The 144,179-nt window shown below is 40.4% G+C and overlaps 2 protein-coding genes across 3 annotated transcripts; one reads left to right on the top strand and one right to left on the bottom strand.

The window, feature by feature from the left end:
- The first annotated feature begins 26,303 nt into the window (after positions 1-26,303).
- TPD52L1 (TPD52 like 1) lies at positions 26,304-75,541 on the top strand. Of its 2 annotated transcripts, XM_058020127.1 has the most exons (8): positions 26,304-26,392; positions 45,258-45,373; positions 50,455-50,603; positions 60,647-60,748; positions 67,217-67,231; positions 69,781-69,819; positions 71,474-71,534; positions 73,737-75,541. In XM_058020127.1, the coding sequence occupies exons 1-8, from the start codon at positions 26,374-26,376 to the stop codon at positions 73,866-73,868; spliced, it is 633 nt and encodes a 210-aa protein (XP_057876110.1). In that variant the 5' UTR covers positions 26,304-26,373; the 3' UTR covers positions 73,869-75,541. The 2 variants fall into 2 exon arrangements, with proteins under 2 accessions (XP_057876110.1, XP_057876111.1); XM_058020128.1 differs by lacking the exon at positions 67,217-67,231.
- Positions 75,542-77,371: 1,830 nt separating this feature from the next.
- HDDC2 (HD domain containing 2) lies at positions 77,372-87,177 on the bottom strand. The gene is made up of 7 exons (XM_058021499.1): positions 87,089-87,177; positions 86,497-86,865; positions 85,809-85,930; positions 84,820-84,922; positions 82,527-82,595; positions 78,704-78,842; positions 77,372-77,519 (listed from the first exon to the last, which is right to left on the bottom strand). Exons 2-7 carry the CDS (start codon positions 86,683-86,685, stop codon positions 77,425-77,427), a joined length of 717 nt encoding a protein of 238 aa, XP_057877482.1. The 5' UTR covers positions 86,686-86,865; positions 87,089-87,177; the 3' UTR covers positions 77,372-77,424.
- Between the last annotated feature and the right edge of the window lie 57,002 nt (positions 87,178-144,179).

The raw sequence follows: 144,179 nt of genomic DNA, 5'->3' as shown, positions 1-144,179 counted from the left end.
TAGTGTTTTGTATAATGAGGGATTTTAAATGTGTAAGTGCCTTATTGCGTGAAACAAATGTAAGGTGTTTATGCCCCTCAGCAGAGCAATGTGGGAATTCCTGTTCTGTGGTCTCCTACAGTTACATTAACCCAAAGTAATGAGTTTCGTTTGCTGAGAAAGTTGACAAATGTTATATTAGGGAATAAGTTAGCCTAACATAAAAGTAATCTGGCATGCTTATGTTAATTCCGATGATCTCATTTCTGTGGGTTTTTTTAACTTGCTCTTTGCCCCCATCCCTCCCATCTTCCTTCAGACTTCTGCAGAAATGCATCTTAAGTTGTTAAGAGTAAGCCTGGCTCCTCCAACATAAGAAGCCCTGAGTTTTCAACCACTGAAAGAGATGCAGCCTGTTGGAGAGGAGAATTGAGCACAGCCTGTTGTGGCTGCACCTGCCAGCTCACAGGCTCACTGGTGCCTTGTTCACCCTAATTGTTGGAGGTGGAAGCACCAAGGCACATGGAGGTGCACTGCAGCCAGGCTGGGACTTAAAGCGGGTTGGGAGCATTTCAGTGTTCTCCAGCTGGAGCTGTCCTGTTAATACAAGTTGGTAACTCCTGTGGAGTGGGAATCTAGGTGGACGAAACCATCGATCAAGATGGTGGCGCAGCTCTGGGAGCTCTGCCCAGCCCTTCACTGCAGGGTGGGAGGTGTGATCTGGAAAAGTATTACTCATTTTGCCATCTTCTGATAGCTGCAAAAATGGGTGTTGTGGGGTTTATTTCTTCTTGTTTCATTTTCCAGAAGACAGTGGAATTTTACCCTTTAGGTTCTAAGCTTACTAAAGGACCTGTTGGTTCTTACTAACATTGATGCCACTGTTGTCCATCTATAACTGAGGTCAGGAATGAGCTACTTTTCTAAAACTACCTTGAATTTCATGAGCTTATGGAAGCAATTATCTGCCAAAAAAATTGAAGTATAAAAGGTAATTATCAGGAGGAAATTGAGTTAATGGGGGGGTAAGAAGAAAAATTAAGCTTAGAAGGTCTTATTTTTTATAGATTCATGATCACAAGATGGTTTTAATATGTTCAATTTCCTCCACTGAGAATTTGCGAAAAAAAGCAGGAGAAATTAAGATGAGTATTCCTTTGAACCTTTTATTTTCCTGAAACGCTTGAGTTTTTCAGAACTGTAGGAGGGGCTTTTTTTCCACCCTGGACTTATTAATTGGTGATATAGCTGTGACATACTGTGAACACTACTGTGACTGTTTAGTCAGGATTCACCTTGCATATCTAAAGGTTTTGGTGATAGGGAATTTGATTTAGAGCCATACTGCAATAAAATTATAAGTGAATTATTATGTATCTTAATGACTTCTATTTCAGCATTAGCTCGGAATTTTAAAATTTGATCCTTCTATAATCTATTAAATAGAAGATGCCATATGTCAAAATACTCCTTCAACCTTATGAGTTTGTTTATTTTTACTAGTTATTTCCTTAAATGATTTTTTTTTTCTCTCCTAGAACCAGCATTCACACAGCCAAAATGCTGATACGATTTCCCCATTATCTTTGTCTTGCATTTAGCCAAAACTATGTTTTCTGTTGCCAAGTATTGCAACAATGATCTTCATGCTGTAATAACTTGATAAAATATTCAGTAGTCTTGGGCAATATTTTACAAATAATTCATCTTCAAGTTGGTATTTTAAATGTATACCAATAATCACTGTTGAGTGTGCTACCTATGTGGCTGCTTCAGTTCATGTCAATGTTTTGTAAGGATTATTTCTTGCTATCCTCTTCAGAGTGCCTTTTCATTTAGGAGGTCTAGAAAGATGGTTCATTGAAGTCTTTTGTTGAATCTACCGTAGTAATGTCTGATCTGTAAACTTGTCCTGATGAATGTATAACTAAAATCTTGTTCTTTAAAAAGCTATAGTAGACACAGGTTGTATATGCACATGTACATGCATGGATACAAGGGAAGGTATTCTGCCAATGTTTGTCCTGCTGGACAGGACCTTTCGAAAAGTAAGTGAATTTTTTAACAGTTTTATTTTCAAAATGTTACCTCACTAGTATTCAGTAGTAGATATGTCTCTGTATTGCTTCACTTTGCTAAATACAATCACGGTAGGCAGTTTAATTTTTAAAAGACTCTGCGATGAATCTGGTGTTCATATGAGACTGAATTTCGTAAGACTAAACTTACGGTACTTTATTTCCTTTAAAGGCATTCCTTTCACTTACACTGACATCCCAAACCCCTGTTAGCAACAGACTGAAAAAGTGCTTCCCCATGATGAAACAGAAGAATGTCAAGTAGCATTTGAATGCACTCCACCCATCTTAGAATCAGTATTCAGAAATGGGGGTGGGGGGCAGTGGATTTGATTAATTGTGGGGAGACATACATTGTAGAGTTCATTCACTTGCACACAAGGGGTTTTACAATGTCATCTAGTAATGTCTACCTAATAAAGTTTTGAAAAAGAAAAATTAAATTGCCTGAATGTTTAACTCTTTCTTTAAGCAATTCTATGTGTGAAGGATAGTTGACAATCTCCAAGGGGTCTTGCCTAAATTTGTAATACTTTTTATGATATTTATATAATCTTTTTTAAAAATCACACTAAATAATTTAAACTTCAGAATCTTTGTGTTCTCAATCCCTGTATTAGTCACTTCACTCTTAGTTGCTGTAACACTGAAAATGAAAGCAGAGCTAAAAAGCCAGTTTACTGTGGTAAATATTTTAATACAAAATACTCCCTGTCATGTGGTGTTATCTCTGGCTACTGCTTTCACTTTTAAAAGCATCCTAAAATACAACATAGAATTTTACCTTCTCATGAAATGTTAAAATGTTAGCTTAAAATGACTGAACACAAAATGAGGAGAAAATGGCTGGAATCCAATATTCCTATTCCCTTTTTATGACTACTTTGTAAAGCTTTATCACTTTCAGAGGGTTTCAGAGAAAGCAGTCTGTAGCTGTAAATTTGAAATTGGTAACCCATCAATTGATGCAGTTGCGTCTTCTCTCTGGAAAGGAACTGTGTTCAGTTTCCTTACTAGGTGAGCTATCAGTATTGATGGAATGTTTTCTGATGTGTTGGGGATTTTTGCACATTCATGGACAGGCACACAAGGTACCACCATTACCTACACTTTGTTTCTGTAGGAAATAAAGCTGAAAACCAATTCCCTGCTGAGAAATACTCAGGAAAAATCTTGAGGCCTATGCTTTGTCCCACTGGTGGAGAAAAAGCTTTTCTGCCCTCTCCCCAGGCCCCTCTAAAACAGGATTTGCAATAAAATAGCAAGGACATCATAGCAGAGGCTCCTTATCTGCAGGAATTGTAGCGTGCAGTGTGCAGCAATGGAAGGGTAATCCACAGGCCAAAGAAATCAATAGCCCTAGAGCTGAAACTGAAGCTAAACTAACTTCTCACTTGCAATCTCAAACTGTTTGACAAAAGACAGACGGCAGACTTTGATTATAAGCATGGTATTTCCCCAAGTAAATAGGAGTAATGTGCTCCACAGAGATCACAGATACAGAATTGTAATCTCTAGATGCTCCTCTTCAATCAGCTGATTGACATTTGGTGCTTTTGAGGGTTTTCATGATTTGCTTAGTAGTTTGGCTTGAGCAGTGAAATTAATCACTGTGGGGTATGTGAAATACTGAATTAGAATTAGCAACCATGTAAACATGTTATGCTTCTGAAAGGTCAATACAGCTTTTATGAAGGAGTCCTATCTTATCAACCACAAAGTTTATTGGCAGGTCAGCAAGGTCTGTAATTCCTTTCAACAGTCTCAAATTAAACCTAGACATGGGCTGAGAAGGAAGATCTCACATGGACAAGGTGGGCGTAGTATGGTCAGAACATACAAATTGATTGTAGTAAATAGCTTGTGCCGTGAAGGGAGAATGCTACTTGAATTCTGCAGAGATTTTTATTTGGCTTTGCTCTTGACCATATTTGCAAATTACCTAAAGAAAAAGGTAAGCAATTATGTAATAAACAATTTTGAGTTACCTGGGAGTGAAGAGATGAGAGTTAGTTACAGTAATCAAATGAATGGGGTTTGGACAACAACAAAATAGAGGTAGATAGGTTCTTTGCAAGAAATGATATGACTGATGGATATTGGTTATCGGGCTTGTACCAAAGGTCTGTAAGTGATACAGGAAAGACAAAACAGTCATCAGATGGGATCTGTAACAAAAAAAAAGGGTGAATCTTAATGAAACCATGAAAGACTGGTGAAGTCTCTTGCCAAAGGATATTGTAAATGCTGAGAGCATTTACAGGAAAACTGGAGCAATTACAGGAGAGAAAGTGGTGGCAAGTCACTTAATGTATAGAATACCAAGTTTGGCTCAGAAAGTCTTTTGAGTCAAAAATCTTTGGAAGCCTGAACAGTAGTAGATGGTAGTATTTGTTTCCAATGTTTTGCATTCTCCCCCAGATCCCTGGTTTTATTTACTGCCAGAGAGACTATTGGGTTCCCTGAAGCATTGCTCTGTCCCAGTATTTTTAGGTAATTTTCTTTTAATTAGAATTCCCTAGGTAGGGATAATGTAATAGTGGATCCCAGCAGTGATCCAATGAGAATGGGAGGGATATGGCCTCTTCCATCCTACTTGACCACAGAAAACATTCTACCATGGATGAGATGCTGGTAGGTAAGATAGGGGTATGCAAAGTTGTGAAGTGCTGCAAATGTGTCCCCTTTGTGTACTGTTCTCACCACCAGCTGATTTTTTTTCTACCTGTTCTGAGCAATGTTCTTGCCACAGTTTAATTTCCACCTAGCTTGTCCTCTTACTTTCTGGGATGTTTTCATGATTATCTCATCCCTTCCCAGGCTGTTTTCCTCTTCCTTAATACCTCCCTTACTGAAATATTGAAATATTCTGAATCTAACACGTTTTTGTGATCTTCTAGGAGTGTTGTATGCATCCAAATGATGCAGACCCAGACCTTGACTCCTTGACCAATTTGCACATAAATAAATAGCACTACTTCTCTAGAAATTTTTATTTCTAAATGACTTGCCATACTAGGTGTCCTTTACCCACTTTTGTCTGCCTTCTATTTTATCAATCCCATTTTATTTTGTAAATTATGTTTCCTGTTTTGCTCTCTTTTATGCTAAAGAACTGTTGGGTAGTCTCTCAAAACTCCAAGCAGGTAAGAGAAAAAGTGCAGCAAATCAAAATAAAATTACAATGGCAGGAAAGCAGCACTCTGTGATTAAATGGGACTCTAAAGATTCCCCTGCCTGATAATTGTACACTCCTCATTTTGATTTTTTTTTTATTATTTTTTGATTAGCACATGCATGATGCATCTAAAACGTTACCTGTGAGCCTGTTTTGGGTGACTGGTTTTGGTTTGTTTTTTTTTTTTTTCTGTTGGGGTTTTTGGGGGGATGAGGGGACTGTGGGGTTGGGGTGGTTTTTTGTTTGGTTTTTGTGAAGGAATCTGTATGCACCTGGCTGATGGGCATTGCCATTCCCTGAGGCTGAAGCCAGCTGAGAGAGGGTTTTGATGATCCCAGTGATGCAGGGATTCCCAAGTCACACCCCCAACAGCAGAGTCTGATGGATAAAGCATCATTCCAATGCTCAGGCCTGGCACCCTTTGCTGCCTTCACCCCCTGGGGCAGGAGCGTGGCCAGCTCATGTCCCTGACCTCCAGCCCTTTCCTCCTAGGAACTGCCTTGTAGATTCTCTTATTTTAACTCATACCTTGTCGAGTAGCAGCAATGGCAGGCTCCAGTCTTTGGTACATCACCCCAGAACACTGCATGGAGCAGGAAATGGTGTCCTGGAGTGGTGGGAAGGACACATGTCTGCAGCAGCAGTATGGTGTGACACTTGTCTCCCTCTGCCCCAGCCTGCTCCAGGCCTCTCTCCACAGCTCTCCCTGCTTCTTACTTTTAACTTTTTTATTTTCAAACCATGTCTATTTTTACCTTTAATTTGATCATGTATTTGTTATTTATTAAAAATACTTTCAAATACATGGCTTCATTTTGATTTCATTTGACTTTTATGAGGTGATGGACAAGTCAGAGCTAATAATAAATGGCTTAGTGACAAACCTTTGCCAAATCAAACAAATTTTAATTCAACAGAGCTTTTCAATAATGCCTTCAGTGTTTCAGACCTTCTATGTCTGTTGTTGCCTTTTTTTCAAATTCCTTTACAACAAGCACTCTATGTCACCACTCCCCTTGTGATGCTATTTTTAATAAACAGATTACTTAGATTTCAGGCAACTTAGATTTGAGCCTCCATTTAGCTATCATTTTTTTATGTATTGTAATCTTGAGTTACCTCTTTTATGGCTTTGAACCTTAGAGATTATTGTAGTGATGTTATCTCTCCTGTAGCAGTAAAAGGAGACAAGATAGGCAAAGGCTGACTTTTCCTCTCCCACAAAGGAGCATTCAAGGACTAAACATGGCTGTCAGAATTGTACTTCATAAAAATCAACCTTTGTGGGGTCCCCTTGTGAGCCTGATGGTGGATATGTGGAGCAGCTGCCTCTGTTCATTCACCTGACAGCCTGTCAGATGAGTTCTCCTCAGGAAAAAGTGGCCGAATGGGAGCTGTGGTTGTTGCTTTGGTGGCAGCCTGTCCTGAGCTGCCATTTTCTCCATCTCTTTGAGGGGTAAGTGTGGGGTGTGTGCATGGGAACTTCAGCAGGTCCTGGGGCCCTGGATTTGGTGTGGAGGGTGCTGGCTCTCCTGAGCCACAGGTCCAGCCTGGTCATAACAGAGCCCTGCACATCCCAGTCCTGCTACTGGAAGACATTGCAGGAGCCAGTCCTGTCAATGTGCATAAAGGCAACGTTACTAAGTATAATTTTTTTAACTATCATCTTTTCATACACTTATCAACATCCTTTGGCACAGAGTTTCTCTGCCTACTGTAAATTCAGGCAACAAATATTTCCCATGTTAAGACGCAGAATTTAGAAAAATACATTTACATATTTCAGTTTATTATGTGTATGCATATGGTATGAAAACTTTTGTGCTCTTCTTTAAAGTATGTAATATGTAACAATTTATGTTATAATGTAATAATATGTAAAATTATATATATTATAACAGAAATTGTTATAATAAAACATATATATGTATGTATATATGTGTGTATATATATATATAAAATGTGTGTTTGTGTTTATATATATATTTTTTTAATCATCTGAAATTCAACCAAGGTGAATGCAGGGTGCTGCACCTGGGGAGGAAGAAGCCCAGACACCTGTTCAGGCTGGGGACTGATCTGGTGAGAAAGCAGCTCTGCAAAGAAGGACCTAGTGGACAACAAGCTGCCCATGAGCCAGCACTGTTCCCATGTGGTCAATGCTATCCTGGGGTGCATTGAGGAGAGCATTCCCAGCAGGTTAAGGGAGATGATCCTCCCCCTCTATTCAGGCCTGGTGAGGCACTTGGTGCAGTTCTGGCCTCCTCAGCAGAAGCTGAAGAGCCGGAGCTCCTGCAGCAGGCCAAACAGAGGGCTACAAAGGGGATTAAGGGACTGGAGCATATCTCTTAGAAGGACAGGCTGAGGGAACTGGGCCTGTTCAGCCTCAAGAAGGGACAACTGAGAGGAGGGGACCTCATCAGTGTCTGTCAGTATCTGAAGGGAGCAAGCCAAGAGAATGAAACCAAGCTCTCGGTGGTGCCAAGCAAGGGGACAAGAGGTAACAGGCAAAAACAGATTCATAGGAACTTACACTTGAATATGAGGAACAATTTCTTCACTGTGTAGGTGGCCGTGCACTGGAACAGGCTGGCCAGAAGTGAAGTTGGTTGTGAAGTCTCCTCCACTGGAGATGTTCAAGAACCATCAGAACACAATCCTGCTTTAGCAGAGAGGTTGGACCAGATGATCCATTGTGGTCCCTTCCAATCTGACCCACTCTGTTATTCTGTTGTTATTCTCATCTGTGGGTTGATAATAACAGCAAGCCAACAGCATTATTCATTCCTTGCTGGTTTGTCATGCTGCATAACAAAAGAACTGCAGTAAAATAATTTACCTACCTCTTTTATTGTTCATGTACACCTCTAGGGCTTTTTTATTATTACTCTTTTGCTAATTTGCTTATCTCAATGGCATTCTTTGGCACTGGATTATCTGCATTCCAATGTGCAAATGTATTTCTTTGCTTCAGTAATTGCCTTTTTATATAATGATTGTCTACCTCCTTTAAGATAAGAACAAGGTCCTGGAAGATGGTTGTTGATTTGAACTTGTGTATATTAAAAAGTGAAACAAGAACTAAAAAAGTTTTCTCAGTTATAAAAAGGATAGCAAAAAAGGATTAGCAGATAAAGGAAAACTGCTGACATGAAGGCACATCTGATGAGAAATGTGCATTGTTTAGGTTAGAGACTGACCATATTAGACTGATGTACCCAAAAACTTTTATACAACTCAGGGATTAAAAGCAGAGTCCTGTCATTGTTTCTGCTGGCTACTGAGCTTGTTAAGCATACCATACTTAAAATTAGCTGTTCCATGAATGGGAAAACTAAAAGTCAGTTTCCTTGTGAATTTATTTTCTGTGCTCCTCTATTACAACCTTTCTTCACCTGGTACAGCCTATATGAACCTACCTCTCCCTGTTAAGTGTCACTGGTTCTGCCCGGTGTTCCCTAAAATCTCACACAGTGCCTTCTCCCCATCTCTATCTAAGCAGGAATTATCACATGCTCTACCTTTTTCCAAAGCACATAGGTGCCAGTTGATCATCTACTGGAACTGTGATGGTTGCCAGACCAATTTTCAGGAGCTGTCGGGCAGGCTGGCTGCCCATCAGGAAGTGGTGACTGGGTGCTTCACTCTTTTTCCCAACTGAAGCACTCCTACTTCAATTACCTTTGTCCAGGTACTGATTTCCAGAAATCCTATTTGAGCATGGTTACTGTAGGCCAACACACAATGTGGTGTTCTAAGCCTCATTTCTTTAGAATCCCAGGAAAAAAACGGAGATTTCCATACATGCAGACATAAGGTTTTCCCTTTAATTTCAATGTGAGGTTTCATTGTTTGAACATTAGTTTTAAAGCACAACAAAAGTAATTAGATCATGGAAAGCGAGGGAGCTGTATGTTGGACAACGCTACTTGCAGTGGGTATGAAAGAGTATAAAGATGAGAAGAGGTACATGGACAAACAGAACAAATTCTGGAGCTAGGAATAGAAATGAAAAAGTACTGATGCTGATATTATGACCAGATATTTCCTGGCTATGGAGACTATTTATTTCTTCAAGTTTTGAGTCTGAATCTACAATGAATCTCCAGCAAAAATTTCCTGCAACTGCAATTTTCGAATCTCCTTCTGGTGCTGTGTGTACCACCAGCCAAACAATTGCTAGGGAAGGATATCAAAAACTGCTAATAAAAATAAATAATATTTGTTTTCATTTTTTATTCAATGAAATAAATTTTCTTTCTTTTTACATTTTAAAAAATGTGGCATTTATATAACAAGTGAAAATTTACTTAGCAAACTTTACTTTCAATCATCACAGCTGTACAGAATAAAAAAGCCATGGATCTACTGTTTTGTTGGTTAGATTTATTCTGTAAATGGTCTGGCCTAAAACATTTCAGGGTTGTGATGTTTTGAATATTTTTTAATAGTAAAAAAAGCTGCTTTAAAAGGGTCTTGAATTCTAAGTACTTGTTAAAATAGTTTCAAGTTACTGCACGTCTGCTAAGTTTACCTGTGTGATTTTATCATTCACTTTATCATTTTGTTTAGGCCATGCAGTTCACCAAAGTCTGTCTCCTTACCTTGATAGATAAAGCTACTAAGGGAAGAGTTCATTTTCAAAGCCTTTTTTCTGCACAAAGCCTAGGATCAGCCTTATGTCTTTCAAGAATGCTGCCCAAACTTCTGTATCAAAGAGCAAGGAACTGCTTGAAAGTGGATGGTAGAAGCACACATCTTTGAAAGATTTTTTGCAAAATAATTGGCTATACTTACATTTTCAAAGACAGAGTTTAGCCTCATGCATACTCTCAATTTTATTGTTAACGAGTTCAAAAGTAGTTGACGTTAGCCTTACCTGCCATGGAATGTAAATGAGTCCCAATCCAATTCACCCTGAATAATCAGGATCCTTCTGGAGGGACTACTAGGAGCCAGGAAAGGTTTTAAGATAGGAATTGTGTAGCAGCAACTAGGAATAAACAAGCATAACAGTCAAAGTCAGCTGAAAATGGCCCAGCATTTCTAAAAGGTGAGAAAGTAAATTACATAGCAATCTATTCTAAAAAATTGTCTTGGCAGACAGGTTTTTTTTTTTTTAGACTGATATGTTCAGATGTTATGTCTAAAATTATATTTTTAGGTAAATGATACTCCTCACAAAGAGCAATATTTGTGTGTCATGCTTTATCAATCTATCTAGTTAGAACTAATTTAGTTGAAACATTACTGCAGGTATTACAGAGGCTGAGACCAATGTTCCATACTCACAATTTGAAGTTTTAGCATGTCTGGACATACTGCTTTCAGCAAGAAGGAGACAGCAGTTTGATGTTGACTTTGTGGAATGCTATCAGACACCAAGTGTGCAAATTTATATCTGAATGCATTTTTAATCCCTTTTACATAATTTTTAAGATTATTGCTAGATTGACCTGAGAGACAATAAGGCAGATGGCTGACTTCTTGCATGGAAACATTCAGTTAATGAGGTGAATGAAACTTTCTTCATAAAACACTAAATATTTTCTTCTAGGCACTACAATCTCAAGCTGACAACTTCCATTTGGAGCTAAAGCAAAAGAAGTATTCAGCAGAAAAAAAAATAGTGTGTTAATAGCCAGACTGAGATTGTAGATGATAAATACTTTATTCAGCCTCACAAATGCATTTTTTCATTATCTCTCTCTCTCCCACACTCACAGTTTGACAGACCACTTACATTTTAGTCAACTGATCTCTCCACTGATCATAAATATCCTCTGTTTTGCTACCACAAGGCAACATCTTTGCTTCCAATTCTTGGTCTCTAGCATGTCATTTCTCTAAGAGATTTTCCGTCCCTTTCTACCTTTCAGTTGGAAGTGTCACATATTTCACAGCAGACTGTGAACTTTAGGACAGCACAAAGAGAACAGTGTGGGAACAGCCACTCTGAAGCAGATTTCTGATCCCCCAGGCACTGTAATGTTCTCCTAGTAGCTCACAACAGTTTTCCTGAATCAATACCTGGTCCTTGGGAACTTGTGACAGCAGCTGTATTGGATCATCCAAAATCTGATAACACACAACTTGAATAGTGTCAGGACTTTTTAAGCACTCTTGGAGGCTCTGCAGGATCTGCTGGGGAAGAAGGGGTAATTTTTGTGTTTTGTTGGCCTTACAGGTATTTTTTAATGAAATTTCCCAATAACTTTTAAACAAGTGCAGATTTTTATTAATCACAATATGCCACAGCAAGGGAGGTGCTAAGTTAGCACACATTATCTGAATCAATATTTTATTAAATTTGGAATTGCTACTAGAATCCAATATGCACTGTATAGGAAGAGACAGTGACCTGTCAGCCCATGCCCACTGCCTCCATGTTGTGATACTTGTGTGCCCCTGCTCTATATAACATTATGTAAAATTCTCCCTGTTCTCCATCACCCAACATCTCTCTTCCAAGCTAAAGAGCCTTAGCCTGTGAGCTGCTCACACAGCAGAAATGCTCCCAATACTTTGGATGTTCTTATTGCTGTTCTCTGCTCCTTTTCCAGTTCTACTTTTTTTTTTTTGTTTGTTTTTGAGACAGGTAGTACAGTACAGAATGTAGATGAGACACAAACACAAGGTCCTGAATAGCTGGGAAATTATGGACTCTTATAATAATTTTCTCATTTTTCATTCATGATTGGCTTTTTGACTGCTACTGAGTAAGGAAGTGAAAGTTCTGTAAAAGTCCCTCTCAAACACCAAGGTCTCATTCCTGAGTCCTAGTTAGTCTGTTCTGACTTGAGATCTGGGTAGGTTGCCAGACAGGGTGAAGAGACTCTAGAACCTAGGAGATTATTTCAATTTCTTCCTGATTAACTGTTTTCTTCCTTCTGGAAAATAAATTTAGTTCTGATGCAATTTTCCATCTTTTTTTAAAGATTATTTATTACTCCATGTTTCCTCAAATATAAACTTTCTTTCACTTTGTAAGCCTATGTATAGATATGTCCTGTATCCTCAATATAATAATCTGAGGAATAGCTCTAATTATAGCAGTTACTTTCTATTTTAGTCTACCATCTCCAGCAGCAAGAGCCCTCTTGATTATTGCTTCCAAAAGAGTTGCAAGAAACTGCACCAGGCAGAAGCTAAATATTCTGGTAGGAGAAAAGAATCTTCCCTCTAAATGCCAAGAAGTAAATTGCTTATATATGCCCAGCTGGGAAAGGGATTGGGTCCTTCCCAGGCCTCTTTCACAGTTCTGGTATTCTTCTCTATTTAACCAGTTTTCAAACCCCACTTGTTAATTGATCAAAATGTTCCCCTTTCACCCATGCATTGACATCTTATGCACCTTGAGAACTAAAGGGCAGACTTTTTTCCAGAAGGAAAATTCCTTGCGTGTCATTTTCTCCACCCACTCTAGTAAGTTAACTCATCAGAAAAAAATTCATCCTGCTTACTGACATTGAGGACATATATGTATACCCAAGATTTTAGATTGAGGGGTTTATTTCACTTGGATGGTTATGTAAAACAGTACCATAATCAAATACTATTCTTTTTCCCACTAGCTTTTATTTATATATATGTACATATAAAGAAACACATATTCATTATTACAAATTGCAGTTTTAGTTATCATATTACAGTATATGTTGCTATGTACATTTTATATATGTATCTGTATAATTTGAATCCTGTTAAGTACCAACTTTTAATCATGTTCATCTGATTGCAGTAGGCTCATGCATTAATTCTCACACACATTTAAGCAGCAGCACTGGCAGCAATGCTGTATTGAACTGTATGTGCAACTGTGGTGTGGCAATGCATGCTAATAAATCCTTCCCACCACAGGTGACCTAAGGTTAGGACATATCTGTTTATTAGCTGGGAATGCACATTTACATGTCGGGGCAAGTCAGGAGTGCTAGGCTGAAACCAGGAGCCCATCCCAGCTAAACGGGTGGGTGCTAAATGTGAGAATTGGAAAGAGGAGCAGAAACAGCTGAGGTCTTGCCACAGAACAGACAGAAACCTTCAATAGAATAGTGTGAATTGAACTTTTAATTACTATGTGCTCTTTTCAGCACAACAGATGAAAAGCTGGAACTGAGCAGCTGGAAGCATGAACTGTTTTCCAGGAAAAACCTGCCTTGAAAAGTGCTTTGTGAGCATGTTGGCGCTGGAGAGGCAGATGTGTGATTTCACAATTTGATTCTAATTGTGCTCTAACAAGCTTGTGCATTCAAGTTCTTAGGTTGGAGCACTGGCTGAGGACAGGTGCTGTTTAATGTGATTCAATTGGCCTTTTGTGAATCAATTTAAAAATACAAAAGTAGCAGATAGATGCCATGCACAATAGTAATGACATTATACAAACGCCTTCTGCAAATACTCTAGAAATTGTATAAGTTTTTGGCATTTTTGAACATCGCTTCTGGCACCAGCATCTCACTCTGACCAGAAGCTGATCAGGAGATCAGAAATTAAGCAGGAGCGAAGATGATTGCAGAGACACTTCTACTATAGCACAGATGTCAGAAAGTGTAGCTAAATCCCTTTGCCTGACTGCAGTAAGTCACACAGCATCTTTCACAGGACTGGTAGTGATTGCCCAAGCGCACAGAATGGCACCCACTCAACACCTCAGCTTGCACCTGGGTGTAACTCTCTTGCAGCTAAATGGCTTCCTAACATCTTCAAGGTGTCCTTGAGACAGCTGCCTTCTGCTGTTTCCCTCCTTACACTTTTTCATTCTGCATTTATCATTATTTTCAGTTTCCCTTTGCAAATCTATCTTGATGCACAATTTTCTCCCTCTTTCATACTCTCAGAAGGAGCCCACAGATCTTGTTAAGCATATAGCCCCCATAAGCATACAGCCCATCCCTGTGGGCTGTAAAGGACACCTGCACAGAATGCTTGCTGCAACTTCATAATTAACTTCATTTCCCTCAGGGAAATTAGTATTCAAGAGTTTGTAAATGTACAGCATGTTGTTCATGTCCATCCTGAAGCAGAGCAAGCCAGTGGAAATCTTCCCTCTATGCCCTAAAAAATGCTATGTGCAAAAGGTTAGAAGTATCAGCACCTGGGCAGTCTCCTTCCTGTAACTTCTCCAAAGTCAGCCACACTACACCAAAATGTCAACTGCCTGTAAATTCTGCCTGCAGCCTCCTTGGCACAAATACGTACAAGTGCATTCTCTCACCCCACTGTTTTTCACTACACCCAAGTCCTAAGGAGCAAGCACAAATCTCCACCCATATCCCTTCTAATTATTTTTCCTCTTCTGATGCTGAATTGCTGCTAAGCATTATCATAGTCACTGTCCTAAATATCAAATCAATCCTACCTAAATTCTATGTGTTAACCAAAGCTAAGAGTCCCCTGAACAATCTTGTGCTTGCTCTTGCCAAATTCTGCTCATGGTGATGCTTTGCCAAGCACTATGAGTCAGTCACATTTCACTGCTGAGTCAACCTGCTCAGCTAATTTTATCCTGAACTCAAATATAAATGAGAGTGTTGCAAATGGTGAGGACATGAGGGTGATTTGCAAAAGGAGGTGACTGTGGAGCAGACACACTGCCAGGGATGTGTATGGGAAAAAGGAGCACGCTGGAGATCTGTACATGCCTGGTTGTCCTCACCTGGAGGATATAAACACCAACTAGCTTGACATCACAGAGACAGAGGCCAGAGGAATCACTGGCAGATTGTGCTGGTATTTAAGATACACACATACAAGATATACACAAGATATCCACATTTGAAAACAATTTTCAGTGCTGAAGTTACAGTAAGTGAATGATAATGCCTAACCTTCAAATAGCCCTGATACCAAATGATAAATGTATGTTTCCCATGAACAGCAAATACAATTCAATCTTCTACTTAAACGCCTTTTCAGAAGATGAGTTGGTTTTAAAGTGTTTTTAGCTTTGATTGTGTAAAACACTTGGCACCACCAAGTGGTAAAACGGTGGACTGCTCCTGCATAGCAGCCTCAGTAATAAAAAGGGAACAATGATGTAATTGTGTAATAGAAAGGAGCCTAAAGAAACTTTTGGATATATTTAATCAAGGTTATTTGGAAAAGTTTACAAAGTTTTCTCAGGAAAAGTGCTGGATTAAATGTTTTTTTTTTCCAGCAAATCAAGTTGGATCTGTCATTGCTTCTGCTTGGATATTTCATGGCAATGAGTTTCAGTATTTTTCAACCTAAATTACTGAAGTTGAGGCTATTTATATGTGATCAGCTTAGAAAAAAATATTCTCTTTATCATAGAAGCTAATGTGAACTTTTTTGTTATTCTCCTTGGTGATGTCTTAAAACAATAGTTCTATAAAATGGAAGCAGAAGTAGTAACCTGCATTGTTACGAGATTTGCTTCACTTTTCCTTACTGGCCATTGAATAGGCTGGAATGGGGCCAGCCAGTGGAAAAGGCAGTCTGCAAAAGAGGCATGTGTAGGCAGATAAAATGAGTAGAAATCAAATACAGAAAGAGCTCAATTAATTTGGTTCTAAAATAATAACAGCAACAAAGTCTTTTGCTAGGCCAAACCCAATTCTGAAATCTGAAGAGATTTTAAATTATGCTGTAATCATGCATCATTTCAATTAGTACCAGCTTTGGGACAGATAACACTTAATACATGCATAACTTGATCAAAGAAATTATAGACCTACCTGTGGGGTAAATGATCTATAATTATATTGGTTGATTATTACATAAATGTTTTTAATTTTGCCAGTGTGTGCTTATCAAATAGGGATTAAAAGACCTTCTTAAAAAAAAACCCAGACCAAACAACCAACCAAAGAGCCCACAAACTAACCAAAAGCCCAAACCTGCTCCCATGAAAATAACCTTCTTTATTACTTAAAAATTCATTTTAATAAGATGCAAACTCTAGTCAATGAGCTCACACAACTGAAGAGATAGAAGAGACAGGGAGATGAGCTGACCTCTGAAAAGGAAAAGCAGGTAAATTCTGCCAGGCAGCAAACCAACCGGAATAACAGTGAACAGGAAATCCTTCTCTTACAGTCAAAGGTATTTTTCCTGACATCACTGAATTCACAAAGCATTTATATGGATTGAATCCTCATGTTTATTGGAGGAGAAATATCTGATGCAGAAAATATTTCTCAATTTTACTATGGATACAGAAGATGGAATTCAGCTCATCAGAAAAAGAAATTATTAATGTTAGTTTAAATTATTTTCTTTTAATCTACTCTTCAGACACATTTGCTCAATATTTTAGTAAGAAGTGAAGACTTTATTCTCTACTGTTAGTTGAAATCAGTGTTAACTGAACCTGGGATTCTCATAATGTGAAGAAGAGAGATTTGCACACTGCAGCAGGCTCCTTGAAAATCAGGATGCCCAGCATCTTCCTGCGTCCATAGCTTGTAGCATTATGATTTTTATATATGTCTTAGACTTCCAAGTAAAGGGAAACATGAAGGGCCTTTTGTGACATATTGACCAAATTTTAGGGCATTACATGTTGTCATTATATTACAAGGATTTCATATTGTTGTCTCCTTATTGCAAGAGTTTCATACCTCCTTGATGTTTCTCGTAGGCACCTCCTCTAGGCACTGACTCTGCCTTCTTCTCACAGCAGCCAACTGACTTCAGTTCCCCCTCAACCACCCAATCCACTCTTTTATAACACTCTTCTTCTTATTGGCTACAGCTGTGGCCTGGTAAAGTCAGGCCTGCTCCTAATCTTTAATAACTAACTCAGCTGCAACTCTTTAGGGGGTAAGATTACTTTCTATACTACCTTTATTTACTTATATTCTATCCCCCTACAGTTACATGCAGAAAAAAGTTTTTAAAATTGTCTTTTTTATTTTTAAGTGCTGATTGTAGTAGCTTGTTGAGCTTCAGGAAATAATGTGCTCAAAGAGAAATAGGGCAGTGATTCCAGCAGTATGCAGAAGTACACAAAACCAAAAAATATTTTGGTAAGGCCTCTACAAGGGAATTACACCAAAAAATATTTTGGTGTAATTCCCTCGTAGAGGCCTTACCACTACTCGTAAGAGAGTGATTGACAGCAGCATCCTCCCAAACCCAATTGTAGTAGCTTGTCGAGCTTTAGGAAATAATGTGCTCAAAGAGAAATAGGACAGTGATTCCAGCAGTGTGCAGAAGAGCACAAAACCCTCTCACTGTTTGTCCCAGTGCTAGGTCCTAGAATCCAAAGTACAAATGCAGAGAAATGTGCAGTAGTTAACAAAATGTTACTCCTTAATAATTAGTCAGGACCAAAATGAGTCCTGTGTCAAAGTATCATAGAAGAAAAAAACACATTTATGAGGGAACAATGGGGAGAGGGACAAGGGAGATGCATTGTTTCATGAAGTCTTCAATAATATTTTGGTGTAATTCCCTTGTAGAGGCCTTACCACTACTCCTAAGAGAGTGATTGACAGCAGCATCCTCCCAAACCCCACGTCTGCCAGGGAAGAGGAAGGGCTGCTGCAGGCTTTGTTATCAGCAGGGGAGATGATCTGGGGCATGCCAGCACTGCTCTGCCAACACTGTGTCTCAGCTCCACCCAAACGCCAGACAACTCCCAGGCAGGAGCCACGGATCCCCAGGCTGGCACAGCCCTGAACCCGAGCTAATGTACCTTGCCTCCAGCTCAGCTGTCTGGCTGGGGCTCCGGGCAGGACTGGCTCGAGTCCCTCTGAGCTGGAGCACAGGCAGGCTGCACTGAAAACTGCTATTCGTGTGAGCCTCGGGGAGCTTTTGTAGGCACAGTCTGAGTAACAGGGTGTTTCATTTCACACCTTTGAGAGGAATCTGTTCTACAGATCACATATCCTTCAGCTCAATCCTCACGTCATCTTGACTCACCCTCAATTTAGAATTTGCCAAACCAAAAGAGCATGCAGTGATGTCATTTTATCACATGGATAAAGCCATGGCTTAACAAGGGCTTTAAAAAAACCTTGCAAATTACAAAGACACATCAAAAAAGAATATGCAGTCTGTGATTTAACTGTTTTAATAAATCAGGTAAAAATGAGGAACTGTTCAGTATTTGCTCTGTTTCCCACCACTCATTACTTAGCAAAAAATGAAGTCAGAATATGTTGCAGATTTTCAATAAGCAAGCTACTTCTTATCCCAGAATACTGGCATCCCAAATTAATGGTATGGCTTACAGGTAAGCTGTCAGTTAACCAAAATTTGAATCTTCATGTTGATGTTGTTCTGCTTTCTTATATGTATATGTTTACCAAGCTCAAGCAAAATGCAGAACAACAAACAGCTGTAGAGCAGCCACTTTCTAAAAAGAGGATAGAGATTCTGAAATTGCAATGGCTGTACATAACATGGAGGAGGAAATTTTTTTAAAATTTTGATGGCACAAGAGTAGATAACTTGCAATATCAAGTTATTCGTCTTATGGTAGTTGGGATTTTAAAGGCACAGGACTCAATCTTAAATACAATCTAGTTTTGGGAATCAGTTGTGTTCTTACAGAGGCTGAAGTCACTCTAACTGGGCATCCAATCCCCTGAATACACTTTGCTCATTGTGATAGATTGCTGGCAGTTCTTCCCTATTTACTTTTCTTTTTTAAGAGAAAAGGAAATGAAAGGTTATTCTCATGTTTGCCAATTCTATGATTGATCTTAAGAGGCATCCTTTTTACTATGAATTCCTTTTAAAGAAATCTTAGGGGTTTTTTTACATTTTTGGAAGGATACATCTCAAGGGTTTTGTATAAATTGGAAATTTTTTAAAAAGCCAACTTTTCAGTGAAGTGTGATTCATATCTTTGCATCATGATGCTAAATGGATACCTATGTATCCATGTATCAGGACGTTACAATAGGGAACTTATCTGTTTCTTTCTGCTATGTTTTAAAGAATTGTTACGTCTTTCCCTTGGTGATATGGATAATAGTCAGGTTGGTTCAGTCACTCCCAGTCACATGGCAGGATGCACTTCCACTTCAGTCTGGAGATGTAGGATTTAAACCCCAGAAATGAGTATTGCATCCAGCAATGCAGCAATAATTCCATCTTCTAGACATTCCGTCAGTATCAACAGCACTTCAAAGAAGAAGCTCCTTTAAGAACTTGAATTAAATGCCTTTCATCAACAGCTTTTGTACCAGATTCCCAATGCACATATACAGAAATGAATGCTTTCTAACCAACAAAGAAATCTACTTCTGAGCTACATGTGAAAAATAAATTCTGTCCTTGCTTTTAGAATGGCTTCTTATCTTTTGGGTATAAATAAATCATTCTAAGAAGACAGAAGAAACCACATCAGTTCTGCTAAGTGAAAACTGAATCGTATCTATCATGATTATTTTACATGTATCAAAGATTGATTTTAACCCATTAAAAATATAGTTGTCATGGATTCACCAAGTCAACTTTCTTCAAACAGCATCATTTTGCAGCATGTGCCAAACCTGGAATTTTGTTCTACAGTTTATTGTACAGTAGGATTGGCACATCACTAGATCAATGGACAGAGAGGTGGATCCAAAACTGACTGAAAGAAAGGGTTCAAAGAGAGTAGCTCAAGCCCAGCTGGGGGCCAATTACTTGGGGTGCACTGGTCTGCACCAGGTAGAGTGGTGCCAGCAAGCCAAATGGGTTGATCCTTCCCTCTGCTTAGCACAGGTGAGGTCATGTGTGGAGTGCTGAGTCCAGTTCTGAGCAAACGTGGACATATGTTGGACATGCAAGTCCAGCAATGGATGAGGAAGATGACTGAGAGATTGTTATTTGAGGAAAGGCTGAGAAGGCTGGGATTGCTCAGCTTGAAGGCTGAGGAGGAATCTCATCGCTGGGTACAAGTACTTGATGTTTGCAGCATCACTGGGGCAGCCCCTGGGCTTTGTGTTGTGCTGGGGAGCACACACAATGCTGTCTGAAAAAATAGAAAACCTGAACAAAATTTCACCAAAGGACATATGCATGGGTACAATAAAGAGGACCCCCAAAACTATTCCAAAAACAGACTATATGAACCAGAAGAATCAGGTGATGGGCCTCTGAATCAGAAACTGCACTCTAAGTTTCACAGTGGGAGACTGGGGGAAGGACCTCCCGCTCCCACAGCCATGGGGGACCTTGCAGCTGTCTGTGAGTCTATTCCAGGGTGCAGGCTAGGGCAATGTGGGTTTCCTTTTCCTCAGGTTAATGGCTTTGAAAGGTTTCACCTGTGTGAGTTAAACTGATTGCCCAGTGTTTAGTTTCTGATGTGTGTAATATCAATGTCCATGCCCTACTTCTGAAGGAGAGCTATTGACTATGTTCTTGAGGAGGTGGGAGAAGTCAGCTATTTTACAGTTATTATTTTACAATTTGTTTTACAATTAAATTGCTTTAGGAGTATAAAACCAGCAAGTTTTTCACTCCATACACCACCAACGAAGTTGTTCAAGGTTAACGACTGATCTGAACAAAAGCCTAGTGGCAACCTGTATTACAAACCAGGATGCTTAGAGCTTACATAAAGTGACAAGGATGTTCTTTGAAAGGGATGAGGTGATTCTGGCAGGGGTGGATGCACATTGTCAGGCAGACTTGCTGAACATGCAACAGTTCTACAAACACAACATGACATTAAGTACATCTTAACAGGGACTCAACCTACAGACATTTAGCCCACACCTGGCTGCACAAAGCAGGATTCAGTTTTATGAAAAACCCTTCATATATCGCAAGGAGTCTCACCTGGTCTGGATCTGCTGCTGCTCCAGAGAGTTCAGGGCTCACACTGGGGTTGGGCTGCACATGTCTGCTCTCTCAAGGCATCCTATACTCTCCAGGAACTCCCAAGTGGCATTGGATGTTTGTCTGTAGGTAACAGTGCCTTCTGTTCTGAGTATTTCAAGTGCTTCAAGTTAAATATCCACTAGCATTTTAGAAAACCTAGGGTATCCTGCCTGTCCCAATATGACATTTCACAGAACTCCCACAGATCTTGTGTGATACATGCCAGCTCATGTGGGTATCTCAGGTCTTTTGTACATCTAAAATGGTTCTCTGTATGTATGTTTAGATATTTAATTGGCTTCCTTCTTTCAGGCAGCTAAGTTTAGTCGTGTGCCATCTGGTGTTGAAAGATGCCATGAGGGAATCAGCTCTGAGCTCTTGCAGTTGCAGTTCATCTGAATCACTCTAAAGCTGTGTGTCAAGGTGGCATGAACCCATGCCTAGAAATGCTGGGTTTCCTTTGTATTTTAACATGAGGGATGAGCCTTTACATCGACAAGTAGAATATTTAATCTCACAAGCTTTAGGAATGAATGCTGAATTTTTTATGGCAGTATATATATATTTTAGAATGTCCTGAAAACCTAATGACAACACATGTTCACACTGTGGTATCCACAAGCCCCAGGATATATGTCAGCAGTTTGTAATCACTTCATGTACAATTTCTAGTCTGAACCAACCTTCATTTTCAGTCCCTCTCTCTCTCTATCTCTTTCTCTGTTTTATTGGTGAAGAGTTTGGTGTGCCTTCCCACTTGCTCATCCTTTATTTTTAACCTCACAGTATCCATTTTCATCCCAGGAAAACTGGAAAAACATTTGAGAGAAAGGGGAAAAGACTCAATTGATAGGATAGCCAGAAATCTGTTAAGTAATGGGGGGAAAAGTATTTCACTTCTCAAAAATATTCTAAATAATCTCTTTGAATTGTAAAAATATAGAGTAACACTGTCACTAGTAGTCCTGTTATATACAAAGACAGCTGCACTGAGTTATCAGAACTTTATTATTTTAATAGAGATGTTGACATCAGAAAAGGATCTAAGAATCAGGCAGATATTTTTAATTCATATCAATAATAATAAAATAATTTTCTGCTCCTGATTCTATCACAGAGCATGTTTCATACAAAGTTAAGCACACTCAAAAGTACCACAAAAGGCTTGTTTGTTCATTCTTACATTCTGCTAGTTACAGCTGGAGAAAAAAAAACATTTCATGATAGGAAAAGAAAAAATGAAACTACTTTATCATTAGACCATTAAGATAATTGGGAAATTAGTTTCAGAACCATTAGGACAATCATGAAAATCTGCTGATAAAAATGTAAATTTAAAATTTCAAGTTCAGATTAAATCACTAAAGAGCAACCTGTTCAGCCTTTTTTTTTGATTAGAATTGTCTTCTGCTGCAGGCCTGGCCTGACACCCAGCTACAGGTAATATGAAATATATGATGGTAAAATAAATACATGCTTAGATTGTATTCCAAATAATTCCATGTTCCTAGTATATGCATCCTTACAGCCTGTAAGAAAACTTCAGAATATCTCCTAAACCTATTTCAAAATTCTGTTTTGCTGAACTATCTCTTCATATACAGATCAGATACATGTGTAAAGGAAAATATTGTCCTATGGTAGACACATATGTGATAAAATCAATGTAATGCCTCTTATTTCCATTATGTCTTCAGACCCAGCTCTGTCCTCTGCTACACATTATTTTTTTTACCAAGGTTTACCAAAGAAGGTAAAGGAGAGAGATTTTGGAAGAGATTCCAGGAGTGGTTTCATCTTGCTATTAGAAAGACATTTTTTACAATGAGAGTAATTAATCACTGGAACAATCTCCTGAGGAATGTGGTTGAGTCCCCATCAGAGTTCACCCTCATGAGCTTATGGGATGCTTCAGGCACATTCCCTCTTACTCTAGCACCAGTGGAAAATGGAGTTAAAATTTTAGTTACTGTTAAGAGGTAAGGTCTAGTGTGTGTAATATTGTTCTCTCATAATGTATTTGTATAATTTAGCTCAGAGTTATTTTTTATAGTGTTCATAGTATCTTTCTAGTATTGCTCTAGTACCTTTTGACCCATGGAGCCAGAACCCCACTCTATGAAACTGCAGGCTAAACTACAATCCCTGTCTGTAAAATACACAAAGCAAGTAACATCTCACTGTTGTACACTGTAGTAACACCTCATTTCACACTTCATGTTCTAAATTGCAACATTGCCCTAGGCATTAAGTATACAAAGAATAAGAGATGAAAATCAAAAGAACTTACTAAAGGTTGAAGAAAAACTCTGAAAGAAGATTAAGCATATTCTATTTTAATTTTCAGTATTTCTTTCAAATATCAGAACCCACAATATTCTGAGAACTAAACATTTAGCATAGTGCATTTGGCAAAGAACTCAGTGACATCTGAATGGAAGGAAATAAATTGTAAAGTCTTGTGTGAACACATGGGTTTTGAACCTTGTACAAGAAGGCATGGAGCATATCCTTGGCTTTTCCACCCATGGCATATTCCTATGAAGATTTAACCTGCTGCTGGAATCTAGCTTTGTATCACAATTGCAATGCTGTGCTTCACTGCAGCCTGCTATCTTTTCTCCAAAGTACATGGATGCCCATGCCTTAGTCCATCCTGCTAAACAATCACTGGCCTTTAGGACCAACAAATTCCGCTGGATTTCACAGTCTTTAGATGGTTGGCACTTGTGTGAATTATTCAGTAGTTTTTCCCCATTACTTTCCATGGAAAATAGGTAAGAGTTTAGGATACTGATTATCATGCAGAATCCTGCCTTAATCCCCAACTTCAAAATGCTGCAGTTGCTCCCTCCAAGAAGAGAGACACCCACTGAAGGCTGGCACGAGACTGGATGTTGTCACTTTTGTGTTAGAGGACAAGAACCAGTCAGTGCAATGACATAAACACGATACATTTATTTGAAGCCTATTGCTGCTTTATTGTGAAAATGGTGTCATCTGAAGTGTGTGGTGACACATAATTGTTTCAAAAATAAAATAATCTGACTTTTGTTTTATTCTGTCTGACCTCTTATAAACCAAAGAAAACCCAACTGTTTTTAATTTCAGCATGATGGGAGAGACAATGACCTTTCTCAAGCAACAACTAAGCTCCTACAACTTGATTGAGCCCTTTCAAAACAGAAAACAAAGTCTGAATTATGCCAGTCTCTTCAGACATTGAAGTGAAACAAAATCTCTTGCAAGGCAGATTTGATGAGGAATCTCACTAAATCAGTGATATATGTGGGACAATATGAAAATGCATCCTGTTGTACTGTAGGCAGAAAATTAATCAGCTATTTTACAATTAAATTGTGTCATTTCAATGGGATAGTAACTTTCTGATAAAATCCACATTTAAAATGCTGACTTCCTAGCTGCATGTTGCAGGAGGATAATGTTATGACTGGTTTCTTTTTCCTGTCAAACATACCTCAAGATGAACATAATACTGTGGAACTCAAGACTTACAGGTTTGTTTCCCTATTTATAGCTCTCTTAAAAGCAGAACTAGTTTTGTTGTTCACCATAACTTGTTAGGTAAAACACTGGTTGGCTTTTCCTTACAGTAGAGGGCATTCCTGCTGTGGAAAAAGAAGTAATGTATCTAAATGTACAGGATAAATCAAACTCAGCATATAAGCATCTGGTAAAATTTCCTGTTGTTCAGTAATTTGAATAGCAAATGCTGCTGTAAGATTTGTAATTAGGTTTGTACATAAACAGTATTGTTAATACTGTTGTAGCCCTGTAAGCAGATTGGGTGCTGATTTTTCATCATGCTTCATAGGAACTGCATAGGCTGCTTTAGAAAACCCTGCCCGTATTTGCAGAAAAGTACATTTTCTAATTATGCTGATAATTTCACGTGTTGAGAGAAATTTCTCAGGGATTTCATGCATTCGTGGCTGGACCCAGCTTTGTGTTTTTTTCACGTAAAAGTCGCTAGCATTTCTGAGCTCAAATCTTGTCACGGTAAGATGTCTCTGCATGTGAAATGACATGAGTGCAGGAATTCATTCTTCTGACAACCTCTGTTCTGCTTTTGTCAGTGGTAAATTCCAGCTCAAGGAGATGTCAAATCACAATGAAGAGAGGTTTGCCTAGGAAAAAATAATGATAATTCACGCCTTACGGAAATTAAAATTCAAACCCACAAGCATATGTGTATTAAAGGAAAACCTCATTAGATATGTACAAATTAAAGCTGCTTTGGCCTTAGTTTTCTAATTTTTTTAGTAAAAAAAGGTGAGAAATTAGTCATTTTGATGCTTTGCTGCAGAATTTTAAGGAAAAAAGGAACTCTTATTTCTTAGCTATACATGGTCTTTTTTCTTTGACCAAACCACATCATAATTTTCTTTCAGATAATTTTCTTCAAAGTATGACCCATTTGTATAATTTCACAAACAAATGCCCAGTATTTCTTTCATCTGCCCTTACTGTCTGGCTTTGTAGTTTTCAGTAGCACAGGCCTTGAGAAGCTATGCGTCCTCAGTGCATCCTGGAGGCACTAAGTAGTATCATACACTCAAATTAGATACAGTGTCTGACCGATAAATATGTGGATAATCAGCCGTGGACAAGGCAGCCTTACTAAAACAATATTCTGGACCCTTCCAGGAGTGAAGTTAACGTGGACTGGTAACAAAGTGTGGAAGTTATGTTGGCACGAGCAAACTTAGAATAAATTAGTGCTGCAAGTGTGAACTGTGTGTGGTCACGCCACGCAGTAATAGCAGGACACAGACCTATGTGCTGGGAAAAAACACAATTTTTACTTAAGCTGCTAAGTATAGTGTAAGCTCTGTCACTATTTTGCATGTGCTCCCATGCTTCTGCCGTAGAGTTAGCAGAACTTGACATGCACAGGTACTCAGATAAGCCCTGAACTCATTCACGTCAGGCCCTGACCGCAGCACCGTGCCGCTGGTACACCAGGCACGCCTTTGCTCGGGGGGCAGCCGTGCCGCCGGTGCCTTGCGGCTGGCCTGGGGGCAGTGCCGGGTGCCTGCCCTCAGCGGGGCACAGCCGTGACAGCGGGAGGCGCTGTGCGCTGGCGAGGGACAGCGGGGGCGCCGCGGGGCGGCCCGGGACGGGGCCTGTGCGGGGCCAGGGGGGCGCTGGGCCGGGAGCGGCGCCGCCCGGGCCTGGCCGCCAGGGGGCGCCGCGGGGCGGCGGCGGCGCGGGGGCGGGAGCGGCGGGGGCGGGGGGCGGCGGCGGCGCGGCCCCGGCTGTCAGCGCCGCCCGAGCCGGGCTCCGAGCGGGCTCCGCGCCTCAGCACGCACGGCCGAGCCCCGCGCTGTCATGGAGCCGCAGGCACGCGGTGAGTCTCGTCGGGACAGAGCCCTCCGGGGCGGCGCGGGGGTCCCGTCCCTGCGGCCCGGAGCTGCGCTCACCCCGCGGGAGGGCCGAGGCGGCGCGGGGACAGCGCGAACTGGGGCGGGCGGCGCCCGGGGCGGGGAGAGCCCGAGGGGAGCGGCGGGCCGGGGCACGGCCGGTGAGGGGAGCGCGGTGAGCGGTGCCCGGCAGCGCTGCCCGGTGCCCGCCGCCTGTGGCAGCTCCAGGCTCGGCCGAGGAGCGCGGCATGACCGGCCCGGCCCGCGGGGCGTCCTCGCCCTGCGCCCCGTCCTCCATCCCGAGCTGGCATCCCCTTGGCTTTCCTTACGGTTGGGATGTTGGCGGCCGCTTTCTCCTCCTGCTGGCTTTAGGCGTGTCGCGGTCAGTCAGGTAGCTGGCTGACAACTGTGTTAAGTTAGTGCCATCGAGGTTTGCTGTGGTTGAGGTATTTCTGTGTGTCCTGCTCCGCTGGCGTCCCCCTTGCCCGGTGGGGCTGCGGGCGCTGCCTCCCGGGCACAAGCGGGACGGTGCGAGCCGGAGCCGGCATCGCCACCCCTGCCCTGGGGAGCTGCATCATCCCGATCCACCGAGAGCCGCTTAAAATCGGATCCGCTAAAATATTTCTGCAGCTTTGCAAACACGGCATTCATTCACTTAAAGAGAGCATTTTCTATTGCAACAGTTACAGCTTACTTAGCTGTTCACATCTCTCTCTTGATAAAGTTAATTGGCGTCCAAAGAAGAGAAGAAACTTTTCGTGCGAGTTACGAATGATGTTTGGGTGAGCCAAAGAGATTTAGCGCAGACAGGTCTTGCTCACCTTTATAATCTTCCTTCTGCTTTCTAAAGAACCTCGTGGCTTTGTGACACAGGACTAAGCAGGTGGTACAAATATTTCTGCAAACTCAGAATGTTTAGGAAACATTTTATGTCATCTATAAACCACGGAGATGAAATAAGCAGGAGACATATGCTCATTGAAACTAGCTGAAAAAATAGGCTTCCTAAGTCCTAATAAGACAGTTAAAATCTGCCTTAAACAAATACACTTAAAAGAGGCAATGTTGGCTGCAAATGCATTTGTATGTAAAGGAATACAGAGGGAAATTTGAGTTCATGATGTTTGTGAATGAGAGCCTTTCTGGCAAGTGTTGTGCAAGTGCTGTCCCAATGGATGCATGGCTGAAACAAATAGATCTGTGGCTCAGTTCTTGGGAGTTTTAGAAGTCAGTATTAAGTCTACCGCATAAGACTGTTATTTAAAGTCATTTTCTTTCTTCATCTGTATAGCTACTATGATGGGAGCTCCTGTTCACTAAACAGGACCTCCATATGATACAGAATTTGGATAATTTCTTGTTTTGTAGAGCTGATGGAAAACAGTATCAGATTCTGGTTAACTGGATAGTAATGTATGTACATGTGAATTTTTGCCTTCTCTGACTAGTAAGATGAGTAAACACACATGCTCTCAGTGTGTATTAAAAATTTAGGTCAATAAATGTGTTTTGCTAATGAATATTTGTATATAGCAGCTCTGTTACTTCCCCAGGTCTTGAATGAATTTTGAATGAATTCTTCCTCTGGATGACTATTGGCTAGTGAGAGAATTTGAAATTCTACCTGTATTCAATTCTCAAGTCACTTTTTTCTTTGGTTTCTCACTTGCATGTTTTATTTCTACAGTCTCTCAGAACAGTCTCCCATTACTAAGAAAGGAAAAAAAAAGAGTATTGCTTTGATAAACTAGCAGTAAAATCCAAGATTTTTGTGGTAGGTATTTGCATGCCAGCAAACCTTTGTTTTTACCTTCCCTTTCCTTCTAGACTTAATTTAGTGCATGCTACTGCAGATATGGAGCCTTGCTGGCAAAAAGAATTCAACCTGTATGTGTCTCATGCTGTCAGATTCAGTTAGGTACATCTAAGCACTGGCCAGAAAACTGAATTTTTCAACCCCAGTTACACATTTTGCAGAGAACAGCTACAGCACTTTACTAACAAAACAGTAACAATTTCCTTGAAAGAGTGCTTTACTCCCAATATCTCCTTAAGCAGCAGGAGAAATGTGTATACATTTGAATGAGTTTATTAATTGCTTCTAAAGGACTTTCAGATGCCTACAGAGAAATGAATCTTGAATGGTTTGTTCCAGTGTGCTCTGCTGGGGTATTAAATTCCAACTGAAAAGATAAAGAAAAAGCCATGTATTTAAAAGCATAATTATGTTATTTGTGCCATTTTATATTGTCCTTCAGGCAGACTATGCCTGAGTAGAGCAATTTTATGTTCAAGAAATGCATGCAAGTATAAAAAACAAATTTCTTCAGAGCAGAAAAATAATTTTTGCCAGCATTTTTACATAGCAGCATGAGTTAACTTCATGAGTCTTAATGCAACTGCGGACAAAAGAAAAGTATTATGTGTAAATGTATCAAGGTACTCAGCAGAGGTTACAGCTGCATTCCATGAGTTTTTGGGTGGTTCAAGGCACAATGTAGTATCTGTCCATGCCCTGACGACTGTGAATATTAACTCCTCTGACACTTACTTTAAAGTAGCAGAGAGAGTTCATGGAGTGAAACTGAATTACTGTTATATTAAACATATTGAATGTGTCTGGCACCATTCATGTGGATGAACTAGATAAGACAGTCAATCAGACAGAGGGTAATAGTAATTAATGTTAAAACTATTTTCAAAAGAAATAGACACATGTTCCATGTAAACAAATTAATATGTGTAATAAAAAAAATTACTTTATCTAAACTTTATCTTTAAGCCTCTGGGTGTTTTTCTCTTTGATTGCTTTTTTTTCTTAATGGAAGAGCTGATCCAGGAACACACCAGCCAGACTTGTACTAGGTGCTAAAATTTCATATGAGCATATTTGTTTTCCTTCCTGTGACTGCCAGTCATTTCTCAAGTGAAAAGTTGGGAAATCTGAAGAACAGTGTTTCTCTTTGAAAGGGAGGAAGATCCAAGCTGTGTATTTGCCTCTCATCATGCTCATTCTACTCCAGATCCAGATTAACTGACGATCCCATGTAGTCCTGCTTTCCCATTTAAAACTGTGAATGTCCTGTAATAATGACATGTCTTATTCATGGATGTCTTACTCTGTCTCTCATCTGAGAGTCCCATGTGACTTTTTAACACTGGAGCTTTGCTTATTACGCATTTCTCTCCTTTTGCAATAATTCTCCACTTCTTCATGCATCCAGACACAGTTGTACCCTCTTTCCCTGTCACATCTTCTCTTGATTCTTACTCTGATAAAAAGCTTTGATGTGCAGCTTTCTGCTCCCTTTTTACCTTCACAGGTAGCTCAGCCAGCTGCTCACACTCTGGTCTCTGAAGGGGTTTTTGACTCTGTCCTGGCAATTCTCCTTAGAGCTGTTCCTGACAGATGTTCTGCGCCTCAGTCAGTTATTTGTTGTGGCCATAATAGCTTGCAGTGGCTGCACTCACCCCTGTCAGGTATTGTGGAGAGAGCTGTGCTTAGTTCAGATGTTGGATGACTCCTTCTCCAGGCCCTGTCTTGTAGGCTTGCAGCACCTCTTCTTCCCTCTGCTGTGTGCAGCTGGCACACTCCTTCTGGGATTCTCAAACCAGCTGCATCTGTCCTGTGTAACAGAGCAGAGCGGCAGCACCTTGGCATGTGCATTTGAGTGGAGCTTGTGATCAGAGGAATATCATTGGAAGTCACAGGAATGGCCCAGTGCCCTCTCCCTGCCACAGTGGCACCTCCATCTGTGGCACCTGCCGCTCAGGTGGTCTGAAATCTCCGTGGTGGGAGGCAGGGGTGAGGAGGACTTGTGTTACCTTGATACAAAATGGCATTGGCAGCTTGGTCAGCATTCTCTCTCCTTGCTAGCTACTCATGTGGTTACTAATGCAGACAGGAATCCAGACAGAGTCAGTCTTGCAGTGGGAAGGTGGGGATAGAGAGCGCTCGGTGATGCTGCCTCATGGTAGCAGTAGTGCTGTAGCCATCAACAAAAGCAGTGTCATGCTGAAGAGGGCAGCATCTTCCCTATCCTCATGTTTGAGTCTGGTGCTCTACCAAGGAGCACTGACTGTTTTGATCTATGTTGTTCACCTTCTCCATAAGAGTACAACTACTGGTTTGGAGCTGATTTAGTGTAAGTGTTTTATGAGAAATGCCTGTCCACCTGTGCTTTTTGAGGCATCAGGATTCACTCTAGTTATCCACAGTTTGTGCTGTCTCTGTACTGCCTTCTAGAGCTCAGCAGTGCCCACTATGGCAAGCAGGAGAGAGGACTTTGCAAAGGGGCAGGAGGATATCAGCCAGTGATAACCTGCTTATTTCACTGCACGATGGAAGTTTCAGTTGCTGTGTTAGTAAGGGCACATGTAGAGGAGGTCAAGTGAAAAAGGCAGGGTTGTAATTTATGATCGGATTCTTAAATATTTAACAGCAGTGCACAAAGCTCAGAATAATAGCTCTTTCATGCTTTTTATACTACAAGGAGAGAAAATGCACGTGTGGAATGATTTATGTGGTATATCAGGTTTTAAGTAAGTAAATGTCTGAAATCAAATGCAATGCTTCTCTTACATTTTGTACCTGTATTGTTTTCAGCTTCATGACTCTTGTCACAGGTTGAAATTCAGTTTGCTGAGGCTGAGAAAATTTGAGTGGCTTCATGCTACACCTGAGAACTGAAAATAGTGTACTATGGGATTCAGAAATGAGGTATAAAAGAGAGAACTCATCTAAAATCTAGGGCCAATCTTACAAGTGTTTTTTCACAGTTTTGCAGTCATGAGGACATAAAATGTAGAACTTGCTGAATCAAAGACATCTAACCCAAAATCATGTTTTAAAATTCTTGCTCTATTTTTTATTCCTGTGTCTTATTTTCACAGGTCTGGTGGTATGAGCCCTAGAAAACAGCACAAGTACAATCTGAGTCTGCTCTCTGTACTGAAGTGCACTAGTGGAAAGATGAGTATGCTGATGCTGTCCTGACGTGCCTCACTGACTAGTACAGTAGAGAAATGCATGGAACTTTTGAGGTGCTTTGATTAAGCCATGTGCTGCTTGAAGAATGTGGCACAACCTTGACTGAAAATTGCAGAGGGTTGGAAGGAATGTTGCCATATTTAAAAATTTATGTATCAATTGGTAGCTTGTTTTAGCGCAATCCTGGAACTTGGATTTAGAAAGAATGTACTCAACCCTTGACTCAGAAAGTGTTTTCAGGGTAGAATCAATTATTGCTTTCTAATTATAAAATACCTCTTGAGGTAATAAATAAAAATGAGATGTGGGCAGGCTAGTTTTATCTGGTTTTATTTGTACCTCATAGAAATGCACAGTTGCAAAGCCAAATTTTATATATGTAGTATGCTATAATCATATCATTGCTGTCTAAACTGGGCCTTTTGTCTGCTGCATGCTCTAAACCCATCTTGTATGAGAAATGGTGAGAAGGGACTGACAAATATGGATTTTAGTATCATGTCACACTGACCTTCTTCAAAATCCTTCAAAATTATATAAGTGGATTTGTTTCATTCTTTAGGACAGAGGTAATATTACTTAGCCATCTTTGAGGTCCATGGATCAAAATCATATCTGTCATGATTATACTTCTGCATCCATGAGGTGGTTAAGTGTTGCAGGTAATTGCAAACCACATATTTAGCAAGTGCTTGTATTGTACTTTAGCAGTGAATCTCCCTTTTCTTTCTCTCGTGCTGTCTCTCAGTCCCTCTTTCACTCTGTACAAAGGAATAGCATGGCAGCACTGAGGATCTTGTTGCAAATGTTCGTATTGAAAAGCGTAAAACAATTGCAAGAATGCAACAACTACAAAGTGATACTTCCTGAAGTGCCATCCTACCGTGATGAAAAGGTCTTGCAGTGTCTTCAATTTTCCCTCTCCTGCTTGGCTACGTTTTACCTTTTCTGCACTTTTAGGATTTAAAATGGCTGGATGATTAAAAGGGCTCCAAAAAGGCTGGTCTGGTTAATTAATTACTTCTGTATAAGATTTCTTGAACTGTTTGGTCCTTTGTTACTTATTCCAGGAAAATGTCATTGTGCATATATTAATGGCATGTGGTTAATGGCATGATGAAGTGAAAGACCCACTATTGGATCCCCAAGCAGACAAGAAAGATTCCACTGCAAATAGTTGCATAAAACACTAGGAATTTCTGTATTCTCTTCACATTACCTGTCATGTTTTCTTATGTAAGCTGATTGTTGAAAAATATCTCATGATTGTAGGTAAAGCCCCTACAATCTTTAGCAACCAAAGTCTTTAGCAACCAAATAATAATACAGCAGTAAAATTTATAAAGATATATTTACAGAGAAGAGGAAAAGTCATGGTTATGTGTGTGTATCCTGATAAAATAGCTTCTCTCATTTAATCTGCTCTCCAACTAATGGGCTTTCAGATGCTTAGGAGCTATGTAGTCAGGGATCCAGTTCTTGGATTTTTGTTTTACATCTTTGCATTTGCAGTCACTGAAAGAGAATCCAGGGAGCTCAGAGAACTGGGTGGGGGTATAAAGAAGAGAAGGAGGTCTAGTGACTTGTGTCATTTCCAAAAATGGAAGGCAAGGGCTGTCAGGAAGAATGCATACTTGTGGGGCTTTTTTTGTTGGTCTTCTAGGGTTTGGTTTCTGTAGAGTTGTCCTGCTTTCACCACTAATGTACTTTAACCAGCAATTATCCTTGCTGTCCACCAAGAACATAATAAAAGTACACAGAAACTAGAACACCACTGGTGCTTTAGGCAGAGAGAGACCTAAAGCTACATTTGGAAAATACATTTGATATTCATACAAGTGTGAAGTGCCTACAGATATGGTGTTGATTTTCTCAGTGAAAAGTGTTTGCACAAAGTGTTTACATAACAGGCAGTGCAGTTTATTTTCATGTGCTTTCTTGCTGAAAGGGCTACTTTTGTTTGCTGATCAATGAAGTTGCTAGGACCAGATCCTCTCCAATCTATTTCTTTCTCTATTGCAAATCATTCTTTCTGGGATTTTTTTTTTTTGCATTTATACTCTTTGATTTTTCTCTGAGTTTTCCATTAATTTGTGAAACACCCTTCCTCCTTAGTCATTCAAATACATAAGTTGTCTTTTTCTTGTACCTGTGCCATGCTTTCAAATTGCATTTAATAATTGCCTAATAATTAAAGTTACTAACGTAGAAATCATAAATAAAGCATAATTTAAAACTACATATGATATGAATTTAAAAGGCTGTATGATTTATGTTCTGGAAATATTTATAAATGGTAGCTGAAGGGAGGTAATGCTTTCTGTGTTTGCTTCTTCAGTAAAGAGTTAGGTTTTTCTCTGCTCACCTGTTTGTTCAACTGTCTTTTCACCAGTTTCCTCACCAGGAAATTGCCTTGCCACCTGGGTGGGACTAAGGTGATGCAGGTTTGTGGTTACAAAAAGTGGCTCATCACCCTCTAAAAGTTTTAAAAACACTTCTGCATAGTTGCCTCGGAATAACAGTTTTCATTGTGCTTTAGGTGAATTTAGTAATAACGTGTCATACTGATATTGGCTAAGGCATTTTAGGTGCTTATCTAATTCCTCTTTCTATGTTTCTCACTTGAATTAAAATGTTCTTAATTGCACAGGGTAGACTTCAGGTTGTTCTAAGGTTTTAGAGGATGATATGGAGAAAATGTGTCTGGTTAGAAGGTCTTCTGAAGGCCTTAGATACTTTATATTCTTTCTCTGGTGCACACTGGGCTGTTGCAGGCTAAAATTTCATTTTAAATTGATCAGAGATCGTTGTATTTAAACACGTCCAGATTTTTCTTAGAGACGAGTAAAATATACGTACATTACAGAGTTAGAAGGGCAATTATGGCAGGAACAGAAGATTACCTTGTGCTCAAAGTATTTTAGGTAGATGGCAGCTATTAACTTATTATTGTGGGAGGAAGGAATCAAAGTCATAATCAGGGAGAATGATGTTTGCCATGTCATTACCTAACCAGTGCTGTGCACTATTATGTGCTTATGAAAACCCAGTTAAGCCATGTGCTCTTGCAAGAGAAAATCCTTTAGTCATGTAGTGAGATAGGTGGTTCAGAACTCCTGATAGCAAAGAAAAGGTGACTGTGAAGAAGGAGCAATTACTTGAATAGCCTGACTGATTAAAAAAAAAAAAAAAGGCTGCTGAATAATGTCATTCAGACATTGGTATAAACTGAATCACAATGCAGACTTGAAGACTTAAATAACAGATTTTATCAGGAAACTGGAAGTCAAATACTACAGGTGGAGGAAAAATGTGTTCTCCTGGTTTTAAATTGCTTCAGAAAACAGAGAAGCATAATTAGCAATATAGATGAAGCCTGCAGAAAGCACAAGTAATAAAGAAGAGTATGTAATAATAAGAGTTTTTACCTATTTAGGAGAGGCTTAAAGATAGGAACCAGATTTAGACCTGGATCCAGAATTAGAATGTTTCTGAGTTGTGTCCAGTTCTGCACAGAAATATGGAGCACGAACATGTCCTGAAAAGGGAGCAGCAATATTTTGGTCATGATTATGTGCTGTGCATGGGAGTCAAGGATGTGGAGGGTAAGAAGAGACGAAAAATTTAACAGGTTGAGTAGGGATGAAGATGTGAATGAAAGCTATTAGCAGAGATGCAAGTATTGGAGTTCTGGTTTATTTCAGAAAAGCACATTGTGTTATGTCCCTCTTGCAAGAAGTTCCTCAGTAAAATATTACTACTTAGGGTGGTAGAAGAGTGAAGAGAAGACAAGGACTGTCTTGTGCTCATTTTCTAGACTTTTTTAAGGACCTGAAATTAAAATAGGCATTATTTCACACTATGTGATCTGTAAAAATTCTAGATTGGAGGTTTGAATTATATTCTTGTCGCTTGAGTGTGGTCAAATGCAACCTCAGCAGCATGGCAACTCATGCCATGCACTTAGCTAAACCCCATCCTTCTCTTGCCTATTGGCTTGCCATTGCCTGTGCCCACAGCAGCTGTCACAGAAGCTCACCCTCTTTGGTTCAGGTCTTATTTTGCCAGCTGATCTTCAAGGAAAAAAGAAAAAAAAGCCCAAATTTTGCCAGTGTCAGCTGCCATTTTCTGTTGGTATTTGAGGGTGAATTGGAGACCTCAAAGATTGAGGCTGTATGGTGCGGCTGGATGTGCAGTCTCTGTCTCCTGGTCCAATAAATATCCCCTCTTCCTGAAGCATGGTCTTTGTGTCACTAGGATGGCTGCATGGGGCATGTCACCTGTTTCTACACAGATAGCCAGGGCCCTAAACCCCTGGGGCCTCCGCTCAGAGCCCCACTAAACCAGCACCTTTCTTTGTAATGGCGTTTTAGGTAACACTGAGTAGGCAAAGCCACAACCAAAAACTCTGAAGGCCTTAACATGGAGCTTAACACCAGGAGCAGAATAGTAAGTGCTTCATTTCACACCTCAAAATGCTGGCAAAAAAGCTTGTAGGAAAAATAAGTAAAACTTGGCGGTGGACAGGCCCAGATGGATGGTGCTATTCTGATTGAGAAGTGTTTTTTGTGGCCTGTGTGCAGAGAATTACTGTTACACTAATTCTAGATTCCAGGTTTATCCGAGCAAACCACTGCAACAAGACATCCTGGCTGAAAAGCAGAGTATCTGCAGGAGGTGGTGTGGCACTCAAGTGAGCTGTTTGTCAATATATTTAGAGTATATCCTTTAAAGAATAAAAAATTGTCTCATCTTTAATAGAGGGCCTGTGCAACAGAACATGGCCATTGTCTCTATTAGAATGTGTTGTTTTCCAATAATATTCATATAAATGAGCCTTGTTTTTATTTGTTTTAAATAAATTGTGTTGCATGTAGATGCATCCAAGAGTAGGTCAAGTTTATTTAGGGAAGACTAGGGGAAATTTCCACTGTCATTTACCCCTTCCCACTCCCTCCACCCTGTTAGGAAGGCAAAAGTGCACTGGTGCAAAGTAGCTAGTCTTAATTACAAAAGGATTAAGGGGTGAAGCAGGTGGTCCTTAAAAAAGGGGGGCTAGGAGGGAGACATGACACAAGACATGTTTGCTCTGAGAAATGTTTTGGTGGCCATGAGCTTTTACATAATTTAACATAAAAAATTAAGAAAAACTCTGTGAAAAGGAACTGTACCTTTCTCCCAACTTAGGGAGTGGTGTCAGCTCTGGGACCTCCAACTTAAGAAAGGTATGGAGGGCCATAGCAATAATGAGAGAGCTGGAGAACCTGTTCTAAGAGAACTGGTTGAGAGAGTTAGTGTTGTTCAGCTTGGAGAAGAAAAGGCTTTGAGGAGACCTTACAACACCTTCCAATACCTGAAGGGGTCTACAAGAGAACTGGAGGGACTTCTTTCACGGGTGTGTAGTGGCAGGACAAGGGGAAATGGCTTTAAACTGTCAGAGTAGGTTTAGATTTAATACCGAAGAAATTATTTACAGTGAGGGTGGTGAGATAAAAGAACCTGCTGCCCAGAGAAGGTGAGACAAAAGGCTGCCCAGAGAAGTTGTGGATGGCCCGTCCTTGGAAGTGCTCATGGCCTGCTTTGAGCAGCCTGGTCTAATGGAGGGTGTCCCTGCCCATGGCAGGTGGTTGGAACTTTCACGTCCCTTCCAACTCAAACTATTCTGTGATTTATTGTTGCTAATTTGTAATTATGCTGCCTGCAAAGCTTAGTCACAGATCATGGATATTTTGTGCCAAACAGTATGCAGTAAGGCAGTCCTGGTCCTTTAAAACTGTGATCTTTACTTTCCCAGTATGAGAGATTGATCACGGAGGGGAAAGATCATTTGCCCCTTTTCTCCCAGCGTTCCTAAATGTGGACTTTAGTATATGTAACAATGTAGAGACATTTATTCTGTATTAAAACTAATTTGGAAGTAACTAATTTGAGCCTGAAGAGCATACAGAATCTGTCATGTACCCAAGTATGTTTCCTGTGTATTTTCCCTAGTACATTTTACAGGACCAAAAGTGACACATCTGTCTTACATGTTGAAATAGCTGAAAGGGGGTGTGAGAAAAGCAGGCAACCTGCTGGCTGCAGCATGATTTTGCTCATTTTTAAATTACACTTTTAAAGATCTTGTTAGTTATGTGTTTTGTGATCTAAAGGACACAAAATATGACTACATGAAGAATTTATTTTGCAATTAAAAAATATAATTTTAGTACTTCTTCCAGTACAGATACATTGTTAGAAGTTAATTGAGGAGGCTTTTGAGTTTAATTATACTGCAGTTAGATTGCTATCTAATTATATTCTTTTGCACCTGGCTTTAGAAAAGTACAATAAACTGATTCATTCTTAGGAAGGGAGGGAAAGGTTATTAAATCCTGCCATTAAGTTTCAGTGGTTTTGATTCAGTGAAGCAGATGCATGATCTTAATTATAGAATTGATGGTATTGCCGTCACTTCTACCAGCTGAGGATGGGACCCCAGGTGCCTTTCTATTCAGAGATGAGAAAAATGTACTGTCATGTATTTTTAGTATGAAAGGGTGGGTTTAAGAAGTGTGACTGATAACTTCCACCTCTGACTGCCAGCATTTCCATGTCATAGTTCTTATCTTCCCCTACACTGCTTCTTCTCCAGTTTGATTATATATGCATTATTCCTTCATTTGCTTTGTGCTGTGTGTTACAGTTTCTAGAGTACCTTATTTGTAGAGAACAATTCCCTTTTGTGATGCAGTGCTATCCACTTTCTCATTCCCTATTATTCCACTGTGACTTCATCTTTTTCCTTCTTTTTCCCTGTTCTTCCTAAAGAAAAAGAGATGACAACTCTTCTACTTGAGGCATTTTTTTCTTACCATTGACTTCACAGAAAGTTGTCCAGCATCATCAATAGAAAGCACAGAAAGTGATAGAGTGCTGTCATTACTTTCAGTTTGACACAACAGAAGGAACCTTCTACTGTCTTTAAACTGTTACATTTCACAACAATTGCTTTGTTTTTCCATAGCTACAGCTTGAAAATGTTACCCTTGTCTTGTCCAGGCATTCAGGATTATTATTCTATACAAAGAGATCTCACTATAGGGTAAAATGTGCAAGATCATCTTTGCATTCCTGGACATTTCAGGAAGGAAGATCATATATTTTGCTTGGAAGATCAGTTCCCAGGTTGAAACCTTAGGTTGAAGTAAGTGATATGTGTTTTTTTAACCATTATTGCTATTCTCACTTTTATCCATTTTGTTTCCATGTTTGGCATGATTATCAAACTCCTTATCAGTGCATATGGTTTCTTGGTGCAGTGGTCAAGCTGTTGAGTCTCTTTTCTGCCAGTTTTTTGTGTGTAGATTGTCTCTTTTCACTGGCATCGATTAGCAGCTGTGTCAGTGGTTTCTGGGGAAAAAAGAAGGTAGAGACATCCTCAAGGTATGATTAATTTAGTTTTTTATACTAAAACAAAGAAAAGGATCAGCGCAGTAGAACTGGCTGTTTATCCAGGGGTTCCAAATAAAAGTTTTCCTTTGTTTGGAAATCTGCCAATCTATCTCATCGCTATGCATAGATTTTCTTAATGCTCAGGTTTGCAAGGGTTAAGAGATAGAAGGCAAAGTTTTAACCAAGTCAGTAATAAGCTGCTCCAGGAGGACCAGGGACACCTACCTGAGATTTTGGACTACATCCTAGAACTCTTGCATACCCAAAAGCTGTACTCTCTCCCTATCCTTGACACTACTGCCAGCCTAAAGCTCAGGGAGACAGGGAATGAAGACACTTGCACATCCATCTCTCTCTTTGAAGGAACATACTCAGAGCAAAAAGACTGAGCCCACATGGTTGCAGAAAGTAGAACTACATATTTCTGTTATGTTTACATTTTTAGTCTACATCACCTGTGCATCTTGAGTATTTCCCTCTCTTAGCCAAGATGAATCCAGCCTCTGAGTTTGTTTCTGAATCATGACTTCAAAATCAACCTTATATTTTCATTTCTAAGTCCTTTAGGAGAGTGGCAGGCTGTATGTAATTGTTAGGCTCAAGCCTAAGCAAGTTCAAGACAAATTTGGACTTCTGGTCCACAGTTAGAACCAGACACAGAAGGGAAGATCTTCCTTCAGTAGTTTGTTTTCTAGATGAATTAAATGATAACATATTTTCCTATTTTGATCTTCCAATAATAACTTTGTAGTGGAAAAAATGGTATGGAAATCCTTGCAACTTTTGATAGCTTTTTCTGATCAATTTAGTTGTTTAGTACATGCTTCTAGTCCCCCTTGTCTCCCCCTTAATCTCTATATCTGGCATTAGGAGTACATTATAAAGAAGATCAAAGACACTAATGCAGTGTCTGGACAGTTCCTTTGTTCTACTTACCACTTCATCCCTTTGAAGACTTAATTGCAATTTAAATTTGTGAACAAGTGTTTTCCAAATTTAAATAAGGAACTCTAATGACATGGCAGAAGAAGCTGTAGCAAGTCATTTTGCTTACTAGAAGGGTTATGTAATTTGTTTTCTCACTATTTGATGTGAATGCTAGATAACAAGGTAGATATGGTATTTTTAATTGGTTGGAAAACAAAAAAGCAGTAAAAGCACTTCAGTTCTTAATGCTTTGTTAACACAAAGGATCATCTATATATTTCCTTGAATGAATGTTAAAAAATGTACACAAACAGAACTTTGATGGTTTTTACCTTAATTTTGCTGTCATTATGGTTAATTCAACAAACATCAGTGCCTATAGTGTGAGTTTTTCCTTTTGTTGGTTTTTTTGGGTTGGGGGTTGTTTTTCTTTTTTAAACAGCCAACATGCAAGAAATAGTCTGATATGTACTACTCTAGAACATGGGTCTGAGATGAATACTAAGAAAATACATAAAAAGCACTAACTAAACCATCTTTATGTCATTAATCTTTAGATACCTGAGTAAGTAAAAAAAATCTGTTAGGGATTTTATCATTGTATTATTTGGTTATTTTAAATTTTGTAGAATAGTTACAGATCTTCTAGATTCTAAGTGGCACATTAAATTTGTCATCCCTACAATCCTAGTGGCAAACATATGCACAGGTATTGATCAATGCTGAAACAGTTTCTTGCATTAAATCAGATTTAACAGCAGACTGTAGAATTAGGGTCACTAGTCTTAGCCACAGCTACCATGAGCTTTGGGAGAAAATCAAAAATGCCCATTTCAGCTGGTTGTTGTATTGTTTTGTCATAGGAATCTTGCAAAAGAACACAATAAATGGGCTTCCCCAGCTATTCACCTCCTCCTACATCTTTCTATATAAGTCTCCTAATAGAAAGGGTTTTCTGCTCATTTGTTTCAACTTGGGTCCTTCTGTATGATTTCAGTTCCTATTTGCAGATAATCCCATACTTTTAATGTTTCATTCATATTTTATCTAATGATATATGTGACAGTAAGTACTAAAACCTTCTTTAAACTAGAAACCAAACAGTGTTTTGCATTGATTAGAACCTATTTTATGATTTTATGGGGGTGGGGTTTTTTGTTATTTTGAAGTAACATATGTCCAGAAAATCACTAGTTTGCGTGTTGTGGAGGATAAATGAGTTACACACGAGTATATTATTAGTGTAATTTGCTGTAGCAACAGCAGGTTGTATGAGACTATAGAAACCTGTAGTTTTGTCTCCAGCAATCCTACACCACAAGACAAGGCTGTCTGGAAGAGATAATGAGGGAGGTGGGCTGGGTCTTGCATCTGTCTCTGGGCAGAGTCTGGGACAGCAAATCCCAAAGCTTATTGTTGATTAATTGATTAAGCTCTGGATTGAGTTTTATTGCAAATGGAGAAGTGGAGAGAAGTGGAGAGAAGGGGATAGGTAATGAGAACTCCTTAGCTGACCATGGAGAATGAGGGAGGGGAAGTTCAAAGAAGAGGTTCTAAGACAGCTTCTGTTCCATTGATGCCTCTTTTGTGATTTTTTTTTTTAGTATAATAGAGCTGCTTATAATAATATAATAATATAATAGTATAATAGGGCAGGCACAGCAACTGAATTTAAATTCAGTTAAGTTAATCTGTATAAGACCTAGTAGGAGAAGAAAACATGTTAGTTAGTGGTAGTGTCTAGGCTCTGCCCTCATGCCTTACCTGTTAGTGGCCTGCTTGAATGAAACTTGGAAAACCTGTACTTTAGATCAATATGTGGAGGTCAATGCCTAAAATACTGTGCTGTTAGTAAGGGACATAAGAGATACAGGACATCACCAAAGCCACAGGTTCTTGTAAATGGCTGGTAAAGTACTGGATGAGCTCCTAATTCATTCAGGGAAGCTTATAACACCTATACTATAAAGTAAAGCAGAAGTTATTCAACCACCCAACAACTGAACTGTTCTTCTAAAAGGATGGAAAATTAATTTCCAATTCCACACCTGGATATTAGTGCAATTCTGAATTAACAGCAGCTCTGCATCTGAACAATTAATGACAATTTAATCACAATTCCAGATTTTCCAGATCTGACAACAGCTGGGAGCAAGGCATGATCTTCAGTATTTCTGGGAGGAGTAGGTAAGAGGAAAGGAAATGCAACTTGAAGGCAATTTTTTTTTCCTGCTACCAATGACCTTATGTTACTCTTGAAAACAACTCAGCTACTTGTACAACTCCCTTCCCAGAGTGATCAAGCTTTCATGGCTCGTAACTAATACCTATGCATCTTTAAGCAAAAGTACTGTCTTTCCCCAGAGCAGTTCCTGTGTGTTGTCAGGTTATGTAGCTGGGCAGGAGAGGAAAAAGCCTCAGTCTTCTTCAATTCTGAGAGGAGACCTCATAGCAGTCTATGAGGGAAGTGTAGAGGCTGACACTGATCTCTTCTCTCATGACCAGTGGGCAGGACCTGAGAGAACAGTCTGAAGCTGTTTCAGGGGAGGAGAGTTTTAACTTGGATATTAAGGAAATGTTTTTCACCCAGAGGATGGTTGGACACTGAAGAGGTTTCCCAGGAAAGTGGTCACAGCTCCAAGCCTGGCAGAGTTCATGAAGTGCTTGGGCACTCTGAAACACATGGTATGACTCTAGGGCTTGGTCTGTGCAGGGTCAGAAGCTGGGCTTTGATGATCCCTGTGGGTCTCTTCCAACTCAGAATATTCTATGATTCGATGCTTCTGATCCATGGCCACCCAGACTTTGAGGCTGTATGAGATGAGGACTTGTAGGTGGGCTTACATCCTTTGAGTTGTACTGGAGGGTGCTGGGCTGCTCCATCTCCTGCGTGGTCAGGGAATCACAGAACTTCCTTCAGTCTGGAGACCAAAGTGCGAGACATGACAATATCTTGAGAGAGAAACCAGTGACTGGAAGAAATGTTCTGCTGGCCTTGCAGTGTCACACAGTGCAGAGACACCCACAAATCCTGAGCAATAGGTGCACACCTGTAATCCAAAACATCCTTGAGTCCTAACTCAAGGCTCCAAAGCACTGTGTTAGGTTATCAGCACACCTGGGCTGATGAGCTCTGTAACTTCTGTGGAGAATTCATACAGTATGAGTCTGAGCTGGTGGATGCTGACCTCTGCTGTGCTCCATTACAACTGTAATGTCCTAATTGTAACCCCTCTGCTATTGTTGCTGCTAGAATCTAAGTGTTCTCACATGAGGAAGTTTCAGAACTCAGACTGGCCTAAAGAAGGCTGTGACCCACAGTATGCTAAAGAGATGTTCAGACTGTAGCTGACCAAAGTGAAACATTTGCAGAGGGACAGTGACCATTATGGAGGACTCTCATAGCTTGAACAAGAAAGTAGATACTGAAGGATCAGACTAGATTTTAGAGGACTTAAACAAGAAGCAAAGGACAAAAATTGGGAGAGAAACTGGATGAGTTTGCAAAGTATCATAGAGAAGATTGATATGTATTTGTTGTTTTGGAATGGATTGTAATTTCAGTCCAGTCTTGAAGTTTAAATTTGACCATTGGGCCAAATGTTAAGTGTTATTCAACTGTTTCTGGTGATTTTGTCCATGCTGGCTTCCATCTCTTCCCTAGCTGTTCCAAAACTATTGTTGTCCCTTGAGCATGGATCTGCCTTCTTTTTAGCTTAAGGATCAGTTGGTCTGAGATCACCTCATCTCAACATCTATCCCAAGGCCTCCCTTAACGGTTTTCAATGCTGTTGCCCCTCAGATCCTTCCCAGCATTTCCAACAGCTGCCCTGTATCACTGCTCCTCCATCCATGAAAAAATAGACTGCTTTCAAGATTGTGCAGACTAAGTTTAGCTTGAGTCCCATAGCAACACTATTAATCCTCAAACAAATGCCAAATAACAATTATGTTTAGAGATGTAGGGGTGTTAATAAAGGTGATTTGGGAGTGTTCCTACTGAATAAATATGCTTTCCTTTGTCCTGACTTCAGCAATCTAGGTTTTCCTGGCAAGCAGCTTTTTGGGTAATAACTAAGATTTCAACTACCTCTATATGCCATCATGTTTTTAAAACATTTTGTGCTTAAGGGTGGTGATCTATTTCTGCATATGGTGCCAAGCAGGGGTTCAGCACCTGTGTTGCTGCTCTTTATCTTCCCACTCAGGGAAGATTGTAATTAACAAGGCTGAATTCACTCCATCATGTTCTGTGGGAAGTTGACAGTATGAATCGAATCAGTTCTGTTCTGTGAAATAGAAGGAAATCCAGGTACACTGGGGGACTCTAGGTGAAGGAAATGGCAAAAGGCTGGAGGGAATTTAGTTTTCTGCATGAAAATGTAAAGTACTCAATCTCAACAGACTTGTTCCTTGTAACCTCTGTTCTTTAACATCCAAACTTAACTAAGCTGTATTTTAATCTCTGTATAATAGAGTATACAGGCCTCTGTGGAGCTAGGAAAGAAATTGTTCTCTTCCATATTAAGCAGTATACAGGTCTCAGGAGTCAGCAGAGATGGCTCATTACCCTGCTGGGGAACTGAAATAAAGAGGAAAGTGCTGTCCCAGGTGTAACCTGGAGGAGATTTTTGTTCCACAACAGAAGATGATCTAGAATTTAAAACAAGTTCCAAAGTGACTAAAATGTTTTCTGTTATCTCATGGTTCGCATTGTTTTCTCTGCAGACCGTAAAGAATGAGTGGCTCTTCTCTTCACTGAATGATTGGGAGATAGGAAGTATTCTGTTTCATCAGTACCTATTATGTCAGGCAGGCCCTGGTCTTGCAAGCATTTGTGTATGCACTTACCTTGCTTATTATAGATACTGACCCTGATCTGGGGCATGCAGAAGAAAGTAACAAAGTCCAGTGTATCTGTCTCCCCTTCACAGGCTTAGATTGAGCAAGCGAGGAATGCTTCTCATTAATATTCAGAAAATTTAAACAATAGGTGTGGCATTTACTTCTGCAAACTGTGTGCATCTGTAAGGTTTCAAGTTGCTGCACTCAGAGGTACTTTTAGAGAAAACTTGGCTCTGTAATATACTTCCTTTATTATTCACTGTACTATTGCTGCTCTTCACATCATTGATCCACATTAGCCAGCTTTCTTATTTTGAGGAAAAAGCCTTCTTTTTTTCTTCTGTATTGTTAGAAGCAAGAAAATGCTTTATCAGGGATTAGTAGGGTCCAAGGTGATTAATTTGTGGGAATGAGTGGTGTTTATACATATTAAATTGCTCCTGTGCAGAAACTACTCTCTGAAACTTCCAATAGCTTTTCAAAAGTGAAGAGAAGCTGAATGCAAATGATTATAGCAGGAAAAAAGTTTTTTTTTCTTTGTTTGGTTCTTTTTTTCCCTAGTGGGTAAATACTATATCATTCTTGGATTTTAGGGCAGGCCAATACAATAGTTGAAATAAGGAATAATGGTTGTCTTGACCTTTTAACTTTTTAAGGCCTGTTGGAAACTCAGCCGTTCCATGAAGCAGATGAAGATGTGGTCACTGATGTTGATTTCACCAATATGATTTCTGAAGAAGAAAAAGAAGAGTTAAAGACTGAGCTAGCCAAGGTAATGAATTTGATTTTCTGTGAGTGTTAGTGTTTCTACTTCCTTAAACTGGAAATATTAATTTTAGGATGAAGTATACATCATAAAGGCATGCCTTTCCTTTTTGGTAAAATTATTCTAGGCAACAATAATGTAGCTTATAATTTGCTTATATACCTGTTTTTCAAAGGTTAAATACCTTCTACTTGATGATTGTACTGTAAAAGTCAAAATGCACATTCCCATTGTAGTCAAGACATTATAAACATTTATTTATAAATGTTCCTTGAAAACGAATGAAAGGTGTTCTCATTAGATCTGGTATTGTTGTTACAGTGGTTGAGCCACCTGATAGAAAAATTGCTTTTTGTTGTGCTCAGAGGAAAAGATAATAATGATGGTTACAGAAGAGGCTGATGATAAAAAGCACAGTAATTTTATCACATTTTGTTTCCTTTAGCACTGATGTGTTTTGAGAAGGTAGTATCCTTTTTCAGGAGTCTGGAACTTAGGACACTATGAAGAGGCTTAAAAATAATAAGGAGATGGGAGGAAAAAGTGTGAACCACATGATCTCTTTATTACAAAGACTAAAGAAATTGTCTAAATTTGGTCTACCATGGAAGGATGGATTCAATTTTAATTATTACTGCTGAATACTGCAGTAAATTGAAATTCTGAAATGAAAAATGAGAGACTGGGGAAAGCTGTAGGTTTAATTTTTTTTAAATACAAGTCAAATAACAGAAATCACAGCCATATGAATGTGAGGAGTTGGTTTTGCCTTAACTGGAATACTTAAATTGATATTAAGTTGTAGTACTTAGAATACTTAAAAAGTACTTACAAGTACTCTAAGAAGTAACATCTGTAATGACTTTCAAGTAATTTACCTGCAGTGCTGATTCAGGATTTTCAAGTGAAACAGAAGACTGTTTTTTCTCTTAAATATTTTATCAATCTTTGTGTTTCTGAATTAATAGTTAACTTTTGCTTCTTTGCTGATCCTGTTACGTCTGTAAATAATCAGAAGGAAGCTGAAAGTTTACATACTCAGTTTATCAAAGTAGTTAGGAGTTGGCGTATTCAATACTGGCTTTTTATGAGGACTAGAGGCAGTGGGCACACTGAAACACAGTCGGTTCCCCCTGAACATCAGGAAGCATGTTTTTAGTGTGTGTGTGACTGAGCAGTGTACCCAAAGACGTTTTGGAGTTTCCATCCTTGAAGATATTTAAAAACTGTCTGGGTACAGTCCTGGGAAACATGCTCTAGGTAGGGCTTGAACCAGATGTGCTACAGTGCTCCCTTCCAGCCTCAGCCATTCTGTGATTCTCTTCTCTGGTGAAGGGACTTCACAGGCAGGTAGAAACAAGGAAGGAAAAAAGGCCAGAACTTCCTGCAATCATCTGAGAATGATATGCCTCTCTCAACAGAATTAATCTCAAGTGTTTCTGGGTATTCCTTCTGCTTACTGATCGCCATAGGAGAGAGAATTCTCGTTAGCCTGTGCTGGAAATGCTTTAATTCCTGTACTAACATACAAGTGAGAGATTGCCTGTCAAATATTATGATCTTGACTGACCTCAGAATTATTTTCTGAATTCCTCACAGCAGTTTACTGACATGCAACTGATGCTTAAAAGTAAAATAAAACTGATAATTATGCTAAGAAAGGTTTGAGAAACTTCAATGTAGAGTGAACAAAGTCTGAACAAAGTCTAAAGTTAAATGAGGTTTATGACTTATAAAAGGCTGCAAAAAAATGTGTGACATTGCCTCCTTCACAAAGAAAAATTTGCTAATGTGGGAATTGGGTAATGTTTCCTTTTGCAAATCTGTAAGTCTTTGCTTGCAAGCCCTTTCTGCTCCACCAATGATAGTTTTGTTTTCTTCAATGTTCTTATGTGCTAAGTAATACCTCTGAGCCTGTAGGAACAAGCACCTACTGTTTGATCCTACAGGCTCAAACAGTCCTGTTAGAGGGGTTCTGAGGGGTAAAAATCTTACTGTTCTGAGGGGTAAAAATCATCCTTAATTCTTCTATCAATAGTTAATAAAATGGGGATCTGTTTGTGAGCACTTGTTGTGCATTTATTTAAGCAGAAAATATGTGCTTCATCTCTGTGTTGTGTATCTAATGTGAATATTCTTTGTTTTCTTCCTCCTTCTCACTCTGACAATAGGAGAGGAACAAGCGCTACTGTTTTTCTGGCAGGATTTTTTTTGTGTCCTCTATTCCTATTCTCCTGCTAATAATCTCTTTTTAATGGAAACTTCTCAGAACATGGACTTGCTCTGTTCCTGTATTTGTAGCCTAGCTAACACAGCAGGGCTCTGACTCTAATCAAGCCTTAGGATTTCTACAATGAAACTAAAATGAGTAACTCTTACAGAAACTTCTAACAGTCATTTGAATTTACAGAGGTCAGCCTGACTTTTCAGAATAACAGCAGAAAATTGTAGCCCAAAAGCTTCACATAAGGCCAGGAGGTTGTTTGCAGAGCAGATTCCCCCCGCCCCCCTCGCTGTGAGGAGCATTGTACAATGACTCTTGAGTCATGCTGGGGGCTGAGATTTTGAGCTACCTTGCTCACTGCTGTCAGTTGTCCTTCCATTACACTCATCAAAGTACTCATTTACTCTTTGGTGTCTTCCCCCTCCCACACCTTCCCAGAAGGAGCTATCTGGTTTGATCTAGCTGATGCACGGCATCAGCAGTGTGTGTTACTGCATGTTTGTTCCCAGTTTGAGGAAAGATTATAATGATACCTTTTTCTGCAAACTTATGGGAGATGTACTGTATGATATGCCGATACTCTTCTGACTCTGTTGCACTTTGAAAGAAGGGAACCATGATAATTACAAGCTTGTATTTCTGTTGACTGAAGCGCTAGTTTTATAATAGAGTTATAAGCATTTACAATAGTGGACTTAAAAAATTCCTTAAGAAGTGATGCCTGACTTCCATGAGAATTAGGTTTGTTACATGCTTAAATGCTTTTCAAGATCCTACTGTAAGTCCCTAATCCTTTCTACCTACTTCAGAGTCATCACTGATATTTGAGCACTTGAGGGCGGCTTTGTGTCTGTCATTATTTCAAAATGATGGAAGCTGAGGAGGATTTTGTCAATTCAAAACTGATTGCTGTGTTATAAATAATAAATTACTTTTCTTTAATCAAAAATGTTGCTCATACTTCTGCCATTGAGCACAAGGCTAATGCTTGTTCAGATTATCACAGCTTTAAAATGTCTATTCAATGGAACAGATGGAAAGTAATTTTAATAGAAGACCCAAAATCTTTATATATCCAAGTACCTGATGATCAACCTAGTGCTGGCCCATAAGTGTCCTGGTATCAGTTTAAGTAAAGCTCTTTAGCAGTGTTGCACAGGTAGTCATGCACTAAGGGGTTTGCTCTTGGTGAGAAAGAACCAAAAGGAGCTCTGAACTGCTGCCTGAGGAATGCTGACATTTGTGCTTTCTTTCCATAAGCATATAACCAGTTATTTTCTCAGAAGAGAGCCTCTTGACACCTGCATCTTGACAGTATTCTATTTGCAGGTTAGGAATATAATGGAGCACACAGGACATGGGGAGGAACAAAGCAATTTGGATTGCTGTGTATCTAACAACAGTACTGGTGAGGTGTTGGCATCACAGGCATTGGTCAATATTAACATCTACTTCACTCAGGTCATGATTTTGCTCTGTGTTCATAGCCTTGCTGCTTAATTCCTGAACTGCTTGTATATTGAAATAGCAGGTAATGACAAAAGAAACTGATAGCTGGGGGATTCAAGGATGTGACTTTACCAAGAACAGTGAGCTTGCAGCCAGTTTTACAGTGAGGCAGAATGCTTGAATGTGTAAAATAAAATAATGCTGGTGCTGATATCCTAAATATAGCCTTGGAGGTCAGTACTGCTTCAGCTGGTGCTTGCATCATTCCCTGCAGCCAATGGAGTTAAATCAGAGGGAGACTGTGGCTCCAGGGAACTTAGCATATGGTAATCAGATAAGTTGCCATATGTTACCTTACTAACATATGGAGGAAGGAACACAGTTGGTAGGGGAATTTCTAAACCTGAAGTGAAAGGCAGCTGCTCTGGTGTCGCTTGCCCTTGTTAGCTTCAATATCTTAGTGTGCTGCTTGTGTAGATTAGCTTGGGATGCTTCCAGGTGAAGAACACAAACCCCTGCTCACTTGCAGGAGTGCTGCCCAAGGAGCAGGATTCTGAGCCAGTGGGCAGGACCATTCTGGAGTCCCTCTTCTTACAGTCCTGTTTTCTGGTTCTTGCCTTGGAAAACACTGGTTTTGGTTAAATGTTTCAAAAAATGTTTACTGCAGAGAGAGTTATATTGCTCTGTTTGGGCTGGATGGATTCTTTACAGCTTGAAATTGCAGTTTGGTTAAATACTAGGATCTTTGGAAAAACTAATCTGCTCTGTCTTCTGAGTGCTTTTATGCTTTAGGTACTGATCACTCATATTAATAGTTCAACTATAAATTTTTATGTTACAATTTTGAAATATGTAGGGCCTAAAATACATAAATAAAACTCATATGACAAGGATATTACATTTGATGGTACTCTCAAGTCATATATTATCATGCAGCTTTTTCTTTTTTTTTATCTGCTCCTAAGAATTTGCATATGTTTTGTTCAGGACCAGAAGACTAAAAACCTGCAAGTATGAAGTTAAAAGCCTGTGCATTCAAATAAATATATTTGATTGAATTTCCCAGTCTTCTCTTGTCCTGTCCATTCCCATTTTACCAGTGAATGAAAAGCTGGTATTTGAGACTCCTAATGCTCCAAGGCAGATTTGGGTGAAGTCGCTTCCTTACTGGATAATTCTCTCCCTTATCAGATGCATGTGTGTGATGGTGAGCATAGGTGACACAGAGGCATTAATTTAACAGAGTGTCAGCTCTGTTCTAGGCATGCCTTTGTGACCTCCACAAGCTCTTGACTCAGTCTCTCTAGGTATCTATGAAAAGCACAAGTTTGTGAGATTCATTTAGCCTCTTAACACTGCATGTGTTTATCATTCTGTAGGAACAGGCTAACTCCTTTCTCCTTGTTTCCCTCAGCTAGAGGATGAAATTTCAACTTTGCGGCAAGTGCTAGCAGCCAAAGAGAAGCACCTGGTTGAAATTAAACAAAAACTTGGCATAAGTCTGATGAATGAACTGAAGCAGAACTTTAGCAAAAGCTGGCATGATATGCAGACAACTTCTGCGTGAGTACTGATCTTTATACTTACACATATGAACATACCATGTTTTTCTAAAACTCTTTGGGCTGAATTAATAGCAACATTGGTAGAAAGAACCACCCACCTTCATCAAGTGCTGTCTGAAAAGTCATTTGCTTTTTTTTTTAACTCTTCATTTGACAACCGAATTTGACACTTAAGGAGAAGAAAAAGTGAGCTTCTCCACAAGTGAGCTGAGCTGGGAGTTGACAGCAAGGAAGGCAGGGGGCAGTGGCATGCATCATCCATGAAGGAGCAGTCTCACAATACCTGACCAAAGAGACCAGAGCAGTCCAATGACAGCAAAGAGGGTCAAGCCAAGAGTTCAGACCTCCAAGTGCCTCTGTACTGATGAGCCAAGTCCTAGATCAAGCCAGGGAGTCAAATCTGTGAGTTCAAGATCTGTGAGGTACCTGGACAGATACAGGCATTTCATTAATATGACTTGACATTAAATTCAGTCTAAGCTTTGGTATAGGTCCCAAATGAAGGGAAAAGTTGCTTAACAAGCATTCTCCCAACTCTTGCACAACATTTTCATCACAGTCTTACCCAAGGTTTCACAGCTGTGCAGTGCCAGATCTCACTTTGAGCTGCCAAATTCAGGGGATGGGGGGAAAGCATTAACAGTTCCTCTCGTGCTGACAGAGACTTGGTAAAATATGTTAAAATGTACACTTTGACATCAAAAGAACTATTCTTTGTATTTTCATGAGAAGTCAAATAAGGCATAAACCCCTTAATAAAAATAGAGTTTGTATGTCTCCTGTCTTTCACTGTTGGGCAGTTTCTCATCTAGGTCCTGCTTCTCATGATGTGTCATTAGCAGGGGTATCACTGTTGCCTTGGTGAGGATGTCTGGCATGTGCTAGGAGAGAACAGTCTAGAGACACTAAGCTTTAGAAGAGAGGAGGGGCACAAGACATCTGAACTAGGATTACTGGGAGAGACCAGCAAAATTTTGAAGCAAAACCTTTCATTTTTACTTGAAATTTGCTAGCAAGTTCCCAGATAGGTTTTTATTTTTCCTCCACATTGACATTTTCCACAAAGATAGACTTAGGGGACTTTTTCAGTGTGGTAGCTGCTACTTTTTATTTGAGATGAGTTTCAGAACTACAGTCCATTAGGTGGTAAGTGTCCAGAAATTGTTATGTGGAACTGAACAGCAGGAGTCCCATTTTTGCCCCAGAAAATTCTCATGTTTATGGTCCAACTGCTGTATAATTCTGCTAGACACTCATGCCAGAACACCAGTGCTGATACAAATCATGGTAATCCAGCATTCTTAAGAATGGATGTGTTGAGTAATAGAGGTGATTCATTGTTGCTGTACCAAAATAGCAGTGGGGCAGCATTATTCACCAAGATTCTCTGATTTAGGAAGGATGAAAAGCTTGGTTTTTTTTTAAAAAAAAAGTTCTAAATATTTACATGCCTGTGGTTTAGGTTTCTAAATCCACAGTTACTCATTTTAAATTTTAAAATGATCTGGTTTTAAGAGGTGAAATTTTGTTTCACCTAGCTGGTGTGCTTTCCTGTAAGTTAAAACTTCTTTTCTTTAGCAGGGAGCTTTTCAAAGCCGCTGAGCACCAAGGTTTTTTTTCCACCTATTGTAATGTTTTTAAGCTCTCCATTTAGGGATGCATTCTTAGATTTAGAGTGGACTTAGAGGAAGAGGGGTGGACTTCTCTCAGTAACAGTCCTGTAAAGTGTGCTTGACCACTAGTTAAGAGTCATGACCTTACTTACAGGATGCATGCCACCTCTACTGACTAAATTTAAACTTGAGATTTTGACTATAATAATATAATACTATAATAAAACCTATTTTAAAGCATTTACATTTTAAATGGTTGGCCACAAGTTCATTGTTAATTGCTTATACTATTCAGTGCACTGGTGTTTAGTATAATCTATTATATTGTAATAGAATGTGTTGGGGGAGGCAAAGGGTTCTGCTGTAGAGCACATCAGTAACTACAGAGCAAATGATTGCCTTGGGTTTGGTTTGGTTTCATGGTGGTAAGGCATTCAACTGGAATGGCTTCCCACACACACCTTTTTAATGATTGGGTTTTCAGTGAATAGAGGTGGGTGGATATTCAACTTCTAGCAATGCAAGTTTTTTACATTTTAAAAATAGATAATTCATTCTTATTTAGATGCCAAAAGCAGGGTCATGTTGGTGGGTTTTGAGGTTATTTATTTTAGCTTCAGAAATAATTACAAATGTCTTTACATGGATATTTGTAAAGACCATAATTCAGTTTTTCTAATTATTGTTCTGCTACAAAAGAAAGGTTTATATAACCTGAATGCATTATATTCCGTTGAAGCTTCTAGGTAGTGCTTCTGTAAAGTTCCCCCAGGTCTCCTTACCTTCCATACTTCAGATTTTCACCATACAGTGGATTAAGGTAGAATATAGTATTTATGACAATTAACCCGGTTTTATACGGAATCACAGAATATTTGAGGTGTTAACAGCAATGTGAGAAGACTCTCTGGTCCAACTGACTCTTTCAGTCAGGACCAGCTAGAGCAGAGTGCTCAGGACTGTGTTCAGTCAGGTTTTGAATATCTCCAAGGATGGAGATTCTACAGCCTCTCTGGGCAACCTGTTCCATCTTCGATTGCCCTCACTGTGAAAAACATTTTTCTTAAATACTAAAATGTCAATATATTTTAATATTTCTTGCATTGAATTTGTGCTGACTGCCTCTTGCACTTTCACTAAACACCACTCAAAAGGGCTTGCCTCTGTCTGCTTTCCTCCTTTCATTAGGCTGTTTATACACATTGATGAGATCCTTCCACGAGCCTTCTCTAAGGTGACCAGTCCCAGCTTTCCCAGCCTCCTCATATGAGAGGTGCTCCAGTTCTTTACCATCTTTATGCACCTTTGCTGGATTGCTGGACTTGCTCCAGTTTGTCCATGTCTGCCTTGTACTGGGAAGCACAGACCAGGACCCAGGTGTGGCCATAGCCAGGGGTGACGGGGAAGGATCACTTCACACAACTTTGCTGCAAAGGCACATTGCAGACTCATGTCTGGTTTGTTCTCTACCAGGATTCTAGGCCTTTTTCTGCAAGGCTGCTTTCAGCTGGTTGATCCCCAGCCTCTACTGGGTTAGGGAAAAGCTCATGAATTATAGGCCAAAAAAAGAGAACTGTAAGTGCTGGCTCCCAATAATATGTTTCCTAGACATGGCCCTGGGCTATTTTTAGATGGTGACTATTTTCAAGCCTTTTTAAGAAGGCTTCAGTGTTGCTCTGTTCTTGCATGTGATATTTAATTAAGATTTGGGACAAGAACATTCAACATGGACTTGGCCTTTTCCTCCAGAGGTGGAATAAAGATCAGTTCATTGAATATTGACTGAGCTATGTGAGCAAGCTTAGTTCTGCTGAGAGGAAACTTGAGGACAACTGCATAGGTTTCAACAACCATTGGGAATTTACTGTTTTATAGTTCAAATTTCTGCCAGGACACAGGAAAATAGAAGGTAATAGTTGCACTGCATGTGTTTTAGCCTTACAATCTATGGTACAGGCAGTCTTTGTTAATATAGCTTTAAATACATAGTAATGCGTTCCAAAGTTTCAGAACTTTTTCCAGTAAGTCAGATATAATTTGTGGACAGCCACAGGCCTACTGTGACTTCTAGGAATTAAGTAAACTGTGTTCCCACACACATACTTCTTGTGAGAGGTAGTAAAAGAAATGTGGGTGTTTCTGTTCATTGCAATGTGTAATCACCTTTTGACATTTTCTTCTCTAAATTTGCAAGTAAATGTAGCAGTTGTGTAAGTGAAGAAATTGTGTGTTGGCTTTAGCAAGTACATTACCTGTGAGTGGGTCTGTGCTATATGGAACTAAAAGGAGCCTTTCCCTTCCACTTCCTTTGCTTCCATTGGGTCAGACCAGGCAACCTTCATACTGTCTTCAAAGAGAATTATTTTGCTGCTTTTCCACATGTGTCTCTGGCCTTGAATTTTAAAGGGTAGAGTAATAAGGAGAAATAACTTTAAGAAGTTAACTTACTCTGTTCTCATTGTTCCTTGTCCAAAAGGTGTATGCCCATTTGTTTGCACAAGAACCTTCAGCTAATGGAAATTCAACAGCAAGGTTAGGGGATCTGTTCCGGATCTTCATTTCTCAGAGAAAAACCCACTGTAATTTTCATGAGGCACCAGAAAATATAAACATGTATATTATAGTGATCTTTATGTGTGTATATCTAACTGTAAGGATGGGAAGGGAGGCCTGAATGTAAATTGAGATCTCTGATATTACAAGGATTAAAAATATCCAGGAAAGAGTTAGTCAAAAAATAGGGGAAGGGGAAAGAGAAGGGAAAGGAAATGAAAGGGTAGAAAGGGAGAGGAAGAAAGAAAAAGAGAGACTGGGATGTGTTTAGTCTTGCGTAATTTTTTTAATCTAATGTGCAGTACATAGCCCACAGACAGTGTTACTGATACAGTTTAAAGTGGGATGAACTGCCTCTCATGTCTTAAGATCAACTGTGCTTTAGCAAAGATATTTTGGCTTTTTGGCTGTTCTGTCTGGAGTGTAACCGTAGCACACTTTTCTCCCCCCCATTCTATGCTGCACTGCACAAATAATGCATTTCAAACAACTGTATCCCATATTTTTCCCATGTGTTGGAAGTTTACAGAGCAGTACAGCCCAGAATATTTGTCACCTTTGTCTGGCACTGACCTGTGACTCTCTCCAGCCTATTGAACAGCCAAGTCACCTTCCAAGTGCTGCACACAGATTGCTGCTGCAGCCTGCAGAGGTTCCGTTCCCTCAGTTCTCTCCTTCCTCTCCCTGTGGGAGAGGAACTACCTGGGGCTTACTTCCTTAGATTTAGGTGTATGTACCTATCCAAATGCCAGCACTGTTTCAGCTCATTCTTAACATTCCTGGCAATGGGAAGGATGACAAAAAATACATCTGTCATTTGGTTTTGAAGTTGGAATGAATTTCAGGAGATTACTAAAAAAACCTTCCAAAACAAAAACCTAAAGTAATGCACAACAGCTTAGAGTTAATTTGTGGCAAAAAATGACAATACGAATGCTCATAGAGAATGTTTTATGTACCTTTTATCTGTCATATATGCATTTGTCTCACTGGACTATTAGCATAATTTAGTTAATGCTGAGCCATGTTTCTCCCAGAAAATCAACAGAAAAAGAGTTTTGTAGCTGAGAGTTTCTCAGGGATCCAGATGCTTTAGATCAATTGCAGAAAAGTCATTCTTAAGATGACTAATGGTTTGAAAACTGAAAAGAAGTAAGCTCCATAGGGCACAGCTTGTGCTACCAGGCTCTGCTCTGCTGTATGGTTTTGTTGTTAATTGTTTGCATTCTGTTACACCCTCTGTGAGCCTTATCACAGGCAAGGCTTTCTCAAATGGATTAATTTTGCCAGCAAACATTGATGGAGAGGCATAATGCTGAATGAAGATGAACTAATTAGCAAATGTACTAATTTTACAGAAGCTGAATTAAAATTCTTTATCATTTACTGCAGTACATCAAATGTGCAGCTTGAGATGCAAAATATAAATATTATATGTGTAGCCTACTTCTGTCAGCACAGTCTGTATTACACCTGTGAATGAAGGGTACATTTAACTCTGCCACGTGAAGGGCAATTCTGTACTGAGATGAGATCAGTATGATTGTCCTGTCATATCCTGCAGATGATGTTGGCCATTTAAATGTCTAGTTCTGTCTATATGGCTGCTGCTTGGCTGTACTCTCTATAAAGCACTGGTTCCTTCACATGTTTTATGAAACAGTATCTCTTCATATTTCCTTTCACTGTCTGTAAAAACCACAGTGAGATATATATAGTGAGATCTGGTTGTCACAGGATAGCATAACCTAAATGTAGTATATGACGCTGTCAAGTGAAAGTGCAGTCAGAAGATGCAAATCTACTTTGTCTAAATAGTATGTTACAGCACTGGAGACATGAGTTATCTTTAAAGCTCCTTTTAATTATGTTGGGCATGTTATTGGAATATAACTGCAATATCAGCATGTTTTGTGATAACCTCTGATAATCACTTTTATAAATAATTGCTTCTGTTAAAGAACTACCCTATTTTAAAAACAAAATTATCATCAGAAGATGGATGAAATTCTTAGGTTAATGTCATATATAAAGATAATGCTCAAATGTTCACAGGTGAGTGTTATTTACAAGTTTAAAATTGAGACAGCAGTTGATATAACTTATTTGTTTAATCCCTCATGTCTATGAAATACATTATAAATATTTATTGTTAAGTGCTGAGTGAAAGCACAGAATATGAGCCTTGTTAACCATTACCAGCAATTCTTCTGTGCTGCAGAGTATTTTCAGATGGCACAAAATCAGAGCAGGATTTCCTACTCTAACTGAATAAATCAAGTAGGCTGTTTCTACTTTTGTTGATGCTACTTGGTGTACTGCTGATGGTGCCTTTGTATGGGTGTAATGATGTATTTGTGTAAAAATGCACTCAATGGCTTGGATGGAAGGTGGTCTTTCTTGAATCCCTGTATCCTAAATTATCTGAGTTTGTTTTTGCTGGAGTATTTCTGCCCGTAAGTTTTGGGGTCACCGGTTGACCTGAGCTGCTGGCTGGCTGATTCCTAAGATGCTGTTAGGTGTCTCCATGAGCTGGTGGTCAGCACTCACCCAAGGATTGCCAGCAGTGGCTGCTGAAAGGAGGAGAGTGCCCAGGTATTGTAGATGACTTAGCATGCAGAGCATTTGGTGGTGCAAGGAGGACTTAAACCATACCCAGAGCACTTTTTCCAGGTAATAAGTGTTTGTAGTTCTTACCTGGAATATCCAACTTTATTTCTGCAGGTAAAGGTTTCTGAAAATTATGTAAGCTTCTCAGTGCATTAAAACAAAAGTACAAACTGCTGTGAGTTACATGACATGATGAAAACTGCTTGGTCAGGTGATTAGTGTGCAATACAACTGAGCAGATTCCCAGATGACAGAGAGAATATGTTGAAGAGATCATTGTTACCAGAGTGCTTGGCAAAGATATCAAATGGATGCTGTAAATATGAAATAACTATGAAGATAAATATATCTGAGCTAAAATACAGTGCATCGTACATGCAAATATCAACACAGCACTTACTAACTACAGGAAGGCAATGTGCTCTGTGGAAAGATTATTTTTGAAGAAGGCATAGTCATATATGTAATGGTGGAGAGATGGTAATGGGCAGGAGGGTTAATTTTTAAGCTATCAGAGAGCTCTGCTGAGATGCAAATTATTTTTTCTTGTCTCTGCTGACAGGTATTGCATGTTATGCTCCATTTTCACCTTTGTTATTTTGTTGTTCCTTAAGGCTCTTCTTCAGCATTGCTGAAGGGAGGAGGGGACATGTCATAGGTCATTTTTGCTGAAGTTGGTGCTGAAAAAAGACTAGTTGTGTAACAGTTTTAGCTGGATTTGTGCTCTTATGTAATGTCAAAAGTATTAGGAACACAAAGGCAGTCTCCATGTCTTCCTCACTAGTGGAAATAGTGGAGGATGTTTGGTTTATGGGATTTACAGAGAAAACACAATATTACTGGAATGCCAAAATCAGTGTCATTCCAGCTACTTCCCTGAAGATATGTTCTGACCAATGTAATGTTCAGAAATATGTAGGGGACTCTAATGTTTCTCAGTGAAATTTGGGTCTCTCCTGTATGGTGCATTTTGGACTGTTCTCCAAATAGTTTTAGACGGTGTGAAGAACTTGCAGTGAAAAGGTAAGACATAGAGATATTTTATCATAAAGTTAAATGTGCCTATAAATAAAATTAACTCCAAGGTGTCATTTCAAAAAATCAGTTTAGAGGGATATCTGAAAAGTATTTTTATTATGTACATTCAACCTGTACATAAATAGGTTGCACTACAAAGGACCTTTTAGACTTGGAAGTCAAATCTTGGTCTTCATGTTGTCATCAGCAAATTTCCACTTGTGCTGAATGGTTTAGGAAGCTTTTCTGTTAGCAGATTCTTTAAGACTTGTATGCCACAGGCAAGAGAATATTTGATTTTTTTCTTTTTCATGGGCAACTCTTACCAATAAGCTATGTGCTTATAGTTTGCCAGTAGAACCCTTATTTTAGGGTCTCGTCCCATTCTAGTTTATGAGAGTATATCTGCTGTCAGCAAAAGAATGACATAGCTATTGAACTAGTTAAGCTAGAGAATGAGGCCTCAATGAAATAAGAGTATTGCATTCTTGCCATGTCCAAGGATGACTGGCTGAGAAGAAAGGAGATTTGGTAAAAGACAATCTTTTCCATCTTCTCTCTGCTGTGCTAGAATAAATAAAGCAAGCATAACCATTGCTTCTTCCTTTCTAATTATAATTTGTGTTCCTTCTGTCAGTGTTGCAGTGTTTTAGCCCTTGTTATTCAACAGTGTCAATGTGTTTGGTTCGGCTTATGCAACTGGAGACCCCTAGAAATTCCGTACCCTAGTCTTCAGTTGCTCCCTGTGGATTGCCTTGCTAGTGAAAACAGAGACAAGCACCTTCATAGAAGGAGCCCTTTCACTTGGCGGTTTAAGAACTTGTTAGATCAGTAGGATGTTGTGGCTTAGGAACATAAAATTCTAATATATTATCTGAAAGGACAGAGCATTATGTGGCCTCTGCCATCGAAGCGGTGGTTTGTAAAACACAGTCCTGAAGAGAGCACTTTCAGCAATAGGTCCTGCTAGGGCTAAAGCTATGTGACAAAATGTGGTGTGCCATACTGCAAATGTTACTCTTATTCCCCTCCTTCCTCCGCAAAGTTATTACTTTCATAATACAATATTTTATGTATATAATATTACTTTCATAATATAATAATTATATACATGATAATAAGGAGAAAATACCCTGTTGTAAGGACTTAGGCAGTAGGATTTTTTTTTCTTTATCAATTGCCAGTATATTTTGGTACACGCTCACAATTCCATAGTTTTTGTTCAAAGGAGAACGAGAACCAGTGGAGTTTTATTTCTGAATTTTTTATGATCATTTCTTGTCTGCCAACACACACCACAGGATAGAAGGCTGATTATATTGTGCTCTCCTTTTGTTACTAGGTCAGTACTTCTAATTCTGAGCTTGTCTGCGTCACTGGGAGTATCAGATAATTTACTCAGAAGGAAGCCTCTGACATGCTCAGAATTAGTTTAGTCAGCAGAAAGTCGTCTGTGCAGAAAAGCTTACTGATTACTCTGAGAGTGCAAGTTACCTGTACTGAAGGGTCTGTATGGGTCAGAGCATTTATTCTGAATCAGTAAATTAAGATGATTCTGTGTTTGAATCTGCCTGCTATTAGTGAAATTAGTGACATATTTTAAAATAATTCAGTCTGACTAAGAATATGCATTCACTCTCTAGGTTTCTTCATCTTTCTTTCTCTGTCCTTCCCCAAATCTTCCTGTAAAGAAGTTTTTAAAAGTGAAAAGAAAAGAAAATTGTGGAATGTGGAAACGGATTTGATGATTTTTTTCTATTTTAAATATCACTGAATCATTTTGAAGTCTATCTCTTAAATGTACCTAATATGTATATGCTTGAAAGAGCAGAGTTGTATTTGTCCTGATTCTTTTCTGTGCTTCAGACAGCAGATTTTGCCAGAAGATCAGTGTCTGCTGAAAGAATACTTACTTGATGTAAATATGATTTTCTGTAAACAAAGTTGTATCAAGCAGGTATTCCACAAATCACTGCATTCTGGTCTTAACCAGCATGCACTGGCCCCTCTGGGGGATGTTATCTGCAAGGGGGAAAGAGAGGATTGCTGAGATAAGGATTGCTCTGGAGAATCCTGCACTTAGGAAGCTGTGCAGAAATGGGCATCCTCACCCATGCTTGTTTTGAGCCAAAGTTACTATGTTTATCAACATTTCAGTGGATGGGACTCAGAGAGAAATTAGTTGCAGGGATTCTAGTCTCTCTTTGTTAATACTTAACACTATTTCTGTTCTATTTTTTGTTTCCAGCTACAAGAAAACACATGAGACCCTGAGCCATGCGGGGCAAAAAGCAACAGCAGCTATCAGCAATGTAGGAACAGCTATCAGCAAGAAGTTTGGAGATATGAGGTATCAGCATCTGCTGCTTCTCTGGTCTTATTTAGAGGACTAAATGTATAAATCATTTGTCAGCTCTTCATTTCCTTCTACGTTAGTGTTTTAAAGGTTCAAGTAGTTTGTAGTTAGAGTATTTAATAACATTCATGTTTTTAAGTGGAAAGAAGGTATAATGATGACCAAAGATAGAATTTTTATATAAGTCTTATTTTTGTTTTAAAAAGTACAGTCATAAATCCTTTTGTAATAACTTTGAAAACTCAAGGAAACGTATAAGTTTTCTTCATTAACCCAGTTTTTTTCTTATGTGGATGCTAGAGAGTAATATCATCTGAAGAAAAGAAGCCTACCTAGGAGCTGCTTGTGATAATACAAAAAACATTTCAGGCTATTTTTATTCAGTTTTTGTTCAAGACATACTGCAAAGTTTTGTTCTGCAGTTGTATAAAAATAGATATGATAGAAGTAACAGGAGTTGAGGTCAGTAGAACTGCCACTTAAAGGCAGCTTCAGTGTCAGGCTTTATATGTTGATGTATCTTTTAAAGTGTTGGTTTTAAAGTTCCTCAGTATGAGAGCAAAAATTGTATACTGTAAACCAGCATTCCAGTTTTCATTAGGCAGTAGAATTACAGAACTTCCTGAGTGATTGAAGGAGTTGATTTTTTTGTTATAAGTGGACATGGATAACTCTACAATTGTGTAATTAGGGTCTCATTCATTTATTAATAGTGCATATTATCCCATTAGTATGTACTCATTTTTTTTGTTATTTTGTCCTGTATGAGGTAACCATATCCTAAGATCTGTGTGCTGCAAATGACTGAAGCTTAGTTCATGGCAATAAAACCTTTTTTCCCCTCTTTTTATTTTTATTCTCGATCTTAAATCTTTAGAGTCCCCCCCCTTAATACCTACCTTTTACATACAGCTCAATAAATCCTCTAAGGAAGTACTTATGTTTTTCTAGGTGAAACTGAAAAAGGAAAATCTTCATTACTGTATCATCTGCTTTATAGTGTCTTTTTCCACACTGCAGTTCAAAATGGAAATGTAGTGAATGACTTGCAACCTTCATACATAACTTAGTTATGTATGAAGAGCTAAGAATTTTTTACTTGATACAGTTAAACATTCATGAGTAGTATATGCCTATCAAATGCTAGAAGAATAAGCAGGCATGCAATTATATTTTCTTAGTGTATATTTTTTAGTGTTCAGAAATCCAAGAGCTGAAAACTTTCTAAAACTTAAATTTGAGCCTTCATTTAAAAGAAAAAGGTTTTCCTTCATAAATTTATCATTTTTAGAATTTATTTTAACTTTTATGAGCTTTTGAAATTCATAACACCTCACGTCTCCCCAGAGGAATAGAAATTTATGTGGTAAAGTCTGTGGTTTATTTGTTCATTCATTCATTCCCTATTTGGAGTCTCCCTGGTCTTTCCTTTGGTGCCTTCTGGCTCTTCCATTATGAGAAACAGTGAGTGAGTTCTTCTGACCTTCATTTCATTCATTATTTCTTGTGGGTTTATTGTATTTCACTTCAGTTCCCTCTTTCCAGGCTCCAGTTGGATGAGTCACTTTCACAAGCCTTTTTGTTACCTTTGTTAATTCTTTCTGCCTTCCCTGCATTTATAGTTGTATTCTGTATTTTTGAGAAATGTATAAGATATGTGTGATGCATGTGGCACCAACATATTCCCTGTTTCATTTTATGTTTTCTTAACACTTCCTCTTGCAAAAAAGACAAGCCCACAGCTCAGCAAACAGGTCCTGTTGCTGCTTCCATGCTTTAGATCCTGCAGCAGTGACCAAAGAGTTTCTGTGTGAATACTTTGAGCACTGGCTCTAGATTATAGAGGGAAGGATGACTTAGCGGTTCAGGATTTCTCAGGTCCTGTTACTTGTGCCTTGCACATGGTGTGAGATTAACTACAAAGGCAGAAATGTCTTCACTGAAATACAGCATGTTCAGCCTTTAATATTTCCCTTAATTAATCACCATTACCAAATGCCTTTGTCTTACCTATCAGTATGGGCCCCCCTGCCCATGGCAGTCATGCTTCTGACATGGCAGATGGGAGGTGTTTATCCCATTAGCTCTTTGGCTCAAAGCAGAGGCTGAGTCCAAAAGCATTTTGATTAATCAAAAAGAGGATTTCTAGTGGCTTTCTTTGATTGGAATTATTACCTTGAACCTGGTTGGGAATTTTTCAGGACAATATGAAGTACCAGCGCTGCCTTTTTTGTGGATACTTGCTGCTTTCAGTTCTCAGTTAGGAGAGTTTTCTTGATGCTTGATGATGAATCAGCAAGTGGTCTAGCCAGGTTCCCATAGTCATAGAGAGAGTGGCGTGACTGGGACCTTCTGCATCTGCTGCACATCCCAAATCTGGAGTGATGGTCAGTATGCTTCCCTTAGCAACAAAGCTGGCCTAAATTCTTGGCTCAGCTTGGCCAGGTATAGTTCTGTGTGGGGTCCCATTACAAACCTTATCATTTAAATAACCTGATTATTAAAAATCTTCCCCCTCCCTTTCCAATCTCACTTGTATTTGGACACAAAACTGTAAAGAGGCAAGAATTTTCTGTGTCATTGTTGGCTTGCTGTTTTTGCTAATCCAAATAATTTTATTTCAGTGATCTAGTGTATGGATTATCACCACCCCCTCCCATCCTGCTGTTTTAAACAAACATCAGACTCTAGCTTAATTCTCTTGGTTAGGCATTAAGGCTGATAGTCACCAATGACATCCAGATGCAAATCCCTGTTCTGCTTTCACTCAGAGCAGACATTTGAAACTGATTTCTAAAATCCAGATGTCATCATAATTCCCAGTATGTTCAGCAGCCTTACCTCCTGGTGATGGTGATTTTGAAAGGGTTTGTAGACAGACTGACTAAATACTGAAACCCGCCTTCTTTATGAAACAAAATTCTGTTTTCTATATTACCTGCTACATCAACTGTACAGAGCACTACATGAAAAACATATTTCTGTTCTGAAGTTATTGGATCTTAATTTTCATTTTATCTCTAAAAGCATTACTAAAATATAATGTAAAACCAGGCCAGATAGACTCCCCCAAATGTGCTATTTTGTTATGTTAGTGTTCAAGAAGATAAAATCTGTAAGAAAAATCACAAAATTCTGTGTGTCTGAAAGAACAGATGCCACCCTTTGGGGACCAAGTGCTTTTCCTGCAGCTGCTGTGCTTTTCTTTCATCCCCACCCCATCTTCCCAGTGTCACTACTCTGTAATTCATTTTGTGCATGAGTAATCACTAGTGTTTTACATTTTCTGAATTTTGTATTAATAAGCTTGTAAGGGATCTTTACAGTCATAATGTATCCTATTTAATATTGTGTTTCTAGAAATACAAGAAATGCATATAAAACCAATGTACAGATACCTCTGCTTTAGGATACAAACCAGACACTAGCAATATAGCTAAGATAATAGATTCTTCATTAATAGGCCTTGTGATTTATTATATGCCATCAAGAATTTTTTTTTTTTTGCTCCTCCATCTCCAGCTCACATTGTCTCTTTTAATATTTATCTGGTATGGAAAGTTAAGAGGAAGGGGGTAGTCCCAGGTCACTCACAGGGCATTGATCAGAGGCTCAGATCTCTAGGTATTAGGGACTGCACTGACATTTTAACATGGCTCTTGCTAAGAAAAGCACAGATCTGATAGAGTTGGGGGTCTTTATCCTTTTCTCCTTTTCTGCTAAAGTTTGAATATTTTCATGCTATACTGCTGAACTACTCTGCAGTTGTCTGTATGAATCTATGTCTCATCCCTGCTGATGACCTTTTTAGAAACAAGTTGTGATACCAAGTGAGAGATTTTCTGGGTTTTGGGTTGCTTAAAAAAAAAAAAAAAGAGGAAAGAAAGAAAAAATAAACTATGTGCACTACACTACTATATGCACACTCCACATACATTGCTGCTACTCCAGTAAAGGTATTTAAAGATTAGGCTAACAAAGGCATGCATGCAAATGAGGATGTCAGCAGTTACATTTTGTATAGCTCCTTCATTCAGCTGCCTGGTACGTTTTCTTTAATTACACGATCACACAGACCCCTTTCAAATTCAGTGCCTGGGATGAGCCAGCTCTCAAGATGAATGAAGGTAATATAATGCCTCACTCCTGCCAGGAGTTGGAAGGCACAGGTGGAAAGACACAAAAGGCTGCAGGGAGGGACAGCCTGGGGCCGTGACTGTGGCAGTTGAATGTGCCCCGAGAACAGGAGGCACCAGAGGGGTGGAGGAAGGCAAAATTAATTCCTCTCCAGAGGTGCAAGGGGGATTCTGGGAACTACAAAGCAGATACTGGAGGAATGCATTAACCTGTTATTTTCTAAGCATCTAGAAGATAGCATGATAGCAAAAACATAAAAGGGTTTGTCAAGAACAATTACCTTGAACTGACAGCACCTGTCATAGAGGATAGATGGAAGGTAGGAGATGTGATAGAGCTTGACTTTGATAAGCCTGTCTGTATTTTTCTTGCAGAAGTAGAGAAATACAGATTAGGTGTTATTGCTTTAGCAGGAAGAGAGCATAGGGAATTGAAAATTGTATCCAAAGAATAGGTCTCAGTAGCTGACCATAATGTAGGATTTTGCAGGCATCTGTCCTGAGTCTGTTACCCATCAGCATTTTCATTGCTGGGTTAGATGAAAGTGCCACAATGGCATTGCTTAGAATTCCCACTGATTGCAGTGGCAGGGTATGCAAGCACTTTAGGCACCAGGATTAGAAATCCACATTATTTTAAATGGTAAAATAAAATTCAGTGTAGGAAAGTGTAACATGCTTTATTGCCAAATGGGGAAAAAGTTCAAAAGCAGACATGGGGAGCACTGACCATGCAGCTCTGCAGAGAAGGGCTACAAGCCTAGCCTTGTGGTTCACAAGTGCAGCTGAACAAAAGTTATTTCTGAAGGCTGTGAAATCTCTGTCATTTAAAGTTTTTAGAAGCAGATGGGGCCAAAATCTTTTGGTGATGGCTCAGGTATGATTAATCTGCTTTACCACTTTAGGAGTTGACTTTGGGGGTTTTTGTTGTTGTTATTGTTTGTTGTGGTGACAGAGTTTTTGCACAGCCTTTTAGAATTTCTGTGATGTAAGGATGTTCTGGGCACTTAAAATTGCTGTCAGATGTGAATTCCTTCAAATGCTGTAGCTGTCATGCCTGCAACTACCATTCTCAAACTTTGTGTCTTTTGGTACCCCTATAAAGGAAATAGCAATATTTCCTTTATATAAAACTTTCTTGCTTCAGAAAATTATTTCATAAGCGTTTCTTTTGCTGATGGATGAGGAAGTTGTTTTCTCTCACTTCCATGGACATTTGTCCCTTAATTTATGCTGGTTTTTATAGGTCTGCAGTAACAGAGATTTCATTATCATATGTCTGTGCAAGTATCTGTACTGGCATGGAGAAGGGGGTGGCTGGCTCTGTAGTGGGAGCCAGCAGGTAGTAAAAGGAGGGCAACAGTATTACTGAAACAGGTCTGAGCAGAAATGTGTTGTGAAGACAAACCCTTGACTGTTTGAGAAGCAGCAGTATACATGATGATGTGTATAACCTTGTAAATAAACCTGAAGAAATCAATGCTTTTCTTTGGAGCAAAGTATGAACATTGCACAGTAAATAATGCATCACACCACACATTGAGAAAGGATGTGAAAAATGAGTATTTGAAGGGATGTTCATTAAGTGCGCGCCACCTCTCTGGCTCACTGCATGAGGCAGGTGTTCCCTTGAAGTGGTCTGTAATTAAAGACTACATCAGTAACACAGATGAAGGAGAGGCTTGTCTGCCTCATCATTTCTCAACTTTGGAACATTAATGACATCCTTTGAATATTGTATATCAGTGTGTCTCTCCCAGTTCCGCCTTAATTAAGTTTCCTGAGAGGTGAAACACAGTGTCAAAGTGTTTCAAGTATTATTTTCAACAAAGAACAAGTATTTTAGAAAATGTTGTTTTAGGAATGAAAAACTCCTTATTTTTGGCATACCCTTTTTAAACTGAGAGATGATTAAGGGATTCAGAGGGAGAAAAACATCATTTGCTCTTATGTACTTGTAGAATTCCAGTTCATCTCTACTTTCTCTTTAATGATACTAAAGGAGGCTATGAGAAGAGAAAGCAGCATTGTTTAAATCTGTTCTAATGAAGAGAACACAAAATGTAGTTTTTAAAGATAAACCTTCTGTTTTTCAATGCATAAAGAATAGGTGACTGCATAGTGAAGGACTGAATGAAAATTTTTGCTTTGGGGGGATATGAACTGATCCACATTCTACTGTGAATTCCAGCATCAAGATTTGAATGTAAATTATTTTTTTTTCTCCTTGGGCAGTTTGAACATGCTACTGATGTGTGTGTCTATTTTTGTTACCTTTTCCTAATACTTTTAACTCTTGCTTTTCTTTCCTGTGCATCCACCCCAGATCGCATTCAATTAGGTAAGACACATTACTCTCCATGAACACTGCCTCTGTATTTGACAAGATTTGATTTATGGGCTGTAATGCAGTAACCTCTTTCCTTTCAGCATCATTATATGCTACTTAAACTGTTATGCCTCATTCTTACAGCATGGTGAATGTAACAAGAAAAGGATTGGACTAAGTTTTTGCCTTGAGTAGATTAATCTTAAATTCAAATAATGGACACATTCAAAAGATGTTGGTCTTGAGAAAACCTGCTTATATATAATCCCATTCTCTCAACCATATTCTTTCTGTCAGAGGTTTAACATGAACAACAAACAGTAAAAAGTTCTATTCAGCTGAGTTTTGTAAAGATTTTATGAAGTATTTAATTACCTCATCTTCAATAGAGCAAAAGTATCTTGGTCATGATTCTTTAAAAGTCTTGAGTCTTGGGGAAATTTCCAAGTTCTGAAGATGATAAAGGAGTTCTTTAGAGTTTGAGTTTATTAATTCTGTAAAGCACTTGAATATATGATTTAAAAAAAAAAAGTTAGAAAACAATTTTATGTGTTCTCAAAGATTCTCTGAGTAGTCTGGCTTTAGGTCAGATCACCCTGAGGAGCGGCTGAACAGCCCTGAAGGCCTTGCACTCCCTCTGGCCTTCAGTGTATTTTCAGTGCACTGAAAAGCTCAAGAGTATTTCTCCCATTCAGCTAAGTTATCCTAACAAGGACTCTAATTAATGAGTAAATTACAAAGTACAGCATAGATTGACCTTCTAAATTCACTCTGACATGAAACTAAAATGTAATAAGTGACAGATTCCTCTGTCATGAAAGATCCCTGTTCTCTGCAATGATCACTATCACAATCATGCATGTCTTCAAAGAAAGCTTAATATTTTAGGCTTGTACTAAAAGAAGATTTTTGCACTGTTTCTATAACCTGCATTATTACCTCTTTAGAGAAATTAAAATATGAACTCAAAAAATAAGCATTTAATATTTTGATTGTCTGTCATGTGCCATCTCTTAGCTGTGTGAATTTAATCTTCTGGTTTAAACCTTTATATTTGGAATGTTTTGCTATTAAAAGAGGAGCAGTCTATGCTGAAATACTTCCAAACTCTATTTTTGCCTATTTGTTGTGGGTTGCAAAATTAAAATGGCAAGGATGCTTGTTTAATTTAATGAGGACTCTTAAGATTTGCTGCACTTGTGAAATGTTTGGGCTAATCTTTCATAAGTCTTAAAAATTATGTGAAAAATTGAACATGAAACATTAGCATTGTCTGCTGTCAGTTCTTGTCTATCTGATCTTAGAAGAAGCCTTAAAATATATACAACAGCAAACAGTTTGTATTACAGCTCACTATTCCACCTGCTTGCCAAATATCTCTTCCCTCCCTTCCCCACCCCCATTTGTGAATCTTTAATCTCTAAAAGCAAATCTGTATGTAGACTCAGTGCTGCTCTGATTTTGTGTCGTTTATAACAAACACGTGTGCTGTTTGTATGAGAGCTTTCATTTTTTAATGCTATAATCATGCTTTGCTTGCAGCCAAGTGCTGGTGATGCTTACAGTAAAGCTCTCCCTGTTCTCAGTCAGACCAGGCTGCAGCTGTCAGTCAACACTGAAAGTAGCAATGCAGGGGTTTTTGGAAAAAGACACACTCTTGCATCACACACTTTACCTAAACTGCTCAGATCTTAATGTCCTTATGGGAAGTTCTTAAGCTTCAAGTAAAGATTCTTATTTTCGACCAGGCATGATGTTTCCCAGCAGCAGGGAACAGGTGATGCTGTGGGAACAGAGTTGGTGTCTCAAATGGGCGAATTTGGCTCATGTAAGTCAAGCAGTCAGTGTGGGTGGCATCTAGAGGTCTAAAGGTGTGCAGCATGATTTGGAGATCTTTGAGTGATGCAGAGGCACCATCCTCTGCTTACAACTTTCCAATACTCCTGCTGCTGGGAAGTCTGAGGAGGGAAGTGTCAAAAAGAGAGCTGGATGAGAGCTGTGGAAAATAGTTCCATACCTTTGGTAAAGTTGAGGAGTGAAAGAGGAAGAGAAATGTCCTGGAGAGGTGCAGATATGTGAGAGTGCTGCCTCTCTGGCTGAAGAAACCTCTTTACCTGTTTAGGTAAGCAGCTGTGCAGGAACCTTTTGAGATTAGTAGTCAGCTGAACCAGCTCTGCTGGTGTGCACAAACCTGGGGTGTATCCCTCCTGCGCAACACAGAGCTCGTCCTCTGTCACTGCGGGACATGGAGGTGGCTCTCTGTGCCCTTTCACGTGTCTCTGTAGATAGCCAGGGTCTGCACCATTTAAATGGATTTTGCCAGGAACTGTTTTGCATCATTCTTTTGAGCCCCACTGCTGGTCAGTTGACATGAGAATGTGGCAGTAAGATCTTTAGTGCTGAGAGTTTGACAAGCCCCTGCCATCAGGAGAGGAAGAGTACCAGCTGTCTTGACTATATGTATATGTACATTTAAAGCTAAGTTAAAAAAATACATTATAATCATATTGGAAATGAGATTTTACAGCATTTTTTTCTTATGTTTTTCTTTCATACCACAGCTATTCTATTCGCCATTCCATAAGCATGCCTGCAATGAGGTAATGTGCTACCCACATTCTATTTGCTATGGTGATGTTCAACAGAGTAATGAGGGGGGATTTGCATACTTTGATCCTGATCCTGCAGTTTTTAGTTGGATGAAAAGTCTCACTTCAATCAATTAATGTTATTCATGTAGATGAGTGCTGCAGGACAGGCTAGCTGTGGTTTTGTTGTTTTTTTTTTTTTTTTCATTTTAATTGTATTAACTGCTTAATCTGTTCTACAAGCCTTTGAGTAAATGAAGCAGTTCTGAGATGTATTTGGGTAGCTGATTGTTATCAGGTTTGTATTACTGAATCTGAAATTCAGTTGTTTTGCTGTCTCTAGAACATCATCCAAAGCCCATTAACGTCAGAGATGCTTTCCACTCCAATAGAATTTGGATCATGCTCCTATGGAGGGATTTTACATGAGTGCTTTCATATTTTAATGGCTATAATCACACTTTACTTGGCTGCAGCCAAATATTGACGTCTGTTCAAGTAAAGCTCTGACTGTTTTCAATAAAATTAGTATCCAGCTTTCTTTTTACTCCCTTGGCCTGTAAATACATGACTGTCCCTACTCTGTGCCAAGCATGCATGAAAAACAAACTCACAACTCACATCACAATGATGGATGCTAATTCATTCAACTTCAGCAGGTGGGTAGTTTAAGGCAGCATTCACCAATGTGACCTATGGATCACATGTAAGTTGTAAAACTGAGTTTCTTTCTCCTTTTGACTTTTTTGCCCTATGAAAAAATCTGTCAAATAATAACAGAAACTAAATTTGCATTATTGTTTCAACTGGCTTCTGTTTGTCCTTCCCTTAAATTGGGGTCATTTTAAATCAGCCTGATGAGGGATATGATATAAATGTATTTGCAGAGCGAGGAACTGTGCTGGACAACAGGGCCTGAGCTTCAGAGTATTCACTAATAATGAAACACAATGTATGTTTTAAATGAGCTCTCAGGTGCCAAGCAAGGAGCAGAGAACAAGAAGGTCCTCTTCACCCACAGCAGACTTGTCCAAGTCTGCACTATGTTGGGTGAAGGCAGAGGAAAGCTTAGCTTAGTCAGAAAGGCACCTTAGGAACACAGTCTCTCTCTAAAGTCTTTGTCTTTGAAAACAGCAGTGACAAAATCACAGGGAAGGGTGGGGGGGCAGGGCAGGATTCCTCAATGACATTTGGGACCCCTTCCCATGTGGTTCTAATCTCCTTCCTGACCTTAGGACATTAAACTTGGCATCTTTTTAATAGTGTAGGTTATGAACTTGCTCATCAGCTGAAAAGAATGTTTCTTTCTTTACAGCAACAATACAAATGGATAAAGCCATAGAAAAGCAGCATTACAGGCAGCATTGTCTGGCTGTTCTTCTGAGAACATGACAAGTGTATCATAGAGTAGGCAGGCCAGTTATCATTTGGTTTCAATTACTATGCAGGTTCTACTTTTGAAAATTTGTAGCTAAAAAGTACTCATCCGATTACCATAATTGGATTTGACTGACAGAGCACAAGTGAGTGTTCATAGCCTTGTGCTGCCAGCCAGCCTTCATTCTGTGCTGGCAGTGTTGCCTGGCAAGAACTGATCAAATTGTGGAATTATCCCATGATGTTGGCAACTGACTCTTTTTCCTCCCTTCAACTTTTTTTCTCCTAGGAATTCTCCAACTTTCAAATCGTTTGAGGAGAAGGTTGAAACCACTGTCACAAGCCTTAAGGTAAATGTTAGGGGCAGAGTTTGCATTCCTGTGTGTGTTAAAGTGTGACAGCTTAGTTGTCCTTATCATTTGTACAGGAGACTGATTTAGTTTGTTGTTCCATCAAGAATGTAATTGAGCACTAATGGAAAACGAAGGCAATATGCAAAGAAATTGTTTTCCTTTGCTTTGTTGCTAAGCAATTATTTCTGATGCCTGCCAAAGTAAGCAAGTGGTCTCAGAAATGCCAAAAATAGTGATGGTAAGGAGTGTCTGTTCCCAGTCATCTCAATGTGTCATTCAGAAATAGAAAAAGGTAATTCAAACTGCACAGCTCTGAAGACCATTCCGCTCACAGTGATCTGCTTGAGAAGCCTGATCTTATTTTGTTGATGAAGCAAAGGTGTTCTAGAGGAGAGTATTTGTCATGCCTGTTGTGTTCAGAGTGCTCTTAGATCATCCTTTAAGAAATCTGTAATTAAGCAGGACAATACAGTAAGTTCTGAGTCTGAAATAATCCTCCATATCTCATGAAACCTTAATTGTCTGTCTTTATTGACAAAGTCACATTTTCTTAAATATTTTCTTTCTGTATTTTTTCTTTTTATTTTTCTTTTGCCTTTTCTTTTTCTTTTCTTTCCTCATGCCAGTGTGGAAGGGTAGCTGGAGTCATGGATCTAGGGTGCCACCAGGGTAGACTGCAGACAAGTAGGAATGTTTCAGCATTGCTCCTCCTTTTTCCTACCTCTGTTCCAAGGCTTCCAAGATTAGAAAGACCCGGGAACGGGGGAGAAATCATGGAGTTACCCTTCAATTCTAGGGTTTTGTTGTGGTCTCAAAAAGTGAAGAACTACCCAGAGAGGCTCCTGAAAAAAAAGAACAGCAGTAGTGTTATCATCTTTCCAACTCCTGTATCAGCTACAAATCTTCAGTGATCCTACAGTGTTCTACAGTTTGCCAAAACTGATGTTCAGGTTTCATAACATTTAGAAGTCAAATTTCAAATTAGATTTTATTTTCTCTTGGAGTCTGGACTTTGGGTTGTACCTTTCTTGGGAGAGTATACTCGTTCATTGTCCCCTGGAAATCAAAGAGGACAAGGATGCCTCATTTTGCTGAAAATCTGAACTCTGATGAATTAAATGTTTTATTGGACTTTCAAGCTAGGTAAGCTGCTGTGCTAGCTAAAGAAACAGGATTACGTAGGATTAACCCTTTGGAAACTTAGAACACAAGGTTCATTTAATTAAAATAATCTTCCTAAGCATTCAGTGGCTGAGAGGTGGAAAAAAATGTCAGCTTGTCTTTGAGTTCTGCTGCAATTCTAGGATGGAGTAAAAGGGTTTGCCCTATTTTCAGGTTTGAATCAACTTGGAGCAGATATATCAGTAAGCGGAGCCACAAAAGAATGCTTTCTTACCAAGACAACCTAGTTACAACAGCTTTGTCTCTTCATCACTTAGTTTTGATAATTTCCAAATCTTTAGATACAGCTCTATCTTTGTTAGAGAACTTCTTTTTCAAAGATTTAGTCTTACTGATTTTTATTTTTAATACTTATTACAAATTCAGTGACCTGAAGCATTCTGGAAGTAGATGGGCAAGCACATTGGATATGTTTGATCAATGTACTTTGGTAACTCTTCTCTGCCTTCTCCCATGAAAATGCCACTGGCAGTTTTATATTGCAGTGTCTAGGCAGCTACAAGTGCCTGAAGGGATTTAGGTCCTTTGGTTACTACATTCCTTCTGCTGTCCAAAATCCCAGCGTGGTTTATGAATTTTGCAAGCAGCTGTGTTGCTATAGCTGGCATGTGGGCCACTCAGCAAATGAACCAGTTCATTTTAGTATCCATCTCTTTTCCAGCCTGCATAGAATTGGAAAAAAAGCAGTGAAACCAATGTGAGTTACTCAGGTAAACAACCTCAATGGGTTTACTGCTAGGGTCTAGGATCCTGCCTGGGACCTACTTAGGGACTGACTCCTTTAAGCATATGAGACATACCACTGTCCAATCTTATGATGGCAGCCTAGTTTAGAAATTGTGGAGTAAAGAAGTTGCTTTATTTGACTGGTTTTATAGCTGTTGTTCTAAGGAACCATCCCTACGCATTCTCTGCCTGAACAGTTCCCTGCTCTCCTTGGCCATGGGGTGGATTGGAAAATGGGATTTGCTTCAGTGTGGGCAGAGGATCTTGATGTTCTCTGTTTGCTTATTTCAGACCAAGGTTGGTGGGACAAGCCACACGGGAGGCAGTTTTGAAGAAGTTCTCAGCTCTACAGCCCATGCTAGTGCTCAGAGCTCCCTTGCTGGTACCCGGCTTCCTGAAAGTGAAGAAGAGCTTCAGTGTTAAACAGCAGGCCCTCCTGAGCCCCACATGCCTCTCTTCAGAGACTTGCCCAGACAATGGTTTTCAGCTCTCCCTCACCACACAACTTGCCCAACAAGGTTTTGTCAGCTTTGGAAAATTGCCATCCTGGCCTTGTGTTGGAGAAATGTTTCCTCTCCCTGTTTCTATTTTAGATGGGCCGTTTTATCACCAGGTACTTTGTACATCATCAAAACCACACACAAGTCATTGGCTATAATGCACTAAATTCTGTGTTAAGTGGCTAAATAGTTTTCAGTTACGTGTGACTTCCCTCTAACAATCTCCCAGTCTCTGTTTCTTATTTATATTGGTTTACCTTTTTTTCTATCTGTTGGTTTCTGGCTTCCCTCTCAGTGCCACATCAGACAGATGGACCTAGAGCTGTGCAAAGCATTCAGCTGCCAGCAGTAGCCCATACACCAGCTGTCTACCATCCATACCAGGTGCCCTTTGCTCAGGAGTGAGTGTCTGTACATCATCTATTTCCTAACAGAATTAAAATCACTTACTGTCACAAAAAGCTGTTTCTCCTTCGGTGGTACGGTCTGGCATTGTCCTACATCCATTGGGCAGCAGAGTTAAGGAGAGCAGGAAGAGACACCTGGTTATTCATACAGAAACAACCTATCACAGCTGCTGATTTCAGGTAATCATTCTGGCCGGAAAGGTTTCAGTTTCAAAATGTGCACCATTGCTTGCTCTCTTTGGTTTGGTAAGACTTGGCAGTGAACTTAATTAGAAAACCAAGTGGAGTGGAGGGAACCTCTAATATTTCTGCCTCTGTACCTTCCCCTCAAAACCAAGGGAAAATATGTTTATGAGCTTCTGTCAAGATACAGCCTTAAGTGAATGAATACAAACCAAACATTTGGCTTCAGACGTGCCATAGGTTAGAGAGCCCATGCCTTCAGAGCTGCTAGCGTAGATCCCATCACCTGACAATGAACAGAATGAATAAAAACTTCACTTTTGGTGTCAAATTTTGCTGTGCTTCGCTCCAGGATGTTAGTTCCACCAACCGCATTATCCCTGCTCAGTCACCAAGAGCCAGACGTCTCTCAGCTTTCATTCAGCATGTTTTCTGAGCTGCAGTCTTTTCACGTTTTCTAAGGAAAGAGCAGCACATTTGTGACACTATCTTGCTGTGTAGTGAGCACGTGTCAGTCCGCATGTTGCGTTGCTCAGCTCACCACACACTGAGGTGGGCACAGTTATCAGTAAACAGGATGGAAAGGAGCCTGGCTACTTTGAGAATGGATGCGTTTTTTGAGCATACGCCAAAGCTTTAAATCAGTGTTAGTGAGTTTGAAATTACAGACTGCTTAAAATTTTGTGAGAAAATGTGGCTTTAAGTGATTTTTGTTTTTTTCTTGTGTAGCTTTTGTTAGTTTTTACAAAGTTGAAAGTCCTTTTGTAATGTTCTACTGGATATAGGCTAACTTTGGACATTTATATCACATGCCTCTTTAGTGTGATTTTTAGCATGGAAGCAAACCTAATTGTTTTTCTAGCATTCTTGTGACAATTTTCTAGCTTATTTTACGTGGTTTTGTGCATAAATGTGAATTTATTTAAAATGGAAGATACTGACAACTTAGTTTGTGTAAATGAAGTTCTTGATATTCTTATTAAAAATAAATTTCTCTTTTACCCTTTGTGATGTTTTAATTCTGTTTACCAGTAGTACTGAGCAATCTAGCGGAAGGTGTCCCTGCCACTGGCAAGGGAGCTGGAACTTGATCTCTAAGGTCCTTTCCAATTCAAACCACTCTGTGATTACTGTGCATGGGGTTCCACGCTGTTCCCTCGGTCCCCTGCAGAATGGGGAAGCCTCCTGCTATGCCACACAAATGGACTGTTCCTGCTTAGGGTAGTGTTTGTGCTGGGTGTGTTTCTACCAAACATCCCTTCAAGCCACTTTGCTGGTTTGTCAAGAATGTTCTCAATTCTGCCTTTCCATGTATCTGTAGCTTTCTCAGCATTCAACGCAAACTAACGGGCACTGTGATTTGTGTGCATCTACGTGGAATAAAAATGCTGACAAAAGCTCAGTGGGCCCCACTCCATCCCCCTCTGCAGTATGGCAATCTGTTGCCAAGAACCACTAATCAGCTCAGCAAAGCGCAACCTGTTCTTCCAGGCTTGCCACAGGGCATGACTGCTGCCCCAGGGCGTTCCTGAGCAGAGCAGGCACCTCGCATCTCCTCTGAACCAGACCAATTCACTCTGCAGATTCTGAGCTCTGTGCCAGCCATTGAGGCAAGAAGCTCCCAGCAACCCTGCACAGCACTCTGTGCTCCAGGAAAGGCACCAGCCACAGAACACTTGGGGAGCTTCAGTCAGGCCCCTGAGGTTTGTGTCAAGAAGGCATTTCCTGAGTCATGGTGCCTGACAATGGGTGTTCAAATACACTACCTACCTTTAAAGGATATGACAACTGAATTTAGTTTTATTATTTATTAGTTTTATTAGCTGCTTCATTGGACATGAGGTGGAAGACAGGGAAGAGAACTCCAAGTCTCTACCAGGTAAGTTTTACCGGTGCAAATTTTGCTTATTTGGCAATCATGGCATTGTCCTAATCTCCAGCTGCACGCAATTCAGCAGTTGGGTGTGCAGACACTGGCCTCATTATGGCATTTACCACCACTGCAGCTTTACTTCACAATCACTCTGTACTTCTACATTAGTGTCTACTTCTGCCAAAAACTCATTTATGGCAGAACTGCTACCAGCGTGCCACAGCCTGGAGAAGGGAGCCAGCTCCACATGGATGCACAGACTTCTGCATTAGATTGCACAAACTCCAAGGGTCCCTCCCAACCTCAGGTATTCTGTGATTATTAATTACCTGTGAAGGAGTCTGTAAAACTGCCAGTCTGGGGTGAGGGGGAGTGAGGAATATAGACATGGAAATACTGGCGCCATTCCCTGATACAACACACGAACAGGGGAAAAGTTGTATGAAACAAAGTAGATACTGAGAAAATATAATTAATGAGATTACCAGTTTTAGGCACCATCATTTAAGGCTGATGCGCTCCAAAGAAATCTCATCTCTAAGCTCAGTCAAGAGCTTCTACAGACACATGCTCATTAGTCTCGTTTCTGTGTAGCACTGAGTGGATATTAACCCATTTTGAAGGTACTTAAATCCATACATACTTAGAAATTCACAGAACAAGACCACTTGCCCCACACAGTGCATTACATGACCAGATTAGATTGCAATCAACTAATTTTTAAATGTACATGGACTTCCCCAGTGGAGAATCTCTTTGTAACTGAGATTGCATGAATCAGAGGCTGATTAAAAAGAAGGAGAACCCCAGATACACTAATTCTTTGTTCCCTGACACAGCCTCTGATCTGGAAGGCAACTACATTACCTGCTCCCCTCTAAGTGGTCCTGGGATTCTCAGCAGTGAATGCACAGGAAAAAAAATCTGCTAGCAGAAATAGTGATGTTAGAAGACAAAAAATAATGACCAGAATATAAACCAAAGTATTTATTATGGCTACAGCATTTAGGAACACCTCAGGAATGTGGATGAGACGTGGCAGCTATTCTTTTTTTCCTTTCTATGTAAATCAGAGATACAAGCTGGAGTATTTCTGGGTGAACAAACTTCCCTGCAAAACAAAAGAAAGGGAAGGTTAATGAAAAATGCTCTCATTTTGCCACATGTGAAAGGCTGGAATTGGAACAATAGCAGAGATGTCACTTTAGGCTCAGAATAAATGTCAAATTATTCTTTTAAGAAAGTGAATGCTCCCAGTTCAATCCAACTATGGAGTAATTGTAGCTACACCTCTTCTTCACAAAAAGCTTGTATTTTGTGCTCTATTAAGACATTTAAGAGCTGAAAAAGGGATGCACCCTGACCAAGATAATCTATACTATGTATCGTGCTACAGGAAACCACTCCAGTTCCAGGTGCGCTTCGGGTACATGCTGCAGGCTCTACTCACACACCAGCCCAATTCAATTGTTAAATTCTGGTAGGAGAGCAAAGACATCTGTTAGAAAATAGAGCATTATCAGCTTCGTTCACGTTGTCCTTTTTTCTCCTTTGCTATCAAAGTCTTACAGAGGGATTATTACTTCCCTGGGGAATCACCAAAGTATAAATGGGACTTGTCAGGGACTCTGTTGGGTGACTGCTGGTTCTCCTATCCCTAGAGTTTATCTATCTTTAGTTTTTTTCCCAGGACAGGATGAGTTACTTACAGTCCTCTTCTGGTGTTCAACTATCTTGCCAAAATGATAAAGATTATTATTTTACCTATCTCTGCTTTAAACTACCAGTATATTCTGCAAAGGATGAAAAGCAGTGGATAGAATAAAAAGTAACACAGCTGGAACTTAATAATTTCTCTGAGGTGGTTCTCACAGGAACCTTGGGCTGGTCACTCAGCTCACTTAGGGATAACAAATCCTACTTCACTGATTCCTGAAACACTGACAGAGTACCAACAAACTGCTCTCAGAGCATGGCTGAACACTGAAGACTCCTTTATGAAGACTGATGTTTCAGGGAGATCCTTACACAAATGCAAGTGTAATGAAAGCTGAGCCTCTCTCTAAGGTGAAAAGTGATGTAAAAGAATTTGGCATAAACTAAATTCAGGTTTAATACCTACAGATAAATGTCAGGTATGTTCACAATGCATCAAGTTTCTCCAGGAATATTAGGGGACTTGAGCAATGAGCAAAATAACTAGTTCTCACTTGCTCTGAATGTCTGTCAGGAAAAAAAAAGGGAATTATATATTTCATTTATGAAAGAGGAAGAAAAAAAGCCCAAATGTCTTACCAGCAGTTGAATCAAAAAAATCCTGCAGTCTGCCAGGTGTCTTTTCCAACTCTTCATACTCAAATGCTTGCAGTATCATCTCACACTGATCCAACTGCTTTACAAACTTGGCCTCTGCAGTAGACTGGTTTTCATATTCCTGAAAAGATTCGCAGTTGTAAGAAAATAATTCTGTTACTCTGAAACAGAACACTAAAATCTCTTTATATATCTAGAACTTTCTTCACTAGTACAAGGCAATCCAGAAATATTCAGCACAATTACATCTTCCTCTTTGTTTTTACAAACACACAGTGGTCAGCAAAACACTTAAAATACGCGCCAATTTTATATTAAATGCAGTGGGATGTAAAATACAACCTTTTGCATAATATAAAACTCAAAACACCAATTGTTTTGGGTGAATCAAGGATGATATGGAGGCAACTCTGCATGACACACAAGTTAAAAAATAGGTTTGATTTAACTGTATTTTACGTCAAAAAATAATTTCAGGCCTGGCTAAGGCTATTAATTACCACAGTGTGTGCTATGCACTGTCACCACCTATTTTTAAGACCTATTTTGCACTTTTCTCACCACTTACTGTTTCTATATGGAGTTGTTCTTTATATTTCTCCTGACATTCCTGCCTAATCTTTTTGCTCTAATCTGTCTGAGCTGCTTATGTCCTTATGTCTCTCCTAGGAGATAGGGAGTGGTTAAGGGGTTTCCTCCCCTTCAGAATTCAAGTCCTTTAATCTCTCTGCTATCTTTTCCCTCTCTACAGTCATCATCAATATGTATTTATGAGTGATTCAAATTTCTACTCAACTTGAACAATTTTGCTGTCATTTGCTTCCAGTGATGGCTGCAGACAGGTTTGGCATTTCTCTTCTCCAAATCTACTGCATTTTATGAGATGCCTCATGAGTAGGTTGTCCTGACTCTCCTGATTTCCAAAACCAAAGGAGAAAGGGCTTTTCTTCTGTGCAGGTTACCTTGATGCCATTGGCAGGTCTGACCCAATTCATCATCCCCACCACCATTAATCACATCAAAGTGCACACTGGGACCATCTAAGCTCCCAGATCCACAGCACCTGTGGATCACAGCACTTCCACAGAGCAGCATGAGTGCAGGAAGAGGTTTGCCTTTTGACCACAGAACCTGGCAATCCTTTCTGCATCTTATGATAACAACTGTGGTGTGAGTGTCATTCACTGTGGAAAGACACTGGCTTTGTAATTCCAGCACACTGATGCTCAGTGTGACAGTCATTTCCTTGTCTTGCATACTATTTGTAGCCTGTTCTTAGGCTTATTACTTTACCTTTGAAGTCAGAAATCCAGACTTCAATAGCCATAATTGATTGGTTTACTATTCTATATAGATTTCAATGGTACTTTGAATTTTCAGTTACATCTTCATCATTATTTGAATAATAAATTTCATTTCAGTGTTTTTATCTTGTTTTTCTCTTTTCAACCTGAGCTTTGCCTCATTTTTAAATTCTTTAAGTACTACTAATTTTCTTAAACCTATTTATTTCTATTCTGTTTTTTATCATCTCTTTGCGGGGGGGGGAGGGTCCCTCAAAGACAACAAACTCTTGGCAGCGTTACAAAGAAGAACTTCAAGAAAAGAAGAAGTAGGGCTGTTCACCTGTAAAAGTCAGTTTCACCTCCAACAATCAGGTGGGAGTATCAATCTGCTGCCAACCTCCGTGCTATACACCCGATGTTATTCACACCTCAGCTCACACTGTCCTCAGGAAACATCAGCTATTACATGTGCAACTGTGCACAGTGCTGAAACAAACGCCTACTGTTTCCTCCCCACAGGTGGCTAAGACTCTGAAATAACAGTGTACTTTGGAAAAACCCTAACTGTACTTTGGAAAAACATTCCAGCACCACAGGCCATCTTTTAAAAATCATTCCCGTGCTTTTGCACTTGAGAATAAAAAGCAGGACAGAGCTGAAACGTGCTGACTCATTTACTTTACTGTTTTTTCAAATATATTTGGGATTAAGTTATAAAGTGAAGATATGTCTGAAGCATCTTTGTGCTGCCTCTCCCCTACATGACACTCGCCAGGTACCCACCAAGACCACCCAAAGCAGCAGTCCTTGTAAAGCTAAAAGCGAAGAGAGACAGAGACAAGGGCAGGGCAGAGCAGGAAGGATTTCTTCACTTGCTAAGAGTGTGAAGAAATCTTGTATTGCTCAGCACTGTTCAGCTCTGGGCCATGACCACCTTCACTCACCAAAACAAAAAATCATAGGGAAATGTCTCTGGCTAGCTGAGATAAGAACAGCACACCAGGTTATCAGAGGCTTATTTTCTTTATTTGTTTTTTTTTTCTTCTTAAAGAACAACTAGTTGTTCCACTTAACACTAGAGGGACTACATGTGAATAGTGGACTTCTAGGGTACCCTCTCTGCCAGGTGGGTTGCACTCATGCTAATGAATTGCAGACACAGTGCCAATAAATAATCCTGAAGGTAAAAACAAAGACCAAACGATCAAAAGTGTGCACATATTAAATAATGGTTAATGAGAATGATGAAAAGCTAACATGCTAAAGAACTGACTCCATACTGAACAAGCTCTTACAATGTCACTGGAAAAGACTGAGACCAACAAAGAAAAACACCCAATTACACAGAACTAACCGTATCTATCAAAACCTCATTTTCCTCAATTGTAACAGTTTCTCAAGGGAGAAGGAACCAGTACTCCATAAAAAAATACACACATATTATTTCCTGTATCTGATGATATTGGTTAACCCCCTTTACCTTAAAATATAGCTCTGAGTGTCCATTCCCACTGCCTGTTCAACCAAAAAACTACCCAACTACAACAGGGGAAAAACACCAAAAACAACCCTAAACCTAAAAGAAAACCACAAACAGGGTGTTGTAGCAAAAGGCAGAAACTGGATGCCAGTATTTGGAATTTAAATTCCCTCTAAGTAGAAAAGATTGTGAATGTAAGATGCAGATTCCGAGCATATAGTCCAAGAAACACAGAATGCTTGGACAAGAGGTTGTGGATTCAAATTCCTCCATGTGAGGTATGTCAGGAGGAGATAAAGCACAGTAATTATAAACTTGAATTGTGTGGAAATAATCTAATCATCCCTCATTTGCAAGTATAAGAGATCTTATCAATTAACAGCATGGGTTTGCATAAAAATGGTTAAATCACCTTCAAACACAAAAGATACTATCTAATACAAACTTTTAAAGAATCCAAGACCAGAAATCTCCGGAGTTTGTAGAAAAGTGAATTTTTTTGGGTCACATTTAAGTTGTTTAAACATTAGTTTACTTAATAATTTTAAGTTACTACTAAGTATCTTGGTCTAATGGACTTTATTAGAAAGAAATGAAAGCCACAGATATTACTTGCATAAAAAGCAGAAGATAAACCACAGCACCATCACCCACCATTATTTTTTTCCTGTATTAAAAGCTGCATATGGCAGCACAAATGCAAGTGATAATGTAATAAAAATAATATATAATTTATATTCATAGGGCTGGTTGTAGAGGACAAACCTTTCCTTTAGCTGTACAAACCAAGCCCTGGACAAGCTGATCGGGAACTCAGAGGCTAGGGGCAGAAGATGGAAATTTCATCAAAGTCCAGGCCTTCTGTTTGAAAATGATCCAAAATTGACATTGACTCATACTGTTAGGCTTTATCTTCTAAGCAAATAAATCTCACTTTCTTGAGGTCAAAATAAGAGATGGCACAATTTCACAGGTAAATGGGAAGAAGGGAATGGGTCACCCTGAATTTTAACATAGGATTAAAAGAATGCAAACTTACTTCCCAGAGTTCATAGATTTCTTTTCTGAGGTCCTCTGATAGAAGGTGGGTCAGCTGTTGCATAGCTGTCTGAAAAAAAGAAGCCATTTCCATTTATGTATTTTCTGAGCAACATTTGTATCATTAAATTTTCTGAATAATTATCTACATGTTACCAAGCTAGCAGAAACACCCACTACACAGCAAATTCCTGTATTGTTTTGGCATGGCAATGTTTGGCTACAGCTCTGGCCAAGAGCAAGGTGGTAGCATCTCTGGGATAACATATTTAATGGGAGGGGAAAGCCCTGTGCAACTTCACCCAGGAGGAGTGAGAAGTGAGGAAGAACTCTGCAGATACCAGGGTTAGAGAAGAAGGAGAGGGAAAAGGTGCTTTAGATGCCACAGCAGATTCCCCTGCAGCCTGTGAGGAAGATCGTGTGAGGCAGCCGTGTCCCTGCAGCCCTACAGAGGAGCAGAGATCCACCTGCAGCCCCTGGAGGACCATGGTGGAGCCAAAATCCACCTGGGGCCCATGGAGGATTCGGAGCAGGGGGATACTCAAGGGAAGCTGTGACCCTGTAGGAAGCTTGCACTGGAGGAGGCTCCCGGCAGAACTTGTGACCCCAGAAATTGTTCTGCATGTTCTTTGTGCTCCCCAGTTGATCAGTCTCATTTCTGTGCCATCTCTACTGTTTGGTCAGTAACATGAAGGGCTGCTTCTAAAACAACCAACATCACAAGCAAGACAAAGGCTTCATGCCATGATTGTTTCTCCACTTCATATACAGGATATAGTGCCACAATATGGTTCCAAATTGCTTGCCACCACTGAAGCATCAAGGTCTCATTCCTTCTCACCTCTTTCCAGCTCTGGAACTCACCAGATTTCAAGGTTAGGTGGCTAAAATGACTTACCTGACAAAAAGCCCTACTCCAAACAACAACCTCTCTCCTCCAAAAAAACCCCAAAACTTCTTTTATTAATCAGGTTCATTTTCTGCTGCCTTAGTGCTGGCGAGACTCACTGGTTAAAGTTACTGCACAAGCAGCAAACTCTGGAGCCAGCTCAATGTTGGCTGTAGAGCAAGCAGAAGAAAGGAGAACTCTGCAGTGGAAGCAGAGTATTGATAACTCACCTCAAGCCACCGCCTGAAGTGGCTACCCATGGTCTATTTTTACAACAAAGTATTTCAGAGTCATCCCAAATATTTAATGCTTTACTCTTCTTCTCACAAAATCCTCACCGACTGAAATGGGAGCAGAAGAAGCTGCAAATACTTAAGAAAATTTCTTAAACGTACCTAGGCATCAAAATCTCTTTTCTTGCCTAAATTCAAATGAGACTAAAGTTGAAGGCTGATCCTCAGTGACACAACAACCTTTAGAGGCTTCCAGTAAAGAGGTTTTCTCTGTCCAGTGTTTTGAAGCTCTTTGAAGAGTGTAACAAACACTCCAGTGATTATTCATCATCCATAAAAGGGGGCCCCTTTTATGCTTATCTGGTTAAAACTAGGGGCTGGGGGCCATGACTAACTCTAGGAGTAAGTTCTTTGCTAAGAAAGTGGAAATTAAAGATCTAAGGTGCATTTAGCATCCTTGAAGTACTATCTTTACTGACTGTAATTTTGGTGTTTCTTTTTTTAATATACTTCCTTGTGTGTTCTTACACTGAATGAAAAAAAGCCTCTAAGGAGTTTTCTGAGGCATGACATTGCCCTCTAGCTGTGGCTACAGAAATACTTTACATTTTCTTCAAATAATGCCACATACCAGAAACAACAACCCAGCAGTTTGGATAAGTGCAAGGTCAGCAATAAAGTGACTCCAGGCACGCTCACTCAAAGAATCACAACAGTAACAGAAGAGACACCTGCATCTGAGGTTCTGTGCAGGTTTAAATGAATTCTCTGTCAACCTCATGATCTGGCACCACACACAAGGTCTGACATGAACTGTCATCCATCCTACTCAGTGCACCTACTCCCTGCTCCTCACCTCTTGGGAAGGAGGCTGAACATGACTCATTCAGGCTTACCAAAACTGCAGCTAGTTCAGGAATAAACAAAGGTAGAAACAAAGACCAAATTATCAAAAGGTCCAAGGTGAAGATTACTTCCAAGATTCTTCCATAACCTTGTACTTGGTCATGTTACAGGTACAAAAATCTCAATGAGCTGCAAACTCTACTTGGTTGTGGCAGGCTTGTCCAATGCCAATGACAGTGACTGCTTGGGGTGTTCCTTCATCACCACCAGAACACAAAAACACACAGAATGCTCTGCAGCTGCGGCTTCACACCTTATGTTCATACCTCTTCTCTCCTGTGTTTCTCCTCTTTTGGGATATTATCTGCAGGAGCAATATCTCCAACAATGCATTCAGCCATATCATGAACCAAAGCTAACCGTATGCATCTGACAAGAAGGAGGGACAGAATAATTAGTTTTTCAGCATTTTAAGTTGAAAACTTATCCATAAGGCTAAAAGACTGCAGAATTTATCCCCCTTCATATACTCTAAAGGTTGGTTCGAGCCTTTCTTAAACTTTATATAACATTTTTCACGTTTTTGTGAAGGGAATTATTTTCCACCTTGACATGATTCTGATTTTTGATTTCTAGTTTCTACTGCTTGTAAATGTAGATTGAAGTATAAATACACTGTGTACCAGAGCATAATATTCAAAAGTAATGTACTTAGCCTTAGTATACTTGACTTTTGGAGATGTTGTGGTAATTAACTACATTATACACTTCACATTATTCCTGCAACTGGTAGAAGGTAATCTGATTGGAGCAATCCCAAATTCAGCATATAATCTGTCACTCACAGCTCTGCAGCTATGCCAGTCTGCAGCAGAATAGTCAAAAAAGCCTTCATGTTAGCTCTTAGAGCATTCTCTGCTATCCTAGAGGCTTTCTGTGGCTCCTTACTGCTGCGGAGTGCTCCTCCAGTCTGTCAAAATCGACATAGTCTAACACAGCTGTTTGTTGCTTGACATTGTTTTTTAACAAGGGTCTTCAGCCTGTTTATTTACTACTTGAAAGAAGACCAGCTTTGAGCCTCTGCACTAAGGACTTGCCTCAACACTCACAGTTAAGCAATAAAGTTTTTACCCCTTTCAAACGACCAGGTAAACAGGACCCTGTCCAAAGGATAGAGGGAAAAGAGGGGAAAGGATTTCAAATTCCTTCAGTGTGATTTAAAAGCTCTTACATGGGACGACAGCTTCTTTAGCCTTTTGTTTGCAGCTCTCCCACAACATTAACATATGGTCGTGATAAGGAGAGGCAGTCTCACCTGTCCTTGTTAAGGTTTTTGTCTTCAGTCACCAAAGCCATCATCGCCATCCTGTACATGTGGTCGGAGACGCTCTCTGGCTTTGCCACGTTCCTGTACACCCATCCCGTGCGCGGTACTCTCTGCTCGTGTCACAGAATCACAGAATCAGTCAGGCTGGAAAAGGCCGCAGACATCATCGAGCCCAACTAAGCCAAAAGGCTAAGAGACTGCAGAATTTATCCCCCTTCGTATACTCTAAAGGCTGGTTGCAGCCTTTCTTAAACTTTATATAACATTTTCCACTTTTTTGTTAAGAGAATTATTGGGCGGATACGACCGTATCAATGGCACTGTAAAGGTTAAACCCCTCGGTTTTGCAGGCCGTCGTTTCAGAGACACCAGCAGAAAATCCGCCCCACCACGGCCTCCACGCTCCGGAGAGCTCTGATGCTCGCAGCGAACGCCTGCCCCAAGGCCCAGCCCGGCCCACCAAGGCTGTCCCCGGCCAGGAGCTCGGCCCAGCCGGGACACGGCGGCACCCACGAGTCCCGGCCGCAGCCGCGGCTCGGCCGGGCCTGCTGCGCTGGCACAACGCGGGCCGTAGCTCCGGCTCACGGCGGCCTCCGCCAGCCCCGGCCCCGGGGCACTGCCGAGGGAATCCGGCCCCGGCCCCAGCCCCCGCGCCTGGCCCTTGCCCTGCGCCCACCTTGAGCTGCCCCAGCAGCCGCAGGAAGGGCAGCAGCCCGACCCCGCCGCCCGCCGCCATCGGCCGCCGGCAGCACGGGCTCGACCGCGGCTCCTCCTCCTCCTCCTGCCAGGACGCGTCCGCAGCGGGGCCCGGGCGCAGGCGTGTGGGGGAACCCCGTCCCCCAAGCTCCGGCTGCTCGGGGTTCATTCACTACAAAAAAGAACGACACGGGCTGCGACTGCAAAAGAAGCCGGGCTGCTCACGGGCATGAGTGGATCGGGAAAGGGAAGGTGGCAGGCGTGTCCTGTCCTCTCTTCCGCTGAGGTCCAGCAGGGAGGAGGAGGGAAAGGCAGGAATAGCTCTGTCAAAACGGAGCATCTCGGTGACCTTTGCCGTGATTAAAAAAAAAAAAAAAAAAAAAAAAAAAAAAAAAAAAAAAAAATTAAAAAAAAAGAGAAAAAAAGGAGCAGCGCAAACTCATTTCTTGTTTCGAGAAGAATGAATAGTTATCAATAATAGTCATGCTGATAAGTTTTAAATTATTCTGTGGGCTCTTGCTGCAAGCACATCCGTCACTTTTATGAGTTGAATAGATAACACGGCGGCTTACCTGACAATTGGTAGATTTTCAAAATACATTGCATTTCTTTACTACTTTTATCTTTTCAGCTGAAATAGCGGATAGTGGTTTGAACGTGGTGATGATGCAGTCTGTTTCAGGAAAGAACATCTGCAGTTTTGCCAGCTATCAACAGATGGCAGAGTATTTTACTTTAGTTTGTGTAAATATTTAAACGCCTAAATTAATAATAAAGCCCAGACAACATTTTAGTGACCATTTCAAGGCTGTTTTCCCACAATCAAAAACAATAAGGGTCAGGAAAGTTATCCCCTTTACACCTGTGTACACAATCATAGATGCCTTGGGTGTCGCAGTACAGCTTTTCTGGTAGAAATGAATCACACACCTGTTGCAGATTTGTCTTGACAGCTCTTGAAACCATCCATAATAAGAATTTCATGCTTTGTCCTGGGCTGTCTGCCTTCTATGTGAGTAATTTGTTTCATAATGTCCTCTTTGGAACTCCTTTAGAATGAACACCTGAGCGATAACCACGAGGCTGGACTCACAGGCATTTGCCTCAGTGTAATTTTTGTAATATTTGTCAATTTTGTAGCATTTATATGTACATAATTCCTCTGCATGCACTTTATATGCTGGTTTTGCATATTGCTTATTGACACTGGTTTTCCACCCAGTCGTTCTTCGACACTACTCATATATATAGTTTATGTGCTTTTCCAAGTACCTATCAAATGCATCTCATGTAGTGTTAAATGGATGGACTCTCAGTAGGCTGGAGGACCCTGGCATAGTACAACTATTAGCTCTGTCAGGATTTTACTCTTCAGTAAGTAGCCTGAAAACAGAAACAAATCAGCTCCATGCAATTTTAAGCAGCTTTTTTATGTAATTCAGAAACTTCAGCAAGGATTAGCAAAGTCTCCCTACAGGATATTAAGGTAGTGCTAAGGCTTAAGTCTCAATCTTTCATCAGTCTCAGCTGGCTTTCTTCTCCATCTTTTTGCCAGAACAGATGGCTATTTCAAAAAAGAAATCCCGAATAAGCTGGTTACCGCAGAGTAATTATGATTTATAAGCTGGAGATGGCGCTCTCTGCCCACAGATTTCCGCTTCAACCGCAGTTGCTGCTACCCAATGCCAGACTGAAATTGTGCTTCCATTTCTTTAAGAAATAGCTCTGGGGGAGAGGAGTTGCTTTGCACACTTGGTGCAGTAATGTGAAAATCATCTCCCCAAATGCCAGGTGGCTGGGAGGAGACCCGGTAATTACTCCTATGGTGGATCATAATCAGTTTGGGGTTTATATAATGCAGCACCAATGATAACTCACTGGGTTTTGAAAACCCTTATGTGTTTTGCCAGCATGGTCACAGTAAACCTTGTATTGGCAAAATATCTTCAGGAAAAGTAATTAATTGATGGGATTAATTCAGTACCATCTGGGAGGGAAAAAAAAGAAAAGAAAATGTTGTGTAGTTCAGTGGACAGGCAAAATGATTGTGTATCACAGATCCATCAGGAAGGAATAGCAGCCTTGATGCCCTTCCTAATAGCCACACAATTGATGAGCACCTGCCAGACACTATAAATGGTCATTTTAGTTCTCCAGACTATAATATCTTCCTTTGTCTGAGGCAATCTTAGCAACTGTATAGTTAGCTTGTGAAAATCTGTTGCAAGAAGTCTTCATTAAAGGTACAGAAGTGCAAACCTCAAGAGTGAGAGTACATGTGTGCCTTGTGGCTCCCTTCACTCTGCCATGCGCCTCACAATGCTGTACTGTGTGTCCTTGTGCCCAGGGAGCCCCACTCTCCCTTGTGTGGGGAGTCAAAGCTGGTGAGAGGCACCTGAGAGAGGCGCCGTGCACTGATATCTGTGCCAAGGGCTGGACATCTCCTGCTGAGACTGCATAGAATCACAGAATGCTTTGGGTTGGAAAATACCTTAAAGATCATCTACTTCCACCCCCACTGCCATGGGTGGGGACTCCTTCCATTTTAGCAGTTTGCTCAAAGTCCCATCCAACCTGGCCTGGAACATTTTCAGGGATGGAACATCCCCAGCTTCTCTGGGCACCGTGTTCCCATGTCTCACCACACTCACAGGAGAGCATTTCTTCCTAATATCTAACCTAAACTTAATTCTTTCAGGTTAAAGCTATTCCATCTTGTCCCATCACTACATGCCCTTGTAAAGCATTCCTCTCCATATCAGAAGGCTGAGGAGAACATACACTTATGGTAGGAGTCCAGTAGTCAGCAATAACTGTCCCTGTTCAGTGTAGCTAACCAGTGGAATCACTACCCAAAAGAAAAATGTTCTTGCTGCTGTTGCATAACATCTTGGGCTTTCTGTGATTAGCAAGAGATTTTCTATCAGAACCCTTAGGATTAGCCTATCTAAACCTTCACAATTAAGAAAAAGTTGTTTTATCTTATATGTGTAATGGATCTACAGGGCCAAGAGTAGAACTTTAGACAGGCACATTTTGGGGAATAAAAAGTCAATTTAAGAGCAAATCAATCTTACATGAGCAGAACATTTTTTAATGTAAAAAGGCAGCTGAATTAGAGGATTAGGTCACACTGCCTGATTAACATCATTTGATCTTTTGCTATTGAAAAGCCACTGGTCTTCTCACAGAATGGAAGCATTCAAACTTTAAATGACACCACAAGCCTGGCTTAGAAAAAAACCTGCTAAACTGAAAACAACTTGCCTTGCTTCAGTAATTGTTGATTTGTCTCTGCTCTGGGGGGATGCATCCAAATCAGAATTTAGAAATCCCTCACATTTTGCTATAACAAAGAAGGACTGGAAAACTGAATGAGGGCATCTTGGGCACTGTGTGGGAGAGGCTCATGGCATGTGAATCTTGCCTCGCTTTGCCATATCATATTTCTTTCTTGTTTAAAGGTGGAAGACAGATACTCAAATATCTGTTTGATGTTCGTTTTCTTTATGGCATATTCCCTGTTGGTTTTGCCTTGTTAATTTTGCTGGGGTAGAAGGCAACAACAACAAAAAAAAAAAAAAAAAAAAAAAAAAAAAAAAAAAAAAGAAGCTCACCTTGGCCCAAAGAGCCTCCTCAGAATCTGAGAGGTACCTGCTGATGACATTTGGTAAGACAGCAAGAGAGGGAGTTCTAGTTACAGTTTTTATTGTTTTTAAAACGGAATTTGTTTTGACTAAGGAACACGTTTAAACGAAGAAGCTTTCCTTTAAAATTATATCTCTTTCTTGTGAGCCTGTGAAATTGTAACAGATCAGCCTTGGTCATCTGAAATTTTCTAAGGTAAAGCAAAAATGAGCGAACCATTCTATGATATAATTAAGCCTTTTGTCACTGGAAACACCAACAGCAAGAATAAATTCCATGTAAAAAAAAAATCCTCTGCTACTTCTGATATCTTTTCTGTTAAAAAGCTTATACTGTTTTCACTTAATTGTACTTAAATGAGTTTTGAAGGGATTTTAACAATCACCTGCCACAAAATGCCACTGTAGTAAACAGCACTTAGTAAACAGCAAGCAGACAGAAACCAAAGAATTTATTTCCTGTCTCTAATGATCTGATGATCAGTTTGCTCAAAGGATTTTTCTGTGCTTTTTGTGAAGTACTAACCAGTATTCACAAGCAGTGTATTTTTATTATTTTAAAAAATGCTTGTTTCATATTTATTATATTATTTTCCGTCCTAGCGTTATTTCCGTTGCTAGAGATGAAGAAAATTAGTATTTAAGATACAGAAAAGCTGTGAATGTCCTTGTTATTCCTGCAGTCATGCTTTTAAGCATTGCACATTCATATAATGAGCACACAGATCCTGCTCAGACTCTTGCTTTTCAGCCATCTCCCAAATGTCAGCCAAGTCAGACCCTGCTTAGTTTCCAAAATCAGATGTGATCAGGCATGTAACAATGTAAAGAAAAATAAACCCTGAAAGGCACTGTGAATTATAATGTACTTTTTTTCCCCCTGACATGCAAGAAAGAACAAAATGGAAGTTTTATCACAACTTTGCTTCCTTTTGGGTGCCCCCACCCTCCCTTATTACTGTGAGCACCGTTTTCTCAAAATAAAGGCACACTGATTTGTTTGTTATTTTAGGCTCTGAGAAGCAGATCGGGCTGGAAACCTGTGCAAATATATGCCTCTGGTCCCATTAGGGGCCTATGAAGGTACTTATACCTCTATGTGCATTGTGTCGCAGAGAGCTCTGTCCATCCCCTGTGGCTGTGTGTGTGTTTGCAGCCTGGAGCCGCCGCGCTCCTGTGGGCCCTCACGCAGGGACGGCTGCCCGCGGTTAGCTGCCTCAGCTTCCTGCCCCCCTCGCACACTGCTCGGCCATTATTTTGACGGCGGGTGACAGGGCTCTGGAGCCTCCCTTCCCCTCGGTCACCCTGGCTGGCAGCCGCGGCTGGGCGGCCGCGTTTGTGCCCTGCCAGCCCCGCAGGGAGAGAGGGAGGGGGAGCAGACCCTGAGGCCACCGTGCTCCGCTGCAGGGGCTCCAAGGGATTTTCTAAGGGCAGGATCCCTGGCCGCAGCTGCGGGTGGCACTCCCTCCTCTCTCATGAGACCCATACAGCACCTACACTAGTAAAAAAACTCTGCTTTGCTGCTTTCATCCAAATATTTGAGCCCCTCAGACACCCCTGAACAAAACACACCAGCCATAGGCATGCTCTTGCTGATCCAAGGGAACCTCTTGCATGGGCCTCTGCCTTCTAACCTGAGCTTGACTTTAATTATCCATTATTCTGCCTTCCTCCCTGTGAGCCTCTTGCTGAATGCATTATGCCACCCAGCACATTAGTCAATCATCGCAGCTTACGGAGCGCTACACTTCACATCTTGCCTTCGGTGTCATTCATGTGCACTGAGTGGAGACAGCAACCACTTTTAAGATGCTGGGTAGATTTAAGCATGCTAGGGCCTGTCTGTCCCTGTAGTAAATAGCTTTGCTGACATTTAAGCTGCACATGGCTGGATGTTAGGTCCAACAAAAATGTCACACTATAATCACTTTTTAAATAGCTGTTTCCGGCTCAGTTAGTACTGTATAGTTCCAGAAGAGAAAGCACTTACAAGCTGACAGGCAGAAAGGGGAACCGTCTGTATAGGATGTTTGCCTAATCCCATCCCTGCCCTTGCCTGTCAGGCTTGGAGGCTTTGTTTGTTTAAAAAAAAATAAATTGCGTATACAATTTAATGCCACTGTACTTTTCAGCTGGGCAGACTCTAAAGAAAACTCACAAATAAGTTCTGGGGAGAGCTCACAGCTTTGATGTAGCTGTGAGGGGGTTGGGTGGCCCAGGGGGCACCCAGCCCTCAGCAGTTTTGGGGCTGATATTGTGTATTGATGCACTGTGCTGCTGAGATTCTATTGCTGCAAGAAGGCATGTAGGTAAAATCCTAATGATCTCTGACAGCAGAAAAGCTGAGGGTTTTCATATTGCCTGATACCACTCCTTAAATTTGCCTCTGAACCAGCCTGTGAAAGACATGGACCACGGAGAAGCCATGCCAGACTTTCTTCCTCTCTTACAGGCCTCAATTTGTGTGTTACAGTGTCCATATAGAATCATAGAATCATTTAGGTTGGAAAAGACCTTAATATGGTTTCACTGAGACTCTGGCATCCTGCCCTACCCTAAGGAGGAGCTAGCATCCCCATGGGGCACAGCAATGGCTTGCCAGAGATCATTGCAGTATTTCTCAGCTCCTGGTTCCCCACTAACACAGATAGGTGCTGGGACAGAGCACCCTGTGATGAGGCTGAAGTGTTTATGTCTTTACCCTCCACCCCACATATGGCTGAAGGGAATACTTGCATCCCACCACTCAGACCCACTGTCCCAAAATCATCTGTGTATGCAGTGCTGCCCACCTGTAGTTGTGTCTTTGCCCCACAAGCTCTCCTGGGAATTACCAGCAGTTTCTTTTGTGGCAAAGCACAGCTGTAATCAGAAGGTGGATCAGTGGATCGTGAAGCACTTGTAGAAGGCAATGCATGAGAGATCTACAAAAACAAATAAGAGTACATGATCTCTTGGGAAGAACAGAAACCCATGAGGGAATAAAGCAGCTTGACACCAGCAGTTTAGCAGGAAGGAGGAAGCCAACCTTTCTTGGCTTCCACTGTAGCCTTTTTAATCTAATTTGATCTCTGGCTCTATTATTTCTAACCAAGTGGCAGTCTGAGAAGGTGCTATAGATGTGACTGAATGTCACCATGAGAACTGAGCCCAAGCCTTGAACACCACTGGCTGTGGCTTCACAGAGGCTGCTGACCCCTGCTTGTAGGGCTGTTGTAAGTAATTTCCTTTCCTGATTAGGTCACCAACCTGAGTGTGTCAGCATGGGGATTTCCTGCTATGTTGATTTTCCTCTATCCCTAAGCAAGCCATATGCTATACTTTTTAATTGAAAAGCAAATTTATTCCTGTAGGACGTATTTCCTAGCTGCATTTAGACAGTGAGCGGTGAATCTTAGCACATTCCTCATTTCACATCATAGTTACAGCAGGTGGTTGCTACTGTCTGATCCCATAATAGATAGAAAATTATAGAAAAGCAAATCCCTTCCACATTCAGGCTGTGGAAGGTAAGCTTTTACCAAATACAGTTGCAAACTATGGGGCACTATGAAGGGGGTGTTGGGTAAAATACTACAGTCTCCAAGAGGTAGGACAAGTTAACCTTTTGTTTACAACCATCCAACATTACTTAACCCAGATGTGACTTTTGTCACACCTCAAATTTGTTTCAGCAACCCTTTTTCTTACAGGCACAGTTTGCTGGGAATGACTGTGCCTTTGCTCAACCACCAGTGTGAGGGTGACTGGTTTCCATTGCATGCAAGCTGTGGGGAATCACTCTGGGGCTTTTGGAGAGTTTCTTCTGGCCAGGGGAAGGAAGAAACAGTGATAGAATATACACCGTGTACAGTAAATTTAGTAAGAATGATCACATATTTGAAGTCCAGCCACTTGTCCCTATTTTACACTCTTTGCCAGTACCAAGAATGAAATGTAATTAGAGGAGTCAGGAGTGAGTGAGCATTCCTGAGAAAGCACAAAAAAGGGCATGCACTGAGAAACAAATGCTGTGATTTGGGATCTTACACAGATTCACTAGCCAGGGAAAAGGAAAGGCCCCACTGATGATTGAGATAGAAACTTTCTAAATCTAAGTTTACATCCTTGTGTTGTTGAGTTCTTTCTCTTCAAACACACAGAGAAGAGTAGGGGTGGGCAATGGCAGTTTTGTTACCAATTAGATGTAAGATCATGTATGCCATGATGAACCATCAATTAAATGCAATGTTTAAAGATGTAAGCTACCACCTTTGTTTTGTCTGCTCATCATCAAATAAAGACTCAGAGAACTCAGGCAAGAGAATATTTTCTTTAGTCTTACAACATTTAAAGTACATTCAGGCATTCAGCTGAAAGACATTTTCTAGGAAATAAAAATTTAATAAGTAAATATTATATAAACAATTACAATTATCTTTGAGAGTTTTTTCCTTGTTAAAAATACTTCGCTTCCTTTTTTTATTTTACATCATATTCAAGTATTCAGTTGTAAGTGATTAGTAGCGCATTCTTGCAACATCACAAATCATTCTTTTTAGTGAAGATCACAGAATGACAGAATGGTTGAGGTTGGAAGGGACCTCTGCAGATCATCTGGTCCAACCACCCTGCCCAAGCCGGGTCAGCAAGGACAGGGATCCAGGACCATGTCCATACAGCTTTTGACTATCTCCAGGGTGGAAGACTCTGCAACCTCTATTTGTCTTCTTCAGTGATAAAATATCATCCTTTGTGCCAGCCTTAAAAGGAGAGGAACTTCCCATCAGCAGCTGTTTAAATGAAAATAAAAAAGGACACACTAACATGAGAACTAAAAAGATGCTAACATTTCCAGGTTTTGCTTTGCTGACTCCACAATCTTTAGCTATATGTAAAAAATTACACAAGGATTTTATTAAGTGATTCTTTACACCCACAACTTTACTGTTTCTTTGAAAGTGGATCATAAGTCCCCAAAAATTTTTAAAGCTAAAGCCTGCAGCCATATGCCATTGAGATTCCCACAGATTTTTTCAGTATTACAAATCATCTTCTGAGGTACCACAGCTTTTCATATCCTGTGGTTTTCATATGAAATCTAATACAGCAATATTGACCTGAATTTCTTCTCTGCTGAAAAACATTGATTTTAACTTACCTGCCTTTTAAATCATGTTTCTTTAGATGGGTCAAATATCTATAACTTTTTTTTTTTTTTTTTTGGTTTTGGTTTTGATTTTGGTTTTTGGTTTGTTGTTGCTGTTGTTTTTGTTTTTGGAGCAAGACTTCATTTGGACACTTGATCTTGAATATATTTTGTTTAAATGAAAATTTTTAATCAGTTTGTGGGTTGTGTGGACATATCTAAACAGAAAACACACTTTTTAAATGAAGGGGATATCTCAGCTTGGCTTTTTGGCCAAATGCATTGACAGAGATCATTAATACATGACTTCACAGGTGGAGTTGTGCATCTGCTCAGTGAGAATTGAGTATTTAGTTTTTAATTGTTTTGCTAAGAGTAAAATTACTTAATGTTTTCACAAGCAGAGGAGCGAGATCCCTGCCAGAGAGCTCTCTGAGTGTGAAAGTACCACAGCTCACATATGAAGGCTGAAGAAAGCATTTCAAGACCTCTGGAAGTTGCAATTCCCCTGTGCAAGGCACCCTGACAAGCTGCTGTGCAAAAGTGTTCCAGTGCACTGACAGGTCGGTGCAGTGACATTAGGAGGATGACAGCGATGCTGGAATGATGATTCCATGTGAAAAATACTCCCTGCATTTTGATTCTTCAGTGGGTCATTCAAATTAGTGACCCAAAAGAAGCGCATTATAAAATTGTTGGGGCAAAATTTGTGGTGGTCTTGGATAAGGTATCTGGCTGCCCTTTGTAAACTGGTAAACTTGTAAACTTATAAACTGAGCAATTAATGATTCACAACAAAAGCTACCCCAATAAACTTTTATCTGTTGGCCTCTTTGTTTTGTCTGGCTGCTTTTTTTGGTTGTTTTTTTTTTTTTTTTTTTTTTTTTAATGTTTGATTTTTATGCAGCTTGTCAGTAAGATTGTTGATCTCTCAAAAGTCTGTATTTTCTTTTTCTGTGTGAGCATTTTAATCAAACCAAGTATGACAACCTAAAGACGTGCAGATGGCTTTTGAGCTGGAGAGAACTGGCTGTCTAAACTAACTGGTAGAAAGGGGACTCTTCTACTTGGGTGACTGAAATTTGATTCTGTTAATTTATTAACAACTTTTTCCTCAGCGTTTGTTCATATGTTAAAGGTTTTAATCTTCTGTGATATGGATCACGATTCTACTAATTGTAAGCTTTTTTTTTTTTTTTTTTTTTTTTGAAAGGGATAAGTATAAATCCCCCTGAAATACCCGATTTCATAAATGTTTTGGAATTATTTTTTTTTAACACTGGAATGTGTTCATTATTCATCACTGTTACTTGACTTTCTCTGGTGGACATTTTGGTATAAAATTTTTAAAAATAATAAGCATGTGCAGAAAGGTGGAAGAGAAATTCTTCCTTTCTCACAAAGCCACAAAGCTTATTTTCCATAAATGAACACTTGCTTGATTTCTTTTTTATTTCAGTTTTTTCTTCAGTTCTTTTTCTTTTCATTTTTTTTCAATTTCCTGTTCCCTCATAACTTAGCTCCTGGCAGCTATGTTACAAGGTTAAGTAGTCTAAGTAGATATTAATCTGAAATAAAAAAGTGTTTTGCTCAACAAAAGCTGCAAGACTCAGTTTGTTGGCAGAGGGAAAAGTGTTGGTCTCGCCCTTCCCTGTTCTTACTAAGGAATGTTTTAATGTCCAAATTAGAAGACTAAAGTACTATCAAGTAATAATATTTCAGGTAATTGAATTTGTGAGGTTTTTTGTGGTCATTGCTTGGTAATTAAGGGCTGGTCTTGGATTTTAACTTCTCATTTTTGACATATGAGCTCTTTTTTTTTTTTTAGACAGATTAATCGGACATTTTGTGGCTGATGGCCAAGATGCTCAATTACAGATTTCGATATAAAGTTCCAGCTCCATTTCATGCAACTTTTTGCTTTGAATTTGTGACTTACCACACGCACATTAAAAGGGGAGGCCAACAGTGAGCAGCTGCCACCCGATCCCCCATTTCACTGGCGAGCAGCGAGGCGCTGTGCATCATCCCTGCGGGGAGCCCATTCCTGAGCAGGGAGTCCTTGGATCCAGCAAAATGTTTTGTTCACCTCTGAAGGCAGCTGCGAGCAACAGGCTGTACTGTACCAAACACAGTTTGGTGGTGTTGGCTTGAACTTTATTCTGCTGGGGGTTTTTTTGCTCTTTTCTGCTTTTAAACATTTTAGTAAAGCTTTCTGTTTGCTTCTTGGCTGCAGTATCCCTGGGGGGGAAAGAAAAAGGAGATCTTTTGTGACCTACAAAACATGGAAATGGGACTTTTAATGAGCGGTTGGAAGTGGTGCCTCCAAAATCTTGTTTGCAGGTGTTCTGTGGCCGCTCAGCAGAGCACAGAAAATGCCACAGTCGCACTGCCTGTGAGGAACACAGCTGAGATGCAGGCTGGACAACACTCTAAGCTTCTTTTAAACAGCTTCCTAGACAAAAAATATTCTGCTGAAGAGGTCATGGGTAATTTTTAATACTAAATATTTTCATGACTTGAACTTTTTACAACAAGAAAATACAATTGTGTCACTTTTACCTTGCGCTCCTTGGAAATCATTTGCAAATAAGCAAACGTGTCAAAAATAGCCTACTGAAATAATTATGAAAAGCACTTTTATTTAGGGAATTATATTTACTGCTCCAGGATCAAATCTTCTCAAAAACATGTTGAAAAAAATGATCCCATGCCAAAATCTTTGGGATTCTTCCAATCCCGCTGGAGTTGTGTGAGTTTAATCCAGTGCTGTTCTATTATCATAATGTATTTTTGACAACTGAAATAAAATATTTAGATGTTTTATCCAAAGTATTTTGGTAAATAGGTAAATTCTTTATCCAATGCATTTTCATGTATTTTTCTTTGCTCATAGGATGCCTCTGTTTAAATTTCTCCCTCATTCAGTCCTTAAAACCTTTTTATGTTCAGGGGAGGATGGACAATGCAAGCATGTGCTATCAATTGCTTGTTATACTGAGTGTGAGAACAGGAAAAAAAACTTATCTTCAAATCAACAAAGTAATCTGGAAAAATCAGTCATTTGTTTTCATTTCTTAAATTAAAGTAGGAATGCCAGGTCACAAACTATTATTCAAAATTTAAATAAATATTTCTGAAAATATTTTTTTCTTCATTTATTTGTATTTCTTCATCCAAAACTCTTTTCAAATTTGACATAAATTATTGCATGGTTTTAACCTGTGTCTCCTTCTACTGACAGATAAGCTACAGAGGTTAAAAAAAATTACTTGCTCCAAAGGTACCACTTGCATATTGGTCAAGTATCTGTTGCTAAAACAACAATAATGGTTAAAATGACAATAAATTTATCATCCAGTCCTATGAAACAAAACCACATTATCTTTTTAAAGAAGAAAAAAAAAATATATATATATATATATGTTCTGCTGTTTGCTTTTGAATCACCCATGGCTACTGCTTGATAACAAATTTAAATTATGGAGACAATCTTCTAGACCCTGCTGGTAATTAATCGCTGTAACTTGTGTGTGCCTTTGTGAATCCAGCAGTGTGGCTGCAGATAAACAACTAATTAGCACTTTTATACAAGTGAAATGGATTTCCAATTACTGCTATCTCTCCCTTCCCCCCTCTTTGCATGCATTTTTCTTGGGCATGAGGGATGCCTCATGGCTTACCAAACCAGATAGTCTTGTCTTTCTCCCTTTCTACTCCACCATTCAAGGGTTTAATCCAAGCCAGGCTGCTGAGCTGCTGTGCCTCCCCTTACGCTGCTGTCCTGGTGGGAGAAGCCTTTTGAAAGAAAGAATTAATATTTTAGGTAAAACAAGAAAACATAAAAAACTTTTGGGCAAGAACAGTGGTAGTAGTTAATAATAATAATTAGATGGAGCACTGGCAGAGAGCTGTACTGGGAAGAGGCTCTAGAATTATCCCAGGTCCCTAGATTAGCTCAGGACTAAAGGGAAAAAAATGTGACCAGTACAATGTAGTGTATATGGGCACAAACTAGGAAATCCAGAGGAATCTGTAACACGGTGTATTACAAGCAGCATAGAGGTGCAAACTAGTCCTGTGACCTGCTTATCTGCAGAAAGCTGGGACTGGATCCAGCTACTTTGATCCTCTGAGAAAGGAGGGAATGCAGCATCATGTACAGCTAATTTGGTAGAGTTCAGCTAGAGTACAGCTCCAGCCCTAACAGGGGCCAGATGGCGTGACCCCGTGCTGTGCTGCCCGCCTGCCCAAAGCACAGCACTTCCCTTTGGCAGACAGCTGCCTTTCCACCATGTGGGATTTCTGTCCTCAGAGTTGCTTTAAGAAAAACAAAATGCCTTGCACTTGCTTTGCTCCAAAGTGGGACCCACCTCCTGAGCACAGCAGTCCTCTGTTTCCACCAACGTGTTTGGAAATCTTTACAGCGTTCCACCAGAGCCAATGCAACTTTGATGCATTATTTCTCAGAGGCAGAGCAAGTATGGAACATATTACCTTGCTGGGAAAATTCTGACTTGGATTATTGCTTTGGCACTTTCCAAGTGGCCTTCTCACTCTGTATCCCAAAGTGTTTCACAGGGGTAATAAATTACATTACCCGCAACCAGTATGACCTCAGTAAGATCTACCTAGGGCCAAGAATAGCTCCATGTTACTGTCAGGTAATTAGTGGTGCCATTCATTAACTGAGGAAGTGAGAGCCAGGAAGCAACCCTTTACCCTTTATGGCCAGTGTCACAGCACGGCACAGAAGCCATCTAACCAGCCACCATCAGCTGGCTGAAGGGAGGTTAGATATTGACAAGGAGTTTGTTCCTCAGGCCCATGGGAGAGGCAAGGCATGCACAGTCACCCTTGCATGCACACCCCATCCATGGTCACATTTGGGGTTGTCATCCCACCTTCCTGCAAGCAAGGCCTGAGCTGCTTTTGCCTTAGGCTGTGCACTGCTCTGACCTTAGACCTTAACCCTGTGTAATCTGATGGGGGTGGCTTCCCAATCCTGCAGACCAGGGCCCTCTAAATTCAGGTACAAACTTGTTCCTCTGATGCACAGAGACTGCTGTATCTAATCACAGCCAGCACACTGATATGGAATCAGGGGAACCCAGTTAGGCTGCTTGCTGCTCTCTGTGGCCATCCAGGGAGCCTTTCTGGGAATAAGGATCAGAGTCCATATTTGGACGTGGAGTGAAAAATGCATCTCTGCTTCTGCACCCTGGTGTAGTTAGTGTAGTGATTCTTGCAAGCACAAGTGCTAAACTGAGGCACAAGCCCATGGAGAGCTGGAGGAGCAGAATGCAGCTCCAGAGGGAAAGGTCCACACTGCCCTGCAACCTGGAAATGCTGGCATGGATGCTGCTGGCAGCATGCAGAGTGGCTGATGCTGCTCACAGTCTCCCACAAGGGCACAAGCAGTGCCCAGCCCTGCCCTTCTCACTGAAGGCATTCTGCCCCTGCAAACAGAGCTGGAGGTTGTAGGGAGATAAAATAAAAGAAAATAAAGGGAATATAGTAACTAATCTTACCCCATTAAGGAATTGCAGCTGAGCCAATTATTAGAGATTGGGAACAGGCCTGACTTTAACAGGCCACACCTGTAGCCAATAAGAAGAGTGTTATAAAAGAGTGGATTGGTTGGTTGAGGGGAACTTGAGTTAGTTCACTGGCTGATTGTGAGGACAGGGAAGAGTCAGGGCCTACAGGAGCTGCTGTGAGAAACATCAAGGAGGTACAAAACTCTCGCAATATGGAACCTTTGCGATGTAATGACAATAGAACTCTTGCAATATAATGATAACAGGAGGTGAAGTGTTAGGAGGATTTTTATCCACATGAAAGGCAGGCAGAGAGCACTGCAGAGATGTGTATGAGCCTGAATGCATCTGTAGTCTCAAGATTTCATAGATATGCAGATGTTCTATGCTGGGCTTCTCCCTGAATGCTGGCATTCTTGATCTTTCTGCTCCTTCACTGACACCTTTCTGACAGCCTACAGAGCTCTTTGGTATCACTCCTTATTCCATTCAGAGTTCATCCACCTCTCTTAACCCCCTTTACTCTGTCAGCAACCTTCCTCACCCTCCCACAGACAACAGACACCTAGCTACCCCTTAGAACTTTTTTTTTTTTTTTTTAACATATGAAAAATTCCTTCTTGCTTTTGCTTCTCCTCTGCTCTCTTCCACACCACATATTCTGGAAGTCACCTTCAGACCACACTGGAGTGTTACCTCTATTGCCCAGGGCTAGGATCATGTTACAGCTTTCCTCTTCTCACTAAAGATGTGTGTTCTGATTTGAACTTCACCAAAGTTCAGGGATGTTTGGAATCTGGACTTCTGGCTTGGACCCCTCTCAGTGCCTCGTGTCAGCATCTAGGAGTTGACAGAAGTTGTTTGCAGCTGAGGCAGCCAGATCTACAAGATGCAAATGACCAGGAATAAAAGGAAGAAACTCTAATCCTCTAATTAAAGCCAGCCCCATGAGGAATTGCCTGGCCTCTGGAGACATACCAACATATCTTTCTTCCCACCCATGCCACAGTGCTCACCTGGCTACTGGAAATCTTAACAAGTAATGAGATTCCATGAGTCTAGGGCCACAGATCCTAGCCTGGATGGCACACACCCTCTTATTCTTGCCTTCCTTTTAAGGGACTGGGCCAGGAGAAGTGATGGGCAAAATCTCTGCAGATGGGTAATTCCATTTGGCACATGGCTGCTTTCCCTTTGCAATGGCTTTGGGGGAGAAGAGGCAATGGGACAGAACAAATGGTTTTTTGGTTTTTTATTGATTTTACCAGAGTAGGCTTGTCCAGCTTAGCTTTGACTCCGTAACAGGACTCAATGTGCAAAGGATGGTGGGGGGAAGGTGAGACTTGTTTCAAAGCCCCTATCAAAGTGCCGGCTGTGTTTCTCTGCTGGCACCTCATCTCAGCAGCATGGCACCCGTGGGGTTTTGCCTGCTGGTGCTGAAGTTGTGAGAGAGGCATTCCAAGCCTGTGCTCTCCACATGCCCTCAGCCTGCCCCTCGGGGAGGGGATCTTACAGCACCGGCCAGGTGTCCGTGCAAGCCCAGGGGAGCCTGCCTGGTGTCAAAACAAGCAGGGCTGTCATTTTCTCTTCTGCTACAGGAACCAAAAATTTCCTTCCTGCCCCTTCCTCCTGGCAGAAAATAGGCAGCTGAGAGACAAGCCAGGGAGGACCAGTGGCCCACACACTCCTGGGATAGGAGGGAGCTGTGGCAGCCCAGGCTATTTTTAACCTGTTTTTGTTGCACACTGGCAGTCGTCTCTCATTGCTTTCTTCCTTCTCTGTGTCTCTGTGTGTCTTTGCAGCTCCTTCCTGCTGCCCTGAGATGTGTGAACTATATATGGCCTGGGAAATCAGCAGCAGGCAGTATTTTTAAACCAGGCCTCCGCTTTGCAGGCTGCAGTGACGCAGTCCATCTGACTTTGCCAGTTTCTCATGGGAATGCAGGGTGCCCGGCAGCGGCCTGCGATACTTGGCTGTTGAGGATTTGGCCGGCACAATGCAACCCTTGGGGCCCAGGCTAACATCTCAAGACCTGGGAAGCAGCAGACCCTGTGTGTGTGCAGGGGAGGGTTTGAGCCTGGCTGTCATCACAGTGCAGCTTTCTGGATGCCAGCTGCAGGTCTCCGGGGTGAGGTGACTTTTCCAACTGGCCAGGTGTTGCCCTTGAATCTGGGGGCTGGGCACAGGGATGACCTCCCTAGGTACCTGCCCTCCTGCAGAGCACGTGTCTCTCTTCAAAGTCCCTGTTCATGCCCTCTGTGGAAATGGTTTTTGTAATATTTGGAACAGGTTTACAGTGATGAAACTCAGGAAAATAGCCATCCAGTGTAGAAAAGACTGAATAAAAATACATTTAGGACAAATAATTTCATCTGCTTTCATATGCCAAATAAACCTTTGATCTTTCCTCTTTCCTCTTCTTCCATAGCTAAAATTCTGAGTGAAAAGGTGCTGCTGAGGACAAAAAGTTTCCTTAGGAGTTTATTTTTTCTCACTGCTACTTTTAATTTCTGTTTTATATTCAACAGAGGAAAAATAAAAGGTTGGTTTGAGGCTCTTTGCTGGAAATATTCTGTCCAAAAACGTTCTTTGAGCATTTCCACCCTGAGAAAAGACAGGAGCCGCTTTTATTGTCTACAGCCTGAACATCCTTTTTTCTCCAAGTTGCTAACTTTTTTACTGAAATTCTTGAAGAAAATAAAAAATATGTTTTAGTCACTCAGAACCTTGTAAATTAAAGAGTCAATCAGATTTTCTTCTGTGAGAAAATGGTTTGTTTCTTCTTCTTTTAATATTTATGATGTGCATAAGCTGAAGTTAAATAACCACTATCTGAAGATTCTCGTATATGACTACTGCTGTTGAAGAATGCATCATAGAATCATAGAACTGTATAGGTTGTAAAAGACCTCTAAGATCGAGTCCAACCCCTAAGCCAGCACTGCCAAGTGCACCACTGAATCATGTCCCTACGTGCCACATCTACACGTCTTTTAAAATCCTCCTGGGATGGTGACTCCAGCAGCTCCCCGAGCAGCCTGTTCCGATTGACAACTCCTTTGATGGAGCAATTTCTCCCAATATCCAATACAAACCTTCCCTGGTGCAACTTGAGGCCATTTCTGCTTGTATTGCTCATTACCTGGGAGAAGAGACAGACTCCCAGCTGGCTACAGCCTCCTTTCGGGTAGCTGTAGGGAGGGATAAGGTCTCCCTGACTCCCCTTTTCTCCAGGCTAAACAACTCCAGCTCCTTCAGCCACTCCTCACAGGACTTGTGCTCCAGACCCTTCACCAACTTCATTGCCCTTCTCTGGGCTCACTTCGGTGCCTAAATGTCCCTCTATCAACAAAGTGTTGAAAACTGAGCGCAGGATTCAAAATGTGCCTTTACCAAGACTGAGGAACATGGGAATGGTCATGGCCCTGTTCCTTCTGGCCATGATTTCTGATACAAGCCAACCTTTCCTGCATCAGCTAACTGGGCCACTTTGTCATAGAAGGAGATCAGGCTGGTCAAGCAGGACCTGACTTGATCCACCCTGGCTGGGCCTGATTCCCTGGCTGACCTGCACATGCCACAGGAATGCATTCAGTCTGATCTGCTCCATGGGTTTCCCTTGCATTCTTTTTCTTCAGTAAGAATCCCAACTCTAGCAGTGAAGAAGTTATGTCTTTGAGATGCAGTTCATTTTTATAGATTTTGCTGTGTTTTGGACCACACCCATCTATTTTTTTTAATGCTTGATTCTACGTTAATGAAAATACCTGTAATTTGTGAAGATTATCCTTCCAGACTTTAAGGATTTACACAGTATAGAGAATGCTGATCAGTGTTTATACAGTAATAATTTGTCCTCTACACCACTCCCTTCAATTTATTTCAACTGCTAATAAGGCACAGTATTTCAGTTTCACAAAAAGTGACTAATTGCAGATATTATCAGAAAACCACAGGATTTAGTACCATGACACTAGGCAGTATTATGGAGATTAATTCCTCAGGCCCAACTGGACCCGTGTAGGGAAGTCTCTGTGCCCAGGAAACTGTTTTTCATGGATTTATAAATATTTAAGTAAAACAACACCAAGGATGTGAATTGAGCAGTATTAAAAGAAAGCATGAGATACCTTTATTACCAATAGGTAAGGCAAAGGACACAGATAAAGCCTCATTACTGCACTGATGATAACCACACCCAGAAATTATTTAGGAGCCCAGTGACGTTAGTAAATGCTAACGTCTACTAGTAAATGCTAGTAAATGCTAAATATTAAATGCACTCCCATTTAGTAAAGAAAATCTGGGATAAAATTCTGACCATCTGGAATATTAGATTTGGTGAAGCAAGGACTTCTTCTTGCTTGTTGAATTTTATTTTCCAAGTAGATATTTGCTCATGAAAGCAGGGTTTATCTTAACATGGTATCATATTAAAACTTGGCTTTGTCTTCTTTCTATCAGAAAAGGTCTTAGTTTAAGCACACACATTATTTTGGGATCAAAATGGTTTTATCATTCCAGAGATCCTTTCCAAAATGTTCCCATGACATGAAGTAGTCAGTGGACTTTTAATTCTGCAGATACCAATTAGAATCCAAGGTCTAAGAGGAAGTTCATTTCTGGGCAGTGAGAGCACATTGTGGGTGGCCATAGACGCCACAAAGCCTATGACTTCAGCCACCTGAGAAATTCAATAATGAACCCTGGCTGAGGAAGTTTGTGGGCATTACATCATTTACACATAAAAACAAAAAATAGATTTATAGGGCACATGGGTGGCTGTGAGCCAGCAGCCAATCTAGAAGTCTCAGCTATATCCACCAGACTAATGTCCTTTAATACCATTCTTTGTAGAAAGGGATCCCACGAACCTACTCCTCCTCTGCTTCGGCTCCCTGTTTCTCAGTTGTTGCTACAGATTGACTGCAGCTCTCAGATGTGTTGCCTAAACTGCAGCTGTACAGGGTGTGCTTTGCACTGAAGGAATAGGATGTGTGCCAGGTGTTTTTCCAAACCAGTGTAACCCTGGAGAGATGAACTGCTGCTGCAATTTTAATGGGGATTGGAAACCAGTTTTAGGGGTTCCTAGAGATCTGATGTGTTTGAAATATTTTATTATGCTGGTACTGACTACTCAGAAGTGGGAATAGGGTTGTTCTATTTCAGAAATTATCCTAAAGAGTTACAAACAGTCTGAAAAACAATTATTTGAAAAAAAATTTATTGCCTAATACAAAAGCTGGAGAACTAATAAATTACAGTAGTAGCAAAGCAGCAACAGAGCTGCAGCCAGCAGTGTCAGAGGCCATCGCTCTGGTGGGCTTTGTTGGGAATGGGGAGAGGAGGTCCTAAGACTGGCTTTAAAGGAAGGAAGAAGCACAGGAAGGATTGAATGATTTTGCAAAGAGAAGTGCAGTGAGGCTGATCAGCCATGGGAATAGCTGCTGGGAAAAGGAGAGGCACAGAAGAGGCAATGGTTGTTCCTTGGAGTCTGGGCCTCCATGTAACACAAAGACAATGAAAGGGTCTTTCTGAGTGCCACTGATCCCTGCTGCTTTAGGCTCTGCAACTCCTCCCTCACCCCAAAACACACCCATCACCTCAGGGAGTGGGTTGGACCACGACCAGCTCATATCCCTGAAAAAGCACCCTCCGCACACTGACCCTGGGCAGTCTTGCTGAAAGCATCTCTGAGATTTCTTTAATTAAAACTTTGATTCGTGCTCAAGCAAGAGAAAACAAACATTGTCTGGTTCCAGTGTTCAGATTCCTCAATGGAAGCCAGATGTCACAGCTGGTTCCTACAACTGCTCTCGGTGTGGCAGCGTGACCTCCTGCCACATGCCACACAAGGGCAGCAGGCAGAGATGAGCTCAGTAGCTGCCCCAGTGTGTCTTGCTTTCATATTTAGTCTCAAAATATGTTTCCTGGACTTTAAATACTCACTCTTTTCTCTCCTTTCTTTTCTCTTTTCTCCTCATTCTTCACTCCCACCTTGAGACTTGGCACACAGTGCACTAGCTGAGTAGCAAAAGGAAGGAGAAAGAAGAAAGAAAAAGAAAGGAAGAAGGAGCACAGGTCCATGTTTCTTTGTTTCTAAGGCAACAGGTAGGAGCTACAGAGCACTGGCACTCCCCCAGCTGGGGATGCTCAGTGCCCCATGAGGACTGGTGGGAGGCTGTCTGTCTGTCTGTCTGTCTGTCAGCATGGGCACTGGGGAAATGGTGTGAAACAAATAAGCCTCGCTCGTGCTCCCATGTCAGCCCTTCGTGCGGGGCCACCGCCGTGGCTGCCCCATCCCTGGTTCCTCTTGCCGGGTGACTGGAGACCAATGAGCAGGCAGGCAGGTGAAAAACGTGATCTCAGGTGGCCTCAGATGACAGCTGAGACACATTTAAAACAACAGGGCTAGAAATAAATTACTTCCTCCTCCCAGGGTTACAGCCAGGTCATACAGGAAGGAGGACAGGATTATCACTTCAGGAAAGAGAAGATGCATTTGGCAGTTAAAAATTTTACTGAAATAGATAAAAGAGAAGGCTTTTTCATCTGTTTTCTTTCCTCTGGTCTCTGGACTTCCTTCACCTGCCTCCATCCATCGTAAGCAATCATCATGGGACAACACATGAAGCTGGGGTCACAGTCCAGAAAGGGCAGGAGGACACTCAGGTCAAAGTGAGTCAGAAATGAGCAATGCTGAACCCTGCTGAGCTGTGTGGCCACTGCTGAAAGCCATCCTGGAGACCCTCCAGAGCCTTCTGGGTGCAGTCAGGGGCATGGGCCAGAGCAGAAAGAGGCTTGTGAAGGGGTTGGATGATAGCAGCCATAGGAGTAACATGGACAATAAAAAACCACTGTTGTGCTTTTCCTGCCTTTCCACTGTGTAAGGGCTGGGAAGCATTTTCATATGGATTGGTTACTTTTAGCTAGGCTGCTGGAAAATACAGAAACATGGCAGAGGTAGATAGAGGTTGTGATCAAAATGTAACAGATGTGTCTGAGACAAGAGGAGATTTACCAAAGGCAGGCTATGAGAGCTTGGCTCCTTCCCTTCTTTTACTGGTGGGGGCACATGCTCCTGCCCCATGGGATGTGGGCCCCAGTCCTACAGACTGAGGATGGGACTGTGGTCTGTCTCCTACTCTCCTACCCTGACTTTGCCTGAATGTTTTTGAAGGCATTTAACTCACTTGGAAAGGTTTCACTGAGCTGACCTGTCTCCATTTGCTCAAAAATATCAAGCGTTCAAGTTTCCATTGTCTTCAAAACTAAGAAGACTTGCAGAAAGCTCTGCAGAATTTATTTCTGAGGTTTTCTGAAATATCAAGAGCTGACCTGCCTTTCTAGCTGTGGCACTAAATTTCAGAAAAAGCCCAGAGAGTATTCTGGATACTTTTAACAATAAACTTAATTTCATCTGACTTCAGTTAATGTCAGCTGAACCACTGGTGCCTAAAAAAACCATATGTTGTTTGTAGGATCCACGGGGAGTGTAGGAATAATACGACCAGCAATAAATAATGACAATTGCTGGATAATCTATGACAAAAGAAATTATGCCAGAGTTCAGGATGCCAGTCTCTGTACTTTCCATAGGAGTTCCAGAGAAACCATAGGAGTTTCTCTGCAGGCAGGTATGTTGCTAAAATTGTTGTCAGAGGAATCCAGAGTAACCCTGTTGAAAAGGATGACAACATTTCTTTCCTAGATTATGATGATTAAATTTAAATATGGGGCTAATAAATCACTTCTTGCTCAGTCTAGTTGAGCCTTCCATATGTAGCAATGACTTTTCCAGTCAATGAATGGTTTTCTTCCAATTCCAGAATGGGCTGGGTATTGGCAGTGGATAGTGGGGCTGTACATTTCCCACATCTGTATTTGTGTGTGTCTGGAAGGTGTGAAGCCTGTGTGTGAGTGCTGCTGAAGGGGATGTTCCATGAAAGTGGCAATAGCAGCAAGAAGCAGAAATCACCTCTCCCTGATGGTGGCAGAGATCCACCAGTGTAGCTGCACGTGCCTCCTGCTCTGAGAATTGTCTGGCATGCACATCATACCCAGGCTAGATTAATGAGATGGCTTTGCAGTTACATACCCAAATAACCTCAAGTGAATAGACAAAACCAGCAGGATTTCTTACTACACCTACTTACCATTTTTTATTCCTGTAGGATGGTTAATAAGTAATTTTTGCAGCAGTAAAACTTTGTTTGCGTTAGAAAATTTTTCTTGTCTTGGAAAAGTAATGTCTTTTATTTCTAAATTAGCACTAAAAAGACATGCATAAAAAGGCATTTTGAAGCCCTCTTAATTACCTGGATTTAAAAATTCCAAGCAAGTACACAATGTGACTTAATTTGAACTCCAGGCAGGGTTTAGGAAGCATCTTGAAAAAGATCATAGTCTAGAACTGCCTTTCATTGGTATGTTAACATAAAATATTTTGAGTTTTTTGTGGTTGCTTCTTTTCTACATTTGGAAGTTAATGTGTCCCTGATCTGTTGTACCTCATCTTTATTTATATCCAAGTCTTTTTTTTCTGTGCAACTTTTATTTTTTAGTGTGGCTCCTTTTGAAAGAAGGAATGATAAAAGAGAAAATTGAATTATACAAAAAAAAAAAAAGTGTCTTTCAGCTTGTCGGAGGTAAAGAACTGTAGCTTTTATTTTACTATAGGGAGCATGATTACCTCAAGAAGCACTTTATTTTACAGCACCAAGTTTTCTTATATTCTTTATCTCTCTGTTTTTCACTTTCTGTTATGGGATTTTTTTCAAGATTTCCCATTCTATAAAAAATCTGCATATTGCAGACATGAAACTGCCTACTAATGAAAAAAACATCAAGACTAAATTACTACATGCAAACATTTCTGGGATAGATGTGATGAGCAATTATAGCATCACAACAGTGGGGAGATGTGATGTATCACAGGGTAAGAGATAACCAAAACCACACTCTTTGCCCTACAAAATGCACACTAACCACACATGAGGAACCCCTGTGATTACAGCTTGCTCACAGTTCAGGCAAAGAGGAATTCAGATCTGTGCCATCCCACACTTGAGAGACTCCAGTCTGATCTGGGCAGCAAAGAGTTGATATTTTCCATGGCAGGAGGGGACATAGTAACTGCCTGTATGACACCAAACTCAGGAAAATTGTGAAGCGTGTCCCAGCTGAAGCCCTTGGGTAACCACATGGCAAGTCAAACTTTCATATGGAACTGTCAGACTCATAAGATTTGGTGTTTGGCCAAATGCATAAATTAAAAATAACTTCTCCTGGCTCTCCTAATGGCACCAGGACTTATTTTATCAAAGGAAACATCATTCGTATTTCACAAATCCTTTGATTGCCCAAAAGGCCTGTACCCAGACATGCTGCTTCGAAATGAGATTTCTTTATCAAAACCAGGAGATACTGGAGAGCTCCTTATGCATTCAGTGTGCAAGCACCACTGCATTTAGGTCAGTGCTTTTCCAGTGATTGTAATGGAAAAAGACTGTTCCCCAGGGTTTGGGGAGAACAATTGCTTTCTAACACAATTGCCCTGCTAAGGCAGTTGGAGTGAAAAACCTGTCTGCTGGTCTTTTCACACCACCTTTTGAGGGGTGCTCTAAATCCTGCAAGAGCAGCCCAGGAGGGGTTTGTAGCATCTCTGCTGCTTTGGGGGTTGGCATTAGGGTTAGTGATGAGGCCTTTTGGCAATGTACAGCTTAAACACCATTACTGATAGTTCTAGTTGTGATTCTGTGGAGACCCTATGGCCAGCATGAAGGTTTCTTTCTCCCCTAGGGATGCTTCAGCTAAGGCAGGGAGCCCAGAGGACTAAATCTTTTTTTCCTCAGAGGCACAGTGCAGGCTATCACATGTAGAAGTCCACCCCAAGAACATTATTCCCCTGAAAACTGAGGGACTTTTAGAGGAAAATGAGTGCCTTTGACAGGAAACTCACTGCAAGTACCTGAACAAGCAGACTGTTCCCACAGCAGGTGCTGGCAGGACAGCCCCTTCCTCCTACTCCCTGCACGCCCTGCTTCAGGCAAAATACCTGTAACCTTTAAACTCTTTAAGAGTTAAAAAAAAATCCAGATCCTGAAAGATGTGACATTATCTGATACTGACACCAGAGAATTGTAACTATGACTACTGAAGCAGCAGTATTTCCTTTTTCCCCCCTCTCTTACCCTTTTGGTTCCACCTGAAATGAAGGGGACACCTCTGTGAACTACAGCCCACTTCTGTTTATTACCAGCTGAGTTTTCTCTGCGGAGACAGGAGGAAGACAAAACTTCAGCTAGAATTATACTTGTTACAGGAATTTTCAGAAACGTCAATGGCAGTTGCTTCATTTAAAAATTACATCCCATTGCCAGCTTATAAATTATCAGCATTGTACTTGTACTGGTATTGGACCTGTCCTTTCAACATTGCCCATACTCTGCCTGCTGAAGAGAAAGATGGAAAAATAGAAGGAGGCACAAACACCACTTTCCAAGATTGGTTCTTATGTTCTCAGGATTTTGTGCCCAATAGCTTTCTAGTCAGGGAGGCATTGAAATACTGAGCTTTCAAGCCAGTAAATGGCAAAAATAATCTGCTGGTCCCCTTAGCACAGACAGAAATCTGTTCATCTGGACTGAACAGCATTTTCTGCATATGCTGTCAGGCAGAGAAAGATGTCCACCAATTGTCACATCCTCCTTTGGCTTTGGAGGCGGGTCCACATAACTCACCGAGTGTGCATGGATGCTGCTGGCACGCACAGCAGCACAGGCAGCAGGAAAGAGGGCAGGACTACCAGAGGAAACAGAGCACAATGGGAGCACAGTTTAGCACCCCCTCACATGTGTGTATGCACACACACATATACACTCACATAGTGAAATATGAGAAAGAGGAGAGAAACTGGGGAGCAGTGAAGTGTAGCACGTGTCCACAGAGAAGGGGCTTGACTGTTGTGGCTTCTTTTCAACCACAAGGATTTAAAGCAACATTAATCTCTGGTGGTCTTGACATCCCTGATCACAGTCTTCTGATTTCATGTGAGTCGGCATTTCCAGCACAAGCGTCTACGTTTTGTGGGAGACCTGATTCCACAGGAAAAAAGAGACCCTGCATCTCAGCTGGATACTGATTTTTATTCTCCAATTAATTAAAATAGAAAACTCTTTCCATCCTTGAATGATGTGAAAGCAAAGAACCTCAGGTGTGTCTGAGGTTGTTTATATTTCACTTAATTTCTGGCCTTTAAGGGAAACATGAAAGTGATCAACTTAAATATATTTGAAAAGAGACATTATATGAAAACAAGTCAAATATTTCAAGGGTTATCAGTAGGTGCCTGAGAATCAAGTCCTTTGCTGTTGATACCAGTGGCAGAGCTGATTTGGCTCAGCAGCAGTGGGCAGCAATCCCTGCATATGGCCATAACCTGATAGCTGCCACTGTGGTTACATCTCATTCCCACAGTTTACCCTGGGCTAAATGGAGCCAACTTTCAACAAAAGCCACCAGTGACCCCTGAGGCTTCCCTCTCGCCTTGTCATGCAGGCTGTGTCCAACAGCAGCCAGCTTGAGCTGTCAGGGCTTTGTGTCTGTGGAATTTGCACAAAGCATAAGTGCTCCTACTCCAGAAGAGAAACTGGGACGCTTCTACGCTTGAAAACATGGGACAACTGTGGCAGCATCTTTGCAGCTGCAAGGACACCAACCCAAAGTGTGACAAAAATAATATCTCAGGCTTTTTGTATTGTTTTCCAGAGCAACAGTGTAGTTCTGTAAGGTTGTCATTGACATTGAAATAAACAGATCACTGGGGTCTAATTTAAGATTGGGCAAAGTGTGGATGTGCTGAGCTGCCAGAGGAAATGAGGGAGAACTGACGGCTGTGATTTTGTCTACCCATTTTTTATCTGATGATTTGTCAGAAGGCAAGGGGAAGGGGCTGAGTTTGTGGAAGTGATTTTGGAGCTTATATCTTTACCAAGGGATTTAATGCTCTTCTACCCTGGTGTTTTGGGATTTTTTCATGTGACATGGCTGCACACGCTTGGACAACCGAAAATTTCTGCCGCATATGAAAACCAATGAGCAAACAATGCTTCTTGTCACCTCTGAAACAAAATGCTAATAAGGGGGGAAAATATTGGGAATATTATGTGCTAATAGCAAAACACTTATGCTCATCTAAGCTGTAACTTCCTTCTTTGGTCCAAAACCTGCCAAATAAATGTAGTCCATCTGTCAATATGGTTGTCATGCATAGTTGACAGTGGGAGTCCAACTGGTAGAAAATGTGCTCTGTGCATGCTAAGTGGCAGCTCTGTATATGGTGAAAAGAGTCAGGGAGAAAAAATATGCCCCAACACAAATTTATTTTCCAAACAACTGTATGTACAGTACTGTAGTTTAAAGTCATTTTGGTATGGCTCTGTGAATAGGATTCAAATCCACATGGAAAAAAGTTCAAGACAAAAAATAGTGACTTTAGAGAATACATTGGGAGTGTAAAGTCATTATGTCTCCCTTCAAGCTGTGGTTTCTCATGGCCTTTTGGAGCAAACTAGTAACCTGAAATCTAAAAAAAAATAAAAATCTGCTTACTTGAAACATGTGTCTGAACACTTGGGGTACACTGTCCTTTGTGCCAAGAATTTTTTTCACATGTGCTGTACAAGAATTGATTGCCTTTGTGATTTTTATCCTAGCTGAAACAAATGCACATGTTGTTCTTATTTGTATGAATGGCTAATCCATTTTAATATGCTGTTTTGACACATGTACATGACTTTTGCAAGTTAATAGAGGTGATTCACATCTGCCATGCCTTGCCTTCTGTACATTTTCCTCTATATTGGCTAATGTTAAAGATAACAGGGAAATATATTCTTGTGCCAATGATAATGATATTAATTTTTTTAAGGGCTGATAGGCATCAACTTGGTACAGTACCAGTAACCCCAACCAGCTTCCCTTTTGGAATGACCCTCTACAAAATCACCAGTGTATGAAATTCCTTTAGGCATTTTGTCTCTCTTCCTCAGCTTGCCCCAAAATGCCTTCTTTCTGGAACACTCTGTGGGGGGGTTAGCATGAGGACAGCCTTTTGGAACAAGGAATAGTCAGGGAGATTTGTGGGTTTTTGATATTTTTTCTTGCCAAAAGGCAGGGGCCAATCAGGCATAAAGTGGCAATGAGGAATGGTACTTTCCTGCTTTATTTGTACGTGTCTAAACCATTTATCTGGATATTAACTGTTATCTCTGAAAACAAGCAGATGACTCAGCAAATCTCCCACAAGCTGGCCCATTAGTCATCAGAAAGAACCAAAGGAAAGAATTCACTTGGCCTCACCTTACACACCTAATTTTGGTGTCATTGCCAGATTCAAAGTAGGAGCCTGCAGTGGGAGCTGTGAATCATTGGCTGGAGGAGCAGCTTTCATTCCACTGATTGTAAGTGGAAGTCTGTGGAGAGTTCACTTTGGGCAAGACGTGGGTTTTCTCTCTAAAGAAGTCAACAGTTCTATTGAACTCAAACCCAAAGTCCAAAACTTGTGATCAAGATGCTCTTTGGAGAAGAGGATAATCTTTTGCTATAACAGATTGGAGAACATGAAAATAAGAGTAGTCAAACTCTAAGCTTTGAGGGAAAAAAATAAATCTCCTATGGAAACTGAATATTTTCCTGATTATTTCCATCTGCACTACACCCTGGCTATCCCATGCGATTTTAACCGATTAGCAGGGAGGAAGAAAATAATTTTCCAGAAATATTTTGCTGCACTCATGCAATAAGTACATTCCGGTTCACAATTACTTTGTATGTAAAAGCCAGGCCCTTTTACAGTATGTGTATGAAAATAATTATCTAAACAGGGGCTGTGTACATTGCAGCTGCCAAGGGGCTGACCACATGAATACCCTGTGACATAGATTTGGCAAGAATGAGATTAACCTTGTTAACTTGGCCAAATTCCAGAATAAGTAACAAAAGCTGGATAAACCTAATTTTCTCTCAATTTTAGCAGAAAATACTGAATATGATGCTGATGCTTTATATTTTAGGTTGTTGCTCTCTTTATATAGGGGGATATAGAATATTGCCCTCTTGACATCACATTTACCCCAGCACTCCAGAAGTAGAAAAGACACCATATGAGGCAATCACATCTTTACTTGGCTCTTCTAACTCTTTCCTAGTGCTGCTTAATAGCTGCTTCCTCTCAGCCAGATGAGGGGAATATCCCCGTACCCTCAGCAGGTTTCAATCTGTAATACTTTCTTTTGGCTTCAGTGAATTGTCTGCTTCCTTTGCTGAAAGGGTCTCAGGAAAGGTTTGTCCCAGGACCATTAAGTCAGAGAAGTAATGTGGAGTGTACCAAACCTCACAACTTTATAACAGACTCTACTCGATCAGTGGCGTCCATTTAAGTTTTCCTTGCCTCTGTTGGGAAGCACATGGCATCCTATCTTCTCATTGCAGGGTGAATCCTGAAGCAATGTCAAAAAGAGATAAATAAAACTTTGATTGGCAATAAGGGACTGCTGCTGTCATGGTAGAAAGCCCTAGATGTCCACAGGAGAGATCTGGGGTCCTTCAGGCAAAAGGTCTGTTCCCAATGTACTCCCTACACATGGCCTTTGTGCAGGCAAAGGCTCTGTGCTAGCAGCACATGCTGTTGACACTGTGAGCTGCTTTAAGAGCTGCTGGAAAAAGGGAGCTGGGCATGAACAAGGGAGACTCTGCGTTGGTCTCTGATTAGAATCAGGGCTTGAGACAATGCTTGGTCTTGCAGAGAAGGCATTGGCATAGAGTTAGGATTCCTAGGAGATGGAAATGGCTTTTTCTCCCAGGGCTAACATTCCCATTTACTGGAGACATGAGACCTCCCCCTTGCTACAAATTTGACTTGATATCAGACTCATTACTCAAGTTTTCTTCATTCAGGCAGTGTGGCAGGCAGCAGAATACTGGCCAAACATCAAGCAATGGGGTATAGCACCCTGCAGCCAAGATCCAGAACTCACTAGTCATTTTCTCTATACAAAAATACTTCTAAGATATAGTATAATGTGTTTGTTAAAATGTCATGTAAATGGTGCAAACCGTTTAGATGTGTATGTGGTAACCACTATGCTGCAAAAATAGCTGACTACCAAAATACCCCCATCATTGCTATTGAAGCTCTTCCTGCTTGCAGGCATTTCCAGCTAAAGTTACAGGTCTCTTTGGGCTAGCTGGGTTGTAGACCACTTGCTTTTGTTGGCCTGTCAGCATTGACAGTACTTATATTCTTCAGCATCTTTGCTTAATGCAGAGTTGATAGCAGCTGACGGGTTCCCTGCTGGAATCCATGTACCGTTTTCCTGAGCAGGACAGCCCCAGGTTATGTCCCAGCTGGTGTTGTTAGGAGCTGGGGGGTTGTGTGTAAACACACCCAGGATGAAAACCCAAAGCCGTGCTATTTGAAACCCGAGTTGCCATTTCACGCAGAGTTACAGCCTAGCACGGGACAGCCTCGTTGTGCCTGGCATCGGCCGCTGCTCTCTGCAGATCCCTCTGCCTGCCCTTGGGGAAGTGCTCTCATCTCGGGGCAGGTCAGCAGTGCTTCTGCTGCCTCTCCTGCTACACACTCCTGCAGGGAGGCGCCGTGCTCCTGCCAAGCCTCCCACACAAGAACCCGAGCACCTGAAGCTGAGTCCAGAGCTGAGGGGAGCTCTGCAGCACGGCTGCTCTGCGCCCATGGGTACCCCGGCATCAGCAGCTGGGGAAGCTCAGTAAGCTGGAATCATGCAGGAGTCACTGTGCTGAATGGTTCAGTTAAGCTTCACATTGACAGGGGATATTTTTCATATTATGACTAAGAAGTAGGGTGATACAAGTTTACATAACAAATTCAAAGAAAAAAAAAGGGAGTTCCGTTTTAGCGTTAATGATGATGTGTCACAAATTAGCACGAAACTTTCCTAAACTCCCTCTGACATGAAACTAGGTATTGCAAAATAATCACTATTTCAAATGGAGGTTTTAAAAACTTGGAAATGGCTCTAAACCAGTATGTTCTAGAGTGTGATATAGGCTTGCAGTAAAAAGCTTCTGCCATTACTGTAGGCATTTCTTAATATTAATTCAGTCTACACTCAGTCAAGACTTTCACTGGTATCAGTGGGAATTTTCCTGCAAAGTGATTTTGCAAAGCATGAAAAGGCTGTTTTGTGTGATTCATTTTTAGTTACACCCTCCGCCTCCAAACAATTACTTAATTTCATCCTTGCCTCCATAAACCCTTCATACTTCTCAATGCTGCTTAAACAGGGATCTAGATGAAAGTGCTTTGTGGAATATGGCTTTTGTCAGGGTTAGTAGAGCTGCTAAAATTCCAGTCTTTCCATTTTAAAAATGACATTTCTCTGCAGGCTTATACAAAGTACCAATACACACATGCAAGCATGTGAGGAAAAAAATGAAGCAAACCCCCAAAACTCAAACCAAAAAACAATGCAGGGAAAATGAACTGGATTGGAGATTTGAAAAATGCCACAGAGTACCCCTGTCAGTTAATATCCATTTATTTTCCCAACCATTTTCATTCATGTATTTTATTTGTTGTTCAGGCACTCTATCCACTTATTCTATTTAATTAAATAGAATATTTTCTTCCAAAATGTTCAGTGTGCCAAAAACTAATGAAAGCCAAAGATTTCTCAGCTATGGACAAAAAGACCCCATTTTCAATGGAACAAATTCACCTTTTGTTGGAAAAGCATTACAACAGCAGCCTTCCAGTACTTAAAGGGGAGCTGCAGGAAAGATGGGAAGAGACTCTGTGTCAGGGAGTGTAGAGGTAAGATGAAGGGCAATGTCTTTAAGCTGAAAGAGGATAGAATTCAATTAGATATTAGGAAGAAATTCCTTCCTGTGAGGGTGGTGGAGCATTGGGCTGTCCAACCTCCCTCAGCCTCTCCTCCAAGGTCCTGTGCTGCAGCCCACAGGCAGTTTGGTGCCCATTGCTGGGCTGGCTGCAGGATGCTCCTGTCTCCCATGTAGAGGGGAGTTGGAAGTGGAGCCAGCACTCATCAGTGCTGAGCAGAGGTGAAGGATCACCTCCCTTGACCTGCTGGTGGTGCTGCCTAAAGCGGGTCTGCGTGAGGACATTGCCTTTATGGGCAACTATAGAAGGCAAAGAATCTTTTGTACTGTTTGCAGCACGGGTGAAATAACTCAGGAGGGGCAGAAAAGGTAAAGATGAAAGGATGAAAAGTAACTTTAACAACAAGACAGGGCAGGATTTCTGGCAAAAGATGCAAAAATGCATTTTCATAAAAAATGCATTTGGAATACAGCACTTCAGACAAAGAGTAGTGATATATAAGAGGGATGCTGTGACAAGACTGACTGAGACACTGATTTTATTCTGATTTAGCATGGTATTACAGGAGATGGGAGAGTGTTACTCCAAGGAAACTGGGATGACAATTACTACAGCTGCAAAATTTGCCAGTGTTTATGTGGAAAATAAAGGCCAGCAACAGAGGGAGCAAATTCAAGGCAAAAATGAATAAAGTAAACTTGACAAATCAAAAAATAAGAAAAATATATTTGCTATATGCAAGCAAGAAACATGCACATCTTTCCTTGTGAGTTTTACATGGATGTATCAATTTTTTTCTGCTTCTTTCCTGCTTTCATATGAAAACATCTTCTGGGTCATCCCATTCACCTCTTTATGGAGTGTTTGCACTGATGTTCATAATAAATAAATATACACATTTGATTAAAATCCTCTTTCTCAGACTGCTGAGCCTTTACTTAGAGAAACCTTAACAATATTTATTCTCCATTCATGCAGATAAATCCTCAGGAAGAAAAATATAGTAATGTGAAAAATGGGCGTATGCAAGCAAACATACTTAAAAATATTTTAATGTTGATTTAACTATCATTTTCACTCTTTTCCTCAGACTATATAGAGTAAAAGAAGATGACAAACCTCTTCATCTCACTACACAGTGATCACTTCCACAACTATCTCTCTGATGTCCTCCAAAAGAAGGCCAAATCCTATTAAGGCTTACATAATGGCTAATCAATTAGAAATGTATTGGAATTATTGGAATTGCTGGTAGACTCACCTCACAAATTAAAGAAGCTGAGAGTTCTCCTAGGACAGCTTGCCTCCTTTCCATGAGATTTAACACTTTAACCAACTGCCAATGTCAATTATTTGCCATTGCAGCAGTATAAAACTGCAAGAACAGTGTGCATGTGTAAGGCCACCGGGAGAAGTAAGGTCAGAAATTATACAGCAAATGTTCCTTATGAGGACAAAGCTTCTGTAAAGGGAAGTGACTCTCCTGGGGTTAGGTAAAAAAAACAAGGGTAGCCCAGCTTCACTGCTGGTTGGGCCTGTGTGCAAGCCTCAGGTACATATTTCTTGCTGAAGCAGCTCCTCAGCCATGGTCTAGAGACTCTTGCAGACTTTCTGATTCAACCAGTATGGTTACCCATAACTATTTCATTAAACTATTTCTGTACGGTCTTTTGCTTGTTAGTCTTTCCCCTGGTAGAAGTCTGTATGTTCTGTGCTCCATTCCTAAAACAAACAACATGCAGATAAATATGGTGCAAAGCACTTACCACAACTGAAAAATAAACTTCTAACCACAGTGAGGGAGAGGAAAAGAGCCGAGTATTTTGTGGTCCCCAAAGGAAATTGAAATCTGCTTTTTGGTGGAGACATGCTTCAAAAGATGAAACCAACCAAAGGGGGAAAATGTCTCTTTTTCTCGGGTATGTGTGCAGTACATATTAATGGTTGCCAAAAGTTAAATGGGAAGCACTGTTGATATTATTGTCTGTTTGTTATTAAATAAAAATCATTCAAGCTTTGTTCTCTTCTCCAGTGGATTAATGAAAGACATCACCCTGAATCAAATGTGATCAAGTTTCCTTTTAGCATATCATGCCTTGCTGCAATACACTTCAGACAGTGGCTGCTGCAAAGCATTTTGTTTAGTGCCTTGTTTATTATTGTTTTTCTAGTCGACAAATGGTCCCAAATGTAATTTTTTTCCTAAAATTCCAATGGTCCACTATACTTTGAAAGAAAACAGATGATAAAAGCTTACTCTAAAATTTTATTTCTTCTTTTAGTGACTTTACAAGTAAATTTAAATTATTCTTTAAAAGGAAAGAAAGAGCAAAGAGAGGAGAAAGAGAATAAGAGAAAGAATGAGCAAATGAAATAATGAGGGAAGGGAAGGGAAGGGAAGGGAAGGGAAGGGAAGGGAAGGGAAGGGAAGGGAAGGGAAGGGAAGGGAAGGGAAGGGAAGGGAAGGGAAGGGAAGGGAAGGGAAGGGAAGGGAAGGGAAGGGAAGGGAAGGGAAGGGAAGGGAAGGGAAGGGAAGGGAAGGGAAGGGAAGGGAAGGGAAGGGAAGGGAAGGGAAGGGAAGGGAAGGGAAGGGAAGGGAAGGGAAGGGAAGGGAAGGGAAGGGAAGGGAAGGGAAGGGAAAACTTATGTATATTTTTTGTAGTTAATTTATTTTGTAAATAAAAATTAATAATATTTTCTAGATTAGTATTTTTAAAAACATTCAGAAAGTCACAAAACCACTGCATACACTGGATCCTGTGGAAAGGAACCCACAAGGATCATCAAGTCCAAGTCCTGGCCCTGTTTGTTCATCCCCCGAAGCATTCTAAGAAAATAATTTATATGTGTTATTGAACCAGACATTTTCATGTCTCCACAGACTCGGGCATGATTCATGTCCTTTCCTAATGACAATAATACAGTAGGCTTTTAACCACCAGTGAGCCGAGCTGGTGACCTGGAGATGAAATGTTTACTGCCAATCTCCTGGGCAACCATCCCCCCCTACAGGCACCTTTCAATAAATCTGCCCTTCCTTATTTTCAAAAGACACTTTGGAAACATGCCATTCGAATCTATTGAGAATACTTCCAAAAATCCTTTTGTTTAAGGCTTGTTTTTGTAAGTATTTTGTGTAAAACAGGCAAAGTTTTCTTTCCATAAATTTTAAGTAACTTGCAGATTTTACATGGCTTTGCTCCTTTCATTTCTCAATGTCTTATGCTGTAGCCTGTGGCATGGCACTTTGCTGGCGAGCAATCCCACATTGGATGCTGCTTATGCAGCATCTATATTCTATTCTATTCTATTCTATTCTATTCTATTCTATTCTATTCTATTCTATTCTATTCTATTCTATTCATCTATATTCTGATGCAGCTGTCATCTCTGCTCCTGGAAGGAACCAAAAATGCTCCCTTCCAGCTTCCCCTCCCACATTGCCTTACACACCCTAGGTACCCCCACCTCTGCAAGCCCCTTATTAAAACTGAATCCTAAAATGAAAAAGAATGATGACATTACAGAACTGGTCCTGATCTAAACTACTAAGTACCATTTCAGATAAGGGAGTATGAGAGTAAATTACTCCACTGCAGCCCAGCACACCTATGCAGAATTATGTGTAGAAACAGAGAAAATAGTACCTGACACATAGCTGTGTTCCTGGAGATCAGCTTAAAATCTTCGTGTTAAATATCCCCAGAAGGCAATGCTTATTATTCCCATTAGTTTCCCATACAAAGGCATGCCCATCTGTTTGTGAAAATATCGTATAAAAACAATGGTTCCCATTCTCCATGCCTTACTCAGGCCTTTGTGAAACCAGTTACTGGAATTTTTATCTGGGTCAAGGAATTCAAAGCAGGACAAAATAAATTCAAATTTAATATAATTAAACACTCAGAATGGAAGTTAAGTGTAGGGGTTTTTTCATATTTTTTGTTACTCTAAGTCCTAAGAGGATATGCCTACCATGCTGGTAAATGCTGTATTGTAATATTCAAAATGGATAGTTTCTTTCTTTAAATTTCCATATGTGGAGAGTGAATTCTGTCACTTTGCCTTCAGATTTTCACTAGTTTGCATCTTTTAAAGGCATGGATGATATACTTGACTGGGATGCAGACTCAGACACCTTGAGTTTTGAATTTCAGCTACAATACAAGTCTGTATTCTGTAAAAAATTCATTTTACATGAGTGATCCACTCACAGCTTTTTCTCTTGAATCTTCTGTTCCACAGATGTCTAAATCATTGTATCTCAGCATGTCTATGCTGAGGGCAGCAGCAATGCTCCTCCTTCCATGTGAGCTCATCCCTTGGTGGAAGGGATAAGACACTTCCCCTGACATTACAAACTTTCACTCCCACTGCATTTCCTTTGCCAGTTCAGGAACTGTGGTCTGGTCTCATCATATCACTGCATCAGACCTACCCACAGCCACATCTCTGTGTCCTGGTCAAGCTTCTCTGGGCTGATGCAGCTCATCAGCCACTCATGTACGTGCCAGCTCCACACTTAGAGGATTTGGGCTTGGCTGACACCTGTAAATCCAAAAATTTATTTGACTTTCATTGCTAACAACCACCAGAGTGGGCTGCATACCCCTATTCTCTGAGGAAGGCAGTGTCTGATTTTGAGAATATTTAAACTAGAGGGAGAGAAAAGATCTCACTTTTCCCTCACATTCCTGTTGAGATGGGTGCAGCCTCCCATGGGGAAGAGCAGAGAGGTTCTGTTCTAAGCATCTTGGTAACCTGGTGCTCCTTCCTTGCAGCTGGAGTCTAAAATTGCTACACAAAGACAGCCAAACTCAAAGACTTACCAACCAAAGTTAAGAGCACTGTTGCTGCAACAGGCAGGGGTTTGTACCCTATGGTGAGGAGTAGGAACTCAGAGGGACCAAGGAGCATGGGAACCAGGAGGACTGAGGAGAAGGGAAAGGATGAGCTAGAGCAAAGGGTACTTGTTTTGTTGCCAGCCAGTGGAGAGGAGGGAGAGTATCTGGTAAATGGGAAGTGATTTGGATGATCTGATCTTCCTGGAAAACTCAATTTCTCTCTTCAGAAATGAAGCTGTGATCTCCACCAGCATTATTACATGCCCAAAACTTATGGCATAATAGCTACCTTTGTGGCTTCCTTCTCTCTTTGTGGCTTTCTTCCACTGTAAGGGGGGCCATCAGCACAATGGGGGATCTCACTACAGTTTGGGTGCTGCTTTCAAGAGGTTACAAGAGCCAGCAGTGCTCTGGAGCAGGTGCTTTTCAGAATATGAGTTGGATTTCTTGTTTCTGGAATAAGCAAATGTACCTAATGCCTTTGATAATAAATATTGAAATGGGGATGAGTGGAATACATGCAAACAAAAACAGATTATAATTTTCATCATTGACTGCATAAGGATCACTGCCATAGTTCCAGGTCACCAATTAATGAGCACACTGCAACTCTTGATCACAGTCCCATTTTGAATGAGATGTGTCAACCTTGGAGGAGAGGACTTTTGCAGATACAATAAACTGTGAATGCTGCTGAAGGGAGAGTAGGGGACAGAGAGCAAGGAGGCAATGAAGAGCCCTGAACAGTGCTAAAGTGGAGAAGATTTGCAAGTTGTTGATCAAGAAAACAAAGAGTAATATGGGAAGAAACTTCCACAGGGAAAGTGTGCAGAAATCTGAAGCACTGAAGATGAATGGGTGGATTACAGGCAATTTTTCAGCTTGACATGCCCATTTTCATATATGACAACACACCCCAAGGAAAAAAACAAAGAAAGAAAATCAAGGAGAGCATGACTTGCAGTTACTGGGAATAATTTTTTAGCTACAGTGAGATGGCGGTAAAACAGCAACACAATAAGAATTTTGAAAAATGAAATGTCTTAAATGTAGCATGCCATGAGAAAGAACAACAAAATGTACTGGGATGCCAGCTTTGAAGAAAAGCAATTAATTTTGCATTTGAGAGAAGCAGGTAGATGAGGAGTTGAGCAACATAAAGAGCTTGCTCCAAGCCAGATTTAAGAGGCTGGGGCAATGGCTCTTGTCTGGGGTTGTTAGAAATCACGTACTTGATTGCTCAACAATGCAGCTGTAATTAGAAGAGTAAAGACAACTCTATGGAACAAGAAAAAAATTAGGAGTTTTATTCACCCCAGTGGGATGATGAAAACTGATGAAGCTTGCATTCCTTCTCACAGGGCATTCATATATGCTCTGTTACAGTGTGGGACTGCAGAGACTTTTGAGGCATCCTCACAGACCCATCAGTGGTGGCTCTCAAAGATGGTGATGGAAAGGCGAGGAAGGGCTTAATTTTGAATAAGAAAGCTGGAATCAGTCACATTCACAAGGAATATGAGGAACCTCTCTGATCAGGGAACTCAGCAGGGATCTCTAAGCATGGAAGATAGCTGAAGGATTTTAAGTGAGCTGCACTAGTAACAAACCATTTATTTTCCACTTTTGCCTTTCTCTTTTTCAGCATCATTACAATTGCTTTAGATTTTGCTAAGTACAGAACAGGTCTGATTTGAGACGCTAATAGAACCAATGAATTCCTAGCAAGATAAGGCACAGTTTCTAAGACCCATCTTTGTGTTCAACCCTCAAAATTTATTAGACAATTTCCTTGGCTACCAATTTAGATGTTTCTAGCTGTGCAGTAAGCCAAGACACATAAGATTCCTCCTTTCTACAGGGCATTTCTGTTATTTTGTGGCAAGAAGACAAAGGACTGATAAAAGAACAGAAAAAAAAAGGAGCTGTAATTTTAGGCAGAAGCTTGGGAAAAAACAGCAGGGGAATCTTTCTGGACAAATCTGGGAAAGGCCTTAAGAGTAATTGCTAAGGTTTCCAAGATGGAAAACAGGAAGATAACTTTGTTCTTACCTGGTGTCCAGCCATGACATTTGTATATTAAAACTGTAAGGTTCTGGCTGATTGTCTGGCTCTTCTATCCCCATGCAGTCTGTGGATTTTTTGTATTTAGCCTTTTGTAGGTGGTTGAACATAAGACAATACCAGGCTCTTCCAGGGTGAAGTAGTAGGTTACCTATTAGCACTTTCTCCCTGCATCCAGTAGGCTTAGCAAGGTTCTAGGCAGTGGCCAAGATGGAAAAGGGTTTTGGATCCAGCACCAATGTGCCATGGATTTTCCAGAGAGGTGAGAAGCCTGCTGAGCAGCTTTGGAAAGAGCAGGCTGCTGCTAGAAACTTTACATGTTTCCAAAAACGGATCCTAGAATCACAGAAGTACAAAGCTGCAAAGTACCACAGGGGATCATCTATGCCCTCTTTTTACTCAGAGGTAGGATATTTGCCAAGACAATCTGAATGGGAGGATTATCTTACTTCTTCCAAAAATCTCCAGTGAAGGAAGACTTCTATTCACCACCCTAGGCTGCCTGTACCACCTGTTCCAATGTTGCTTTAATAAGAATTGATTTTCCCTAATACATAACTTAAATGCCCTTTATTTAATCTGATTATTTCTTGTCCTAAGACTAGTGAACATAATGAACAACAAATTAATCTTTTTTATAACTGTTTACATATTAGAAAACTGCCACCATGTCCTACCTCATTTTCAAGCCTTCTAGACTAAACAAACTCACTTCCTATGACCGTTCTCATCGGTCAAATTTCCCTGCCCTTAGCTCCTTCTTCCTTCTATTCTTCTTAGTACATACTTCACATGGAGTAGTGTCCTGGGGTCCCAAGGTCACTTCACTTCCCTAGGTAAGGCTTGGACTACTTTTCTTCAGAGGAAGAGGAGACAATAACCTCCTAGATTTTACAAATTAAAGTTCTGAAGCTGCACTCCAGAAGTCTTTCTTCTTTTCTGGTACACTGTTCATCTACAATAACTAAAACTAAAATGTAGGTGGGAATTCCAAGGTCCTCCTTCACCTTGCTGGTGGATGTAAGGATCCTGGTTTACTCTTTTCAAACTGAACTGTAACTGTATAATATATATTGGTTAAATTATTTTTTTATGACTGATCTTCAGTTTTGGTTGATGAACAGAACTGTACTGTAAAAATATTTTTGCCTCCAGATGGGACAAGATGGTAGAAGAACAGATAGACTTGTAGTACTTTGACAAAGTCAGTCAGTCTTGTGCTACTTAAAATCATAGAATCATTAAGGATATCTCCAAAATCATCAGAGCCAATCTTTGAACAAATACCAGTGTGCCCACTGAACCATATCACACAGTACCACCTCTGCTTGGTATTTTAACACTTCCCGAAAGGCTGACTCCACCACTTCCTAGGGAAGCCTGTTTCCATGCTTGTTATTATACTATCCTGTCCTATGCACCACCATCATAAACCTGGATTTGCAGTGATTTTGATTTTTTTTCCTGTTCTCTCCAATTTAACAAAGAAAAATGCAATCTGTCTGTCAATTAAGACAGGAATGACATGCAGTGTGGACTTCAGTTTTCAGAAAGCTCATGTGTCAAAGAGTAAGAAATGGCCACTGATCTTTCAGAGTAACTAAGTAGCACCATAAAATAAAAGAAAAAGGGTTTCCACAAAGAAAACTCCATACAAAGTTTGTAGTCTTTATGCAGCTCACCAGGCTACTTTTACACGACTTTTTTTATAAAGGTTTCTCTATTGGAAAAATTCAGGCAATTACACTCTACTGCAGGAAGCAAGTTCAAGATATAGCTACAGAGAAGGATCCTCAAGGAATATTTTTCACAACATCATCAGGCAGTCTTAGATTGATTACATGGCTGTCTCAGCAGTGTACTTTGTGCATTTAGAATAAAAGCATTCCCTGTAAGTGCAGGGATAGTAACAACAGACATTTTTACGGCAAACTGTTTACCAGAAACAGCCTATGAGAAAAGCACATAGACAAAACTGCCACTCAGGCAGGTGCTGTGGATTGAAAGAAACTCAGAAGTTTTGGGTGGGTTATTTTTGTACTGTTCTGTTCCTTTATTATCCAGGATGAAACTGAGAGATCCAAGACAAAAGTTGTACATTTTGGACTTTTTGAGACCTCAAAAAACAATTTGTCTTCCCATTTAATGAAAGCTGGGGTTTTTTTTGCCAAGTAATTTGTTTCAGACCATCGCAAGCATTACAGAAGTTACCTTACCTATGGCCATGCTGTTACAATTCAAGTTGGTTGCTCAGTTACTGGCTGTCAAAGTCTAGCAAAATGACAACCCTGAAGCAGCTGGAAGACAGAGAAGCAGAGGAAGAGAGAAGAAACTCTTTTTACGTCTTGGTGTAAAAACAGGAAGTGTTTGACATTCTGCCCCAGCATCTGTGTAGTGTCCATAGCTGTTATTTTAAATTTGGACATTTTGGTTCAATGAATATGAGAAAGAGGGAGGGAAGGAAGGAGGGAGGGAGAGGAGAGAAATACTCCAAGAAAGTATCTTAAAGTAGCAGGAAAGTACCCCAGAAATGCCAGGAAAACCTGTTTCCAAAACAATGAATTAAAATGCACAGGATGATGCCCACTTACTGCAGTCCATACTGGGTCTTGTCCTGAGCACACAGACACAGATTTTACTTCATGTGTGACCTACAAATTTCAAACAACATGAACTAACCAACCCTGGGAACACATTGATGGAGGAAGAGGCGGTTTTACGTCTTGTTCATGATTAGCTGCTTTGAGAACCTTCAGTAATTTTGATTTTTCCTCTACAACACTGAAACCAGTAATAGCTTTGTCATTGCCATTAGTGATAAGAGAGGGAGAAAATGATTATTCCATAATTCTGAACTTGGGCAAAGCCTATGTGTAATAGGTACATTAAACAGGATGGAAAGAGGACGATCTGAAAGCTGTAAATTATTGAGTGCTATCTAATCCTGCACAATTGCTTTAACTAGAAGCACTTCCTGGAAACTCAGGCATTTGTGACCTACTACATAAGGCCTTCATTTAAAAGACATGAATGTTGAGAGACTAAAGATAAGGCATTCAAAGGAGATTGTATAGTTTTGTCCTCTGTATAAGTTGCTCTGTGAAAGCAAAACTTAAGCAGTGTCATGAGCTGTCTTCATTTCAAAGTCAAAGATGTTTCACACATTTTTCTATGTTAGCCTTTTATATGTGTTATCGTGATGTTTCTCATAAATGTTATTTATTAGTAGACAAGTTTTCCCCCGATGCTCTCCTAAAGAAGCCAGCACACCCAGCAAATTCAGCTGCTTTTTGTTGGAACCCCACACGTACATCATCACTGTTTTATCAGAAATACACATTTCCATGTGGGATAGCAAAGGTGTGAACTTCAGTTTCAATGCTATGCTCAGGTTTCCTTCCACACTCATTAAATTTGCACAAAGGAAACACTGGTGTTCAGACTTAGGCAATTCTGTGTTAGCCACAGATATAATACAGTTACTGAGATTTAAGTTAATGTTATGAGAGATAATTAACACCAACTGATTTAAAATAGGGTATGAAGGGACTACTAGGCTTTCATGCATTTTTAAAATGCTGTTCTTAGCCTTTTCTCCATGAAGAAACACAATGAAAATATAAATTATTCCTCCAGGGAGAGATATAAACAAAGAAATTGGACTAGAGTATTAATTACAATGGTAACATTAAAAGATAATTAGTGTTTATAAATCAAGGGTGAGGTTTCATGACTGGCTGTGCCCGGTCTGTGAGCAAACCTGGCAACCTTCTGTTGGGCTGTTCAGCCTGGAGAAGAGAAAGTTGTGTACTTTCATAGCAACTCATAGCAACATTCCAGTATCTGCAGGGGGCCTACAGGGAAAGCAGAGAGGGACCCTTCATTGGGATCTGTAGTGATAGGGCAAGGAGTAATGGGCACAAACTGAAAGAGGGGGAATTTAGGTTAGAAATCAGGAAGAAATTTTTTACTGTGAGGGTGGTGATGCACTGGAACAGGTTTCCTGGGGAGATTGTGGATGCCCCAACCTTTGAACACCCTGGTGTTCAAAGGCATGTTGAACAACCTGGTCTATTGGGAAGTGCCCCTGCCCATGGCAAGGGGCTTGGGACTTGATGATCTTTAAGGTCCATTCCAATCCATTAACATTTCATGATTCTATAAAATCCCTTTGGGGCTTCCAATCTTCTCCATGTATCATGATTCTGATGTGCTTATTCTGGGTGACCTTCACAACACCAAGATCACCAAGTCCAAAACATCGTGTTTGGCTTCCAAAGGATAACAGGGGGTTTCTGGGGTCTTTTTTGTGTTTTCCAAGAAAGTTTGGGGTTTTTTTCAGTTCGTTGTTTGGTTTTGTGGCTTTGGTTTTGATTTTGGGTGCTGGTTTGTTTGCTTTTTTTTTTAAAGAGGCTTGTTAAAAAGAAGCTAGAAGATGCTGCTAAGAATGTGATAGGGATAACAGTGCAGAATTGAGTGCTGACATCTTGCTGTTGGTTCCTTATTTTTTATCTATTAGGTAAGACTTGTAAAAGGTTAAGGGGAAGCTTATGTGAAATATCAAAATTGGGCTCTTTATTATAGACACAGCATATTCTTCTGAAAAGATGAAGTTGTATCCAGGCAAGGAACTTACATTGTAATGCACATTCTAGCAGATAGAATACAAAAACTTAAGTAAGCCAAGAACAAGAAGCAAATGCTGAAGTACTCAAAACCAAGTCTAAATTATTCTAGCCCATTAGGAAGGTGTAAAATGCCATCTGGACAGCCCAGAAGCTAAATGCCATATCAGTGTGTGATGTACTCGTCTTCTTCTTTTGAAAAGGATCTATTAAAACACTGAAAGTGCAATAAAGATGAGAATGGCACAAAACATCTTCTCCAAGATGAACAAACTAAGTAGCAGTAGTAGCCCTCAGACTCAAAAAGACACAACTTGAGCAAGATATGATAGATCTCTACAAAATCATGAGTGGTCTAAAGGATTTAACTTTGTATTGTCTACTCCCATGATACAGAGATGTAAGATCCAGGGTTGGAGTAAGCATAGGGGGATGTTTCTTCATGTGCAGCTTTTCACGTCTGACGAAAGAGTTCATATGGGCACAAAGACAGACTGGACAAACAGTAGAATCAAGGATCCATTGAAGGCTGTTGAATAAACAAACTGCATCAGATCCCCAAAAGTTCTACTCACTCAAAAAGAATTGAACATGGCACCTAAAGAGGGAAGAACTATACATTCTTGTCCTGTCCTTATTTACCCTTTATCATCCATACATGGACATTTAGGGAGAAGGAAGACCAGGTAAAAGGGACATTTGTTCTCAACTAGTACAGACATTCCTGTGGCTGCTCCTGCCTCTCATGCTTGTAGAGTCAGATGAAAGCATTCCAGATAGATAAAGAAATTTTTATTTTTAATTTTTATTTTACTACACTAGGTAAAGTATCTCTTCTTGGATTTGTTAGATGCAGAGATCATCTTAGCTTTTTTTCTTGTGATTCTTTCTTGAAAAACGCGTTGACCCTTCTTCTATTTTCAAGCAGTTCATGGGGTCACAGGGTCTTGGACAAATACTGGTCCCTGGCTCTTCCTAAGTACTTTCCTCATGTTTTCTTGTCAGGCTTTTGGAGGGATTGGGGTGGGGGGTGGGTGTGGTGCATTGTTTTTGGATTTCTCAGGAGAGCAATTTTCTGTTTCCAAATTTTCCACTTCCAATTGACAAATGATATTTCATCCAGTATCTTTTTTACACATAAGCCAGTCTAGTGCTGTTAGTTTCCCAGCAGTTAAGCCCTAAAGAGCCTAACAGCATAGTTCAAGAGGTGTACTTACTTGTTTGAATATGTTCCTCCTCTGAATGAGGGTTTGAGTGTATGCACACACGGCTGTGTAGCTCCTCAGGAGAATATACACATCTGCTCTTGCAGTAGCAGCTGGTTAATGCAGAACCATCTGTACAAAATATCAAGGTTGTAGACTGTGAGATAGCTCTCTGCCATTATATATTTTAAAAATAATTTATACCCAAAATTTAATACTGCGTATTAAAGAAAATTTTTTCCCAGGTTATCTGAACAGAAAATACCAGCTGCTCAAATGGTGTCAGTCAGGACATGTGTTTTTTAGGCTAGATTTGTCAACAGCCCATAAAATGTAATTCCTAACCCTGATGAACTATACCATGGAAAAGCACCAATGAGTTGACTTTGTACACATGTGTAGGCAGAGTTCTGTCAATGTACTTTAGGAAACCCTGCAGGTAGGTCATGAGGAATACGACATGACTATAGTGGCAAACAGATAAAAAGGGCTTGTAAAAAAATTTAAAAGGAATCCAACTTCCCATAGTGGTTCAGGTGTTTTGTCTTTGCTCTTGTGTGCTTGCACGTATGCATAGTTCATCAGTGCTGGAGGGATTTTTTTTGAAAACAGAATACTGCAAGTTGTCAATAAATAACATTTATTTTCCAGGAAAAAGGGAAAACATGGAGAACATTAAATGAGGGTGCCCTCCCTTTCCTTATCTAGTGCTAAACCCCTCCATCTTACTAAGAATGTCAGAGTTTTGCCACTAAGGCAATGACAGTAGGATCTAGGTAGAGTCAGTAAAAGCCTATGCATGCAGTTAGTTGACATCAGTCAGTTGTCATGATACCAAGAGCTATCATGCTCAAAATATGTGCAAATAACATGAATAAGATTGCACAGACATCTGGTAGAGAGAAAAATTTTTGCTTAAATCCAGTACTGACACAGACACTAAGATTGCTGTCTTCAGAGCTATAAAAATGCACTCATATGGTTATGCTGAGCATGTGGTTGCTCAGGGAAGATGTTTCTCAAAGACTGTCAGGAAAGGGAAAACACAAGCAGGACTGCTTTCGCATTTCCATGTTTAGTGGTTTACAGCAGTGGAATTCAGGGCCTGCAATCTATTACAGTGGGAGTGAGTGTGTAAGTCATGGCATCATCTGGTTTAAAGGCCCATAGCTGTTGTTCTTTTCCATCTAGGATCAGACAAAGAGGCATGAGCCTCCACATAATTAAGAGCAACTATCCCACAGCGGCAAGGAAAGCAGAAAAGATTTCATTGGGAAGGAGGACTGACTACAGGACTTTAAAGACATGATTGTAAACAGAAGAAGCAAACCAGAGAATGTTTAACAGGAAAATAGCACTCTGACCCTCCTTGGATTAAGTGCTATCAATCAAGTTTAAATTTAGGTCCTACATGGTCCCACATGAAAAGAAGGCAGTGGGGGCAAGGAAAGCTTAACGCCTGAGAATATTTGTATTGCATGGCAAGAAAAACAAGCCTAAAGTCAACAAAGAGCAGCCTGTAAAAACAAATAGTCCTGATGAGAACAGCACTGCCACCCGAAAGCTCATTAGCAGCCAGAAACAGAAGAATTGTCTCTCTGCTCTTTCTTTGCTGACTGCCCCCAGCCCAGTGCTACCGCAGCGCTTCTGACTCAGCTGCTGCCTCCCTCCTGGCCTAACCCCTGAGCACTTGCCAGCACCCACACAATGCATGCCCTCAGCATGAAGAGTGTTTCCCCAGGGTGGGCTGGGCTGCTCTATGGTGGGAGGCAGGAGTGGGAAAAGAGCAGGAAATATCTGAGGGTTTTTTACAAATAATAGTAATGTATACATACACGTATAGTAATTGTCTTTATCTGTTCTAAGATAAACCAGCAGAGGGGAATTTTGGGTGTAAAATGATGGGAAGAAACGCTGCCATGCCCACCAGCAAGCACATGGGATTTCAGAAATCATGTGAATTCCAAACCCAACGTCCCATCTGTCATCGCCTATTCACTGCTGGTGGAGTCACAGCTGTAGGGCAATGAGACGCTCCATTTCCTCCTGGTGCATGGGAAAACACAACCATGCATTTGGACATAGCTGAGATGCCTGGTGATCAGTAAGGAACACCAAAGACATTTTTTAACCTTAAGAGCCAAGATGTAATTTTAACAAACTTGCATTTAGGTACCTGAATAAAGCATTTGGATAATATCAGAGCCCATTTACTGCACTTTGAGATTTTTTGTGCCTGTAGGTTTTACACTAGTCATAAGATTCTGTTCTGTAGATTAAGTTAAGCTTAATATGTGGCAGAGTCTAAGGTCTCCAAGGAGACAAAGCTATACCTGCAAGTGTCATAAAGGATGTTCAACATTGCAGTTTTATTTGCAAGTGCCATTTTTTCCTCTTCTCTTCTCTTCTCTTCTCTTCTCTTCTCTTCTCTTCTCTTCTCTTCTCTTCTCTTCTCTTCTCTTCTCTTCTCTTCTCTTCTCTTCTCTTCTCTTCTCTTCTCTTCTCTTCTCTTCTCTTCTCTTCTCTGTTGAGACCACCAAACTGCAGATAAATGGACAGAAAGGAAAAAAAAGAAACATCAGGGAATTTCTTTAACTGTAGCAAGGTGAAAGAGAACATCTGTTATGCACAATAATCTGAATACTTTCCTGCATCACTGTAGCACCTTTCAGATTCCCCATCCTGCTGCACTGTTTGACTCCTTTCCTCTTCCGAACCTGCAGATGCACACCAAGCAGCCAACACCTTGGGCAGGGCCCTGGTGCTCTGACTACTAGTACATATTTGTGTACCTAAACATATGACCACACACAGTCTGTTTACGAGATTTATGGGTTTGTCTGTTTGTCTTCTGGGGGTTTATCTATTTGTCTGTATATTTGTGGAAACTGAGGTTAGCAGATGCATTGCCTACACCAAATGCATTGGCCTAGGCACTATCTATTGCCCCATGATGGAAACCACTGGACTGTGTATATCTTGGAATATGTGCCAGAGCTAAACTTGTGGAGTAGGAGGGTTCAGACATGTTGCTTGCAAAATCAGGGGCAAAGTACCAGTCAATTCAGCAGAGAAATCCTTGCTCCAAGGCTGACTCTTCAGTTCCTTACCTGTTACCATTCTCTCAGAATGCAATGGGAAGATGAAGTTCAAGACTAAAAGTACTGCATTTAAAGCACCTCTATTTGTATAGCACACTAATACACAGCTTTGAGTTGGCTTCATTTTCTGATATCTGTATCATTTTTTGTCCAATTACATGCATGCAGAGTAGAAAGAATATCCATCAAAGTAGAGGACCCATACAGCATATACATGCATTTAGAAATAAATTTCAACACTCCATTTAAGAAAAAGCAGCTCAGAGTAGAATCTAACCTCTTGGAAAACACATTTAAAATGAAATAGTGAGAACATACATCGTTCTTCTATATGCATTTTTCATTTTTTTAGAAGACATTGAGCTACAGCAATAAAATTACAATTATGCAGGTAAAGTTTCTAGTTTTTCTGAGGAAAAAATAGGAATGTCTGATTTTCAAGAATTTTTAATTATAGGCATAAATCTATCACTTCAGATCTTTGATTTGATTCATCTGTAATCTCAAACTGGATTTTCTTAAGTGTAATTTTACCCTATAGAATCTGGAGTTAAACAAGTTTCTTTCTCACTCTTTTCATGTTCTTTTGGGTTTTTGGTATTGCCCTCATTTGCAGCGAGAATTGCATAATTCTGTAGCATAATTGCATTTTCTTTTGCAAGCAGAAGGGGGAAATTCAAAAGGGGCACAGGTACCTATTATGCTTCTTATATTGAGATGACGTTTAAGACATAAGAAAGAAAAAAACTAAGTCTACAGTTATTAATTAATTTGTTCATGAAACGACTTGCTTCACAATATTTGCATACTCTTGCATCAGGTTTAGACCAAGATTTCTATGAAAATGAATTTGAGGGTCTTCCACTAGAAAATGTACAGATAATAAACATAAAATATGAAACTAACAGGGAAGAATGGTTGAAGTTTCCCTATTTTGCTTTGAAGAATGTGGGAAAATCAAGGACACTTTTAGACTGACATATTATTTTCCAGAGGTATTTCAAATAAAGTCCTCTTTGAATCCCTTGAGAAGCACCCTTGTCCTTATATGTTTAGTGGAAAGAATGCTGGCAAAAGTCTTTCAAAAGTCATACAAGTAGTAAAATGTCCATAGGTAAAAAAATTGGGTGAGTCCCAATAAATACCCTACTTCCCAGCTCTGCAGCATGACAGGTATTTACTTTCAGAAAAGTGCTTTTCTGACTTGGTGAATATGAGCATGAGGAGGAAAGAAAAAAGTTCCATCTACAGGTTGAGTTTTCTTCAACTTCTGCATGTGTTCATCCTTGATTGCTCAAGAGACACTGTGGGAAAACTTGCTGGCTCATCTCAATGCTGGTGGCAAAAGAGGTGACAAATGCAGAAAGCATCTCCATTTTTTCAGGGTTGTGACCAAGCTCCGACTGTCCCGGGTTGGCAGCAGGCACTGGAAGATGTGATGTGGAAGCGTGGAACCAAGGAAGCACCCCCATGTCTCTGGTTGCATGACATTGCAGGGTGCCCCCAGGCCAGCTTTACTTGCCTCTCTGCCTGAAGACCTGAATGGGAACAGAGGAAAAAAAAAGGCAGAAATCTCAGAACCACGGTGGCAGGCATTCAGCATCTCACACTGTTTTACTGACGTTAGCCAGCCTTCAGCCAGGCCTGTCAATAGAAGCGTTCGAAGGTCTGTTTGGGTGGGGGTATGCCTCCATGGGGTGCCTGAGACAGGCTGCAGGAGCTGAGCTGGTGGGTCTTGACCTCCCTCTCCATCCTTCTCCCAAGGGCCTGAGCAAGGCTGCCTGACCGCCCTGCAGAGCTGGGTGGCTTTGGGAGCGCTTCTTGTATTAAACTCTTGTCACAGGTCAGTTACTTCTCCCAGTTGTACTTCCTCTAAAAATACCCATGCCTTATGGCTTCTGTGGACACATAACTTCATGTCTCCCTTACTCCTTCCCCAGAGGAATGAAGAATGTTGAGCTGCTGGCAGCTAAACTGAATTTAAAGCCATTTTTATTTTCTGAATCATACTCAGCGTGATGCTTGTTTTAATTATATTTTGCCGAGTGCTGTAAGATGCATGCATGAAAGCCTGCCCATAAATAAATATGTCTTTAAAAGTCCTTATTTATTTTCCTTGAGTCAATTCCTCCTCCTTTGCTGAGGTGCACAAAATCTGGGATATATGTTCTCCAAAGCCCGGCCATGGAACCCACACACCACATGATGCCAAAGAGCCTCTCTGCACCACTTCTGTGTTGGCTCGCCTGTGCTGTGGCACCGGGAGGATGCCTACCTCCCTGATGGTCACTCCAGGGGCCCAAAATGGCCATGACTGCCTGGGGAAATCAGCTACTGTGCCTTCTGGAGAGGCAGGCACTCTCAAAAGCCTCTCTTAGGGCAGCTGAGGGTGAAAGACAAAAAATTCGCCAGGCAAACACATTGGGAACACCAGGCAAGCTCTCACGAGCTGCTCCTGGGCAGGAGGCAGAGCTCAGCCCTGAGCATAGGTCCCAGCGGAGGTGCCATGACCTGGCTGTGCCCCTTCCTGGGGCTCAGACCCCCTCAGGGCGCCTGTGGGGTGAGGGAATGTCACCTGCTTCTGGCAAAGCGTTGGCTCAGCAGCGCGGGATCAAACAGCGATGGCAGGCGTGGGCCTGCCCATCAAAGGCGCCTTTTGAGGCCAATAAAGAAGGGATTCACGTTCTGTTCCTGGCTGGATCCTGTGGATGAGGCTGAGAACAGCCTGTGAGCAGCGTGGGTTGGAGGGCGGCCAGGGGAGGCCGTCCCGCCGGCTTTCACAGGACCTCTCGCGGCCACCACTCACCCGCGCTGCGGCCCGGCCATGGCAGCCCTCCCCTGCCCGGCAGCCACCCCTGCCGGCAGGCCGCTCCTCGCTCAGCTCTGCCAAACCGGCTGTCTCCTGACGGGAGAAAATAATCTGGGATCAAGGACAGGAAACTGGATCCGTGCACGCAGGCGAGATGAGAAACTCATGTTTTGTGGCAACCCCCCTCAATCGAAGTGCTCCACCTCCCTCTCCTACCTCCAAGCAATGAGAAACGAAAATAAAAGGAATGGAATAAAAGCAGGTACACGTCACTATTTTTTTCTAACCTTTGTGTGGAAAAAAAAAAAAAAAAAAAAAAAAAAAAAAAGAAAGGAAAGCATCTGCTTTTTTTTTTTTTTTTTTTTTTTTTTTTTTTTTTTTCCTGGCATCAGCATCCTCTCACTCCTGTGACAGCTCCTGTGCCCTCACCACAGACACGTGAGTCTGTCCAAATACTTAGGGTTTCTTGGAAAGGTGTCCCATATAGAAAGCCACTGGCAAACACCAAGGAGGGTAGGGCAGCAACCCTTTATGTCTGCAAGCCCCAGCCACTGTCTGCCTCTTGCTCCTGCCCCTCGCACATCTGTGTTTCAACACCCCAGTGGTCCCTCACACTGCTGCTGCAGCCTGCGCTGCCTGGAAATGTTTCGACTGACTGAATGTGTTGCTTAGAAGAAGAAAACGTCCTTTGATATGTTTCTCGAAAAGAGGTAATTAAAGAAAAGCAGCCCACAAGCCTTCCGAACTGGCTGTCCTTCTGGAAAGCAGCTCCCAGTGAGCCCCGCACAGAGCGGTGGCCAACTGCTGGGAATGAGTGGAACCATCTGGTTCTGCTGCCCTCCGTCCCCAGTGCCCTCGGGGGGTGTTTAGCAGTGATGTGTTTGCTCCACCAGCACCATTGCCTTAGCAACACGGCCAAAGTGTTTGTCAGCATGGAGCAGCATGAATGATGGCGCCTTGTCCGAAGAGTCTGGGTTGCATGTGTGGCTCTCCTTCACAAAGCCAGGCTCACCACTCGCCTCACAAAGAGCCCGAGCGGGAAACTGGGAGCCGGGAGGGAAACTTTCCTGGGAGTCAAAAGCATATTTTTCTTGTAATTGCGTAGGAACTGCCTTGGCCTTTTGGAATCGGTGGCGTCTAAACTAATAAATAGTACCAGTCTAAAGCTGATGAGAAATAGCTACATTTTAACAAGTGTCTGCTATTTTTAAGTAGTAACAGATCTACTGCAGAAGTGCTGGAGGCCAGCTATGACCTGCCACCAGACTGCATCAGCCTTCTGAGAGCCTATTTCCTTCAACCTTTACTGAATTAGGTCTAAGGAAACTGCTTATATCTCCCTATTGTGCTTCTGTCAGTAGGTTTAAATGAAAATCTATTCACTGAAATCCTTTTTCTCATCAGCCATTTTCCCTCAGATCAGATCAGATGTCAATACAGTCTTTATTGGGAAGGAGCAGGGTCATGCCTGAACAATGTTGTGTTCTTTTGATGAACAACACTGCTTACTTTTCATGCCCTCATGTTCTCAGGAAAAAAAAAATCAAATTCCTTACTGCTATCCCTTATGACACTTTCCTCTTCTTTTCTCCTTTTCCTGCTCTGGTTCATGTCAAAGTGCATGTTTCCCACAACCAATTCTTAATGCACATCTCTTCAACTAACAGTGCAGTTACTCTCCATAAAAGAGATTGCAGAAAAACTGTTCACCAAAAAGGTACAAATACATGAAATCTGGAAGAAAAATGGCACAATGGATGAACTTTGCAAAAATTAATTCCTTCTGCAAGGCATATCACAGTCCTTCCTCATTCAGTGAACAAATCTAAAGTTGACAGATCTGGAGGAAGAAAATAAAAGATGAGAGAAAGTTGATAAACCAAAGGGAAAGATAAAAAAACATGTTTTTGCACTTTCAACCTAATCCAGGAAGGTCCTAAACTTAGAGAAACTTTATATCTTAAAAACAGGCAGCCAAGTTCCAACTGACTTCTAAACATGATCAAGGTCTAGACATTTAGATCCTCAAAGACGTTCAGTCAAAAAGTTGTATTGGAACAGTCTCAATATCTGCTATGAACAAACTACTTTAAGGCAGCATCACTGATTTTCGGGGTTTGTTTGCTTTGATTTGGTTTGTATCAATCCCTTTAAATAATGACATCACCATTAGATTACACAGCTAGACAGTGGAGGACCTGAGCTTGGCTTTTTCCTTTCAAATCCCCACTTCCTATGAGGCTGTTCTGACTGCCAGAACTATATCTTAGTGTGAAAGGGGCTCTCTCTGCCTTCATGCTGGTGCTGGATTCAGAAGGCAGGAAAAAAACAAAGAACAATTGGGGAACAGCTGCTGGTTGCTGCTTCAAAAATTGCATTTTATGGAATGGATCTTCCAAGGCAGGCCCTCCCTCCTCCAGTAGCAATTGCAGGCAAGGTTAGCATGCTAACTTTAGGTTGGTCCTTTCTTTGGGTTCCACTGGGTGGGGAAGCCAAGGTGCTACTCAAAAGTGTCTTTCTCCAAGGCTAATGCTGAATATGTGCAGTACAGGGAGTCTGAGGGGCCACACAGGGATTCTGAAATTCCTCTGTGTTGTAGAAAATACAGACATTGTTTTTATGCACGTAAGGACAGGACTCAGTTACAATGACCTAACCCTAATATCTCCTGTGAGGGTGGGTGACCCACCAGCATTGCCTGGTGTACTCTGTGGTTTTATCACTCAGCCAGAGAGCCTCTTCCCTCACCTTCCAGACTGATACAGCCCCGTGGCTCCCACTGAAGTCACTGAGAACCAGGAATTTTGTGCATAAACACCTCCTTTTCTGCAAAGAGCCCTGAGCCTCTGTGGGTCCTCTAAACACCCCTCCAGAAGTCTCTAGTGGCCCTGTAATTTATACTGTAAACTCCCTGCAGCAGAGCAGAGAGCTGAGCTGCATGCAGAGAGAGAGAGGTCAGAAGAAGAGACTGTCAGTAGAATTTCTCTGCAGTCATCAGAGTGCAACATGAGATGTTCCCCACAGTGTCCACGCTAACATCTGTGTACATGAAACAGAAAGAGTTGCAGCCGCAGAGGGAGGAGTGTTTTATGTGGTGTACTTCTGTTTGGAGTATGCTGTTCTGGACGGCTTCAGTGCATTTTCACAAGCAAACGACGTTCTTGTGTTTGTATTAAAATGTTAGTTCTTCTTTTTTAAGTTTTAAGCCACAGTTTTAAAGATATGTGAAAGACCTTGCCCCCTGCAGATGTGTATCAATCTACAAAAGATGTAACATGACTTGCAATGCCAGTAGGGCTGGTGTAGATTCTTTGATGCTTAAGCATGGGAATTTATGAACATATTTAGCGTTCTCCCATGTGGTAGAAATAAAGTCAAAAGTGGCATTGAAAAAGGGATTTCGGTAAACACAAGTACAAAAGGACAAGTTTTTAGGACCACAAAATTATATAAATACCTCTCAAAAACAGGGACCTGCTACAGTCAGAAAGTAGTGTAGAAATGTTGAAGGGAACTGTTGAAGGAACAAAGAGCTGTGTATCTTGAAGTGATGAGACTGACATAGGATGAAACAGGAAGAGTAACACAAAGTCTTTTGATGCATCCAATTTATTTAGGCTGGAAAATAAAGTGCTGTCAAGGTGAGGAGAAAGAGCACAGTTTCAAAAATGTTTTCCCCTTCAAATGAGTGGGCAATTTAGAGGTGATGGAGGAACTGGATATTTTCCATCATTATCTTTTAATTGAAAAATGGAATGATAAGTACATAGTTGCACATAAAAAGTGCATTTTCCTAAAAATGTGAACATTTTTTTAAACAAAAACAAGGTAAAAAAACCACAAGCTTTGTTATAGTTGGGACAACAATATTTGTGAATCAATACTTGAATACTTTTACGACAAAAGTGCTATTTCACAAAAATAATGTTCTCTTTTAATTTTAAAGTTTTAAAACTTGGTGAATGTACTGCCAAGTGGCCACTAGATTTTATTAGATCACGTATAAAATTCTAAGCTATATAGAAGGAGGTAACAATGAAAATGCCATCATTTGTCAGTCTTGCTTTTGATGATATTTGTCAGTGGTGTATGTAAGCTGACTATATATTCATTTCTTGCTTTGTCCAAATGTTTTTCCACAGACAAGGTGCAAGTAAAAATCATACTTTTGGATGAGTTGGCATGTACTTTAGGAGCTTTGTTTCTGTGAGCTAAGCATTGTAAAAAAAGAACCAGATGATTAAAGGTTAATATAATTTTGTTTTCTGTGTGCAAAGGAGGACTAGGGCTGACACCAGCCATGACTCCTCAAGAGAAAGATAAAGAAGCACCTTGCACACTTTCTCAAGGGAAAGATAAGAAGTGAAGTCTTAACTAGGAATGGAAACACTGCCTGAATTTTCAGCTTCTTCGTGTATTTTATTTTTCTGAATGAAGCTGTTTTCTCAGTAAAATTTTCAATCACTGAAGTACCAATTCTACTCTCTGTATCTCAGTTTTGAACTTCTGAAACTACAAATTTTTTTTAAAATATAGTAGAAAATCCTTGTCTTAAAATCCTTATCTTAAAATATAATAAAAAATCCTTATCTAAATTTCTGATACTTTTTCTGACATGTTACCAGGTTCCAGCTCTGCAAAAATCCTTCTTGGTCACATCATAATTATTTCCTGCATCAGCTACTGTAACTCTCATTTTAATGGACTCCTGAAGCCATACTCACTCAACTTCGAAGTGCCTAGAAAACTGCAGTCAGAGCACACAGTGTTTGCTAAGAAGCTTCATCTCCCTTAACTTTATTCACCTACTATCTCTCTGCCTACAGAACTCAAATTGACTGCTAATTCTTCTAATTCACTTTTGCCTCACTCTGTATTCAGCCTTTGGCCTAAGCACAACCCTAAGCACAAAATTTTGCCTTTATTATCATTCCAACAGATCAATTTCTGTGAAATACCTACAAGCTAAAGTTAGGGAGGTGGAACTTTTCAAGAGTTTTCTGTGAATTTTCCCAGCCGGAGAGGCAGAAATTAGCATTAGGCCTTTGAAGAAGCACTTCCATTTTGAAAAGGCAGCTACCAAAATAGCCTTCCTTTTTTAATTCTTTCCTGAATTTTCTGTAAGTCCCAGGAGTAGGAAAAAAAATCAGATAAACAAATCTGTTTGAACTCAAGCACTTCTATGCCTATGTCTTTCCCTTTCTTTTACTGGGCCATTACCTTGTAGAAGCATAGGAATTAGATATTATTTTCATCTTCCTTTTATTTCTTCCTTTTATTTTAACCCTCACAAGCTTCTTAGACATCAGTATGCTTAGTTTAGGGCTGTCTTCAAAAGTGCTGTCCACTTTTTGTCCTTCCAGGAGAAAGTCCTATCTTATCAAAATTGTGTTACTCTTTTTCCAGGCAGTAGTAAACCTGTATACAGTCAAATTTGTCTTTTGTTTTTTCATATGCTGTCTTAACTCTCTCATTTGTATCACACCTATTCTTGCACAATAATTGCTATCTCAGTTTCTAATCCATAACAGAATGAAGGCTGCTGTAATCAATCAAATCATATTCTTTTTAACTAGTAAGCATCTACAGTCAAGAGATTGATTTCTGGGTGAACCACTTAACAGTGGGCTCTTATGTCTGCTAGTGTTCTTGAAATTATAGCACTAAATTTTTATTCTTGGTTTCATTGCTCCAGCACATCAACCATATGTGGTTGGAAAACTTTAAAATTTAACATCAGAAGAGTAAGGGAAAGAAAGTTTCCTTTTGCCTCTCAAGAAAATGCATTGTTTAATTCTTTCAAATACAAATGGAATGCACATACTAAGCCACTAGGATGTGCTTAATTTCTTAAAGATGTTTTTTCATGTGATGAAGTATCATCTGACCCAATAAACCAACTCTAGCCTGGGTTTGAAGGTTCACAAAACATAAGCGTTGCCCAAAAAACTTCCCACTTCCTCTTCTTTTGGTTTTCTGTATGAAAGAACCCCTTTCAGAGGAAATGCTAGAATTGTTAAATTGAATAGATATTTTCAGATATCCAGACAATATAAGACCAGACCACAGAATTAAAGTATTTTCTTTGTCTTAAGATAGCTTTCTTCTCTAAGTATGAATAAATGTTTGGAGCAGAACAATTGTTTCCTTTGAATTATAGTAAAAGAGAATTAAGTGGTTAAGCATACAGTTTACTGGTATTAAGAGACAAACATTTTCATCTGATCACTCTTTAAGCTTTAATATTGATTAAAACACATTCTAAAAATTAGTGCTTATAAGGAAGGTCACAATGTGCTTGGAGTTTTGTGCAAAATATCAAGTCAACTAATAAAATGTTCTTTTTTGTAGGCAGTGCAAATGCTGCAATTAAAAAAAAAACCCTAAAAATACACATTATCCTAAATTTTATGTAGAAAACAGAAAATTTTTCAAGTGACAAGAAGAAAAGGTTAAAATACACGTCACTACTTTGTCCTGGATGGTGCCACTCTCTTACGCTTCAGTCAGGGATAGCTGTGATTTGAGACAGTAACATCTACATTTTAATGTACTGGGAGTGGACAAATAGCACTTTCCTAATAATGTGGGCAAGTTAAATTGCTTTGATGCTTTCATTGTCATGGCACTCTTGTGTTATTGGCCACAGAAATAATGAATGCTCAAATGCATCTCACCACTTGCTTAGCTTCGTTTTTTTTTTAATTGGACAAAGGTGCATCCCTGAGGAAAATGCCCAGGAGGTACTGGCTTGGGGACACCAAAGGGATGCCTAAATTTTAGAATTTTTCATTTATAAAATCCTTGTTAAATATAATTCACTCTCAAAATACAGGCCCGAATTTCTAATATCATCACACTTGTTTGTACAAACTCACACAATGAGTTTGTGCCTGATTTAAGTAGATAAAAATAAGGCAAGCGAGTCCCCAAAATCAAAGTATCTGAACCCAACGAACATTTTTGAGATATAAATGGTGAGGCAACCTTTCTACTAATTTGTGCTACTCAAGCATACTTTTATTTTGCCATCAACCTAAAAATCATATAAAGTTAAAAATTACCGACAGAACTATGTCATCACTTATTAATCAAGACCGATATTGATCCATTTCTTATTAAAAAATAAACTTTTGCTGTCTAACTTTTGGCATGAGGACCTTGGCCTCTGTCTGGAAGCCTGTCTTTGACCATGGCACTATGCAAAACCCCACAGAAAATAGAAGAACCATCCCAGTGACAAGAACTGGGGTTACTTTTCTTCTTATCACAATGCTCTGTACTCAAGAAAATATGGGGCTTTCAATAAAGGAGGAACTCCAGGACAATGACAAGTCTCCTACACTAAGTGCCTTAGTAGACCTAAAAAGGATCAAAAAATCACAATGCAGCCAGTGGTTGGGGGGATTTAATGTGGTTGTATTTGCAGGTGTCCCAGGATGAGGGAAGAGATGAGAATCTTGACTCCATGTTCCAGAAGTCTGATTTATTATTTTATTATATATATTATATTAAAAGAAAATTGTGTATTAAAGCTATACTAAAAGAATAGAAGAAAGGGTTTCTTCAGAAGGCTTGAAAAGAAAAGAATGGAATGATAAGAAAATCTTGTGACTGCTCACAGCCCCGACACAGGCGTCTGTCATTGGTCATCAAGTAGAAACAATTTCACATGCTGGGTAAACAATTCTCCAAATCACATTCCAAAGCAGCAAAACATGGGGAAGCTGAAGCTTCCCAGCTTCTCAGGAGAAAATATCCTAACGAAAGGATTTTTCATAAAATATGTCTGTGACAATTTAGCTTTTATTTCACCTC

Source organism: Melospiza georgiana, chromosome 3 (genome assembly GCF_028018845.1).
Source record: "Melospiza georgiana isolate bMelGeo1 chromosome 3, bMelGeo1.pri, whole genome shotgun sequence".
In the NCBI taxonomy this organism is placed as follows: domain Eukaryota; kingdom Metazoa; phylum Chordata; class Aves; order Passeriformes; family Passerellidae; genus Melospiza; species Melospiza georgiana.
Note: the sequence above shows the minus strand (reverse complement) of the source record. Positions and strands in the feature narration are given on the sequence as shown.

What these genes read in the sequence shown, in the direction of transcription:
- HDDC2 (XM_058021499.1), bottom strand. Translation starts at nt 86,685, where the DNA reads ATGAACCCCGAGCAGCCGGAGCTTGGGGGACGGGGTTCCCCCACACGC. An exon ending in AAATCTATGAACTCTGGGAA is followed by an intron (nt 78,843 to 82,526) that starts GTAAGTTTGCAT and finishes GAATCTTTTCAG; the next exon opens with GAATATGAAAACCAGTCTAC. An exon ending in TTTTTTTGATTCAACTGCTG is followed by an intron (nt 77,520 to 78,703) that starts GTAAGACATTTG and finishes TTTGTTTTGCAG; the next exon opens with GGAAGTTTGTTCACCCAGAA.
- TPD52L1 (XM_058020127.1), top strand. An exon ending in TAAAGACTGAGCTAGCCAAG is followed by an intron (nt 45,374 to 50,454) that starts GTAATGAATTTG and finishes TGTTTCCCTCAG; the next exon opens with CTAGAGGATGAAATTTCAAC. An exon ending in GATATGCAGACAACTTCTGC is followed by an intron (nt 50,604 to 60,646) that starts GTGAGTACTGAT and finishes TTTTGTTTCCAG; the next exon opens with CTACAAGAAAACACATGAGA.